Source organism: Mchenga conophoros, linkage group LG6 (assembly GCF_057382185.1).
Source record: "Mchenga conophoros isolate Kocher_MC1m ecotype Shallow Benthic linkage group LG6, M_conophoros_male_GT1.1, whole genome shotgun sequence".
Lineage (NCBI taxonomy): Eukaryota > Metazoa > Chordata > Actinopteri > Cichliformes > Cichlidae > Mchenga > Mchenga conophoros.
In genome coordinates this window covers 4872446-4990031 of record NC_140531.1, presented here as the reverse complement: position 1 = coordinate 4990031, position 117586 = coordinate 4872446, and the positions used below count along the sequence as shown (strand labels likewise).

The 117586-nt window shown below is 40.7% G+C and overlaps 4 protein-coding genes across 7 annotated transcripts; 2 read left to right on the top strand and 2 right to left on the bottom strand.

The window, feature by feature from the left end:
• Positions 1-5843: 5843 nt before the first annotated feature.
• LOC146571932 (apoptosis-stimulating of p53 protein 2-like) lies at positions 5844-44544 on the bottom strand. Its single transcript, XM_085275932.1, has 18 exons — positions 44175-44544; positions 31192-31339; positions 30780-30893; positions 26769-26845; positions 26089-26190; positions 25300-25477; positions 21440-21639; positions 14082-14246; positions 13694-13913; positions 13428-13550; positions 13034-13137; positions 11344-11740; positions 8060-8832; positions 7828-7965; positions 7507-7640; positions 7143-7309; positions 6454-6653; positions 5844-6069 (listed from the first exon to the last, which is right to left on the bottom strand). The coding sequence occupies exons 1-18, from the start codon at positions 44226-44228 to the stop codon at positions 6028-6030; spliced, it is 3336 nt and encodes a 1111-aa protein (XP_085132058.1). The 5' UTR covers positions 44229-44544; the 3' UTR covers positions 5844-6027.
• A 1648-nt stretch (positions 44545-46192) lies between these two features.
• Positions 46193-54137, top strand: rrp36 (ribosomal RNA processing 36). The gene is made up of 8 exons (XM_085275931.1): positions 46193-46314; positions 48788-49142; positions 51152-51284; positions 51370-51436; positions 51520-51624; positions 51781-51858; positions 53221-53338; positions 53669-54137. Exons 2-8 carry the CDS (start codon positions 48821-48823, stop codon positions 53818-53820), a joined length of 975 nt encoding a protein of 324 aa, XP_085132057.1. The 5' UTR covers positions 46193-46314; positions 48788-48820; the 3' UTR covers positions 53821-54137.
• Positions 54138-56833: 2696 nt separating this feature from the next.
• On the top strand, positions 56834-81053 carry LOC146571930 (ral GTPase-activating protein subunit beta-like). The gene is made up of 33 exons (XM_085275925.1): positions 56834-56964; positions 57747-57923; positions 58491-58693; positions 59158-59324; positions 59428-59602; positions 60232-60363; positions 60437-60582; positions 60788-60838; positions 61673-61717; positions 69373-69420; positions 70037-70188; positions 70267-70432; positions 70567-70696; positions 70782-70949; positions 71316-71430; positions 71523-71655; positions 71788-71849; positions 71934-72024; positions 72115-72236; positions 73656-73838; positions 73959-74107; positions 75729-75898; positions 76679-76782; positions 76989-77144; positions 77478-77663; positions 78048-78206; positions 78440-78557; positions 78641-78763; positions 79260-79339; positions 79441-79519; positions 79863-79917; positions 80002-80141; positions 80216-81053. The coding sequence occupies exons 2-33, from the start codon at positions 57768-57770 to the stop codon at positions 80386-80388; spliced, it is 4137 nt and encodes a 1378-aa protein (XP_085132051.1). The 5' UTR covers positions 56834-56964; positions 57747-57767; the 3' UTR covers positions 80389-81053.
• An 8319-nt stretch (positions 81054-89372) lies between these two features.
• Positions 89373-114996, bottom strand: pgap4 (post-GPI attachment to proteins GalNAc transferase 4). Of its 4 annotated transcripts, XM_085275926.1 has the most exons (14): positions 114891-114946; positions 107875-108077; positions 107606-107677; positions 107243-107476; positions 107026-107132; positions 106766-106934; positions 105519-106653; positions 104854-104972; positions 104598-104720; positions 104431-104496; positions 104036-104124; positions 103031-103136; positions 102093-102148; positions 101758-101844 (listed from the first exon to the last, which is right to left on the bottom strand). In XM_085275926.1, exons 1-13 carry the CDS (start codon positions 114928-114930, stop codon positions 102140-102142), a joined length of 2472 nt encoding a protein of 823 aa, XP_085132052.1. In that variant the 5' UTR covers positions 114931-114946; the 3' UTR covers positions 101758-101844; positions 102093-102139. The 4 variants fall into 4 exon arrangements, with proteins under 4 accessions (XP_085132053.1, XP_085132054.1, XP_085132055.1 ...); XM_085275927.1 differs by lacking the exons at positions 101758-101844; positions 102093-102148; positions 103031-103136; ... (8 more) ...; positions 107606-107677; positions 107875-108077 and adding an exon at positions 89373-93576 and having other exon boundaries at positions 114885-114996; XM_085275928.1 differs by lacking the exons at positions 101758-101844; positions 102093-102148; positions 103031-103136; ... (8 more) ...; positions 107606-107677; positions 107875-108077 and adding an exon at positions 89373-93576 and having other exon boundaries at positions 114891-114979.
• Between the last annotated feature and the right edge of the window lie 2590 nt (positions 114997-117586).

The following is a 117586-nucleotide window of genomic DNA, read 5'->3' as shown; positions in this document are numbered from 1 at the left end:
TCTTTGACAGCGTCGTTGTGGGTGATCGTGGCTCAAGAGTTCGTCTTGTAATCAGAAGGTTGCCGGTTCGAGCCCCGGCTCTGACAGTCTCGGCCATTGTGTCCTTTGGCAAGAAACTTCACCCGCTGCCTACTGGTGGTGGTCAGAGGGCCTGGTGGCGTCAATGTCCGGCAGCCTCGCCTCTGTCAGTGCGCCCCAGGGCGGCGGTGGCTACAATGTAGCTGCCATCACCAGTGTGTGAATGTGTGTGTGAATGGGTGGATGACTGAATGTGTAAAGCGCTTTGGGGTCCTTAGGAACTAGTAACTACTCCACTTATACAATCCCAACAGAGCACTTAGATCATCCAATCACAGGCTCCTAGCACAACCTCGAATGAAGTCGAGAGGAGACCGGGCCTTTGCCACCGTGGCACCCAGACTCTGGAATAACCTCCCTGTTCATATTCGTACTGCCGAGTCTATCCAGTCTTTTAAATCACGTCTTAAAACGTATCTTTTTACTTTGGCTTTTGATTCTAACTAGTTGGCTGTTCTAGCTTGTTGTGTTGTTGCCTATTGTTTGTTGCCCTGTTTTATTGTTTGTTTTAATTGTCTCATGCTTATACTGACTGTGAAGCACTATGGTCAACACTGTTGTTTTAATATGTGCTATATAAATAAATAAATTTTGATTTGATTTGATTTGATAGTAAGGCGCTAAACAAATACAGGCCATTTACAGAGTCCATGTCAGTGTTCTCTCATCCTCTTCGGGTTGTTTCTCAGCCAGCAGTCAGTGTTTTGAACTTATTTAAATCTTTATCCACTATGTTGGCCAGTTCAATTTCTAGATCAGGCTTGCTTGATGCAATGATGGCACGGTGGGAATAATCATAATTTTTTTGATTGTTCGTTTTTTTGAACTCTCTTAGGGAGGGGAAGTGAGAGAACGTACCTTTTTGTCCATCTCTTGCGAACACTGTCATCTTGCGCTCAAATGCCAAAACATTCTCCAGCGTCTGCAGGGCCGTGCTTCCCTTTACTTGGAGAGTTTTATTCAGCGTGTTCAAGTGACTTGTCATATCCACCATGAAGTAAAATTTACCCAGACAATCGAGGTCTTCCAGTTCAGGATAGCGGAAGCCTTCCAAGTTTTCACATGCTCTAGACATGTAGCGAAGCGTTTCAGCACCTCTCTCCTGGACAGCCACCAGACTTTGTTGTGCAGCAGGAGATCGGCGTTGTCGACTTCTTCTAACAATGAACAAAACTGTCGGTGGCTTAATCTGTTCGCAATTATCTTGATAACGAGGTTCATCACTTCAACACATTCGGGGTGAATGTTTCTGCGCACAGTGCTTCTTGGTGGAGGATGCAGTGAAACGCCATCAGCTATCGATCCAGTGACTTTTGAAGTAAATTCACCAAGCCTAATGTGCTCATCTCATACTGGGTGCCCCATCAGTAGACACTGACACCAGGTGAGTGGTGTTTTTTCCTTTAGCTTCTAGACAACTCACAACAGCCTCACAAATGTCCTGCCCTCGTGTTTGGCCCTTTAGCGGTATGAGTTCAATCAGTTCTTCCTGCGGCCCATAACAGTTGACATATCTGCATAACAGTACTGTCTGCTCAACATCGTTCACTTGACTCATCACAGGCAATTGAAAATGATTGAGCTGAATTGATGTCATCAATTTGCCTACTGCTGATGTTTTCTGCCATTTTAATGGTCCTGTCTCTGACGGTCTTTGCAGAAAGAGGCATTTCTCTAATTTTCGGAACAATTTCCTGCTTGTTTTTAAAGTCGGAGAATAGATGCTCTGATGTTTTATGAACGATTCTTTCATAAATTCTCCGTCTGTGAACGGCTTCCTCCTCTTTACAATCTTCAGGGATGCTACACAACTAGCAGTGCTAGTTGACTGTGGAGAGCTGATCCACTTCTTGAAAGATAGCTTGCTCTCTTCAGCTTTTCGTAACAGTTCTGTCTTCGGCTCCATCTTCAGTTGGGGATTTTTCAGCGAATCCTTAGTGCTCTAACACATATCCATGTGTTGGAATGGCCCAGTCAAAGTCCAGATCTAAATCCAATTGAGAATCTGTGGCAAGATCTGAAAACTGCTGTTCACAAACGCTGTCCATCTAATCTGACTGAGCTGGAGCTGTTTTGCAAAGAAGAATGAGCAAGAATTTCAGTCTCTAGATGTGCAAAGCTGGTAGAGACAGACCCTAAACAGCGGTCCCCAACCCCCGGGCCACGGACCAGTACCAGTCTTACAATCCCACACACTGAGGAGTGTTTTGGTTGATATCTCTTGATTTTCCCATGTCACAGAAACAGGCTCTGTGTTTTGCCTTATATGCATCCACAGCTGTGCCACCAATTTACTCACATGGACTCTACTAACCAATCAGAAGCTTCTTCAGCTCAGAATGGAATCTCTGGAGTTTCTTATTAATTAACAATAAACTTAGTGTATATGTACTCCTAAATTTGATCAAAGTGATAAAAAATAGAAGCTCTGTCTCTCTTTATTCTGACATTTAACTAATTCAAAAGATATTTCAATATTTATCCAAAACAAGTTTACTCTAAATTGATGTTGTACAGTAAAAAAATGTTCTTGTGTTTTCCATAAAGTGTAAATATCTGGTTTCAACTGTGAATATACTGCTGTGTATTGAAGTTCCTCTTGTTTTGCATAGAAATATACTGAACAACATACAAAGCATAATATATAAAATAACATCTACCAGAGTTTTTTCTTTGAAAGAAGCTCCTCATGTCCATTCTTGTATATCAGTGCATTACTGAAACTGATTTATTTAGCCGTGGAGGGAAACAACTGAAAATATGAAATAAACACACATGTAAGCTAAGACTCTCTAAAGAAACAGCATTGTTGTTGTTCGGCTTTTCATTTCACCATTTGTTGATTCACTTGAAGACCAAGTAACGTAATATGGGTCAAGTGATCAGTTTGATATCAATCTTTCGTGATGCACCGTCATATTTACATTATTTGTACAGTACGAATGATTTGCTTTGGTACCTGGTCGAACTTCAGTTCTCCTCTGTCTGCCTGGCTGCGTTTCTCCAACAGCGCACTCGCAGGCAGCAGCTGCCCCGCCCCGCTTAGTGTCTGAGCTCGGATCATACCAATTTTTACAGTCGTAAATTCCCACAGTGTGCACTATGTGCTTCGAATATTGTGTGTAGTTTTTGTTTTATACAGTTGTCAGCCAGGCATCTAACTATGAAAAAATTACACTCCAAAAGACCCCGGGCTTCTGACAAAACAACCCGGGCTTAAGCCCAGTAAGCCACCCCCGCTCCGCCACTGGGTCAGATGGGTTAAAATTGCTAAATCTAGTGGCCACTGAGCATCATTTAGTAATCAGATTACAGTAATGTGTTAGTGTAATCCGATTACTATTGCAAAAAAGGTCATTAGATTACTGTTACCTTCCCATGAGCACGCTGCATTACTAAAACCGTGATTTTTTTTGGCGAGAGTGTGTCATGACAATGACGTAAGCGAGTGAGACGTTTGTGGCAACAGCTGTGTGCAGATCAACAATGGAAAATATAATGAGTGTGGGAGAGCATATGAGCGTGCAGCGTTTGAAGCGTGGAACTACTGACCTTACTTTGAGTTTGATTCCGTAAAAAGTGACAAAAACATTCCGATGTTCACTGCGTGGAAAGAAAACTTCTTTTTACAGCAAAAAATACCCCTAAACTTCCAGCGCCGAGTACACTGCCACAGGAACGTGAAATTCAGAGAAACTGGATTCTTCCACTGACATGACAGCTGCGACACACCTGCACCAGGGCAAACCTCCGGCTGCCCACTCCTGCTATACAGGTGAAAATAAAGCAACAAGACTGGTGAGTCTTTGATTTTATTTATTTTCTGCTGTGTTTTACGTGCATCTATTTGAAAGAGTGAGTGTAAACACAAAAAACTATTTAATTTTATATGCTAGAAAGTGCAGAAAATAGGTTTAAATGTTTGGTTAAACAAATTTCTTCCAGTCAGAGAATGTTGCACATAATTTAAGTTTTGCTTGATGCATAAAGTTAAAAGATTAAAACTAATAAAACAAGTTTTAAAAAAAGACTTTTTCATTTGATTACATTTTATATGGTGTTGGCCAGAGGGGCCGATGGTGCGATATGGCAGCCTCGCTTCTGTCAGTCTGCCCCAGGGCAGCTGTGGCTACAACCGTAGCTTGCCTCCACCAGTGTGTGAATGTGAGAGTGAATGAATAGTGGCATTGTAAAGCGCTTTGGGTGCCTTGAAAAGCGCTATATAAATCCAATCCATTATTATTATTATTATATGATGAATTGGGCTGACAGATCTATTACTTTATTACCTATTCAGGTTGTAAAATGTTTTTAAAAAGTAGCTAAGTAACTAATTACTTCAAAAATAAGTAATCAGTAAGTAATGGGATTACTTTGGGGAAGTATTCAGTAATTAGTTACTGATTACTTTTTTCAAGTAACTTGACTGACACTGATGTTTAGCTACACGGGAAAACTTAATCTCTGGACAGAGCTCTCGATATCTTTCCAGGAATTTCCCTCGACTAAGCCATCTCATGTCAGTGTGTAGCAACAACTAAGAATGGACCTCCAGTTGCGCACGAAATAGCCGTCTTTGAAGAGATCTGGTGCGATGGAACAGGCGAACTTTGTTGCCACATCCATTATCTCTTTCATGTTAAGCATTTTTGTGCATAATGTGTGTATTATGCAGTGATAATTGAGGAAGTCCGGGAAAGCATCGTCCTCCCTGCAACTGGCAATGAATCCATTTGAGCTATCATCGCAGGCCCTTTGTCTGTGGTGATGGACACCTATTTGTATACTGGGAGCTGGGTTTTCTCAATAAAGTTTCTGAAGAAAAATGTCCTCTCCTCACGTGTGTTCTTTCATGAGCAGTACTTTTAATAGCTCCTTTTTTGAAGCCATATCGGTAAACACCATCCGAATAAAAATGCACAACTGGGCTGTGTCACTCATGTCTGTAGACTTGTCCAGTAGCAGTGAGAAACACTCGCAGTTCGCAATATCCTTCCTTCTTACTTGGTCCAGAGCCCCCACTCATTTTTATATCCGTTTCTGAGTTTTGCAGCACTTGGCGTGCCTTTACGCGCATACGTTGTTACCAACGTGTCAGAAAAGGTCAGATATCAGACTGGCTGCCCTGTATGTAAATCAGGTGACAAATTTCACAGTGAGCATGGATAATAAATAGGCTGACATCTAATTTTTAATGCCATGCGATCTACCCACACTACCGTTGCGATCAACCGGTGTGTGTATATATATATATATATATATATATATATATATATATATATATATATATATATATATATATATATATATATATATAATATTTACATTTAATTGTGTCTGATGGTGTTGACAAAAACCTTGCACTTCCCCAGCAAAAACATAAATTAAAAAACACCTGGGAGATTGTACCAAAACATAGTCAGACAGCCAAAACTTTGTGTAACAATTATATGTAAATGTGTTTTTGAAAAATCAAAAAATAACTTTTTTACCTGTTTTGTCACTAATCTCAGGAATCGCTGAAATGCGAACTACCAAGAAAAAGAATTGCATTTTTTTAAATTTAAATTTAACCCTATTACAACTGTTGTGAAACTAATGCAGCATTTCATATAACACCATATCAACAGTCAAACATGGTGGTGGTAATGTGATGGTCTATGGCTGTTTTGCTGCTTGAAGACATGGACGACTATAATTTGGAACCATGAAATCTGAAATGTTTACGTGTGACAAATATGCAAAAAAGCTCCTGAGAAATCCAGATGAGGTTAAATCCTTTTCACATTCAATGAAAGATTGAGAAACATTTCCTTTTTTACATTTATTTTTTAAAAATCAACAACATCTGACTTTTTTTCCTCTACTATAAGAACCCAGAGGTTTATTCCCATGATGCACTTCTCTCGTGGAAACATGTAGTCCTCTGAAAGAGACACAAGCCGTCTTTTAGGCCAGGCTTCTTTGCCGGGGCTTGATCCTCAGATATAGCTGGGAATGAAAGATAGAGAGTTTCTCATTAAAACACCATTAAGATAACATTAAATACTGAAACGTCAAACTTAAGACTGTTAAGTAACAGGATTCTCAAAGCAGTTTTTAAATCTGATTAAAACATGTGATTTAAGGCCAACCTGAAGTAGCAACAGATTGGCAGACTAGACAGTTTAATTCCCGCACATTAGGAAATCTTACCGTCTTATTCTTTATTACATTTTTCTGATATTCTCCTGGGATGCTTTTTTACTTTAACAAGAAAGTTTTAAATGCTGATGTAATGGGACCCTAAACCCAGAAATCTGAACATTTCCTTATGAGTAGCTTCAGTCTAAAATGTTTATAAAAGCTCTGCTAAATTTGGCATGGGCGGCTCACCCCCAGAAGGTTTCGGGGAATGTATCCCTCATGGTCACCGCATCGTGCCCACCACCACTCCGTTTCCACCTCATCCTCCCTTCTCAGCACTGTCATGCAGTCACCCTCACTGAAGCAAAGCTCGTCGTCACTCTGAGGCTTATAGTCCCACAGGGCATACACTACACCGTGATTCATCACACCCATCTTCTCCTGAACACCTAAAAAGACAAAAATAGGTTAAAAGTTAATGAGTCTGATATTCTTTAAGCTTTTATGTGAAAATGTAATAACCTGAGACACATTTAAACTACTTTAAGTCCAAGTGCATTTGCTGAAACACAAGCCTCACAAGTCTAGAAAACTTTTACAAAATTGATTTACTTCCTTGATATAACTGGTCTGAACCAAACCCCCTTAAAATGCATGAACCTATGCAACAGTCCTCAAAATCCAGGCAGATCATAACAAGATCCTTATGGCACCAAAGATCTTTTAAATCTCCTAAAGAACAATTAAGCAAATTCCAAACTCGCCTGTAACCTGCACAGACACCCATCATACATCAGTAAATCTCTTGTTGCTACAGAACACGCTCAACCCCTTGAAAGATTTGCGAAATTGTCCTTGAAACCAACAAATGTGTTATGAACTATGAGGCTTATCTCCCTGAACCCCTTTTGTTAATATGTTAACAGGTTTTGTCTCACCATAGAGGAACTGGGAGCACTGGGCATAGCCATCTTCCATCTCTTCGCACTTGTCAGCAGCTGTCTGCATGTCACTATATGTTGTGGCAAATACAGCTGCTCCAGACTCGACAAGGAACTTACAGACCTGAACGTTGTTACAGGAGGCAGCACAGTGAAGGGGCGTCCTGGAGACACAAACAGAAGGAGAATGAGTAGTTAGTTAATAAGGACTGGTGCTGTGCCAAATTAATTTGTTTTCTTCCTACCATAGACAATGTAAAAGACAGACATAACATCCGGAAGTTATGTCCGGAGGTGTCACCATGGCTAAGTCCATCTTTTATACTGCCCGTGTTTTCTACTGTTTCCTACATAGGCTCACCAGCCGTCACTGTCGGCAGCATTAACATTGACACCAAACTGAACCAAAAACTTGACAATCTCGGTGTGGCCGGCACAAACTGCGTTGTGCAGAGCCGTGATGCCCTCGTCGTTCGGCATACTAGGGTCATCCACCTGAAAGACACACAGTAACATACTGACCATATACCCTGGGGTGAAGAACAATCACGGAATTTGCAAGTATAAATCTTTTTAGTGGATCTATAAAATAAGTATAGCAGTGTGTAGCTCCCACAATTTTTTGGTACATGTACAATGATAATAATGGGCTATTTTATTCTATTTGTTTTGTGTGACTCACATCATAGATAACCCTCTGAACAAGATCATATTCGCCCTCCAGAGATGAATCCAGTAGCAGGGCCAAAGGGTTGAACTTGACCCGCAAATTGTGGTTGGCTCGCTCTTTGCCAGCTTTATGGAGGATTGATTTCTTACCCTAAGAAGAAAACAGAACTGCAATGAATTAGAAAAAAAATTGTGTTTGTATTTTAGGCAAACTGGATTTTTAATAACCTCTCAAAATCACTCACCGGCAGAACTGTGACCTGTCCTGCAACCTCTGGTGGCTGCAGGGGAACGGTATCATCTCCCTCTTCCAACTCCCCGCAGCTGGGGTAAGGTGGGGGTGGGTAAGGAGGGAACTCCTCTAGAAACGGTTCCTGGTGAGCTAAGGTTGATGGACATTTCTCTTTTTCCTTGTCCTTGTCTTCCAGCGGTGATAGCATGCAGTGGCAGGAAGTAGGATCAGAGATGGGTGAGCAAGGGGGTAGTGGGGGTGGGGTCAAACTTTTCTCAGGGAGTGGCTCTTTCAAGTCACTTTCACTTTCATCCTGAACCCTGGCTGCTCCATCTATGCCACCCATCCCGTCCTCATGAACTGTAGGCTGTATATGGATCCCTGCAGAATTAGCCGTCTCCATGGGGATGGTTTCCATAGCAGCCAGAGTGGTTTTCTGGTAGAGCAGTTTCTGAATGTTGGGTCCTGCTGGGCCTTCGGGCTCTGTGATTGAGTTGCGTTTCTTCAGGGGTCGGGGTGCATGTTGCAGCCGGCGACGCAGATTATCCAGGTCAGCATCACTGGGGTTCCTGTGAGAGTTTGATATGAAGGGGAGGAGCTTGGTGGGGCTGAGCGGGCGAGGGATACTGTGTTCCGCTGTTTCTCCTCCGATACCTTCAGTGTTACCTGGGCAACTGTTGTCAGCTTCACTTCCGTCAGGTGCACAAAATTCAGAATTGAAGGAATGGTTTTCTGAGCTGATTGATTGCTGCCTGCTGCTGGCTGGAAGGACTGGTTTTCCATACACTAAGAAAGGAAAGAAAATACATGGATTCACAAGACGTTTCTCACAGCAAGCTCTATTTGACCTCCATTAAACAAACGCACAGATTACAAATTACATGTTTGATTATTGTTTGGGGTGAGAGGAAAAAAAACTCCCCCAAAAAACGTCATTATTGATAGATAAGTACCTGTTTTTCCTAAATACTGATACTGAAAAAGCTTGCTTTACCAATAGACTACAAAGCAAAGGCAAATCAAGTGGTATCTAAATCAGTCCCTGACAACATGCCAGTAAATACCAGTCACAGCTGTTCCCTTCACCTCACATGGTGAAGTTTCCAAAATATAGTCTGAACAAGTACAACATCACAGAGGAAATGCTATCAAGTACTGGGCTATAAGTTTTATTTACATCCATCATGCAGGTATAATTAATGGAGTGAAATACTCCGTATCTTACTTCTAGGAGACAGGCTTATGGCCTGTATTTGTATAGGGCTTTACTAGTCCTTAAGGATCCCAAAGCGCTTTACACTACATCCAGTCATCCACCCATTCACGCACACATTCACACATATTGGTGATGGCAGCTACATTGTAGCCACAGCCACCCTGGGGCGCACCGACACAGGCGAGGCTGCCGGACACCGCGCCACCGGGCCTTCTGACCACCGCCAGTTTTCTCTGTGTCAATCGTTCCTAGTTTAGTTATCTGTATTTCTAGCCTAGGTTGTCTGGTATCTGGTCCTGTTCATGCCTGGTCTCACCTCAGTGTCCTCAGTGTAATGACGGGATTTCTGTGAACAGTTTTGTAGAAATGGTGTCTAAAGGACCACTGATGGTTTTTTATAAAGTAATTATCGAAGTTAACTCAGGAAGATCAATTGGAGAAAAAGAGACAAAATAAATATCAGTGGTTCTGAAAGTACATGATGTTACATCTGTGAGATTGTTATGAGTAATTTTTTACTGCTGATCTGCTGTTGGCACATGACATTGAAGAAGACAACGGGATGAATTATATCCTTAATTTAAGGATATAATTCCTCCCCTTGTACACTTTCAGAAAGACATCTGCTGTGATGAAATCTATTCCTCACTGCTGTGTAATCCATTATTGTAGATTGAAATGTTATTAGGAAATGATCAGACAAAACAGGGTTTTCAGGAAATACTGTTAACTGTTCAGTTTCCATCCCATATGTCACAACAAGATCTAGTGTATGATTAAAGTGGTGGGTGGGTTATTTTTTCATTTTGAATACAACGGATTAAATGCATGGATGATAAAATCACCTACAATAATTATTCTATTATTATTATTCTATCTGAGCACTAAATAAGATAAAAATTCTGAGAAAACAGCCAGAAACCGCGAGGCCCAAGTGAACAATAACAAATAAAGCTGTTTGTGTGGCTGTAATTTCAAATAAATTACAACTCTGCCTGTGTCTTTGGTTGATTAATAAGCTGGAGTGGAAGATTGCTGTCAAACCCCGTCCTCAGCCTGTGCTTCGAGGTTTTGGACAGTTGGTATAACTCATGGCTGTTGAATCATTTAAACTAACATAATCATCCTGCTGTAACCAGGTTTCTGTAAGGTGGAGGAATTTGTAGATCAATTACTAACAGGGACTTATATTATTTAATAATAGACACTATTTTACTCTTTGGTGCATTTGTGGATACTATGTTTTTCTTTTGTTGTGATTTTTTATGTTTAAGTCATTATTTTGCTGATTTTTGGTTTGTTTTTTCTTGGTTTGGACACAGACACAGTCTCTAAGGGCATGGGGTTTTGGGGGATAACAGGGGGAGAGAAGCTGTGGAGAGGCGCGTAAGACTGCGACTCTGCTTCCTGATCCCAACTCTCGATAGTCACGCTTTTTTTGTGGGGGGGAATTATTAGAGACATGGACAGTTTGGTTGTGTGGTGGTGTGAAGAGTGAAGAGGCCAAGGTACTAGTCAGTCGGCTACGAGCTAAGCTAAGGTAGTGAGTCCCTAAAGATGAATGAATACTTTGAATATAATTAGCGGGTTATTCAACAGAAAGTGTGCTTTGGATAAAGCATTTAAGGATTACACTATGTAATAATATAAGTTTTTAGATCAAATTTGAATCGAAATAAGCTACAGAAACAAATTTCCCACGTGTGGGACTAATAAAGGTTATCTTATCTTATCTTATCTTAAAACACCACTGTGTGCTGTAACAGGAACAGGAAGTGATGCTCTACCCCAAGACCAAGTGTTGGCAAGTTTGTCGCACACACCTTATTTTTCTGCAAAGATGTAAATGCAAAAGCCTCTCCCCTGTTGACTGAATTTTGGTGTTTTGGTGAAATTTTTTCAATTCATATTTTTCTACTAAGACATATACTACATTTTGGTGAATAAGGAGGACCAGTGCTTCCAAGGACCAATCTTACACTGATCAAAATAATCAGAAAAATCACTTTGGCCATAATTGTGCAGCCCTATCTTAACAGGAAGAGTATTCTAATACACGGGCAACCGTATCAGTGGATTACCTCGGGGCTGGCTCCGAGGCAGTGTTCCTTGGCCACTATGTTGGTATCCCTTCCCCAGTGTAGCCTGCTGGGTGTACATCGAGTAGATTGAGGAAGCCGCCAGGGTCTGAGGTTTCTGAAGCACAGGTGGGGGACAATCAGAGAGTTCTGGGGTGTAAGGTCGCACAGCAGCAGCTGGAGGACTCTCCTGCTTGTTGGGCAAAGGGAGGGTGTTGCTATGACTGGATAGAATTCCTGGAGCCCTGAGGGGGGCCCCAACTGGCTTCACCTTACCAGGGAAGGTGCCAGTGTTATAGGGGGCTTTGGAGAAGGCTGACAGGCCAGAAGATCGGAATGGTTTGGGCTTGCTGGGAACTGGAGGTGGTGCTGTCAACTTGGAAAGACTTTTGGATGAGACCTGAAAGTAAAATATAGCAAACGTGGAAACACAGGGTTATACTCAGAGATTGATGATATAACTGCAAAATACAGAAAATGAAGCAATAAATCAAATATCAAAATGAGCTGAAATGTAAAATGGCTTTACATTAAAATTGTAAGTGCTCAGCAGCTATTAACCAGTTTGAGTTTGACTTTTCATATTTAACCTTACAATTATTGTACCGTAATTGTCGGGCTATAAGCCGCTACTTTTTGCACCAGCTTTGAACCCTGCGGCTTTTAGTCAGGTGCAGCTTTTCTGTGGATTGTCCGTGATTTTTGTCATATCGTAAGACGATTTGTTTTGTTTGTTCCGCTGTTGTACGGCACTACGTTGCCTGTCGGAAGGGCATGTGATCAGACACACAGTATCGGGGTTCAAGAGTGGTATGTTGGTCACATGTCCGTCCGCCAGGCAACGTAGTGCCGTACGTAGTGCCGTACGTAGTGCCGTACGTAGTGCCGTACGAAGTAGCGCGAAAAACAAACTTCAAAGTAGCACTACACGTTCAGCCGGAGGCGTGGATGATGAGCGGCGATAAACTTGCAAAAAGCAAGTTATGCTCAACTCCACCAGTGGATTCTGACAGCGTGGAAAAGTGTGAAAACATCCATGATCACCAACGGATTTCGAAGGGCTGGACTGCTGCATGATGGAGAGGAGGACACCGCCACGGCCCTTCTGAGGGTGTTCGACTCTGACACTGACAACGAGGATTTCTTTGGTTTTGAAAGTGACAACGAAGGAAAGAAGCAGAGAGTGGATGACGAAGCCATCCTGAGCCTGTTCGTTTCCGACACTGGAGGAGAGGACTTTGGTGTTTTTAGAGCGCAGGAAGAAGAGAAAGATGGTGAATGACTGACTTTTCTTCTTGTTAAAGCCGTGTCGCTGCACCTGAGCCTAGAAGGTAGGCCGAATCTATTTTTCTGGTGTGCTGTAGGTTATTGTTATGTACTACATTTGTTACTCATTTATGAAGCACAGTACATGTTTCGTACTTGTAATTACCGCTACTTGTACATATACCTAAAAAGTTATGCAAATATGTACCCATAACTTGTTTTTCAAAATATTAATAAAAGAGGTGTGTCTCCAAACAGCCATCTCTTTCCTGACAATTCGCTTTGTGCATATTCTCTTACATATGATAAGTCAACATTGAAACACCTGCGGCTTTTAGTCAGGTGCAGCTAATGTATGTACAAAACAGGATTTTCCCCTGATTTTAGCTGTATGAGATGTAGAGACTAATTGGAAGCCCACTGATACCTGATTGTCCCTGAGCAGGTTCTCTGTGGAACGATTAGATCGTGAGGGGATGGGAGGAGGAATGTCGGACCCAGAGTAGCTCTTGTCTATGGCGGTCTCACCACCTAGAAAAGAGAAAGTAACTCTAACATCCGTGGGACTTTGTTTAAACAATTTTCTATCTCCCAGATCTCATTCCTTCTATTCTCAGGTCTGTCATTTGTACATGGATATTAAAGCATGGATAGACTATCCTTAAATTAGGTTTTCAGTGAATGTCTCAATGTCTCAATGAATCAGCATGCCTGAACGTTTATGTGTCAGATTAGAAATGTAGTAACAAATGATTGTAAAGGCATAGAAAGTTTAAATCCTCTTTCTGCAAAAGGTAAAACAGAAACAGGACCTAACTGACCTGAGTTGCGGCAGCTTAGACTCGACATGCGAGGCAGAGTGGAGGCATGCTCGTAACCCCTACTGGATTCGGAAAATGAGCTTTCCCAGTCAAAGATCTTGCTTGTTTTTAAGGTGTTGAAACCTGTGAGGCAGAGATAACTACATCAAGTAGAGTTTTGGTACTAGAAATAGAAGTGACTAACTCAGACTCAAATAGTGTTTCAGCATGCTAGGACAGACTCAAAACATAGAAAAATATATTTCTTACATCACGGAAACATGTACCTGAGGCTGGTTTGACAGGCCTAGGAGGTGGCTTCAGTGATGAATCAGCCATGGGCAGGGTGGCAGTGCCATCTGGGTATGCTGGCTTCACCAGAATCTCCTGGCGGACCGGCACAGGTGGCCCCTGAGAGCTTGATGTGGAGGATGACTGGATGTACGGCCCCACCGCTGCCACTCTGGAGCCCATGCTATATTGTGGGGCTGTACAGTCTGAAGCCACCTGGAGTGAGCAGAAATGTTTGACTGCTGCAGCCTTTTCGATCAGTACTTGTATATTAAGCAAACAACAACAAAGCAAAAATAAATGTTTTGTACAAAAAACAAACAAAAAAAACTTGAAATTGTAGAAATCTACTTTTGCTGATATTTTTTTCCTATATAAACTCACTGGCTGGTTCTCACTCTGCTGCAAAGCAGCCTTTTTCTTCCAGAGCCGTTCCCGGAGTTCAACCAACCGACGGTCCATCGCAGCTACTTCCAAGTTCCTTTTGTTCAAGCTGTCTCTCTGCTGCTGCAGCCTGCCACTATGATCCTGATTCAGCTTGTTTCTTAGCTGTTTGGAAAGGAGGGGGTGAGAAGTCAAAGTATGATTGAAAACCAACAGAAAAAATATTGTCTAGAATAATTTATTAGACACTAGGTTTAACCTCCTAGCAACTGTAGCTGGAAGTACTAACAGTGTGAGATAGAGGTATGTACAGCCTGATATCAAATCACTCCCTATATCAGTGGTTCCCAAACTTTTTTTGCTAGGCCCCCCTTTGTTTTATAAGAAAAATGTTCATTTAGTTTACATTTAGTAAACAATTAAACAAATACAAGTAACCTGCAATAAATTACAGGTAGTAATAAAATACACTACTAACTCTTTTACGCTACATCCACACCTGGGTTTGGCTGTCGGAGGGGTGCTTTTTTGAACTGCAGGTCCTTGAAGGGTAATACAGTTTGAAGCTGGAGGATCGCTATATTAATATCCGAGAGAAGCTAGCTCCCCTAACTAGTGATGTGCAATACCACTGATTTCCTTTCCGGTCCGATACCAAGTAATATTCAGGGTGGTATCGACGATACTGATCCGATACGATACTTTGTACAAAAACGTATTTTATTTATTGTATCTCAAATTATAGCGTCATAATGATTACAGGACATCAGATTACTTGTTCTTATCACTTAATAATGCAGAGTTCATCATATAGAAATAAAAAACTGAAGTTGTGCACTATTTGAACACCTTGCCTGCCTGCAGCACTAAAGGACTCTGTGAGAGACGTCTGTCTCGCCCTAGCAGCACCTGTCCCTCTCCTCCTCTTCAGTTCGCCTCAGCATACGCTCGTCATATTCTGTGAGATGATTTACTCTGAGGTGTTTGACAAGTTTAGTGATGTTGCCACAACCATACATGCCAACCCTCCTGATTTTTCCGGGAGAATCTCGAATTTCAGTGCCCCTCTTGAAAATCTCCTGGAGACGCCATTTTTTCCACCCGGACAACAAAATTGAAAAACCATATCGCAGAATTCATAGCGCGGCCAGCCAATTCCAGTTTCCAACAATGGTGACAGCTACTTAGTTTTAATATTACTCTTATTTCTCTTTGTGGGTCGCAAAAAAGCTTTTGACATATTTTCAGGTAAGAATGTAGCTGTGTAAACTTCAAATATCTGAGCCGATCGACACATCGTTTTCAAACCCCCGTGGTCTTTCACTACTCGGGTTAAACATGATATATAAGTCACTTTGATAACTTAAAAATTTTATTGTTTGACTTTTTCAGTGTTTTATTTGTTCGTGAGTAAATCGGTTTGGCTGAAATTAAAGTTATTAGATTAGATTAAATTAAATTAAACTTTATTATTCCCTCGGAAGGGTTCCTCCGGGTTTTCACACAGCTGAATAAACGTCAAACAGAAAATGATTAAACAGAAGTGTGAGACGGTCGAGAGTTTACGTCAGCGCCTGGTTATATTTTAGATAGCAAGGAGCAGACGGCAGAGTTTCACTCCACCGAGGGAGCTCGTGCTGTACTACCCGGCTTTCTTTAGACCGCGAAGGCCGGGTCCTCAGGTGGAAGCAGCCTCTGAATTTGGACACCCCCGCTGTTTCCGGGCCGGCCAATAATAACGGTGACATTTAACGTATTTTATCTGAAAAATAAACACTGTAAAATATATTTATCACCCTAAATTACTAAAATATCGATATTTTAATGTCAGAATCGATTCTAGAACATAAGTGATTGGTATCGGAGGAACCGATATTTCAGGATCGATCCGCACATCACTACCCCTAACTTTCAGTAGCTGTTGAAAGGATAAAGTTGTGGTATATCAGTGGTTAGAAACACCATTATTACTTTGGGATTAGTTTAACACAAAGTTAGTGCTGATCTGGGAACATTGCTGTGAGTCACAGTGCGCAGCCTAAAGGTCCTTTCACATCGGCGGCAGCATGTGCTGCTAATGCTAACTAAAGGCCAAGGATCCAGAATTTGTTGCGCTGGCTGTTGAGCTCTGTGGGTTGTTGCAGCAGCTCTACCTGTACTAGATGCACCTGCTCCTTGTCGTTTCTATCTCTGACTTTATGTCCTCTACAAGAGTTTGTTTTTTTTTTGCTGGTCCTTCAAATGTTCAGTAAAACATGTATGCTAATTCATAACGAAGAATGCTTTGTAACTATCCCCACTAGTGAAGACTGTCATTTCCACAACACTGCCCCCCCTCCCCACCCCGAGGTCCACAGCGCTGTTGAAAAGGCTCTGGAGGTCCCTGTATTAAGCACGTAAACCTGTGACACAAAAATCACCAAACTCGGACCACCACAGACTGTTTTCCTTCGTGGTGATGAAGGAAAACGCTGGGCTGGCATGTAAAAGGGCATTTATTCCCTTCAAGGACCTGAAGCTCCATAAAGCACCCCTCCAATAGCCAAACCCATCTGTTCTCTGATTGGATAGTTAAATTTGTGATTGACATGACATTGGCCAATCAGATGAAAGGAAGAAAAATAGGGTCAAAATTCGTACTTGTAACTTGAAACTTGAGTGCAGAGTTTCACGTGTATTTTTTGCTCAGTCTACACACAAATCTTTTTTACACACACACAAATTCGTTTTACACATACAAATCCTGATTTACAAATACTAAATATTTATGACCACAATTTGAGCCCATATACACTCAACAAAAATATAAACGCAACACCTTTGTTTTTGCTCCCATTCCCCATGGGATGGAGGTAGAGACCTAAAATTCATTCCAGATACACAATATAACCATCCCTCCCAAACAGTGGTCACAAATCAGTCCAAATGTGTGGTAGTGGGCACATCTGCTATATTGAGATAATCCATCCCACCTCACAGGTGTGCCACATCAGGATGCTGATCTGACATCATGAGTAGTGCACAGGTGTACCTCAGACTGCCCACAACAAAAGGCCACCCTGGAATGTGCAGTTTTTTGCGCTATTGGGGGTCTGGGGACCCAGAACCGGTCAGTATCTGGTGTGACCACCATTTGCCTCATGCAGTGCAACACATCGTCGCATGGAGTCCATCAGATTGTCAATTGTGGCCTGTGGAATGTTGGTCCACTCCACTTCAATGGCTGTGCAAGGTTGTTGGATATTCGTGGGAACTGGTACACGCTGTCGTATACGCCGGTCAAGCACATCCCGAACATGCTCAATGGATGACATGTCCGGTGAGTATGCTGGCCATGCAAGAACTGGGACATTCTCAGCTGCCATCTGCCCTGAACAATGTGAACCATGATTCATCCGTGAAGCGCACACCTCTCCAACGTGCCAGACGCCATCGAATGTGAGCATTTGCCCACACAAGTCTGTTACGGCGACGAGCTGGAGTCAGGTCAAGACCCCGATGAGGACGACGGGCATGCAGTTGAGCGTCCCTGAGACGGTTTCTGACAGTTTGTGCAGAAATTGTTTGGTTGTGCAAACCAATTGTTCCAGCAGCTGTCTGGGTGGCTGGTCTCAGACGATCTTGGAGGTGAACCTGCTGGATGTGGAGGTCCTGGGCTGGTGTGGTTACACGAGGTCTGCGGTTGTGAGGCCGGTTGGATGTGCTGCCATATTCTCTGACACGCCTGTGGAGACGGCTTATGGTTGAGAAATGAACATTCAATGCACGGGCGACAGATCTGGTTGACATTCCTGCTGTCAGCATGCCAATTGCACGCTCCCTCATTGCTTGTGGCATCTGTGGCATTTTGCTGTGAGACAAAACTGCACATTCCAGGGTGGCCTTTTGTTGTGGGCAGTCTGAGGTACACCTGTGCACTACTCATGATGTCAGATCAGCATCCTGATGTGGCACACCTGTGAGGTGGGATGGATTATCTCAATATAGCAGATGTGCCCACTACCACACATTTGGACTGATTTGTGACCACTGTTTGGGAGGGATGGTTATATTGTGTATCTGGAATGAATTTTAGGTCTCTACGTCCATCCCATGGGGAATGGGAGCAAAAACAAAAGTGTTGTGTTTATATTTTTGTTGAGTGTAGTTGGTCATTATAAGAAGTGTTTGTGAACTAAACATCAAGAATGTGGGATACTGTTTGTCCGTGATTTGGAGAGCCCAGTTCGTGCTCCCGACACAGGGAAAACCAATTCTACAGGGGAGGCCTACCTTGGCCTTGTGCAGGTAAAGCCAAAGGGAAGATATGTTTCACCATATTTTCTAGTCTTTGGCTTGGAAGGCAGTTGGTTTGGAAACATATTTGGCGATGTTTCATACCCTGCTTTGCGTATGTGTGGAAGCCCCGCCAAAAACCTGTCCATTATGCTACCATGCCCCCCCCCCTGCAATGGCTCTGCACCCCCCCCCCCCCCCCTCCCCAGGGGGTGGGCCACACACTTTGGGAACCTCTTCTTAAGTCTTAAGTCATGACACACTTCTCTCCCCAACATAAGTTGCCAATATATGTTAAAAGTATTGGTATTGGATTGATACCAAAATATACTGCACAGCACTACAGACAGGATGAGAGTGCAGGAATGTCTTAAAGACATAAAGACCTGGATGGCCGCTAACTTTCTGCTTCTTAATTCAGGTCAAACTGAGGTTATTGTAGTCGGCCCTGAAAAGCCTAGAAATATGGTATCAAACCAGATTCTTACTCTGGATGGCATTACCTTGGCCTCCAGTAACACTGTGAGGAACCTTGGAGTCATTTTTGACCAGGACATGTCCTTCAACGCACATATTAAACAAATATGTAAGACTGCTTTCTTCCATTTGCACAACATCTCTAAAGTTAGAAATATCCTGTCTCAGAGTGACGCTGCATGCATTTATTACTTCCAGGCTGCACAATTCATTATTATCAGGATGTCCTAAAAACTCCCTGAAAAGCCTTCAGCTAATCCAAAATGCTGCAGCAAGAGTCCTGACAGGGACTAGAAAGAGAGAGCATATTTCTCCTGTTTTGGCTTCCTGTTAAATCCAGAATTCAAAATCCTGCTCCTCACATACAAAGTCTTAAATAATCAGGCCACATCTTATCTTAATGACCTTGTAGTACCATATCACCCTATTAGAGCACTTCGCTCTCGCTCTGCAGGCCTACTTGTTGTTCCTAGAGTATTTAAAAGTAGAATGGGAGGGAGAGCCTTCAGTTTTCAGGCCCCTCTTCTGTGGAACCAGCTTCCAGTTTGGATTCAGGAGACAGACACTATCTCTACTTTCAAGATTAGGCTTAAAACTTTCCTTTTTGCTAAAGCATATAGTTAGGGCTGGACCAGGTGACCCTGAATCCTCCCTTAGTTATGCTGCAATAGACGTAGGCTGCCGGGGGATTCCCATGATGCATTGAGTTTTTCCTTTCCAGTCACCTTTCTCACTCACTATGTATTAACAGACCTCTCTGCATTGAATCATATCTGTTATTAATCTCTGTCTCTCTTCCACAGCATGTCTTTATCCTGTCTCCTTCTCTCACCCCAACCGGTGGCAGAAGATGGCCCCGCCCCTCCCTGAGCCTGGTTCTGCTGGAGGTTTCTTCCTGTTAAAAGGGAGTTTTTCCTTCCCACTGTCGCCAAAGTGCTGCTCATAGGGGGTCATATGATTGTTGGGTTTTTCTCTGTATCTATGAAGCGCCTTGAGGCGACTTTTGTTGTGATTTGGCGCTATATAAATAAAATTGAATTGAATTGAAGAGAGGTTAGATTTAAAGGTAAGGACTGCTCAGTGACGTTTGATAAACTGCAAATTTAAAGCTTCCATGTGACGTCATAATTTTAATCACATATGATGTGTTTTGATAAATTATGTATTTTCATTTTGCAAAACAAACAAAGCTATACTAATTTTGTGTTATTCAACTGTTGCATTAAATTACTGCATTAATGTAGTGAACAAGCTTTAAGCTGATGACGCTTGGGTTCATTCAGTGAATTCCAACTTTATACTACCTTGTGTCAGTGTAAGGGATGGATATCAGCCAAGATAGCTTGTGAAACTGCTTACATCGTGTTGAATTCAGTTGTGTAAATCCACAAAAAGCAGGTCAGCTGATAACAGCGACACGGAAAACCTACTGAAGCTTACATGAAAAATGACTGTGATTCTTTTCCCTATGCTGAGCTACTGCACAGATCTCAGGGTTCCCCCACCTGCTGAATCCCACTCTAACTCTTGACTCATTGTACTGTTTAGGTGTGGAGACAAAGTCACCGTCTACAATGTGGGCGACAGAAAATAGCTATTTGTTTAAAAGTCTGTAAAGTCTGTACTTTTGCCACCTCTGAACATAACAACAACCAGTGGCTACTTTCAGCCATGTTTCACATCTGTATTGGCTTGTTGTAAGCCTGTTTGCTGGCTTGTTTGCAAACTTCTATATAATTATCAATTATAATTAGGGTTTAGGGTTAAACAGAACAAATGCAATGATGGAGTACTCAAGAGCTCCAAATGAGAAATGTTTTTTCTATGATGTATTAAGCACTTATCACTATTTCTGACACGCTGAACTTAATTTAAAGAAAAGAGTGCAAGAGGCTTTCATTTATATCATTTTATTTTTTCCATTTATTAGGCTAGGATAAGACCATAGTCCCCCGTTTATCAGGTAGGGAATTTTGCTCCCCTGTCACACCTGATCATAAGTGATAATGAGAAAACATACTGGATGCTTTAATTTGGTTTTCATTTACAGGCCTCCCCAACCTGCATGCACCCATGTGATTACAAATACAGAAAAACCCTGATTAACCGTACTCTCTTCAGCGATCCTGCACACAGTCATTATGCCTCCAAAGAAAGGCAGCACCCACCATCTGAGGCAAACAGAAGGAGCCACAACTGAAAAACTAAGGTATGGAAATGACAACTTTCTACGCAGACAACCTCAAATATTACTGTCGGACTGCCTCTTACTCTTACTGCCTTTTTAGGATTACAAATGCTACAGAAACAGAAAATATATTTCCCTCCACAATACAAAGTAATTTGTGTAAAGGCATAACAGTATCATCGATATCTTCACTCTCTCTATTAGGTAGAAATATGATTTTATGTCTGTAGTTGATTAATGTCAAGAGATTTTCACATTCATCAAAGAACGCTGAATGACAAATTTTGCTATAAAAATCCGATATATATTTATATCATACTGTAAAGAAAGCAGAAAATATGGCAAACATTTAATTTAATTGTAGAACAGCAAAGTATAATTTAATATTAGCAAGAGAAATTCTCAGCTGACATCTCACCTGCAGTTCTTTGTAGAGACATTCCAGCTCAGCTGTAGAAGACATGTTGTGGTGGTGCGGAAGAAGAGGAAGAGAAGGCTCCAGACTGTTGCTCCTCAGTCCCTCCAGCTGGTTGCTCAGCTCCTCTACCCTCGCCACAGCCACGAGCAGCTCTGTCTGCTTCTGATGGAAAAGGCTGGTCATCTGCTCGATCTCCTCCACTGCAACACAATCATATCATTGCAGTCCTTAATTGATCCTGGTGTCATCCCGCAGTACCCTGCACTACTTATTTAAAGATAACCATTACACTCATTTTCAGTTTGAATAGGTTTTTTTAAAACCTTGTACTGGGCATACTCTCTTGCTGTGGATGAAAGTACAGACATGATGGACATTGCACGGCTGGCCATCTTCATCCGTGGAGTGGAAATATTGGACATTAAATCGATGCACGGGACAACGACAGGAAAAGACATTTTTGAAAACGCATGTCAAAGTGTGACCGACATGAAACTGCCCTGGGACAAACTTGTTGGACTTACAACAGATGGAGCGCCGGTGTTGTGCGGTGAAAAAAAGTGGACTCGTCGGCAGGATGAGAGTAAAGATGCGCAAGGAGGAGAAATGTACCGGTGAGTTAACAGCATATCACTGCATCACACACCAGGAAAGGCTGTGTGGTAGAGTCCTAAAAATGGAGCATGTAATGATCACCGAGTTAAAGGTTTGAATCACCGTCAATTTCAGTCTTTTATGTAGGAAATAGATTCAGAGCTTGCTGACATTCCTTATCATACAGAGGTCCGTTGGCTGAGTTGGGGAAAAGTTCTCAATAGAGTTTTTGAGCTCGGCAAGGAAATCTGTCAGTTCATGGACACGGCATGTATGATGCAGTGAAGGCATTTGAAGTGAAGCAGTCACAAATGCACCAGTGCAACTTGCCTCATGTCAGGTTTATATTGTTGATTGTCATTTATGCTTAGCAATATTTAACCATATATGCTTAGAGGTGTATAATCGATTGTGTAGTGATACGATGTGTGATCCTTAGGAGTCTGCAAAGACTTCCAGAGTGTTCTGGCATTCACACCACATCCTGGGAGCATGGGAGAGGGCGTACCTTCTCTTGTTGTTTTATGGTAGGATAAACGTAGCCATGTCAGTTTTAGTCTAAGTGCCTTTTGTTTAGATGGCCTGCTGGACTTACAGACCAGCAGGTTTAGGGAAGTCATTTATGGGGTCACACACTGACCCCACACACACACACACACATACTTACACAACGCACAGGCAAGGTACTCTTTGTGTGTATGTATACGTCATGTGTTAATGAACCTATGTGTATTCATGTGAGCTCAATAAAGGAATAATGTTATGGGGGAGCGGACGAGAGCGACTGGGGTCAAGCGAAGGAACGGCGCTTGTCGTGGTTCTCTCCCTCATGCATGAGTAACACGAAGAACTTTGCCTACTTGTGTCTTGCTTTTGCTGTGTAATCAAATTGTCTTGAACGTTCCAGCAAATAGGTTCAAACTACAAACCTATCACCTCACTTTCCCTGTTGCCAAGTAATGTTGAACCAAGTCGGCGCACTTTGCTGATAAACTGAGCGCACTGCGCACTGAGTATGCCCGGCGCTTTGGTGACTTTGAAGCACAAAAAGAGAATTTTGAGCTGCTTTGCAACCCATTTATGTGGAAACTGCACCTGTGCAGATTCAGATGGAGCTGCAGTGTAATGATACACTCAAGGCAAAGTACCACACTGAATGGCCCGCACAGTTTATTAGTTCCATTCCTGAAGCAACGCCTCAGCTACATGCGGCTCCAACCTTGTGTTTGCTTTCATTTATTTTTTCTGGGGTTTTGGCAGCATGTTCATATTTCTAACTTGCATAATTTTGACAGGATATATTTTTATGAAGAGCAAAATATTTAAAGTTTATTTTTTTCTGGAATAATATTCCTGTCTGTTTTTATTCATATTTATGTTTAAAAAACATTGTTTTAGTGTTCAATAAATGTTTATCTTGTTTGGCCCGCGACCTAAAGTGTGCCTTAAGTTTTGGCCCCCTGTGCAATTGAGTTTGACATCCCTGCTGTAAACCATAAAAGGTAGTATTCATTTTTTTAATCTGATGATGGTGTTTATATAGCAGTGTCGACGTGCTGTTTAGCATTCTTTTCTGTCATTTGAACACTGCGAGCAGTAGCTTCTTTGCTGTGGCATGCTGGGGTGCATGCATCAAAGAGAAGGACGCAAACAGACTGAACAAATTCAGGAAGGCCGAGTCTGTTTTTGGCATGAAGTTCGCCACGGAGGTGGTGATCTTTGACAAAATGCTTGCAAGACTGCAGGCAATCATGGACATGGACCCCCTCCATAACACACTGGACAATCTGAAGAGTAGTTTCAGCAACAGGTTCCTTCAACCTCGCCTGTCTGAGTTGTGGTACAGGTCTTTCCTTCCCGCTGCTATCAAACTCTTCAGTCAGGTCCACACATGTGGAACGCAACAAATCACATCTCAGTGCACCCTCTCATTTTTGTACACCATGACATATTTGCACATACTTGTCCTTTTATATTTATATTTATACCTATCTCTATATTTATCTTAACATTTATCTATCAATATCTCTGTTTCTGCACTCATTTTCTTTGAAACTGAATTTTCCTCTGAGATTAATAGTTTCTCTGATTCAGATTTACCACGTATATTCGGTTAAAATTTATGTAGTCAATTCCTATCAGAAAGCATTTTTCTACACATGGTTCTGGATGATGATTAGTAAAAGCACATATCCCTAATATGGTCATCTCAATCACACCATCATGAACAGTCACATTCTGTTTTACTTAAATTTGTCTTACACTTTACTTTGTTCTGTTTCCTGCTATTTTTGTGCCAGGCCAGTGTTCAGTTAGTCAGTCTCCTCAGTATATATACCGTCACAACAATCTTAAGCCAGACTGTACTCTTTGCAGTAAAGCTTTCCAGTAATTCCTAGTATTCCTTGTGTTGCCTACTACTATCCTAACTGATCTGATTTAGAGTATTTCATTGACTTTTCCTGTTGCTTGCGTTACTTGGATTGTTTGCAACTGATTTCTCATGTATGACCACGGCCTGTACTGGTATACCTGTCACAGCAGATGGCCCCGCCCCTCTCTGAGCCTGGTTCTACTGGAAGTTTCTTCCTGTTAAAAGGGAGTTTTTCCTCCCCACTGTTGCCAAAGTGCTGCTCATAAGCGGTCATTTGATTGTTGAGTTTTTCTCTGTATGTATTTTTGTAGGGTCTACCTTACAATATAAAGTGCCTTGAGGCAACTGTTGTTGTGATTTGGCGCTGTATAAAAGAAAATTGAATTGAATAACAACTTGGACGGTTGAATTTTATTTAGAGCCTCTTCTCCTTATACATAACACCAGCTGCCTGTAAACCTTTTGTTTAAGAAGGGTAGCCAGTCAAAAGAAAGTTGACTTACACCACGAGTTTGGGATTGAAAATGAACAGTGGGGCGCCAGTACCTCTTCTTTAGCTTTTCTGATAGTCAGTGAACAGAAATATAGAGTTGGATATGAGAATATTAGCTCCCATTTAAAAAAATCCCAAGTTTATTTTAAAAAATACAAAAATTAGACTATTTATGAAACGAAAAATTTCTTAAATAGTTTTCTAATGTTTTTCCCATGTTGATGTTTGCCCCAAACTAATGTGCCAAACTTGTCGGTGCATTAGTGCTTCATATTGATTTTATACAATTAGGCCCAGGAATATGTGACACATAAAACAGTTCAAAACTAATGTTTTGGATAAGAATAAAGAAGCTCTGCAAAATGTTACAAAGCCTATGTAGTCGCATGGCTCACTGACCTAGTTTGCTATTACTTAGGCGTTTCTGTTCCACCTGACCCTTTAGGGCCCGGACTCGTCGCAGTTTGGCCTCCTGGTTATGCGCATTCTCCCTGAGCTGCCACAGCCGCTCCTGTTCTGACGCCTCCTGTTGCTGCTGCTGGTGATCCTGCAGTTTCAGGAACCGTAGCTGCTGCTCCTGCAAAACACAATGCTTTTCAGGTCTTTATCATATCATATCATGCTAAACAGCTACACCGATTTCTTCCTGATATACTTTAACTGGAAGACATGAAACATTGACTTTTTTATTTTTATTTGAATTTTATTTTTTATTTTATTTGTATTCTTTCACTTATTGTTGCATGTGTGTTGTTGCTGCCTGTGTTTGAGTAATTTCTGTAACTGTGAGACATCTGCTGCTGCCTATCTTGGCCAGGTCTCCCTTGAAAAAGAGGTTTTTAATCTCAATGGGATCTTCCTGGTTAAATAAAGGTTAATAAATAAATAATAAATTTACAGTACATCTTGTAAAATATATCTAGCCATTCATATGAGGTATAGAAGGCTTGTGTAGTCACAGTCGAATCATGTACATCACTTTAGTATGAACATTAGTCTCTGTTTGCACAGAGCTTTGTTTGGTATACTAGTCCAGGGGGCAAACTGAGTACAAGAAGTAGTTAATAAGCATCCATAGGCAACTGCAAGAGGTTATTGTGAACTGCATTTAAAATAGTATCAGCATCAATATAAGTGGTAACACCAGTAGTAGTAACAGTAGTAATAGTTGTGTATGGTGTGTTTTACCTTGGAGGCCAGCAGCTGCTGCTGAGCACTGATCTGCTGCTGCTGTCGGGTTGCCAGGTCGTGCAGCTCATTCAGCGTCATGTCCAGACAAGGAGCTGAAACCTGTAACGCAGATACAGTCAGAGTTCACTTTCACACAGACAGAAATACTAAAAGACACATTACACTGTCCAGCTGTCACAACCTTCATGCATTTTAAGGTGCAATGCACAACTTTCTGTTCAGCCATTTACGGCAGCGGTCCCCCGAGCCATGGACCGGTACCCGTCCATGAGTCGTTTGGTACCCGGCTGCGAGAGTTCAGGCTTGGATGTGAAATTCATGGTTTTCAGGGTTTTTGTCGGTTTTTAGCATTATTCTTTTTATCGTTTTTATCGTTAACTTGGTTTCTCTGGGTCTTTTCCCGTGCGTTATGAATAAATCTTCTTTTTTTTAGTATGGGTACTGGTTTTATTTTGTTGCATTTATCTGCGACACCTTAAAGGCCAGTCCATGAAAATGTTGTTGGACATAAACCGGTCCATGGCACAAAAAAGTTTGGGGACTGCTGATCACAGAAACTCAAAATGCAATATCTATGAATGTGTTTGAAGGGATTCATGTTAGTCGGTAATAAAAATGTAAGCCAAGGCAAAACACACTGATTTATTTTTATCAAAATCACAGTAAAAGTCTCTCACCCCATTCTCCAGACATCTCTCCAACGAGGCTTTCACCTGGTTTCTCCTCATCATCTGATCTGCAGCCCTGGATCCAACTGGACACAAAACACAGTAAATACTAATGAAGAATTTAATCATTTTAGCCATGCTCTACTGCCTATCCAGTGTTGGTGCAGAAGATGCTCAGGATAAGCCAAGATTGACAACAATGTATATAAACACATAGTGAGTGAAAAAGGTGAATGACGATAAAATACTAGTGCATAATAATAAGCCCCCAGCAGCCTTAGTTACTCAGCAGTCAATTGCTGAGTAACTAAGGGAGGATTCAGGGTCACTTGGTCCAGCCCTAACTATATGCTTAGCAAAAACTGGAAGCTGCTTTCACAGAAGAGGGGCCTGAAAGCTGAAGGCTCTGCCTGCCATTCTACTTTTAAATACTCTAGGAACAACAAGTAGGCCTGCAGTGCGAGAGCATAGTGCTCTAATCAGGTGATATGGTACTATAAGGTCATTAAGATGAGATGGGGCCTGATTATTCAAGGCCTTGTATGTGTCAAGATTCTGGGTCATTTGACCCAGCGTTCTTAGTTTTCCTGTGTTCCTGTGTCATGTTAAGTTCATTTGTTATTCTATGGGTCCTAAGTTGTTCAGGTTAATTTACTGGATTTCCTCTCGTGTCGTTATCCCCCTTTGTCTCCCTCTGTGTGGCCGTGTATATAGTGATGTGAGCTATTGTGTTTTGCTCATACTCCTTGTGCTCTGTGTTTTCCTCTTTCCATCATGTTCTCTCTCTCTCTGCTTCTCTCGGCTGTCTCTGTGTACTCTCTGTGTTATGTTTAAGGTCCGCGTCTTGGTGTCAGAATTTCGTGTCCTCCCCCACTCTGTTATGTGTAATTGTCCTCAGCTGTGTTCCCCGTGTGCTTCCACTTCCCTCGTTACCTTCTGTGTACTTATGTCAATGTCCCCCTCTGTTCTGTGTGGCGTTGTCCCCTCACTGTGTGTTTCCTCCGCGCTCCTATGTCCTTGTGTTTCCAGTGTAGCTCCCTCGTGTCTCTGGTTTTTGATTTGAGTTTCTTGTTTATAGCTCCTTGTGTTTAGTTTAGTACCTATGTGTTTTTCCAGCAATAAAGCTGCCGTTTTGAGTTCATCCCTCCCCGCGTATGACTCCTGTGTTTGGGTTCTATTTCCTGCCAGCCACACAGTGAACCATGACAGTATGTGAGGAGCAGGATTTTGAATTCCATTCTGGATTTAACAGGGAGCCAATGAAGGGAAGCCAAAACAGGAGAAATCTGTTTCTAGTCCCTGTCAGTACTCTTGCTGCAGCAATTTGGATTAGCTGAAGGCTTTTCAGGGAGTTTTAGGACATCCTGACAATAACAAATTACACTAGTCCAGCCTGGAAGTAATAAATGCATGAACCTTTCAGCATCCCTCTGAGACTCTTTAAGGGCCAAGTACAATAAGCTCAGTTTCATCTGAATTTGGAAGCAGAAAACTAGTTGTCATCCAGGTTTTTATGTCTTTAATGCTGTCTTTAATACTTTGTATACTGCATGTAAAGAAGCATGTATAATCTAAACAGAATTGGTTCTAGCACTGAAGCCTGTGGAACTCCATAATTATCCTTAGTGTGTGAAGAGGACTCTCCATTTACGAGAAAAAATTGGAGTCTATTAAACACATAAAGACCTGGATGACCTCTAATTTTCTGCTTCTGAATTCAGATAAAACTGAGGTTATTGCACTTTGGCCTAAAAATCTTAGAAATTTGGTCTCTAACGAGGACTCCCTCGAAGAGATTCTGGCAAACCATCAGACGACTCAGGAGGGGAAAGCAGTGCTCCACCTGCAATGTGTATAGTGCGGGTGGAGCGCTGCTGACTTCTGACTGAAAACATAGTCAGGCATTGTAAGGAATACTTTGAGGACCTCCTTAATCCCACTGGCACGTCTTCTGTGGAGGAAGCAGAGTCTGAGGGGGACGACTAGCCTATCTCCGGGGGCGAGGTCACTGGGGCAGTTAAACAACTCCTTGGTGGCAGAGCCCCTGGGGTGGATGAGGTCCGCCCTGAGTTCCTGGAGGCTCTGGATGTTGTAGGGCTGTCTTTGTTGACATGCCTCTACAATGTTGTGTGTAGATCAGGGGTGGTTCCTCTGGATTGGCAGACCAGGGTGGTGATTCCCATCTTTAAGAACGGGGACCAAAGGGTGTGTCCAACTATAGGGGGCTCACACTCCTCAGCCTCTCTGGGAAAGTCTATGCCAGGGTGCTGGAAAGGAGAGTCCACCCGCTAGTCGAACCTCTGATACAGCATTAACAATGCGGTTTTCATCCTGGTCATGGAACACAGGATCAGCTCTTTACCCTCTCAAGGATACTTGAGGGTGCATGGGAACTTGCCCAACTAATCTACGTGTGTTTTGTGGACTGGGAGAAGACCGTGTCCTTCAGAGTGTCTTGTGAGAGGTGCTTCGGGAGTATGGGGTGTCTGGTCCATTGCTTCAGGCCATTCGATCCTTATACAACCGTTGCAAGAGCTTGGTCCGGATAGCCGGCAATAAGTCGGACTCATTCTTGGCCAGGGCTGCCCTTTGTCACCGATTCTGTTCATAATTTTTATTTGACAGAATTATGAGGTGGTGAACAGCTTTTAGTTGGGTGGTCTCAGAATCTCATCTCTGCTTTTCACAGATGATGTGGTTCTGTTGGCTTCATCGGATGATGGCCTCCAGGTCACACTGGAACAGTTCGCAGTTGAGTGTGAAGTGGTGAGAATGAGGATCAGCACCTCCAAATCTGAAGCCATGGTCCTCAGCCAGAAAAGGGTGGAGTGCCCACTCTGGGTCAGTGACGAGTTCCTGCCCCAAGTGCAGGCATTTAGGTATCTCGGGGTCTTGTTCACGGGTGACGGGAAAAGGAAGCGAGAGATCAACAGATGGATTAGTGATGCGGACACTAAACTGATCTGTCGTGGTGAAGAGAGAGCTGAGTTTAAAAGCGAAGCTCTTGATTTACCGGTCGATCTACATCCCTTATGTACCACAAGATGTGGATAGTGACCGAAAGAACGAGATCACAGATACTCGTTCTGTGAGCCAGTCACCCTTCAGAGAAAGGGTGACTGGCCTCTCCCTTAGAGATAGGGTGAGAAGTTCTGCCATCTGGGAGGGGCTCAGAGTAGAGCCGCTGCTCCTCCACATCAAAAGGAGCCAGCTGAGGTGGTTTAGGCGTCTGATAAGGATGCCTCCTGGGTGAGGTGTTCTGGGCATGTCCCACCGGGAGGAGGCCCCGGGGCAGACCCAAGACATGCTGGAGAGATTATATCTCTCGGTTGGACTGGGAACGCCTTGGTGTTCCCCCAGACAAGCTGGAGGAGGTGGCTGGGGAGAGGGAGGTCTGGGCTTTTCTGCTTAGATTGCTGCCCTCGCGACCCGGCCCTGGATAAGCGAAAGAAGATGGATGGACGAACGAGTGAAAGCAAAGTAACCTACAAGATACACTGTGCTCATTCGGACCTTCAATAGTGCCAATATTTTCTGTATATACACTGTCAAGAGAATTAGAGGAACACTCACCTTTTTACTTTTCAAACACAAGCATCTGTACTTGTGAAAAATGTGAACAATGTGTGTTCTTTTGCCACCTCTGTATATCAACTAATAGATGGATAGAGGTATATCTGTATATTTACAAAGGGGATACACCAGTACTGCCACTCCACTGAGTTAACCACAGGATCCATACCTGCCATCAAAAGTGAGAGGATGGATACTGTCTATCAAATTCTTCATAATTAACATTCAATTGATTACTTATAATTATAAATTAGCTTAGACCTAAATGTTGTACCTAAATCATAACCTGTACTGTAGTTACGGCTGTTTGGACATTTTAATTTTTTCTTTTTAAATGTTATGAGTGCCAAATAGTACTGAGACTGTTCTGGCGGTGTGTGGTCCTTTATTAAATAACATAGTATGTCAGTTTTTTAATTACCTTTAGCCATTAAATTTCTTTCTTACCTGATTCTCGTCCAGGTGCTCTTTGGTGACGGAGGAGATAACGTACCTCTCCCCTCTGCTGTCCTGATCGCTGCAACACCTCCAGCATCTGTTCTCCATCTCCAACAACACGTTCTGATTGATTGAAAAAAAGCATACAATGTTAAAGAATATAACATTAACCCTTTGTTACAAAAAGAGATGGAATTAATCAATCATGATATAATTACACTATAGGGCCAAAAACTATGTGTGAAACTATAGTTCTTATCACCTGACCTGAAAGTCACATTATGGCTACTTTTGAGATATAGCTACAACCATATCAGTGTTTGTGTATTTGAGGTTCACGTGAATGAATACCGCAATTCATTATTATTATTATTAGGTCACTACTAGCAGTTTGGATATCTACTTGACACAAGAAACTCACCTGAGCCTCTCAATATCTCAGCCAGATAGCAGTCAGACTCGCCAGGCTCCTTGCAGAGCTCCACCACATCTCTGCACAGTGTCTCTGGTGTGATGGGGACTTCACTAAAGTGTTGGTTATTGTTGCTGAGGTACACAGTTAGGAACATCTACAATTACAAAATACATTTTGGTAATAAGAATTCAGGGTTCACGTTCACGTTGTTTCAATAGACTACCTTTAAATTAGGAAGACTGTCATCAATGACAGTAGCTCACTTGAAAAGCAGGATGAGAGATCCGCGTCACTGATTTACAACTGTGAGCTTGTGTATTACTGGGTCTGTACCTTAAAATAATAAAGTACCTTGAGGCCAATTTTGTTGTGATTTGGTGCTATATAAACAAAACTGAAATTGAATTGAAAGGAACTGAGCATCAACAAAGCCTTTTTTATATTGTCATAAAATATAATTATTGCAAATTTTCTTAAAATATCGTGATATAATTTTGAGGCCATATCACCTCCTTCTATAAAGGAGGCACCCTAATCAGATGCCAGAACTACCTCAACTGTCCTCTTGCAATGTGGTTGAACGGTCTACTTCCTGCATGACCAAAAGCTTCACTCTGCTACTCAGACAACCCTTGGATGAGGTTCATTCTGCTACTCATGCTCATATGTTTTGGTTAGTACCCACTCATAAGCATAACCATAAGTAAAACTCAACCAGTAACATCATAAGATCGCCAACCTCACTTTCACAACAGACCTGTACAACATCCACAAACTTAAAATAGTTCCAAGGGCTGTCAGGTTTCCAATGTTCTGTTTAAAGTGTTACAACCAAAATCATTGGAATAGTCCGTTAACAGACTGTGTTCAGTAAAACAGCATGCAACATAACAGTTTCACTGAAAACAAAACCTGCCCTTTTTACCTTTATTGCAGCTTTTGTGCTATTTACAACTATTACAGATATTTGTGGACAGAACTCCCATGATGCAATGAGCCATCTGTTACTCCAGCAGGGTAGGCCCACAGCCAGATTACTTCCCACAGCCTGCCAACCTGCGTGGATGCAGCACTCAGCACTTTTCAGCCTTTACTTATCCTGTGAACTAGGCACTAACCAACAACATGCTCAAAGGCTTATCAGAGCTTCTTCTAAAGGTTCCCATCCACAAAGCTGGTCTAAGGATTAAAATCTTCAACTTGACATCCCTGAGCTGGCTTTTCTCATTTTGCACAGCTCTTTCTGCCCTGATTTCTGTTTTATTCATTCCAGTCAATGTGGTCTGAAAAAAGCTCAAAAGAACAAAAACATATATGATGCATATGCCAACAAGATATAAAAAGGGAGGGACTGAGCATTCAAAAAAGACAAAACAGTATTTTAAGCTAAATGCTACTGCAATGGAGGTGGAGTCACACTCTTCTACCACAGAGTAAATATGAAGAGAAATGAAGCAAGTGTAACCTTAAAAGAAAAGCATGGAAATAGTGTTGTGCAGGTTAAGAGTGTCAGAATCATGAGTTTGAAGCTGGAAATCGAATGTCAGTGCTGAAGTTAGAAAGGCATGGTTGAAATGGTTTGGACATATATAGAGGAGGGATAGTGAATATACTGGACAAAGGATGTTTGAAGATGGAGCTTCAGGAGCCACCAACCTTCCAATTAGTAGATCACCTGCCCCACCTCCTGAGTTACAGCAACCCCCAAGAAGTTCATGGATAAAAGAGGGGGTGGTGTGACAGAAAAGGATGCCAGGGATAGTGTGAGATGAAGGCAGATGATATGCTGTGGCGACTGGTGACGGGAACAGCCAAAAGAAGAAAAAGAACAAGTCCAACCATGTTGTGGCTTACCATGTTTTTGAAAATTGTATATAGTGACCTAATTAACAATAAGATCACTATATCATTATTGGTAATAATATTATCATCTACTATTGATAAGGATAAATATAAATATACTAGTATTCATTTTGCAAACATGTGTGTAAGTTTTCTAAGTCAGTCAGGCTTTCATTTGTTTGTACTCACATTTGTAAAGTTGTTTGTGAAGTACAAATCAGCTATACAAATATTGATAAAATTTGGGTTTGTGCATGAAAGTTTCAATGCATGATTTATGCACACTGTTTGTGAATAAGGGCCAATGTATGCTTGTGCCATCATTGTGGTGGAGGCGTGGTCCCTGGCTCAGCTGCAGGGGGAGGGATGGCGCAGTGAGCTCAAGGGACAGGGCCAGGAAGGCTGGAGGGCCAGGTGGAAATAATCAACCAAACAAGGTTTCTCCCTTCACATAGCGAGGTCGGACACGAGAGGAGAAGTGTGCGGGCGGGTTGAAAGCTGGCTGGTGTGTGTGCCGAACCAGGGAATTAATACGAGTGCACAATCAATTTAGGGGAAAAAACAGTTACACAATCGAAAGAACGGCGTGTCGGTCACGGCCCTTTACAGTGGTGCCGAAACTCAGCTGGTATGCCAGACTCACATCGCTCAGGCTCCGACACCCTCCCCCGGTTCAGGAGGTACTACAGCGTCCCGGTAAGGAGTCATGGGGGTATGCGCCATGCTTTGGGGGACACGGTCTGCACGCAGAGCCTTATGCACCAAAGCTTGGTTCGCCCCGGGGCATTGCTGAAAGCGGAGTGGGTGAAATGTGTTCATGGTGATATTCACAAGTATCCCAAAGTGCCGCTGATATTGAAATCCAAGGGCAAAACACACAGTTACCCCGCGCCTGTCCCCTAATTCCGGGTACGAATTGAACAGCGTTTAATAACGTGTTGGGGGCAGTATACGGGGAGGCAATCACGGCAATCATGTGCTCAGTGGCGACGTCCGTCACTGATTCCGGGGGCAGAGGGTCTTTGACCAAGTGACAGAAATTGATGATCACGTGGTGCGCCCTGAAGCCGTGTGGACCTAGCCGCTCTTTGTATCATTAAAAGAGGCTTTATCGAGTGAGTCGTGACACTCGCACAAAGGAGACATGGGCAAAGGCCTCCACCTGTAAAACCATTCCTGTTTTAGGTCTGTCTCATTGTTGGCGTGCACAGGTTAGTAATTTCATTAACACCAAAGCAGCTGAAACCAATTTACAACCCTCTTTGTTGTTACAGTACTTGGCCTGGTTAAGGTGTAACAGGAGAAAACGGTATTAGTTCATCTTGGGGGGAACACAAGTATGTGAGCCAAATGTCACTGAGTCATCCAAAAAGGTCTTGAAACAGTTTACTCAAAACCACAAATACAGTTGACCGAAATGAGAGCTCAACTGCAAATATACAAAGGGATAAATTACTGGGCACATGGATGTGACATTCAGTCTTATTGATAATTTCTGACAAATCAGTGGGTACTTCAGTCCACACAGTTTACCTTTTTAGTCACTAACCTGAGGATTGCTTGTCAGAGATTCTATAGGAATATTACCTGAAACATGACTAAAACAATAACTTTCATATATGCAACATTCAATCTTCTTGGTTTTTTTAATTTGTTCATGTGCTTTCTATTTTTTCTGCAAGACAGTAGTGTGAGGAAAAGATGAGAAAACTAAAATGTGTCATGTGGATATAACTGAGAAAAAGTGACTACCATAGAGAATCTGGACTTCAGGCTTTGAAACAAGTCCACAGTATCACCATGACAGAGCTAAAATGGGCAGTTCCAAGCTTGCCAATGATTGGGCACCATGAGGTCACACATGAGTGTAATTTTTTTCAAATTAAATAAAAGAATCTTTTCACTTTAGTCCTAATTACTATAAGAAAGGTTGCTAAGGGCGTTGTTCATTTTGGTCTCGTTCAGTCAAACTGTAAGATTACTCTGCTCAGCAAATGTAAATGAACATTGTCAGAAAGAAAAGTGTAATTTTCTATTTAGCCCCAATCATTTCTCCTGGCCTTTTAGCTCTTAAGAACGATTTTGTTTTATGTTATTGCAGGCTACAGTAGCTGTTCTTGTCAACAGAAAATGGAAATACTCAAGAAATTTAAGTTGCAATAGTGTTAGAAATAATAAAACCAACAAAGGCTCTAACTGAACCAGTGAATGACTCTGAAAGAGATTTAATGGTCTCAGTGAGAAGCCGTCAACCAGCCTGCCTACTGTCCTACATAAAGAAAACTGGAGCAATGCCGTCTTCCTTCAGGTTCAGACAAAGTGGGCCACTGTCATCAGTCACTCAGCTGAGGTCGACCAGGAAACACTGCAGCCAATCAGAGATGATGGAGGAAAGAAGGTTTCTCTTGGGAGTCTCTTGTCATTGGTACCACTGATTCCTGAACATCAACAGATCCTAAAAACAGACTACATTTGTGAGTACGTGCACTTTTTTCACCTCAGTCACCTTTAGTTTCACTTGTAGCTCTGATTAAAATGGGTAACATAAATAGTCAGCTGAGATGAGTAACACTTCACACCAGGCATTTCCATAAATGTCTGCCCAGAAGCACCAGCTATCAATCGTTGCAACCTGTTGTTTGTGAGCAAAACATGTAATAGACACACCGGTCCACTGTGACCATTTCACGCTTTCTCTCCAAAAGTGAAATGGGCATGCATGCTGAAGTTACAGTACCAGCAGGAGGAGATGATATAATCAAGTTGTCTATTTTCTTCCACATTCCAATAAAAATGTACATGTGGCCTGTTAGGTTGGACACTGAATTATCATTAACATTAATTATTAACATCTTTACCATCATAATGCCTTGTTTTCAGCAGCACTAAATTTTGCATCGAAGCACAAACTTCAGAATGCTGACATGCTTGCTCTTCTTCACTGCAGCCATTACATGCTCTTTCAAAGGCATACAGACACACAAACTCTCTCATTCACTAGAACACATAAACAAGCGAACACAGACACTTGCACAAAAACACAAACACGACACACACACCAAATCTGTCATCTTGCAGTTAAAACACTGTAAAAAATCCTTCCAACAAGACAGTACAGGCTGTTTGATTTTATACCACCACAACATCATTAATTTCAATCATAGAGGAAAAAACCCTGTGAACTCCTGGAAACACTGCTGCATTATAAGCACCCATAGTAGCTGAAAGTGGAAACATGTGAAAGCGAGCTGAAATATTAAAAAGCCCCGAAGAGTGAACCTGCTAGTCAACAGGCGGAGAGCCTTAAAGTCCTGTGGCCTCAGCTCCTAATCCAGCCAGGAATTAGAGCTGCATCACGCTGCTTAATACTACCACAACCCCCACTGCTGTATGGGATGAAATTAACGATCCATCTACTGTCTGCAAGAGGTCAACAGCTTCGTCTTAACAATGATCAAAATGGAGTCGCCTCGTAATCCTGTTATTGACTTGCCAACAACTGAGACGTCACAACAGAAGCAGACAAACACACATGGATACATATAGTTCAGCTTTAATCAACAAAAGAAATGTATTACATAATTTTAGCAAATTAAAATCATTTTAAGCTGTTTTTGTTGCTACTCAGATTACAACTGCAAACTCAACATTTTTATTTTATTTTTGTTTAATACTGGTGCTGATGTAGATATCTATGAAAGCACCAATCACTACAAATGTGACAGTTAATAAATCTAAACATTTAACACAGTAGATCACTGATTTAATTAAATAATTTGATTATTATAATTAACAGGACAAATTAGGAAACTCTGTCAAATAATCCTGAGATCAGAAGCTCAAAGCTTAAAAATTAGAACTGAAGCTAATTTGAAACATTATCAGACAAGACCGGGGAAAAGCCAAAGGTCAAAGAATAGTGGTTTTGATCTCAGCATGCATTATTTATAACAGAGTGTTAAATCACAACCAAACTGACTGAAAACGCATTTCACTGTCAGTGTGCCGACTGTTTTCATTCCCGCATTCAGTATCTATCCTATTTCTGCTCAGGGCAACATGCTGACAGCTGCCACACTGCAGGTCACATCCCAAATGTTTTGTAGGCACTGTGGAGGGCTGTAGCCATATGGCTACCAGCATCACATGACATACCAATATTGGATAAACAATACACACGACCCCATTGTCTAGGACGCTACCACAGTGAGCAGTATAAACGCAGAATGCTTCCATACATCTATTGTTAACATTGTCTTCTGATTGACTGGCATTGTTTTGTTAGATTATATTAGGATATGTCCCACCTACTCACTAATCATCTATAAAGTCATAGCTTTTGATAAAGTGTATGTTATGATGCTATTGGTGTCTGTAACCCACCAAGTAATTTTATTAGCCTACCTACCAACTTATAATATTACACTACACACTATTAATTAAATCTACCTACCTAGTAACATCTGTCATCAGCAGTGTTTAGCATTGTTTGCGCTTATAAACATGCAGTGTGTGTATATATGTATACATATATAGCTGAGCTTCACATCAGCTCAAAGCAGTCTGGCCATTTTCCTCTGACCTCTGGCATCAACAAGGGATATTACACCAGAGGTCTGCTGCTCGCTGGATACTTTCTGTTTTTCAGACCATTTTCTTTAAACCTAAACATAATCCCAGGAGTTTCTGGAAATGCTCATGCTAGTTCGTCTGGCACCAACAACCATGCAGTGTCACTTAAATCACCTTTCCTCCCTACTCTATCTCTCAGTTTGGACTTCAGCCACTCGTCCATGTCTACATACCTAAATAGATAAATGCACGGAGTTGCTGCCATCTGATTAGCTGATTATATACTTACATTTAAACACATTAGCATATTGGCCAACATATATGGTGAAAACCAATTTTCTTACTGATGTCTGTTAGAGGATGTCAACAAGAAGGTGACTTTTCTACATTTGAATGTTTAGCGCAATTTTATACTATACATTGAACAAGAAAGAAGGAAGTACTCTCACTGTCAAAATGCTTCTGCCTAAAGATGTAAACAAAGCCAGAGTGGGACAAGTCTGACTTTATTGGCACCTTTGAGACCTGAATATCAGCACCAGGGTGATGTTGTAAACTAACATGAAGGTTACAAATGCTTTAGCTCCTCATCGCCTAAGGAATATTAAATAAATAGTGTTCCCATATGACCTTGAATCGTGTGTGTGTTAGTGAGTGTGCTAGTGTTAATTTCTGGTCACTGTGGCAACAGTTACCAAGCAGCACAATGAGCTCCACTGAGCTCTGCCTGGAAGATTATGAGGATGCAGTTTAATGAATAGGGCGTGCTGCCTTTTTAAAGGCAGCTTTTATGTAACATTTAAGGCTTGCTTCACTATCCTGAATCACAAAAACTGGTCCTTTTATGCTTTTTTTTTCTCTCTCATATACACAAACATAGTATATGTGTATACTTTTATAGTGTTGGAGGTTTAAGTAGACAAGGACAAAGTCTTAGATACAAAGGTCAGCAAATGTTCAGGTAATCTCTATAGGCTGCTCTAAATGTTCTAAATCTGGCTTCTAAATTATATGTTTAATAATCTCTATTAATGTTATTACAGTTCTCCAAAACATTGTAAATCACAAAATGGTCAATTTAAATATACTGTAATAAATGAAAAACATATGCTTGTAAAGAAAACAAAATATTACCAAAAGTATCAGGTTGAACCTTTTATTTTAAACATAATATTATATTCCTTATCTTCTGCTGGAAAATACTGATGTCTCTTTTTTCCCCCATTGCAGTAAGGTTTTCCTCTCTGGTTAACAGATAATTTCTGTTTCCTGCTTTTTCTTACAGTCTGGACGTCAAAGTTAATATGGAAAACGAACAAAAAAAGACTGACAAAGGTTTTGTTTTGGGGTTTTTTGTTTTGTGAGCCACAGTAACTGTCTCAGCAGAAACAATACTGACAACTTCCACTATTTAAAAATAGAGCTTTGTGATTTTCTTGAACTCTTCTAACTGCAGTGGAAATACTTTTAATTAAGATTTCTCCCACTTATTCTGAAATCATGTTTCAGCAGTGGTAGCGTATTAGCAGTCCGCTGGCAGTTAGTGGACACCCTGTCTACCTGCAGAGTGGGCCTGTTGTTGATGGGGGCAGTGTACAATGTGGTGTAACGGATCTGGGGCTACTCTTGCTTGTGGGTCTCTCTGTCAGGCTGCCAGAGAAGACGCCGTTAACATGCAAAAGAGCTCAAGTAAATCCAAGTGTTAACAACAATGACTGCTGTGTGTTGCATCTTTGGTGTTTCTTTTCACACGTCTCTCATTGCTGACACTCTCTGCCCTTGTTTCAGTTGTAAGGGTTCTTAAACAGCGGCTTTCTACTCAGCCTGAGCACTCAAAGCACTCATTCACTGATTCATCCGAGCACTTTTTTCTATGCTTAAGTGCTTTCTGTCTAACATTCACATTCCAATGGATGCATCAGTTAGTATCTGCAGACTGCAGCAGCCGGGGATGGAACCACCAACCTACAGATTGGTAGATGACCTGTTCTACCTCCTGAGCTGCAGCCACCCACTTGTCAACCAGTCAACATTTGTTCATTAACATCCAGAAACCTGTAGTTGTTGTGTTGGAGGACACATGGCTCTGAATGAGAGCATAGAAGCCCCACCCATCTGCTGTTCATTATGTTGTTAATGAGGGCAGCCAATCAAGTCGGCATAAGTAAAGTTGTACAAATCAGCTGACCAGGGGCTCGATTTGTTCCAGCGTTCTTGATCCTGTCTGGTTCAGTTATGAGCTAAGCAAACAGTCACATGTACACATACAGCACATACAACATGTCATTAACATGGAAGCTCTTCACTATGAGCGAAGTCAAAAAGTTCAAAATAAACTGTAGGTGGAGCACCATGAAAACGTAATCATAAATTGTCTTCACCCAGCTGAACATGGATATTTTAAGGAAGTTAACAAAGGTAACGTAGCTTAAGCTACAAAGAGCTCGACAGCCACAGCGCAAGCCAGCGGTCTGGGTAAGGTTTAAAAAGATCAAAGCAGTTAGAAGAGAAATGATAAAGATGAGTGAACAAGAGAAACAGGTCGATATCCTGCTGTCTGGTGAATTTACAGTGAGACTAGAAAATGATGCAAGTACCTGACACTACCACTCATTTGCGGTTAATCAATGGTACATTGGTAGCAGAGCACTTTAGTTTAAGTTGTTTCGGTGACAGAATAGCCTGTAAACAATTTACAGAGTTCCGTAATATTTGGCATTGATAAAAAATTTATTTTTGTTTTTTGATTTGTTTTTTCAACTTGTCATTTTTATAAAAATAAAGATTATTTTGAAGTGTGAATCAAAAAAGCTACATTTAGCAGTATAGAGTAGGGCTGGGCCATATTATACCGTTCACGGTAATACCGGTATAATGTTAGGCAACGATAGGAAAATGAAATATCGCGATAGAATGGGAGTAAAACGCGCATGCGCAGTGCCTTTGTTTTCATACGCACATGGCCGATTGTTGAGTGAAACAGATGAACCAGAATTGGTTTGTAAAAATGGTGAAACTTCCGTGATGTGGAACTGGTTTGGTGTTTGTCCATCAGATACACAACAAAGCACATTTTTTTGCAGAACATGCAAGCAGCCGTTGTTATTGTCATATTTGTCGGACTAAGGCTACGTTCACACTGCAGGCGAAAGCGCATCAAATCCGATTTTTTTGACCCTATGCGACCCATATCTGATCATGCTATGACAGTGTGAACGGCGCAAATCCGATATTTTCAAATCCGATCTGGGTCACTTTCGTATGTGGTCCTGAATCCGATACATATCCGATGTTTTAGAAAGCGACTGCTGTTTGAACGGTCATGTCGCATTAAATCCGTCTTTTACGTCACCGACACAAGACTGAAGCCAATTATCAGCGCCGGAGAAGCACCCGATACGACATCGCGAACGCTTCCTGGCCATCCAGCGTAGATGTCAGTGAAACTGTTGGGAAGACAACGTAAACATTTTATTTGTACTGTTTAATCTGCAGATTCTGACAGAAATCTGCAGCTATCCTTTGAAGCACCGCTCCTCTCTTAAACAGCAATAAGGATCATTATTAGGTTATTTACATTATTATGTAAATATTATGTAAAGTATTATGTAAATTTACATTATTATGTAAATAACAAAACAACTTAAAGCAAAAATTGGGAAACGTGAAGTCCGAAGTCTTTATATTAAGGGCCATCAGTCAAACAATACTGTTGCTCTGGGTCTAAACAGAGCGCGTTGTGTGTGACATCTTCTTTTGCGCATGCGGGCCACTTTGAGCGTTCACACTAGAGAGCGTTTGCTGTCGCATTTTATTTGTAGTGTGAACGAGCAGACAAAAAAATCGGATTTGATCAAAAAATCGGAATTGAGCATTAAGACCTGCAGTGTGAACGTAGCCTAAGATGCTCTTAAATCTGGGAGTAATCTGGGTCCTAAACTCCGTATACTTCAGGTCAAACAACACTGCAGCATCACTTAGAGTTAAAAACTGTCTAAATTCTTTCATCTTTAATAAAACGATCAGCATTGCTGCTTTACCAGGTGTAACTATAAAGTTTAACTTCCAGGCATCCATGAAAACAAAAGTTATTACATTTAACGGAGTTAGAAGTTAGCAGGAAGCTAGCGGAAGTTAGCTCGCTAGTTTCGCTAGTTACCTAAACATGATATTGCATGTTCTGACTGAGAGATTTCTGAAAAAAAATCAAACGTACAGCTCTGCTATCACTTCCAACATAAATGAAGACAGGAAACTAAACAGCAGTGACGTTTGTAGGGTTACTGAAGTTGGGCTAGCTGGTATATAATGATGTGCTACGTGATCGCTAGCGACACAGCTATGTTAGCATAACATAAACAGTGAAGCTGGAGGACGAACACTAACACTTTTCCACTTATAAAAGTTAACGTGAAGGTTCTTCATGGTTAGAGACAAATGCAATCGCATGGCAGGATGTTGTAAACGGACCAAACTTCAGTCAGGAGAACAACTGAGATAATCCATCCACAATACGAGGTTAGTCATTAATATACTGCAACAACATGGGAATAGAGCAGCTGCCAGAGAATTCAACATTAATGAATCAATGGTACAGAAGTGGAGGAAGCAAGAAGAATGAGTTTAATAAAGTTTGATTTATCTGACTGCTTTGTTTCGCTTAATGTGCCTTATAATCCCGTGCACCTTATGGTCTGAAAAATGCGTACTGCACACTGCAGTTTAATGTTGCAAAGCACCTCTTTTTAACTTCAGTGGATATTATACATGTTATGCTCAGGATATGTCAGCCCATTTCTACTGGAAATGCCTTTTGGTTAAACTTTCAGCAAGGAATTTGCATTTGCACTGTTACATTTTTATAAAGCTTTAATGTACATAAAAACCAGCTTCTTGTTTAAGTGAAAATAAATGGAAGGTTGTCTTTTTGCGCTAGTAATGTTGTGGAGTTGTATTTTGTCTCGCATCAATTATATCGTCGGTTATATCGTTATCGCAAATTTTCAAATATATATCGTGATAAATATTTTTGGCCATATCGCCCTGCTCTAGTATAGAGTATAATATGTGTCACCTTTACACCTTTATTTAAGACAAGTTGTGAGTAAATTGGCTATTGTTTTATAAGAGCTTCCTCCAAACAACCTATGTAGAAATAATGAAGTCAAGAGTAGAAGTTACTGTCTATAGAACAATAAATGAGAAGTTCATCTCACCATTTCCTCATTGATAGAGTCTATAAAGTTCCTCTTTTGTCTGCCATCCATTAGTGTGCAACCCCCCCCCCCCCATCATTAATGCAGATAACTGTAGCTGAAACACACTTAAATCCAACCAGTCAACGTGTCAGTTATCTGAATTTCAGTGAAATAATGACACTTTGGCTTTGGTGGTCAGTTCACATTACTTCAGATTTGCAGCCATGAGTGATTTCCAGACACGGGACACCAGTGAAGAGTGGGAAGTGTGACATGTGACAAGTACCAGAACACCACAGCCTGAAATGTCAAACTGTTCAGCAGAAGTAAGACTGAGGATGTAGCATGCACGAAAAGGTCAACACTTCTTTTTTCTTTTTTTATTCTCATAAACCAGAAGAGTACCATCATTCCACATGAAAACAATGGTGCAATGCAATGGTGTTAATCTATTATTAGTAGATCCACAGCTGCTCACATCTGGTTGTGACACTGGTTGGTGCAACAGAGAAGTCTGCTGTGTTTGAGTCACTGCAGACAGACACCAGACAACTTCAAATCCTCTGTGTCACCTGCAGTTGGTCCGTGATGAGAGGAACACGTAATCCCTATTCTGTCTGATTCCACCACACTGGCATCTGTTGTCTAACTGATCCTGTTTTTCTGTTTAAGCTTCCCCACATTGTATTCAGCAGATATCTGCTAGATACAATGTGAGGGGTTAAAATTATATATACTCTGTAACAGAGTACTGTAATACATTTAACAGTGAGTCATAGTAATGTTACTGATCAAGTTGCTTACAAGTTGATTTCAGTTTGTGTTGATCAAGGAGAAAATGTGAGAACACTTTACAATTTCTAAGGAGTGTGAATGTTAAAGAAAGTTACTTTAATTTTCATTGCATGACAGCAGGCACTGTGCAAACTGCACCCAACGCAAAGACACAATATCAACACAAAGCAAACCGCTAAGAACACTCCACCCATAGCCATGATTTAAAGCTGAACGTTTGCACATTAACACAAATTAAAACTACACCTAATGTCGTTATTTTCAAACATAAATATACTGCGTGATTAAATATTAACTGTGTTATATGTAGTATTTATCATTACATTACAAAGTCGGAGGAAGCGAAGTACAACAAAAAATATTAATTTATAAAACATGACGTGTTATTTCGAGACACATTCTTAGTTAAAAATGCTTTCCAGGATTCCACGAAGATCTCAGTGCGTGGTCCTATAAATTTAATTCGTGATGCAGCTATGTAAGGATGTGTGGTAGAAAGTTGAACTCGGAGCTTCGCCCTCAGATGGTGGTGACAGTTGTGCATGAATGGGTCATTAAGGCAGAATGTGATTTTCCACTCACCGGCATCATGTTGGCAGGTCCCCGCTCTGTCGCATCCACTGCAGCTGAAACCATCAAAGCTTACACCGTCAACCTCCTCTGCTGCCCGCCTCTCTCTCTGCGCTTTACTGTCACATCACATCTATGTATATTTTTTTAGATTTCACCTCCTGCTCGACCTGTTGCAATGGGCGGTACGGTGGGATGCCCTCTGGAGAAAAAAGGCAGGTCGCTTTCAGAGAGAACTACATGCAGCTGAAGGAGAGCAGCGTTTACACACCAGACTGCAGCTCTTGATGATCTGAGCAGAAAACAAAGCGCGGAGAGCCGAGCTGCTGCTCTCCTGCTGCGCTCCTAATCCTATCAGCTCCCAGCATCTCACTAACGAGGCTTGGTTTTGGAGTTACTCGAGCATTAAACAGGAACAGCACTTCCGGTCGAATCTTTTCAGAATTAAAGCGACTCTTTCTCCAGAGTATGTTTTTAACGTGTACATTTTCGATTTGTGGGGATCAGAGATTTAAACCACCGTGATACTAAATAATACACAGAGTTATGAAAAAATTAAAATTCTAGCAAAAGAAAACAAATAAATAATAGACCATCAGTGATAAATATCCACTTTGCTCTGAGAAAAGAAATTTTCACATAATAATACTAGAGAATACGTTTACAGTGAGTGTGAAAGGTTCTCTGTCTCTCTGTGTTACAGAGAAACAGGCTAATCAGGGGATTTTGTTTTAATCTTTCATATTCACAATTCTCATGGAATGAACTGGAACCTGAGGTGATGGACAAATACATACATACAACGCTCTAATTAACTCTGTCTGCTTTAAGTTCCCTCACACATGAGAAAATTGGAGTCCATTAGACAGATATGACTTAAACCACTGTGCCACAGTACCTTTAATATCTATGACATGTTCTAACAACTGTAATAAAAAGTGTGGTCAACAGTGTCAAACACTACACTGTCTAGCAGTACAGAGGTAAGTCTACTGTCTGAGGCCACAAGATCATTTGTAACCTTCATTAACGCTGTTTGTGTACAGTGAATTCTGAATCGATTCAGTTTTATTTATATATCACGAAATTGCAACAACAGTCACCACAAGGTGCTTTATACTGTAAGGTAAAGACTACAATAATAGAGAGAAAACTATCAAATGACCTCCTCTGAGCAAGCACTTGATGACAGTGAAAAGGATAACTCCCTTTTAAATGGAAGAAGCCTCCAGCAGAACCAGACACATTGATGGTTTGGTGGAAGTTATTATTGAACACAGAAAGATTGGAGAGAGAATCTAAACGAATATCAGCTGTACATAATGATCTGTGGGGTGGTTGCAAATGTTTTTCCTCTAATGGTGAAAATTTAATTTGTTAATGCAATTTCATTTATTTTTTAAAGAAACTTGTTAATTCATTAGTAGTGTAACGTGCGGTGGAGATGAAGCCAGCCGCGGAGGTGTGCAGCTGGGTAGCGAATGAGCAACAGCTTCTGACTTTCCAAAAAGTACTCATTTATTTACAATATCAAAAATAAAAGTGCTACCTCTACCACACATTACTAAAGAGCACACTAGTCCGCGTACACACGGGAGCATCCATTACAGGAGTGCGAAGAAGAACAAAAAGGGGGTGACACACCAGTCATGAGACAGGAGGCGCCGCCATGTGGTCATACACTGCATTACAATAGCAACTGTTACAGTAGGTAAGGTTAAAGGAATGCTTGGCTCAGTAGACATGTGACTCTCTGTTGGCCTGGCAAGAACCCTGAGTTTAACCTGGGTTATTCTTATTTTCTTCAGGCAGTAATGAATAGTAAGATGTCCTAGTTTTATGATTATTTTTTCTTTGTTTGTTTTCCATTTTATTTTGGAGCCAAGAGTGGCTGAATTTGGAGGTGAGCTGAGCATGTGCCAGAAACATTTATCATGAGTTACAATTATCATTAGCTTAACACTGGTTAAATTTAGCTCTTTTATCAAACACTGAAGGTTGGTGTTTTTCGTAACAAAAATTCTCAGTGAAACTTTTAATTTGAAACAGGAAGTGTTTTGTTTAGCTTCCTGGAGTAATGGGGGTACGCTATATCGACACACGTGTGTTTGGAACTTAGGAAAAGACGACTTAACAGCGGCTCTATATCCAGGTGTGTTGACGTTTATTTTATACGAAATACAGGAACGAGCAGACTTAATAAGCTGGATGACGTTTGCGCTTGTTTCAGGTTGTTGTGTCTATAACGCGCTCGCTCTTTGGCCTGGAGGGAGGGTGCAGCTCATTTAAAAACACATTTGATTTTCAGCGCGGTGTTCATCCAGATAAGAAAAGACTGTGGAAGTTGTTATGTTTCCCCATGTACTAGCTGTTAATCCTGCTTGTGAATGTTACACCTAACAAGTCTCCTGACAGTAAACACTGTACACGAGATGACGCCATTTCCGTGGGTAAAATACCGATGACTGTCCTGGGAATTATTATTGTTGCTCCATATAACCCGAATCAGAGTTCAGCGCTCATCAAAGCCGAATAAATCTGCCGTAAAATCCCCATTCATGTGTTAGACAAGCAAATGCGAATACAATTCACGAGATACATTATGTATGCAATTTCCCATGCAGTTATTTGCTCTATTAGGTAACCGTAGTCCTTATGAACCAGTGAAAACTTACATTTTAGTCTTCGGAAAGATTTGCTAGGATTAATAGAAAGTACTGATATTAATATTCGTTAGTTTTCAAGATCACATTTTCATCCAGCGGCATCGATCATTAGCTAGCACCGAGTTGCTAGTTGCTATATGGTGTGTGGTTATTTCCGTCAATCTGCGCTTTTAAAGTTATGCATCATGAAAGTACAAAAACCCCAAAGAGCTGGTAAAACTTTAAGAGACGTTTCAGGAGCGCCCACGTTGATGTCAGCTCAGCTTTTAATAAGAAAGAAAATCCACTTGTGCCAATGGAGTGCAGGAGAAGCGTATTTATTAATGTGTAACACATCTAATGCAAGATGGCGCACAGACCGGTGTTGTGCCAAAAAGCGATTTCCAATGTTTCCGTGTATTTTTTTTATGTGTAATATCTTTAGGTTTGTTGGTAAATAGACTTCGGTAAACAGCGTTTATATATATATATATGTGTATATATATATATATATATATATATATATATATATATATATATATATATATATGTATATATATATATGTATATGTATGTATGTGTATATATATATATATATATATATATATATATATATATATATATATATATATATATATATATATATGTGTATATATATATATATATGTGTATATGTATGAATTAAAAAAATTATCTGTTTTTTCAAGTATCTTTATAACTCTGTGTTATTGTACTTACATTATAACCAATCCGGTCCTTTATCCCCACTTAAAATATTTTTACAGAACTTGTAATATTTGCTGCCATTTCTGCTGTCCTCTTGGCCAACTTACTCTTACAAAAGACATTTGTAATGTTAATGAGTTTTTGTTTTTTTAAAAACTGCATAAATAAAGGTTATATAAAGTCACGGCCAAAAACTGATTGCGTCTTCTACCTTGTTACACGAATGTTGTTTGTGGCTCAAGATGACTTTATGTCATCCATGAGGGATGCATTTGACATATGTTTCACATATTATAGCCCAACAAGTTACTTATAACAGTTTAAATACGAGCAATCCGTTTTTGGCAAATACTGGAAATCAGTTTTTGGCAGACACCAGTACCTGCCTGCTCAGTGCTGCTGCGCTTGGCGGAAAGCGTCATTAGAAAGATTGAAACTCTTAGGCTACGTTCACACTGCAGGTCTTAATGCTCAATTCCGATTTTTGGATCAAATCCGATATTTTTGTCTGCTTGTTCACACAACAGATAAAATATGACAGCAAACGCGCTCTAGTGTGAACGCTCAAAGCGGCCGCATGCGCAAAAGAAGACGTCACACACAACGCGCTCTGTTTAGACCCAGAGCAACAGTATTGTTTGACTGATGGCCTTAATATAAAGACTTGTTTCGGACTTTACGTTTCCCAATTTTGCTTTAAGTTATAAAGTTATTTTGTTATTTACATATGGCCTAATAATGATCCTTACTGCAGTTTTAGAGAGGAGCGGTGCTTCAAAGGATAGTTGCAGATTTCTGTCAGAATCTGCAGATTATACAGTACAAAGAAAATGTTCACGTTTCTCCAACGTTGTCTTGTCAACAGTTTCACTGACATCTACACTGGATGGCCAGGAAGCGTTCGCGATGTCTTCTCCGGCGCTGATAATTGGCGTCTGTCTTGTGTCAGTGACATAAAAGACGGATTTAAGCGACATGACCATCAAACAGCAGTCGCTTTCTAAAACGTCAAATATGTATCGGATTCAGCACCACATACAAAGTGACCCAGATCGGATTTGAAAATATCGGATTTGTGCCGTTCACACTGTCATGATCAGATATGGGTCGCATAGGGTCAAAAAAGTCGGATTTGATGCGCTTTCGCTTGCAGTGTGAACGTAGCCTAAGAACGCTTTTTTCTTTGTAGGGTTGAATAATTATGACAAACTCAGCACCACGTAAAATAGTTCATATTTGTTTTGTTTCCGGTAGCTCTCTGCGTCTACTACAACCTCATAAACAAAGATGAAGAAGAAGCAGAAACAGAAACAGCTGCCGAGCTCAAAGAAGAAAGGGTTAGAAAGCAGCAGCGATGAGGAGTCGTCTGATGTGGAGAGGAACTTTGCACTGATTACTGAGAGAAAAGGGACTGAGGAGGAAGATCAGTGCTACAAAATAGGAGAGGAAAAGACTGATGAAGATGAGGAACGATCAGATAGCAGTGATGAGATGGAATCTGATAATGATGAAGAACAAGAGGGAGATGAAGAGGATGGCAACAGTGATGATGACCCAGAAGATGCTGGTGGCAGCAATGAACTCCAAACAAAAGAAGACATCAGAAAGGGTGAGTGTGTCTGCAGCTCAAGAATATGAACATTACGATGCCAAACTGGTGAAGCGTGACCTGCAGGTTACATCTGCCATTTGTAAAGTGGCTAAGTATGGGTGGTGCAGCTATAATTACAACCACGTTACCTTTAAGTGCTGACGTAAGCCCTGTTTGTGCGATTGGCCACAAAAGTGTGTTTGTGTGTATGTTGTTTGTATAGAGGATATTATTCTGTTCAGTTAGGAAGTGTAAACTTGGGCTGTGCGATATGACCAAAATCTCATATCCCGATATAAGAATTCCATCGTCCGATAACGATATAAATCACAAAAATGTAACATTTTCTGTAAATTCTGTGAATCTCGGGCAGCTCGACCTGGCGGCTCTTTTTTACTTCTCATCCGTAAATAATCTGCTCTTTCACGTGATTCAGTTTATTTTGAAAAGTCTCAACAGGATCTTGAGCTTTATTGTGAAAGGTTTATGTGGAACATAAACAAGCGGACACACGATGGTGTTACCGACGTTGTTGCTAACCACAACGCATAAAAACAGGCGCTTGTCCGTCAGTAGTGTGGTTATATAAAATATAAGAGAAAGAGAGAACTTTAAGAAATGAATATAGCCACTACAGTGACCATCAAAACGATGAAAAAATATTGCCGTAAACAGTTTATTTTGCGACACCACGAAACAAACGATAGCGTAAAATGAAACGATAGATGTTTTTATATCGTCATCTGATATATATCGTTATATCGAACAGCCCTAGTGTGAACCATTGGGAATTTTTTAACATCCATTTGTTGTTGTTATTTTGTTTTTTTTCTTAGCCACCTACAATCAGAGCATGCTTTCAGTTAGGGCTGCACGATTTTGCATAAAATGAGAATCACGATTTTTTGGCTTAGAATTGAGATCACGATTCTCTCACGATTTTCTTTTCCAGTATAAATATTTATTGCACTTATTAACTGCACATCAACTTCGTAACAGTTGAGACTGAACATAAAAACAATAAATAAACATAAAAACAACAAAATGTTGTACTGCTTGAAATTCCGTCTCCACCGTTGCTCGACGCTGCGTGTATAGAGCAGGTAGTGCAACAATAGAAAAATAGTTGCGGGACGGCACTGTGTAGCGTTTGTCTAGGGTGTTGATCATTCTCCTAAATCCCTCGTTTTGCACAGTGTTGATGGGAGCCATATCTTTGGTCAGGTGATAAGTGATAGCCTCCGTAATTTCTTTGTGCCTGTGGGAGTTCGACGGGTAAAGGGAAGCGCTGTATAAGGTTCCCGTTATTGATGTTTGGGTGGTTGACCGGGACGGATTTTCTCCTGTCACTTTCTCGTCATCCCTGACGTGCTCGCTGTTGTTTTTTCCTGCTAATTTTAGCATCACACGGCACAGCTTCTGTATCACGTGGTATAAGGCTCCGCCCTTGTCATTTGTTGAGCAGGAAGAGTGAGCGCTTGTTTTCATGCAGAGTACGTCCCGGATCAAAATGCGGTACAATCGTCGTCTTTTTTTCTTTCTTTTTTTTTTTTTTTTTTTAAATCGTTGTCATTTGGAAATGAGATCGCACATAAGCATGAATCGAGATCGCGATTTTCTAACAATTAATCGTGCAGCCCTACTTTCAGTGCAGGCGAATTAACTAGCAAACAGTGCTTTTCGTCTCGTGTTCTCACTGGCCACCACCTGTTGTGGTGCTCCTCATTTAACTGCCCTGACAAATAGGATTTTGACCAGCATAGGGTTCCCACCCTCATTTTCAAGTACTTTTCATGACAGACACACACAAACACAGATTGTTGATTTATGTATCTGTGCGTTTTCATATTTTTGTGTTCCAGCTGCTGTATGCTTTTTGGGTTTTTTTTTCAAGGTTTTTTCCCCCCCGTTTGTTTTCTTTTTCTGCCACAAACCCAATATAGTGCTGAATGTATAATTGCGCGTGATAACTAATTGCAGTGTCTCTCTGGCAAAAAATCCCCTTCTGTCTTCTTCAACCCTTCCAGAGCTGTCCAACATGTCATTTGAGAACATTGTAAAACTGCAGAACCAGGTGGGAACCAAAGTTTACAACACGGTTGCCTATGGCAGCAACAGGAGTCACGAGTCCAGCAAGAAGAAACGACTAAACAAGAACAGGTGAACGTTCTCAGCCTGCTTAGACAACTGTTAGACTTTCCTCATCTAAATCCTGCAGGGCTTTACGGTCTGCTTGTGATTTCAGGCCAGTGGAACTCTCAGCCAAGAAACCAGCACCATTCCTCCGACAGGTCATCCCCGTCAAGAAACCAGTGAGTGGAGAAAATCTCCAGTGTTGAGTTCAATGCACAAGCACTCATGTATATACAGATTTGGTTTTTGTTCTGTCCTCCAGACGCTGAGAGATCCTCGATTTGATGACTTGTCTGGAGAATACAAACCAGAGATTTTTGAGAAGACCTATAAGTTCATTAATGACATCCGACACAGAGAGAAGGAGGTGAGAAAATGAACGACAATGTGCTGAATGTAAAGAGAAACAAAAAAGACATTTTTAACTGTAGGCTGAAAAATCTAAGATGATAACAGTTGTAAAACTTGTTTGTTTCAGTTAGTGTGAGAAGAGTAACAGTGGTACCATTTTCGTTATTTGCAGATTGTTCAGAAAAAGCTGAAGAGAATAAAGAAAAACAGCCAGACGAAGGAGAAACTGCAGTTCCTTTTGAAGAGGATGGTGAGTCTTTGCTGCCTTTCATTCACTTTTAATTATGCAGTTTAGTTTTTTGTTTTTATCAAGAAAAACTAGAAACGCATTAATAGTTTTACAATTTAAGCATCTTCCTTGAAAAGCATTTCAGTTTGTTGATTTATGAAATCATAGAAGAGAATAGAGTAGAATAGATCTTTATTGTTACAAGAACAGTGAAACACAGTTTGGCATCTCTCCGTTAGCAGCGTGTAGATTCCTTTAGAATAAGAAAAAAAGAGAAGCCAAAAAGTAGACTTATAGAGCTAACTACACACAGGGAATATACATAGTAACATAAGTATCTACCAGATATATGGCAGTTATATGTACCATGCAAAGGAGCAGGTGCAATATAAGGAGCATGCATCATCAACCTCTTGTTGCTACAGACCTCTTAAAGGGCTGCACCAGCAAGCAATCTGTTGCTTGTAGTTGGCAAACAGCATTTTCAGCAGTATGTGTAAAAGTACTTTGCAATTTAACAAAATAAAAACAAAACCGCTGCAGCACGGTTACTAACTGCCACACGCAAGCGAGAGCACATATCTCCCATACTGGCATCCTTACACTGGCTGTCAGTTAGTTTTCGAATTGATTTTAAGATTTTATTATTCATTTTTGCATGTTGCAGAGGTTAGCACCCTCATACCTTTCTTATCTTTTAAACTGGTACACTCCTGCAAGATCACTGTCTGCAGATCAAATGCTCCTAGCTGCCCTGAGGTCAAGATTAAAGCACAGAGGAGACCTCTGTTTGCTGTGACTGCTCCTAAATTGTGGAACAAACGTCCCCTTCATTTCAAGACCTCCTCAACATTGGACACTTTCAAAACCTGAAACCTGAACCCACTTTTATTCCTTGTATTATTTCTTATCCAGATCTTCTCATTTTATTCTTCTTCCTTAAATTTTTATCATGTCTTCCTATGTTTTATCTCTTTTGTCTTAAATGTACAGCAGGTTGGTCAACAGTTGTTGTTTTAAATGTGCTATATAAATAAATTTGACTTTGACTTTACATGTTATAGTAATGCATTGCATGAGGTCATCAAACATCAAATTGGCCAGTGCAGCATCAATATTCTGTTTGCATGCAACAGTTCTCCAGGCTCTCAAAGTTTTTCTTTAAACATTTGCTGCTTTTTCCAGTGATTTTCACTCCAGTCTGTGTAACTGGCTATTTTCAGGGGTGTGTTTTTTGTTCTTTGCATGGGTTATAATGTGTGCGTGCGTGCGTGCGTGCGTGCGTGCGTGCGCGGTAGCAACAATAAATGGAAACAATTACAATTACTTTGCATGGTTCTATTCGTCGGAGGTCTTTTTAATGTCAATTTTGACTTTATGCAGGAAAACCAAGACCAAGCAAGGAAGAGCAAAGAGCAGCAGAGAGAGAGAGAGCTGCAGTTCAAGAGACAGCAGAGAGAGAGAGCCAGTGAGGGTGGAAAACCATTCTTCTTCAAGAAATGTAAGAAGATCATCACTAGATCTCAGAATGCCTATTTTCAATGTGCACATCTATTGATTCACTAAGTATTTGGCCCCAGCATTCCTTCCCATTTATTCACACTGGGACTGACATTAGGAATACACTGACCTGTGGTCCCAACTGTGACTTAGACTATTTCCTTAGGGATTATTAAAGTATTCTGATTCTGATTTAAGATGGCAATCATGAAAAAAGAAACGTTGATAAGAATTGATTTTCTTTTCATTTCTGTAAAAAATAAACAGTGACAGTATCTGTGAAGGTAGTGGAAGTTTTAATAACTGTTCTTTCAATTATTCTTGATTCTAGCTGACATGAAAAAGCTGCAGCTGGCTGAAAAATACCAAGAGCTGAAGAAGAGCAGCAAACTGGACAACTTCCTGAGCAAGAAGAGGAAGAGGAACGCCATGAAGGACCGCAGAAAGCTGCCCAAACAGCTGCAGAGCAAGAAGGCTGTCTAAGGCGTCAAGTGTCATTAAAAACTGTCAAATCATTTAAAAGATTCTTCTGATAGAAAACCCTTCATGCATCAGTCTGGCAGGCATCCCCAGGGTCTAAACAAGTTGCTGGAGCTGAGCGTCTCAGCTGGCGAAGCTGCTGGGGACTCTGACTTAGTCGCTATTATTTGATAATGCTTTCAGTGCATTTATGTTCAGATATCTGAGCTTTCTTTCATCCATTGATACTTGAGCTATCAAACGCAGGACATTGTATCATTGTGTCAAATCTATAAAACATGTACTTGTTAATAATCAATAAAGTGATGTATTTAAGTGTCTTTGATCTTCATTTGTTCATTGTTTAATTTTTGAGTAGAAAGTGCTTTTAAAAATGAAGAATGTCCTTTTCCTGCACTCTAATAGCCTTTTTTATGCAGTGAAAATATCATGCATTTCGCTGCATCATGGTTCAATTAGGGATGAGAACTGATACTTGCAGTACCTATTGACTTCAGAATTCTTAAAACAACTGTATTTTATATGTATGTGAGTACAGTAGGTCGTATATGTTCTGAGCAGGGTTAACCGTTTGGCTAGATACTCATTTGCAATAATGCCAACTCTGCTTCCACCAGCTGCCAAACAAGTTGGCAGGACACTGGTGCACACAGTTATCCAAATAGCCCCCTCCCTCCCATAGTAATTGCTGTACACATGAACAATAGTGGGAAAAAACTTGGTGAAGAATCTTACTAACTGACATCCCCGTGAAGCCCGGTTTCAACAACATTGAAATATTGACCTGTTTAAATGTGAACCTGTCCAAGGCACACGCTAATGTCAGTCACTGAACTGTTTGTAGCCCATACTGGCTATCTCTTATTAAGCTAGTGGCTGGTGGCTAATAAAATGGTAACACTTGGAGCTAGTTATCAGTTCCTCTCATCTGTAATGTATTTAGATGATATTAATTTGATGCAGAAACAGTTATTTGTGTCTAGAAAGTGTTTCTGTTCCGGTCTGTGATTGAAAATTTACACTGTTATACAAGCTGCACACTGACTACTTGATGCTGTGTAATTCAAAACCATTAGATTTTTTTGCTTTTCATACAATGCCAGGAGAACTTTTGGATGTGACAGTTGTGACAATTATCTGACCTCATTTTAGATCAAATGAACAGAATTCACATCACAAACTATGATTACATTTTGTTTTGGGGGGTAAAATAGTCAGATTTTTCATCCCTAACCTTCTTTTGTAAATTTCACACACAAAGGTCAGTACTACAGGCAGAAACATGGCTGTGCCATGGGTTCCCCAGTTTCACCCACTGTGGCCAAACTGTAATGGAAGAAATGGAAAAGAGGGCTTGGTTATCCTACCCTGGAACACCACCAAGCTATTGGTTCAGGTATATGGATGGGTGAAAATCAAATGTTAGAACATACCACAATTCACTGATCACATTAACTCCATCAGGGAGGATATGAAAAGTGGCAGGTTAGCCTTCTTAGACTCTGAGATTTCCATCAGTAATGAGGGACATCTAAAAGCTGATGTGTACCGGAAACCTACGCATACGGATCAGTGTTTAAGGTTTGACTCTCATCATCCACAGGAGCAGAAACTGGGTGTCATCAGGATGCTACAACACAGAGCGAACACATCCCCACAGACACAGCGGCCAGGGAAGCAGAAGAACATCACATCAAGAAGGCTCTGAGTAAATGTAGCTATCCCAGCTGGACATTTGTCAAAGCTGGGAAGGCGCCTAAAGAAAGCTCCAGCCGATCCAGGAAAAAAGGACAACTGCTGCCTAAGCGAAAACCCTCAGTGATCCCTTATGTCTCATAAGTATCAGAACATTCTCTCTCTGCGGCTTTTAAACCCCAAAACACGCTGCGCCAAAAATGTATCCACTCCAAAGATCGGGTCCCTCCACACAAATAGAGTTATATATTGTACACCGTTAAGTGCCTGGTGAATTGCTGTGACTTTATACCTCTATTATATAACTGTACAATAGCAACCAGCATTCCTACCCCTTACTCAAAGTGCAATACAAGCAATCACATCACACTTTATACTGCACTGATCCTACTCCTTACACTGTACCTGTAGATTTTTTTTAAATATTTTGTTTGTTTCATTGTTCTGGTAACAATGACAATAAAGATCTATATTACCTTATTTATACATCGGTGAAACTAAACAACCTCTGGCGAAGCCAGTGGCACAAAACAGAAGAGCTAACATCAGGCCAGGACTCCACAATCTATTTACACCTACAGGCCAGTGGACACTCTTTCAACGTCATAATTGAAAGAGGAGGAGGCCATTAATGTGAAAAGGGAAAGACCATCTCTAAATCGAGGAGGGGGCTTAAGGGTACATCTGTCACCATCTTACAATGCTGTGATTGCAGCCATTCCCCAACTCTCTGTGAATGATACTCGTGGTCTTTGATCAGTGGTTGTTAATCAGTGGCTGTTGATCAATGGTCATGACAGTTAATGTTCAAGCAACTGACCTCACATTCAGTAGCGCTAGTTTCAGTCATTGTGAAAAGGTGCTGTTTATAAGGTTGGGGAAACCTGCAGTCAGCTGAGACTGAAGAAGTCACTTGGATGAGTGACTAAATGTCTCTCCCACTGAAAACGCTACGACCAGATGAACAGAATCAACTTTTTGGAATTTCCTTACCTGGATGATTGAGCATCAAGATGTTCTTAGGGAACATTTTGAGCAACCAACTACTGCTGAGAGCAGCATCTGAATGAATAGCAGTAGATAATTACTGGTTTGGACTCTAACACATGGAGCTTTTTCAGTAAAACAAACAGAGTCATTACATGACACCAACCTATCAGGAAGGTCCTACATGTTGATACTAAATCCATCTGTTTAATGTAAGCTAAAAACTGTCTCTGCACACCGTGCTTTGCTGCAGTCTGGCAATAACAGCTCAAGAGGTACACCTCTAGTTAAACCGGTTCTGACTGAAATGTCACATTTCCTAACTGACCCTGAAGGCAGCAGCAGAAGGTGACTTGAAGCTTAAAGTTTTGCCTTAGAGTAACTGATTTGATTTCACTGTTGGTGTCAGCAGGTGGTAGCGAAGAATTTCACTTGCAAACCATTCAGCTGGACTCACCTGTGCAGGTATGATACTTCAGTTTCATGTGGAATCTGCTGTTAGAAATGTTGAACTGTCTTGTAATCAGTATTTCATTTCTCTGGAAGTATATTTACTGCAGTACTATTTCAATACAAGCTGGACTTATTTATTTACTTAACTTTATTTATTTACTTTTATTTAAACACCCTGATCTTAGTGATCAAATGTCTTGCAACAGCACATCTTATTCTTCAATTTACTTTGTGTCCTTCACTTTCTTTTATTATCTGCTTTTCTCTCTCCATCTAACCACTGTCTATTCTTCTTAAGAGAAGGACTGTATATGGACACTGTGAAGAGATATTTTCAAATTAGATGAACTCAAAATAACAAACAACCACTTTATCCTGTATCAGTTGAATTTATAGATTGTATAACAAATTGTATTGTACGGTAAGACATTAACCTCAGATTACATTAGCGTAATTGTACCTTATAATAGTTTAGATAATTTTATCCGTGAGCTGAACACTTTCAGGCTCACATGTTAGAGATTCATGTTGCAATTCAGTTGTCAGTGTAAATGTGTTAAACTGACAACAAGGCATCAAAGATGAAAGATTTTCCAACTTCATGTGAACTTTAGAAAGACTGCAGAATAAACATGTACACAAAATGCAAAAAGGGAAGATTGCAGCTGCTGATATCTGTTTACCTGTTCTCACATCTGACAGTTTTAATGTAGCTGCAGCTACACTTTAACTGCCATGCCAAGGGCCTGTTAAGCAGTTCACACGATAAGAAACTCTGCGTGTCTGTTATGCAGTTGAGCTCTGAATTTCCAACCATGGACCAATCACTGTCTGGTGGGCGGGGTCAAGTGAGCGTGCTCAGCTGTTTCCCGCCTTCTGTAGGCAGAGATATTGCTGTTGCTGTGGTGAAACCCCTGGGAGCTGGCCTTGGAAACCCTGGCACCCGTAGCTTGCTATGCACAGACAAACAGGTGAGTGTGACCTCTAACTAAAGCCAAACACACAGTGGGGGTAGACAACACAGCAGGAAGTGAAGAATGACTTGAAGCCCAGACCAGTTTACTGCAAAGCAAGTTGGATACAGTCAGACCCTGTTACCAAGAATGTAGAGGGGCTGTGTAAAATATTAATAAACAGAGAATGTAGCCTTTTACCAATCATTAAAACCTAGATACAAAGGCCTCCTTTGTTGTATTTTTTTGTTTAATAATTCACCAAATATTTTCAGTGGATGACAGGTCTGGACTTCTTTTTCTGTTTGGCATGTAAATTTTCCTTGAAACATAAGTCGTATCTATGACAGTATATGTAACTTCCAAACCTCTGTACAGCTCTCTTAGCTTTACTGGAGTACTCATGAGGTGACTGTTATTGTGATTTAACCCACATAAATAAAACTGAATGTAACAAGTTTATTTACTTGTGCAGGTAACACAAACCACATCATAAAAATACAAAAGAAACATCTGAATCTTAATCTCAATCCTAATCACTGAGGACAGAAACATAATAATAATAATGATAATCTGAATATGCAGGTAAAGTGGACAATGGAGGTCTTGTGTTATGGCCTCACTCTCCCACTAGAAGGAGATACCGTCAAACTCTGCGTGGACATCTACACTGATTGGCTAATGGCCCTGGTTTCCCCAAGAGACTCCACTCCTCCACCAATCAGCAGAGACCCCAACCTGTATGTCCAGAAGATCCTCCGACACCTGTTCAATCTGTTCTTGCCCAGGTAGACAATCTTTCCTAGACCTGATTACCCTGATTTACTGATCCCATACAGGGATCCACTAAGGAACCATTGACCTTTAAGGACCTTGTTAGTTTTGAATACCTGATGTTTTTAGATGCTACTCAGCCCTTCTTTGAGTCCAGTTAAGCCATATATTATATTCATGTGGTTATAACAACATGTTATACGTGTTAACAGTTATCAATACTTATTTTACTGGCTGATGAATATCGGTCAGGTCAGATTGATATAGTTGATGTTTCTTCTACCTTATGTTGCACAAAGCTGTTCTATTTAGTGACACCTACCAGACCAAAACCAGTTGAGACAGTGATTATTAAAGATAAAATTCTTCTATTAATCATATCCAACGACTAGCCATTAGTGTGGTGTCATGCAGATCAATGTGGTTGTACTTGTTACTGTTTTTTTCTGAACTCTTCTCTTCTTGACTCTCCACTCAGGTCTGACCAGGTAAATCTGGTCTACCTGTCTCTCTATCAGCAGGTTCTGTGTGCTGTCCAAGTACTGGCTAAAGAGAGTACCATGATGAGTAGAGACACCTGGGAGACTCTGTTGCACTTCTTGCTTCGCATCAACCATGCCATGCTGTCTCCAGCAACTGCTGCAGGTGATAGTTATCCTAACCCCCTGTATCTTTATTTGTCTCTCCTGTCCATTTCTCCTGTCTGCGTCTCACCGGTCTTTCTTCACCTGTCCTTGTATTTCTATAGGTGGTGTATCAGACATGTTGATGGCAGTGCTCCTTGAAGTGTGGCTGCTGTCTTGCTCTCGATGTTTTCCATCTCGCTCACTATGGCAGACATGCAGACAGATGTTGAGCAGCTGGAGACATCAGCCTGCAGTTGTGGAACAGTGGTGCAGAGTTGTTGCAGCCTTAACTTCCAGGTTCAGAAACATCACAAACTGTGACTGAGTTCTGTCCAGCAGCAGCCACAAAATACTCATGGGGAGATGTTTTTATTGTTGTTGTTGGGGAACTATATTGTATTGTTTGTTTGTTGGATTATTGGTGCTATGTTGTTACTATCTACTAGATAGATAGATAGATAGATAGATAGATAGATAGATAGATAGATAGATAGATAGATAGATAGATAGATAGATAGATAGATAGATAGATATGAATATAAAATATAAATATAAGCATAAATATAGCATATATATACATATTTAAATACAGAATATATAAATAAGCAATGAAATATACTCATTAATGAGATGTAGCAGCCAAATGTCTTTTGCACATTATTGCGACTGTTGTGAGTCTATTGCGCGTGATTAGTTCTTGTTTAGTGTTTAGCTTGTGCAAACACTAAAGTTTAGTTGTCCCCGCCTTCCTTTGTCCTCCCGTTTCCCCTCCCCCTTCCCTCTAGCGAGGAGTTAAATAGTTTGATGGCATGTGGGACAAAGGAGTTTTTATGTCTGTTGGTCCTAGACTTGGGGAGAAGCAACCCGTCACTGAGCAGACTCCTATGGTTTTTTTGTCCGTAATTGCATTGCTGTAATGTGCTCAGGTTGCTGCAGCTGACTTTTGGGCCATCATTCCCTCACTTTAAAGTCCCAGAAGAAGATGCTGCCCTGATCCCCGAGGACATGGATGATAAGCGAATCCCCCAGACCTGGTTCAGGTTCCTGCACTTATTTAGGTAACAATTGCTTCAGAAACATGGTCAGATGTTTTTAACTTGGCATGTGACATGTCTTTTCATTGACCCCCAGTAATCCGGTGGAGCTTAGTCGCACAGCAGCTGTTGTTCCATCTCAAGTTTCACAGGGGGAGGTGTTGAGAAGAGGTGACAGTCAGCTACCAAACATCTTCTTTAAAGCCATGAGTGGAGTCGGTATCCTTGTCGACGCCTTCCTGGGTACGCTGACCTTTACACATTAACCTCTTTGTATAGGCATCTCCCTGGTGGCACTATCTGGTGCCAAGTTTTTACATTAACTGATTTCTCTTGTCATTAATCACAAAATAGAGATAAATTCTAAAAATACCAAAATGAAATTATAGTTGAGACTTAACCATGATAACCAAACATTGAGGAATTCATTGTAAGTTTTTTTTTATAGGTGTGACTGTGGAAAGTAAAGAAACAATAGAACAACTCCTTCCAAACACTGGTATACACACAATACACTCCGTGAACTCATACAAACCCATCACACCCATGCATTCTACTTTACATGCATGACACATTACAAATTCAGTTACATCGTAAATATTTGTGCAATCTCTGATTTTGTACTACTACCAAATCAAAAAATCTAGATGTGATTGAAGTACAGCTTTAATTTAAGGAGTTTTGCATGAACTCTGCATGAATTGCAGCCATTTTATAAACAGTGCACCATGTTCATAGGGTCAAAAGACGTTGGGCTAACTAGATCCCCATCTGATCAGTTTTACAGCATTTTGCAGAATCAGTGCACAGAGTATAGCTTCAGAGACTTCAGAGTTCATTCTTCTTCTCATATCACCAGTCACATCATCATAAACACTAGTGGTTTTATTTTGTCAGTCTGACTGTTCCTCCTTCACTTGTATTAATTAAGTTCCAGTAAAAACATAGCAAATGCAAGTGAAACACTTGAAGTGACGTCTAGATCTTTTATCTTAATTTTTCATGCAACAACAAGACTGGCCTTGAAACTGTTTATGAAACTGTTTTTCAGTCAGCATTAGAGGCTCTTAAAATCTGGGCCTGTGGATAAAAATGGCTGTAACGCCTGAATAGACAATAAAATATTTCTTTTAAACCCCTTGAATTAAAGATAAAAGTCTGCACTTTAATCACACCTTGATTGTTTAACTTAAACTCCACTGTAGGGATGAAGAGCGCCGAAATGAAATACAGTCATTCAGCTTTAATGCACAGCCCTTAACAAAAATATTACATCACTTTTAGGAAGCATTTTTATTCATAGTTTTCTGGCTTTGTTTGTGTGTTTTTTCAGGAATGACAACAAAACTGCACTTCAGAGACCGGCTGCCTTCTTTTGGTAACCCAAACTGATCAGATTAAACCAGTCAGTTAACTAATTAAATTAGACCTAGAGTCATTTGAGAGAACCAAACAAGATTAGCAACAACTAGCAAGGTAATTTTAGGTTTACCAGTGAGTTTCGGTGTTGTTCAGTGGTTATTCACCTCTTACTGGGATACACTGTCATGGTAACCTATGCTGCATAGCTGCATGCTATGCTCCTAGCTTGTTATGTTCAACATATGAAATCATATGTTGAACATAACTACTACATACTATTCCCAGCATTTGCTGATCCAGGTGGCCTACCACTTCATAGCTGAGCTGCTGTTGTTCTCAGTGTCTTCCATTTGGTTATAATACAACTAACAGTCTAACAGGACATTTCACAACTGAACATGTTGCACAGGTGACATCCTATCATAGTAGAACGCTGTAATTCACTGAGCTCATGAGAGAGACCTATTCTTTCACAAATGTTTGTAGAAGCACCTAGATCTTTTTTTGATATTTAAACATCTGTGGCCATCGAAGTAATATGAACACCTAAATCCAATTATTTTTATTTGGACGTGTGAGTGAATACAAATGTAATGTTTAATCCCTGCTTATTTCCTGCTGACAGCGATCTTAGAGTAATTGCACTGTTCCATAATACTTAATATAGTGATATCAAATGTGTACTTGTTTTTATAGTTTTGTTGGGGTCACTACTCAAGAAAAGTAACACTACTGGTTACATTACTTGTGTGTTATTTCATAAAATTGAAATAATTACCTATGACATAATTATTAGGAGTCTGTCTTTCAGTATTTACATATGATCACAAAGCCAACAACGCAAAGCGTTGTTCAAAACCAATCCAAGCAGATCTTAAAGTGATCGCCAGAGTGATTCTACCGTAGAAATATGACCATCAAGCAAACTTGATGGCTCGTCATTGCCTTGGTTATTTGTCAGGGTCAGACTTAGGGATGGGTACCGGTGTCCGGTGCCATGATGGCACCGGTTCTGACATAAACGGTAGTAACCAGACCGAAAAGCAGCGCACATTTCGGTGCTTTTTTTTCCTGAGCTGTGATACACTTCTAGCCAATCATTTTACGTTTCCGAGGATAGTAGGCGGGGCCAGGTACGTACGTTCTGTTAGAGCAGAGCTACAGATTAAAAATGTCCAAGGCGAAGCGGTCAAAAGTCTGGCTGTACTTCACAGCAAAATATGCAAACTCAGCAGCAACAAGTGCTTTAAGCTGATACTGTGATACTGTCAAAGGAGGTAACACCAAGAATCCGATTAAACAGCTGGCGACGCATAGCGTTTTTTTTTAAAAGCCGAGAAATGCGCCGTATTTGATAGCTTGCTGCGAGACCTCACACCGTGCACGTCGGGTGGGTTGCCAGTTATCGGACCCGGAGCAACATCCCCCAAAAACCCGAAGAGGAGAGTCCTGGCCCCTAGCCCTGCCAGTGTAGCAGAAATGATGAGGATGATGATGCAGCAGCAGCCGTTCTTCTCTGCGTGAGTAGCTAATTTACGTTGAGTAGGCTAACCACGTTATTACATTAATGCATGTAAGGTGAACTAGCAAACATCATCATAGCTACATGCGGCTGTCTTCTTGTTTGATGGCAGGTACTCCCTTCACCCTGGACAAAAAGGCTAAAATGACCAAAGAAAAAGTGGAAAACAGTTAAACATGAGAGGTTTAGGACAAAGTTTGTGTTTTTTTCCATTGTTTAAGCACTGCTTCCAGCCAAGAGTGATGCCATATATGCCCCATAGCTGCAGAAAAGGCTAACATTGTTATCTTTTTACAAAAAAAACCCAGCTGAACATGAGAGGTTTTTGGACAAAGTTTGTGTTCTCCATTCTTTAAGCACCGGTTCGAGCACCGTTTAAGCACCGGCACCGTTTCAAAAGTACCGATTTGGCACCGGTATCGGATAAAACCTAAACGATACCCATCCCTAGTCAGACTGATGGGCTGCGGTCAGCCTAACCAGCTTTATCATTGCCCTGGATTCTTTGTGTTAGCCTTGCAGATGCTTACAGAGTGGCAATTCTGTTAGAACTATAATGTATAACTTTGATTGCTCTTTTGTCTTTTAGATTAGATTAGATAAAACTTTATTAATCCCTCGGGTGGGTTCCTCCAGGAAATTCGGTTTCCAATAGCACAGCACCGACAGAAGTTACAGAATGTGAGCAGAAATATACCATATATATAAATACAGAGTATACACAAGGGATAAATAGAATAAATAGGAATAAGAATACAAGGGATTTGCACATTTCAAGTATTGTGAGTCTATTGCTCCGTTGGATATTAAGTATTGTACAGTGAAAAGGCACTACAGCTGTTCCCTCCTCCTTTGTCCTCCTGTTTCCCCTCCCTCTCCCCTCCAGAGAGGAGTTAAACAGTCTGATGGCGTGTGGAACAAGGAGTTTTTTAAGTCTGTTGGTCTTTGGGAGAAGCAACCTGTCACTGAACAGGCTCCTCTGGTTGTTTATGGCCGTGTGCAGAGGATGCCCAGCATTGTCCATAATGTCCAGCAGTTTCTTTAGTGTCCTTTTCTCTGCCACTGTCACCAGAGTGTCCAGCTTCATGCCGACCACAGAGCCAGCCTTCCTGATCAGTTCTTCCAGCCTGGATGAGTCCCTCTTTGCTGTGCTGCTCCCCCAGCACACCACAGCATAGAAAAGTACTCCAGCAACCACTGACTGGTAAAACATCCTCAGGAGCTTCCTGCAGATGTTAAAAGACCTCAGCCTCCTGAGGAAGTACAGTCGGCACTGAGTTGCATGACCAGTCCAGTTTGTTGTCCACCCACAGCCCGAGGTACTTGTATGTGTTGACCACCTCCACCTCCTCCCCCTCTATCTGAACTGGCAGTGGACCTGCTCTGGACCTCCCGAAGTCCACAACCAGTTCCTTGGTCTTTGAGGTGTTGAGTTGCATGTGGTTTGTGTGACTCCATGCGACAAAGTTCCTCACCAGACTTCTGTACTCCTCTTCCTGATCATCCCAGATACACCCCATGATGGCTGTGTCATCTGCAAACTTCTGAATATGGCATAATTCAGAATTGTAGCAGAAATCAGAGGTGTACAGGGTGAAGAGAAGAGGGGACAGCACAGTTCCCTGTGGTGCTCCTGTGCTGCTGACCACAGTGTCAGACGTGATGTCCTTCAGCCTGACGTACTGTGGTCTGTCGGTGAGGTAGTTTAAGATCCAAGTGACCAGGCAGGAGTCCACCTGCATCCTGTTTAGTTTTTCCTGAAGCAGACAGGGCCGGATGGTATTAAAGGCACTTGAAAAGTCAAGAAACAGGATCCTGACCGTGCTTTTTCCCTTGTCCAGGTGTGAGTGGGCTCTGTGTAGGAGGTACAGGATGGCATCCTCCACTTCAACATCTGCCTTACTATTTTGTGTAATAGTAAAGTCTATATCTCCATATCTCCACTGTAGACCGCTCTTTGTTCTACTTAGACTTAGTTCCTCCTGTGACGGATGGCGCATTGGGCCACAAGGGCTCGCCAATGAGTTTGGTTTGCAGCCACATCTTCAGCCTCATCCCATGAAAGATCGACCGCTTTCAGGCCCTCAATGAATGACCGTCTCCACGTCTGTTTTGGTCGTCCGCAGCTCCATGACAGGTCTTCATGACATGGCTATCTTCGGTAATCATTTTGGATGTTGGCGAAGAACGTGATGGCGAAACGAAATCGTTGCTCCAATGCCACGTCTGCTAGCTGTTGTGAGGCAGTGCGCTGAAGGACCTCCTCGTTGGTAACATGATCTCGATATGAAATTTTGAGAATCTGTCGGAGGCCGTGCTGTTGGAAAACATTCAGTCGTCGGGTAATCGTTGCCGTCGACTTCCATGTTTCATTCGCATAGATAGCCATTGGTATGAGTATCGTATTGAACAAATGGACTTTGGATGATATCGAGATGGCGGTCGATCTCCAAACTGGATTCAAGTTGCGCATGGCCGATGCTGCCTTTTCAAGCCGACAGGCGACGTCCTTGTCTGAGCCACTGTTCGGTGTTATCACACTGCCCAGAAAAGTGAACTGATTGACTTCATCAAGCAGGTGGTGGCCAACGAGTACCGGAGTATTTGCTCTGGCCTAACCGAGCCGCATGACTTTGCTTTTTGCAGCGCTGATCTGCAAGCCAATCTTTGACGCTTCATTTTCCAGCATGGTGGTCAAATCACAAATGGAGCGTTGAGTAGATCTGAGCAGCAAAATGTCGTCCGCGAAATCAAGATCTGCAATTTGTCGTCCGTCGTGTCCTTGGACTCCATGCTCCCTGTCCCGCAGGGTATGCCGCAAGATGAAATCCACAGCCAGTACAAACAGAAACGGCGATATAACCAAGCCTTGTCGGACTCCCGTCTTGATCTCGAACGAGTCCGAAATCCCACTATCTGTATGGACACAGCAGCTTGACTCGTGGTAGATGTTTCTCAGGAGGCTAACGAACATCTCCGGTATGCCGTAGGACCGGCAATTCTCCAGATCGTTTCTTGATGCACGCTGTCGAACGCTTTTGTAAAGTCTATGAAATTGATTGACAGTCGTTGCTGTAGCTCGGCACTTTGATCGATTATTGTCCGTAGCACAAAAATCTGCTCTGAACAGGATCGTCCATTCCGGAACCCGGCTTGTTCTTTCCGCAGCAGCTGATCGACTGTCAAACAAAGACGTCAGAGTAGGGCTGCTCAATTAATCGAATTTTAATCACGATTACGATCTGGGCTTTCAACGATCATTAAAAATGACTGAGCCGATTATTAGCCCCTCCCTCATGCTTTACTCTCGCGCTGCTCCATGTGGCAAATCAAGCGCACTGCTCTGCATTTCGAACACGCGTCACAACAATTAAGAGGACCCGAGGGAAGCTCGGAAAGCTAAGCAGAAGTTATTTGGAGAGGAGAGTGACTGCCGTTGGTTGAAAAGAAAGGTAAAGAAAAAAAACTTCAGTGGTGTGGAAACATTATGGCTTCGCGGAGTCAGATGTGGATCAAGTAGACACAGTGTGTAAACTTTGCTATGGTGTCGTAGCTGCACCACAGAGCAACACTGCAAAGTTCACATTTTTCATTTATTTCTTATATTGCAAACATTTGCACTGTTATCAGTATTTGCACACTATTTTATATTATTTTTTAAAGTCATTATTCAATACATTGTTATTCTTAACCCTTTAAAGCCGGTCAGAGCCGCATGCTCGTTTTGTATAACTATTTTTAAATCCCTGTAGAACCTGAACCGCTAAGCTAGCACAATAAATTTTTTTCCATATGAAACCAGAGGAGTTACATCTTATGCCATCAGCTTGTCCTAGGTCACGGTTTCCTTCCACATATAGCTTTGCAAAAATTGCATAAAAAGAGCTTGCAGGAACAAAAACATAATATTCCAGAAACACGCTTTGCCGATCCGATCAGCTGTTCATAACACTTCCCACATTGAAAAAGACGTCAACGCGAACTATCGCAAGTGACGTCATTTTCGCGGAAAATGTAGTTTTTTTACTTGTAGGCCTTAGAACTCGAATTGCACTGCTGGAAATAGTTTATTTTGATGCACATGCACATTCTTTGCAAATTTGCATCATAGGATTGTTTTTTGTTTTTCCTGCAGTATATAAAAATTGCTGTATCTCCAAAAATAAAACTATGAAGACACTCAAAATAAATTTCCTGTGGTGGGAAACTATTTTTTGCAACTTTTTTGTATTTAAAGTTTTGAGGGATAAACCTCTTAAATTTCTCCAAGTAGAAATATATGTAAAAAAACAAAACAAAAACGATTTTCAATTTTTTTTTGTAGTTTATTGCACTTTTTTGCAATTAATGTAGTTACTATGGACTTAATACATACACATTTTAAAAATATGGGCTATAACAGTTGTATTGATGTATAGCAACGTGAAATGCTCCCACAAATGGCACTACAGCATGTAAAAAAAAATAATATAAGCTCTGGCGGACGAAATAAATATCGTCAAATAATCGTGATCTCAATTTCAGTGAAAATAATCGTGATTATCATTTTTGCCATAATCGAGCAGCCCTACGTCAGAGTAGCACTGTCAGTGTCCTGGGTCTGAGCGCACCAGGGTCCCTAAGCAATTATGGACATGTGTACTTTTGGTGTGCTGTCCCTCATTCTCCCTTCTTGCAGGTATATGTGTGTGTGTGTGTGTGTGTGTGTGTGTGTGTGTGTGTGTGTGTGTGTGTGTGTGTGTGTGTGTGTGTGTGTGGATGCTGGAGTTTCTGAGGCACCTTCAGGCCTGGTGGGTGTGGCCCTGCCAGGTGGTTGGCCACACCTGGAGACCATCACACAGCTGATCAAGCCTCGTCGGAGGAGCTACTTAAGAGTGCGATGGAGCTCCCTCCGACACTGGATCCTTGCGTGACTTCACGAGAAGCGTGGAGACAAGAGGGCAGCAAGCACGGGGTGCTCAGACACTGAGGAGCGGAGACAAGGAACACTAGCACTGGGAAGAGGACATGACACGGGAGTCGGGAATGCACTGAGGAATTATTGTTATTTTTCCATTCACTGTAAATAAACGCACTGCTTATAACAGATCTCCATGCCTGGGTCCTCCTTCCTCACATCCCCACGGTTGGCCAGCGTCAACCGTGACAAGCACGGAGCACAGAACCTTTCCTGGAACAGAAAGGAGAGTTATCCCACGCCAGTTGTTACAATTAGCAAGATCACCCTTCTTCGGCAGTTTCACGATGACATCCTTCCTCCAATCTTTCAGAACTGTCTCCCAGCAGTGATTGAGCAGGGCCATAAGTTGTTCGACTATAAGGTCACCGCCATTTTTCAACCGAAATCTCGTCCAACCCCGGGACCCGGCCAGCCTTCATTGACTGAATCATGGCTTTTGTCTCCGCAACAGTAATTGGATAAACGTTAACTGGAAGGTTATCCAGGGGGCAGAAGGCGTCTATGGGTATCATCAACATGGGCGCCAGTTGATTCAGGATTTCCTCGAAATGTTGGACCCATCGTCGGTCTTGTTCCTCCGCCGTTGTTAAGAGGCGGCCGTCCTTGCTCTTGACTGGTACTCCTTTGCCACTTGGAGCACCGCTCAGTTCCTGGTGGACTCGATAAAGCGTTTTGGTATCGTTTTTGTTCTACAGACAAACTGAAATCAGCTGAATGTAGCACAGGTGCCCATGAATGACAAAGCATGTATGTTTGATGTTTTTATTTTCTTTCTGTGAGCTGGTCATGGAAATAAATGAAGAACCTTTTGTAATGCAAGTAACAAGATAATTGTAATTCTCTTGATATTGTAATTGATCATTGTAATTACTGAATAATGGCAGTGACATGTTACATTACTGTGTTACTTAAAAATGCAATGTGATTACAGTAATGTGTTACTTTGTAACGCATCATACCCAACTCTGGTCCATGCTTAATTTCACTTAATTTAGTTTAGCACCATGAAGTACAACCCGACCCAAACCTTTATTAGATCAACAATGTATAAATATTCTAGAGATTTTATCATTATTATTATTATTATTGTTTTATTGTTTATTTATGTATGTTTTGTTAGGCCAAATTGGCATCAATGCTTTGGTTTAACTATTTCAGCTTGGTAATTCTTTTTCTTTTTTCCTTCTAGGTATTTCTGTGACCAAAAGCCCGTTCAGAGACCGTCTGCCCTCCTATGGTAAGCTCCACAGATAACCACTGACTTCAGTTCAGTTCAGTTTCACTGTAGAGTGACAGATCAGGGTGATGGTTTGCACTTAGAAAATATGTTGATGGGGTGGGGGTTTGCTCCAATTATTGGGTTATTACCATTCTCAGCCTTCTGGAGGAAGTTTATTCGATGGTGCTGAAATGAGGCACTGACCAGATTTTGCTCTGGGCACGAAACAGTGGAGCAGATTTTCACCATTGCAGGACTTCTGGAAGGATCATTGCTGCGCCCACGACCCAACTTTGGATAAGCACAAGATAATAACAGGATGAATGGATATTACTTGGAAAACAAGCTAAAAAGCTTGTGGCCATCAGGCTTCCTGAAATATTACATATTACATATAAAGACATATTCTTTTCTCTCCTCAACAGTGCTACCACTTGATGGGCTGCTATTGTCTTCCTTAAAGTCTTTGTCAAATTGAATTAGTCTATTTTGTTCACAAGTGAAACTCTGACCTTTCCAAATCCCCACTTACAACTCTGATACACCAATGAGAGAAGATTAAAGCCACTTGCACACTTTTTTTTCTTTTTGTAAATATCAGCGAAATGGTGCTGCTATTCCTTTTTTTTCTCAGGTATCTCCCGGCCTCGTTCTGGCAGTGCACCACCCACTCCAGTGAATGTACTGAGCATGCCAAGCTCCCCTTCCTCAACCAGTTCCTCCCCTCCATACAACAGACAAGTGACAGCAGCAAATTTTTCCAAGACAACCACCAAGACTCCCACGGTACCACAGTACTTCTTTTTCATTTGTCATGTAGCACTTCTTGATCTCTTTAACTTATTGCTTGTTCCTTTCTTTCAGATTCCATCATGCCATTGGAAATCTTTCTCCCAGCTTCCTTCCTTCTCCTCCCTGTTTTGTTCATCTCTCAGACCCTCTCCCTCACCCCTCAGGTGTAATGTGGACCACCTTCTACATCTGTTTGGTTGCTGGCTGTTTGATGCTGCACTAATCAGCAGAGACTCTGGTTTGTCTCTGCAGTATTGTTTACGCAAAACACATACTACACGTACACATAGTAGGCACAGTACAGTAGTTCTTGTATTCCTTGTGTACTCTTGCTGTGCTTCCATATCTTACTTACTGAACTGTCTTCTCTAGCTGGGCAGGGTGATGTTGCTGTGATGTCAAATGGATGGGCGGCAGGTCGAGCTGAGGCTTGTGGGACACTTTGCAGGATCTTCAGCTGCAGGAAGACGGCAGAGGAAATTCTGTCTGTCTACCTGTCCAGGTACCTGTCTGTTCACCTGTTCAGAGCTATCCACCCATCTTTGAGCAGTGTAATGATTATGGTTCTCCATCTCTTATTCTGCAAGGTTCTACCTGGTTTTGGTACAGGGTCTTCAAGTGTCAGAGAAGGCCAGTTCCCCTGTTCCGGCCTCCATTCTGCTGAACTCCACCTCTCTGTTCTGCTGTGACCTAAGAGGAGTCAACATACTGCTACCTCCCTTTATCTCAGCTCTGGAAAATGTGCTGCTTGACAGGTGCAAGTACTGCAAATACTGTAATTGTTCAATGAGAAAAGTTTATTTGAGGTTTTTTTAAATAGCAGAATAAAGCTGACATTAGTAATGTTAGACGTTAACTCAGCCAGACAGAATGAAACGGAGGAAGAATGGGTTGTAAAGCATCTTTCAGCCCAGAACAACTTAAAATTGGAATTGGCAATTGGTAAAATTCATCTATGGAATTTGGCAAGTTGATTGGAGGCTGAGTCATGAGCTCATGGATGCTGATAGATGCTATTACCTACCAGGATTTCGGGCTGTTGGATTTTGTTGTTCACCTGAATCTCAACGACGGTAAATATTACTAAACTAAAGGCTTCTCTCATACTCTCTCTCACTCAGAGAGCTACTGAAGTTTAAGAATTTTGTCACTCCGGTGGATTTAAGGCGAGCCTCCATCCTAGTCCTGCTTTCCCTGCTGCCCATCCCTATGCACTTTGGATCAGTCCAGTTAGAGGTAACTTATCATGCACTTGCTTAAAAACGTACCCTTGCCTGAGCAGAGCTGAGCCGGATCACTGTAGCAGTAGTGTTCACTTTGCTGCTTAGGAGTTACAGGATAGGAAGTTAAGCGCTGATGCTGCAACAAGTACCCTCCTGTTGCTGAAGCCACGCCTTATCAGTGTCCTGATTGGAGCTCTGCAGACAGAGGCAGACACCTGTAACATACAGCTCCTCCTGGGTTAGTTACTGATTCTTTTCCAATTATTGGTCCTGGGGTCAGTTTTTGAGCCAGTTAACAGAAGTTCATATCTGAGTGTTTGATGTGAAAGATTTTTCCATTGTAATCACTTCTGATCTGGTGTTTGTATAGCGGCCATGTTGAATCTGATTCAGGATTCAGCTGTGTTAGAGCCCGCAGGACGAACTCAGCAAGTGAGTTTACTGATATTTAGGGATATGTACTTACATTTGCCTTCATTTTATGAGACAAAAACAGTTTTTTGCTTTTGCTTTCAGGAAACTGAGCCCCTGCTTACTGGGACCAGTAAACTCAAACAGGCTTTGGGAGCAAGTCAGACCAGTTCAAACCGATGGACCAGAGGATCGAGTAATTACAAATCAGTTCAGTTAAATTTGTTTTATATTATCAATCCCTCATATCTGAAGAATCTAACTGCAGTAATGTGCGTCCAATCAGATGCAGTGGCAGTTTTGTGGGTTCAATCTCTACGTTTGCTCACTCAGCGTCTGACGTCTCAGTGGAGGAATGATTCAGCAGTTTGTCTGTCTGCCCTGGAAGTACTGGGAGGATTGGCCAAGGTGGAGACACACACACACACACACACACACACACACACACACACACACACACACACACACACTCAGCGAGATCAAGAAAACCTTACTTTTTTTTGACAATTTTATTTTAAATTTTCAAAATATAAAACAAAAACAAACGCAGAACAAACAAAGACAACCACAGACAGGCTCAGATGCATACAGAAAAAACACTTAATGCAAACAAACTTGCACTTCACAATACAAGAAGAATACAACAAGCTGAAGTTGATGAGCGTTTACAGAGTTTAGCCCAATCTGGCTCTTGCAAAGTGTTCCAAAAAGGGGTTCCATCTGTATTATGGACATCGTGTCTGTTACCCACAACTGAAAGGAAGGAGGAGTGGGGGACTTCCATTCCCTCAGGATTAATCTCTTGGCAACAATCAAACCTAGTTCCAGTGGCCCCTGCACTTTAACCGGGAGTAGCTCTGACGTTGGAGAACATCCAAAAATTACGAGTTCAGGTTCAGGCTGTAGAGGTTTCATATATGCCTTGGAGTACCAGTCAAATATTTTAAACCAAAACTCTGTTAATGAGGGACAAGACCAAAAGTAATGGAACAATGTACCTTCTGCCCGTCTACACCTGTTACACATTGGGGAGATAGAAGGAGAAATCTTGTGCAGTCTGACCTTAGAATAGTGTAACCGGTGGAGGATTTTAAATTGAATTAATTGGTGTCGGCTGTTTATGGAGAAGGAATGGATTTTAGACAGACACTTACTCCACATAGAGTCAGGCACATTCATCCCCAATTCTTTTTCCCAAGCCTGCCTGATCCCAACGGTATGCACTACAATAGAGTCACCAAGTAACTGTACAATTTTTGTGATAAGCTGTCTGGAATCAGGTTGGCTCTTGAGTATTTCGTAGATCCCGTGCTCCGACGGTAGAGTTGCAAAATCTTTAAACTTGGATTGGATGTAATGACTGACCTGCAGATATCTATAAAAGTGTGAATGTGGCAGATTATATTTCCCTTTTAGTTGACCAAATGAAGAAAATGTATCATCAATATACATATCCTTAATAGACACTAAACCCTTTTCTCTCCAGTCATGATAAGTCTTATCTTGCCAAGGGGGCATAAAATCATGATTAAAACATATTGGTGTCTGTACAGATGTGTCTGGCAGTTCCAAAAAACTTCTAATCTGATTCAAGATTCTAATGGTTTGTTTTAATACAAAACCCAGACATTTATAAAAGTCTAATTTTTCAAACTTGGTAAATAACATAGCCAACAAGAAAACCTTACATTTAAATCAATGTTATTTATACTGAACCAAATTATTACAGGCATCCTTGACATGTGAAGCTCTTGATCTCTCAAAATTATACAGGGAAACTTAGTATTGGCAGTCTTCCACTATGATCCTGTACCTATCCCCCTGCAGGTGGAAGTGCGAGTGGAGGAGTCAGAGAGGATGCGAGTAGTCAGTTCAGTCTGCACCTACATTGTTTTTCAGTGCAGTCGTCCTCCTCCTCTTCACTCCAGAGATCTGCACTCCATCATTGTTGCTGCCTTCCAGTGTCTCAATGTCTGGTTAACGCAACATCCCACACTGCTTGGCCATAAGGTAACTGACCAGACCAACTAATCACTATGTATCAATGAGATATCTAACTGCCAGATGACTGACCAGCAGGTGAACATCCATGCGCTTTATTTAGTGTGTGTTTTATTTGACTTTATTCAGGAGTGTTTGTTGGAGGTCCTGGAGATCGTGGAACTCGGGATTTCAGGCAGTAAGTCTAGACAGGAACAAAAAGTGAGATGTAAAGAGGAGAAAGACCAAAACCCAGCCTCTCTGAGGGTGAAGGAGGCAGCTGAGGCCACACTTAGCTGGTGAGCATCACAGTAACAATAACATTAAGATTGTAGAGATTATAGAAACCAATCGTTTTGCATATAAGATCTGACTTAGTTTATATCATGCATTTTGGTTGCTTCTTAACAAGCAACAGGAACAAAAACAGAATTTTGACATGAATTGCTTCGAGGATTTATGTCATTTCAAAAATGTGTTACTGTTCATCAAAGGTGTGGTATATGTGGTATAAGACTGTCAAAAGCAGTTATTGTTTAAACATTTCATCGTAGAAAGCTTTCTGATCCTGGCTATACTTTCAGTCTGAGTGAATCTCCTTTTATTGCTCTTCACACACATGACACAGATGCAATGGAGACAAATGAGTCAAATAATGTTCATGAAGCTGGCAACAATGCATTATTTTACTACAAGTTCAGTCATATTGAGTTCAATTCAGTTTTATTTATATAGCCTGATCCATGCTTGGTTGTGCCATGGTATTAGTGTTAGTATTAGGGGGTTAGGGGTAGGGTGTAGGGTGCTGTATTGAACAACTGATCACGGAAATGTGGCCAAACTTGGTCTTGCAAAACTATGAAATGTGCTAATTAATCCTTTTTTAAAAATCATTTGTACAGATTATTTCGGTACAAAAAGGAGGGGGGGGGGGGGGGGTGTTTCTTTGTTTTTTTTGTTTTTTTACAGATCTCACATTCTATTTTTTATTGCAATGTGGGACTTTACAGTACTGCCTCTTTTTTTTTTTTGTTTTTTGTATTTCAAATCGGCCATGCTAAGAGATTTAATTAGTGCATTGGTCCAAACTTTTTGGCTTTTAACCTTAAATGTTTTAAGATATTCATGTTAAAACATTGTCTCCCAAAAAGTAGGTGAATGGGCCTCTTTAAAAATAAAAAAATATCAAGAGAAGTATTTTAATATGTGAAGCTAAAATTTCACAGAAATCACAGAAAGAGGTGATTTGATTTGAGATGAAATGACACAGAAAGAAAGAGCATTGTCATCTTTACAGCCTTTTAGTCATCAGGGTTTGTAGTCAAATTAAAGTTACTGCAAACTATCAAAAGAAAAGCCCTGTGTAACTATAGTGAAATATCTCAAAACCACTGTACTTTGCTGTTGGTTTCCTCTAATTCCTTTGTGCACCAGTGCTCTATACAATCAATTAAATACTATTTATATAGCACCAAATCAGAACAACAGTTTCCTCAAGGTTCTTTACATTGTAATGTCAAGACCCTACCCACAGAGTCCTGACCTTAACACAACAGAACACCTTTTGGACGAATTGGAGGAGAAACTACAAGCCAAGCTTGTCAATTAACAGTGTCTTACCTCGCAAATGTGCATCTGGAAAAATGGTCAAAAATTCCCATAAACACACTTCTAAACCTTATGGAAAACTTTCCAGACGAAGCAAAGGGTGTGCCGACATGGCATGTCACTCAGGTTCACATGCGTGTGAAGGCAGATGAGCAAAAACCTTTGGCAACATAGCGTACAACTGCTGACCTGCTCCATGGTAAACATACTGAATGGATGAGCTGTAGCTTGGTTTGTTGCCACCAAACATCCTATCCAACTATCAGACTGGGGCATCTCTAGCTTTAAGGATGTGGTCTGTATTTGTCTCAGTGTTATGCAGGTTTCAGAGGCATTCCCTTTCGTCAGTGGTATCCTCAATGAGGATGTTCTGGTTCGTTCTTCCTGTCAGAGTGACAGCAGTCTTGAGAAGTTCAGATATTTTGTGGTGGAAAGCTCCATGATCCTAGCCTTTTTGGAGCAAACACTGGGACGTGAACAGGGTGAGTCCTGATACAACTAATTGTGAAACTGATAAAAAGGAATCTGGGATGTGTACACAAAAGAATAGAAGCTAATGTTTTTCTATTTACATTATTAAGGAAAACTGTACAGGAAATAAATATATTGCACAGCAACAATAGCAGCAGAAAACCAGTGTACATGCATCATTCCAGACATGAAACTGAACTGCCCTAAAGATACAGTCATGGAACAGAAAGATGGAGATCCTGTTACCTACTCCCCACTGACTGCAGTCTGTTGATGAGGGTGTAAGTGGCTGTGGGAGATGGTCGTTTTGAATGCTGAGCTGACAAACAACATTCTGGTACCTGTCTCAAAATGTTGTTGCAGCCTGCTGCCTTCTTTATTTTCATTCTCCTCAGGTTTTTACAGCCACGGTGAGATTTACTACTTTCTCATCAAAGTGAAGGATGGCTTTTATTACAGGGGTGCTCATTAAGAATGTTCATTAAGAAGGTGTTGTTGTCACACAGCCTTATAATCTGTTACTGCCTGAATCCCCTGCCACATGTGTCAGGTATTGCTAGAGTCACAGTAGAAACCTTTAATCTTTCCAGCATTCACAGGCTTATCACATCACATACTCACACTGATCCTGGCACAACAGGAACGCAGGCAGTACTCGACACATACTGTAATATTTAATAGATATTTTAGATTTCAGCTTCTACTGTTCCATATAAAACTAATCTTTGGGAGGTTCAAAGTTGCCCGTTGATAGTTTCGATTGTGTTTTTGCTTTTCAATGGTGAATGCAGCACAGTATCCATCACTCATCATGGTGACCAGGGGAGCGTCAGGACGCCACACCTGGAGTCTAGAGCTTTGTCCAAAGCCTCACGAGGGACAAGCTGACACACAGGTGGCCACTTCCAAGCTGATGCAGTATGATTCAGTATATGTTGTGCATTCCTTCAGAGGACTTTATCATAGCTTACAATAGATTATACAAAAGATGTGCGCAACCACTTAGATGTCTTCCATTAGTTTGTGAAGTCATATTTTGTAGTACTTTTTTCAGGTTAGGTCAGTCATTTCTTCTCTCTCTTACCTGATGATTGTTTTCAGGAACCCCTGATACCAGAACAGCACAGCATGGCCCAGGAAGATGCCAGGATACAAACTGTTATCAAACAGCAGCTGCTTTCTGAAAGTTTTGATACAGTTCCATCAGTTAAAGCAGATCATAGTATTCCAGCTCTGCATGAGACCATTACTGAGGAGGTAAGAACCAAGTTGGATGAAACCCAGTATATTAGTATATGCTCCTTTAAAACGAATTATCAGTTATAGATGACTGTTTATGACTCGGGCAGCTCCTCAGTAATTAATTTTTTCTCTCCTTAAAACTTGGTATGTTCTTCTAAACACGCTGATTGAATGGTTACTTTATATGATGATGCAGTCATATAGAGACTGAGAAAATCTGGACTGATGATTGTGGTTGTTAGGTATAGTTAAGCCAATTACTGAAACTATTTCCTGAGTACATTGAACTGGTTAGGTGTGACAGTTGTAATTACAGTGTAATTCCAGGTGTAACCTTTTACTGGCCAGGTGCAGCAGCAACTAGAACATCTGCGAACAGCTTTAAAGAGACAGCAGCAAGTCGAGGCTCGACCACAAGCGAGCAGTCGTTCGGCTGTCCCGATGACCTGTAAACCTCCTCCACCTGTCACCCATTTCCAGGCGGCAAGACTGTTCCTGTCCCACTTGGGCCTGCTGACACCTGAGAGTGTAAAGGTAAAGAGGTGCTCATAGGCGGTCGCCTGGTTGTTGGGGTCTTCACTGCCTTACTGTGGGCCTTTACCTTACAATATAAAGCGTCTTGAGGCAACTGTTGTTGCAATTTGGCACTATATAAATAAAATGTAACTTAAGTAAAATTACTTTTGAGCCTCTGACGATATGATGTATAAAAATGGCTGTAATTGCTAAACAGTTGATGTAATACTTTTGACTTAAAGCTGAATGTCTGCACTTCAATACCATGTTAATTGTTTGATTTAAAATCAGGTGGTGGTATACAGAAGCATAATTGGCAAAATGTCGTCACTGTCCAAACACTTATGTACCTGATTGTATTTACAAGTGTAAGTGTGCTTATCTGTGTGTCTCTCCCTGTAGGATCCAGGTATCAGTGGTGTTCCAGCTCCGCTTGTGGTGCTCGACTCATCTCTTCCTGGTTTCTTTGACAGCCTGAGAAATTTGGACCAGCAGCCATCAAGAATCTACGATTCCACCTTTATCTTCTACATGGGAGCAGGACAGAGGACAGAGGCTGAGGCAACCTAAATAGAGTTTTAAATGAGCAGCTGACAGTGTTCAACATTTGTTTCAATTAAATATATTTTGTATATAGTTTTAGATCGGTTAAAGTTGTTTTCTTCTCTTTCAGTGTCATTTTGTGTGGACAATGACACACTGTCAGATCTAGATACAATTATTTGCGAATTGTTGTAATGTTTTTTGAAAATGTTGCTCTTGTTGTGTTAATTTTATTATCTGTTTGTGTATAGATCCTGAAGAATGTGGAGTCGGCCTGCAATGTCCATTCACACTTCCTTGACTTCCTGTCATCTCTTGGTTGGCCGGTGGAGGTGGGACAGGTGGGCAGGGTCAGCACTAGCAGATCCGGTATGTGTTGCTGATTGGGCCATTCACAGAACACTCTTAAGGCTTTTCTTGCTGATGCAGATTGGTTATTTTCTTTCTACCAGAATTTTCTTCTGTGCTGGGTGACAGCGGAGGGAGTGTGTTTGACGGGAAGCGGTTCATCCTGATGTTCACAGACTGTCTGACAGAGCTCACCTTCATTGTCCCATCACTGCTACACAGTCATGGTAACACATAATGTACATTAGTGAAACACTTAATCCAAACTTCTGACCCAGAGGGTTTGTGTGGTGTGTGACTTGAGGAAGCATGTTAGTGTTTGAGATGCAAGTTTTATGTCTTCATTTTGGTTTTTGGTTTTTTGTATTCAAATCAACACTCCTGTAATTAAGCAAAGTTGTTAAAAATAAGATGATTCAAAGAACATGAAACACTGAAACATGGCTAAACCTGATGTGATCTGGTTGGGAACAAGAAAGAGCTTCACCTATGACTCGCCCAATCTTCAAATCTGAGTGTCAATAAAACAGAAAATCACTCATAAGTGAAACTTTTGAATTAATATTTACATTAAATATTGAATATTTCTGCTAAAACATAATAGTGTGAAATCTAACATTTACTATGATTTTAAGAATGCATGTCACCATATAAGGTTGTGAGTAATTTCTAAATTTTGTATGAATACATTTTATTTGACCCATTTTGTTTTCTTTGAACTAGATGGCTCGTCAAAGAGTTCAGAGGTGTTGTTCCCACCTGCTGAGTCACCACTCAACCTACCACGTCACTCTAAATCCAATGTATGGACTTTCAAAATAAAAGACTTTTTTTCCTTGTTCCTCTCATTTGTATCTTACGTACTCGTTTCTTACTTGTCTCTTGATCTTTCATGTCTGTGCAGAGTTATCCAGCAATGATGCCATGTAACAGCCCTGAATGCAACTTGATGATAGTCTGGGTCGAACGGTTCGAGGACATTGGTAACTATGATTCATTTTTCTGAAAACAGAAGTTCATGCTTGCTCTGTGCAAATTTAAAGTCCATGGTGACATTACAGATCACATAGACAAAGAGACTACCAGTGAGAGATGTCTTAAATTCAGAAGAGTTTGCTGAAGAGACTGAGACACATAGAGTGATCAACACACTCAGGCCAGCTCAAAGACAAAGTGTTATACTACTCACACAGTTCAATACATGTTTAAACACAGGCTCTGGAATCTTAATGGCCTGGCCTGTGGCAGATTAACTATTAATGTAGGTGATCTGGATCTAATCTGTCTATGCCGTGAATGGAGGATAAATGTGTTTTTGTGTTTCAGAGAATTTCCCTGTGTCTGGTCTCCTGTCACATACCAGGTCACAAACAGAGATGAGGTAAAACTCTCATTCATTCTCACGCTTTAAGACTATGAAAAATCTTAAAATGTGCAAACACACTTTTGTCCATCAATCTGTTAGTATATCCACAATCCAGCTGATTTTTATACATCCTCTGAAAACTGGACTCTACCGAATCCATGTCAGTGAAAACACCACCAGCAAGTTTGGTTTGGTAGTCCCATTGGTCAGCGGGAGTGTGGTCAGCCAGAGGTCACTGGGTATGTGTCTCCTTGTCTTCATGTCTGCATCTGTGACTGCCTTTTTTCCTGTCTGACCGTCTCGCTGTCTCCAGGTTTTTTGGTTAGGGAGATGGTGATAAACTGGTGCCACCGAAGATTGTTAGAAAGTGACTCTACTCCACCACCTCACATTAGAAGAAAGCACATGATCAATGACATCACTCTTCGCTACCGCAGCCGCCACTCTGAACCTGCCTTTTACTCTTCCCTTTTCTATGAACCCTAATCTGCTAGCCCTGCAATTGTGTGTGTGTGTGTGTGTGTGTGTGTGTGTGTGTGTGTGTGTGTGTGTGTGTGTGTGTGTGAGAGAGAGAGAGCGAGAGAGAGAGAGAGAGTATGAAAGGGTTGTTAAGTTAGCCAATCAGACAAAAAAGGTTCTGTTTCAGCCTCCAGCTAAAGACTAGACTAAACATTGAAATTAAAGATAATATATACAGATATTGTATGTTTTTTTGTTTTAAAAAGGAAAGCAAAAACCTGTGTACTTTAAGAGTCTTATGTTCATCCCATCAGCCAACTAATTGGTCCTCTGTTGAATTACATTGACCATTTTATAGCAAAATACCTTTACAATGCAAACTACAGAGCATATGCAATGACACATCTATGTTTGTTTTTGTTTTTGGGGGGGGGGTTAATATAACTGATTAAACTCATTGACTGATGCAATCATTTTTGGTCAATTGCTGATCCATGACCAGTCGGTAAGCAGTAAGCCGGTGTGTCCTGGGTCTACACCAGGCCCTCCTCCAAGCAAGACATGCTTTGTTTGTTTATGAGAAGCAAACTAGTTTTCCGGGTCATGTGAAGGTTAGTAAGACTCAATTTACATTCCAGCTTTCTGGTCTGAGGCATGTGTTTTTGTGATACACCAGAGTGTCAAAGTAATCTGATTTCTTGCTTGTGAAAGTCACTGAACAATCAGAAACAAACTTCATGAGGGTGGTCTGAGAGCCCAAGTCCACTGGCGCCCTGTGCTTTTCATTGTTCGCCATGTCACAGAAGATCAAAGGGTCTGGAGAAGTCATGGACAATGTTATGCAATTTAGGGGGACATATTTATGGAGGCATGCACAGACCTATAAATGCTGAACAATGGCACCCTGACTGCCATTAGGTGTCTGGATTAAATCCTTGGACCCATTGTCAGACACATCAGTGCTGCAGAGGGTCCTCCTGTTACACATCAATGCCTGCGGCAAGAGTATGCAGGTAGCTTCTGGATAATGAAGGAATTAATACCTGACCTACAGCCAACAAAACACCTCTGGGATATTATGTTTCAGTTCACCCAGCACTGTGAACTTGCCCCTCAGACTGTCCAGGTTTTCAACCCAGCAGTAGGACCATTATTTGCTGCTTTATGCAAGGAAGAATAGGAGTACCACTAGACATGCATGTTTCTGACCAAACATGCTCCATGAGGGTTGCCTGAGATTAACTAGTGGAGCCTGTGCTTACAGCCAAGCGGCTTTAGCATTTCACTGATAACGTCAGAACTGGGAGATCTGCCACTGGTGGTTCTCTTCACAGATGATGGTGCCACAAAGTTTCCAGACTCAATCATTCTAGGTCTAAGGGATGAGAGGGTAATGTATACTTTGCAAATAAATAAATAAATAACAGGATTCGAAGAAGGAGTCAGAATTCAGAGTCAACGTAAACAGATAACGGTGGTTATTATAACAGTATCAACTAATTATAACTAGAACAAAACAATCTTCAACCTGAAGATAAAATCCTTTCTGAGAGGAAGGAAGGAAGGTGCGGCTGGCACGTCTACAATTGGAGGCTGAGGAGAAGGCCCAGAACAGGCGGGTTCAGCTCGAAATAAGAAGGCTGGAGATCAGTGTTGGTCAAGTTACTTGAAAAAAGTAATCAGTAACTAATTACCGATTACTCCAACACCACTAGAGGCAGCAGATAGAGATAGGTTAGAGGGACCCATATCTGTCATGGAGATAGACAAAGCAATTCGGGGTATGAAGACAAGAAAAGCGCCGGGCCCTGATGGGTACCCAAGTGAGTTTTATAGAACATTTGCTCCCGCACTGATTCCCTTACTTTGCAGAGTATTTAAGGAAGTTCTTGATAAAAAAGCTCTGCCCCAAACAATGTCACAGGCCTTGATCTCTGTACTCCTTAAGAAGAATAAGGACCCACTTAAATGTGAGTCATATCGCCCAGTAAGTTTACTTGGATGTGATTATAAAATACTGACTAAAGTACTGGCAGCTAGAATTGAGCTTGTTATAAGTAAGATAATACATCCTGATCAGACAGGGTTTGTTGCAGGTAGACAACTCTCCAGCAATCTCCGCCGTCTGTTCAATGTAGTATATACTGCTGGAGATAACATTATGCCAGAGATTGTGATATCCTTAGATGCCCACAAAGCCTTTGATAGAATAGAGTATTACTATCTATTTATGGCCCTCGAGAGATTCGGCTTTGGTCCAACATTTTGCTCGTGGATTAAAATAATTTATTCGAGCCCCCAGGCTATGGTGAGAACGAATAATATCATATCTGAACCCTTCTCTCTATTCTGGGGAACAAGGCAGGGGTGCCCTTTGTCACCCCTGCTCTTTGATGTGGCAATTGAACCCCTTGCAATGATGCTGAGACAGGCTGCTGAATTGGTAGGGATACAAAGGGGGACACAAAACCATAGGCTGTCCTTATATGCTGACGATCTCCTCCTTTTCCTGTCAAACCCTGCCACTAGTATCCCGGTGGCCCTCGGTATTATCAAAGATTTTGGGAGGGCGTCGGGCTATAAAATTAATTTAGACAAAAGTGTTCTTTTCCCCATTAATAAACAGGCGAGGAAACTTTCTTTCCGGGCCTATCCCTTTGCAATACATAAGGATAGATTCGCATATTTAGGTGTTAATGTAACTAGTAAGTATAAAGATTTACTGGACTATAACTTTAAAGTTGCACTGGACAAAGCGAAATTAGATATGGAAAGGTGGGCATCGCTCCCCTTATCATTAGCAGGGAAGGTAAATTCTGTTAAAATGAATATACTGCCGCGGCTCCTCTATTTATTTCAGACGATACCGATTTTCATTCCTAAATCATTTTTTAAGGAATTGAACAAATGTACGTCTGCCTTTATTTGGAAAAAAAAAACTGTCCCCAGGATAAGAAGGGAGTTTCTTGAGAGACAGAAAGAAGAGGGAGGCCTGGCTCTGCCGAACTATATGCACTATTATTTTGCTGCTAATATACATAAGTTGTTATTTTGGGTCAAAGAGTTAGATGAGGATGAAACCCCAATATGGGTTCATATGGAAAGGTATGTCTCTAGTCCAGTGTCCCTGTGCTCCCTGGTCTGCGCTCCTCTACCCTTGAGCAAACATCTTTACACAAACAACCCGGTGGTATCTAATTCTCTGAAAATTTGGACTCAATTCAGATCACATTTTAAAAACAGAACCGCCCTCCTGTCTCCTCCCATCTATGGAAATCAATTGTTTCCCCCAGCCCTCGGGGGAACAGCCTTTAGGGAATGGCATAGAGCTGGGGTGGAATGTGTCAAACATCTTTTTAAAAATGGTACTTTTATGTCTGCTGCTCAACTGGAAAAGGACTATGGAATCTCCTCCAAGACTAATTACTTTAGATATTTCCAGGTTCGGGACTTTGTGAAAAAGTCATTCAGCCCCTCCCTCGAGCTTCCACAAAGCGGATGGATAGACGAGTTGATGGACACAGATCCGCCTGCTAAGGGGACAATCTCCACGCTATATACACATATTCAGAATGTGGCTTCCCCCTCCCTGGACAATGTAAGATGGAAATGGAAGGAAGAATTGGAGCTGGACATTTCAGAGGTTGACTGGGGGGGGGGGGGGGGCTGTAGATCTAGTACACTCTGCTTCTATATGTGTGAGACACGGATTGATACAGTTCAAGGTGTTACACAGACTCCACTTGTCACGGGAGAAACTGGCAAGAATGTACCAGGGGGCCGATCCGACCTGCCCCAGATGTAAACAGGTGCCAGCCAACTTATGCCACATGTTCTGGTCTTGTTCCAGGCTGAAAGACTTTTGGGCTAACATCTTTAGAACATTCTCATTCATTTATAATAAAGATATGGAACCAATGCCTCTGACAGCCATCTTTGGTGTGGCACCGAGGGAAACTCAACTAACAGCCTCTCAGAGGAAGGCAATAGCATTCGCCTCATTGCTGGCTAGGAGATTGATTCTATTTAACTGGATAAAGGCAACACCGCCATCCCATAAACGCTGGGTGGAGGAGGTGATGGCACACCTCAAATTAGAACATCTCAGATTTACTATACAGGGCAACACCAAGAAATTCTTTAGGGTCTGGCAGCCTTTCATTTCCTATTTTGAAGATGAGTTTCCATCCACTCCATAACTGGCAACTCCCCCCCCCCCCCTTTTTTTTTTTTTTTTCCTTCCTCTGTCTGGGTATAGTTTTGTCTTACACTGTGTGGTAGGACTTGAGTTCGAGCTTTTCTGTATGAATGGTATGCTTTCTGAAAACTCAATAAAAACACTTTGATTATTATTATTACCGATTACTCCCCCAAAAAAGTAATCCCGTTACTTTACTGATTACTTACTTTCAAAAGTAATTAATTACTTAGTTACTTAGTTACTTTTTAGAAACACGATTTACAACCTGAATAGGTGATAAAGCGATAGATCTTTCAGCCCAATTCTACTTTTTCTGCATAATCCATCATACAAAATGTAATCAAATGGAAAAGTCTCTTTTTAAAACTTGTTTTATAGGTTTTAACTTTATGCATCAAGCAAAAATTTAATTATATGCAACATTCTCTGACTCGAAGAAATTTGTTTAACATTTAAACTTATTTTCTGCACATTCCAGCACATAAAATATTTTTTTGTGTGTGTTTACACTCACTCTTTCAAATAGATGCAAGTAAAACACAGCAGAAAATAAATAAAGTCAAAGACTCAGCGGTCCTGTTGCTCTATTTTCACCTGTAAAGCAGGAGTGGGGTGGGCGGAGGTGTGCTCTGGTGCAGGTGTGCAGCGGTCAGTGGAAGAATCCGCGAGTTTCTCTGTGAGTTTCCCATTACGTGGTAGCGCACTCCCGCTGCTTGCTTGGAAGTTTAGGGGTTTTTCGCTGTAAAAAGAAGTTTTCTTCCCACGCACAGCGGACACTAATGTTTTTGTCACTTTTTATGGAATCAAACTCAAAGTAAGGTCAGTACTTCCACGCTTTAAACGCTGCACGCTCATACTCTCTCTGCACTCGATATATGATGCACTGTTGATCTGCACACAGCTGTTGTCACTAACGGCGCACTCGCTTACGTCACTGTCATGACATTCTCGCAAAAAATCACGGTTTTAGTAACGCAGTAACGCAGCGTTCCTACGGGAAAGTAACGGTAATCTAATTACCGTTTTTGCAATAGTAATCCCTTACTTTACTCATTACCTGAAAAAAGTAATCAGATTACTCATCTCTGCTGGAGATAGAGGCAGATAAAGCCGTTAGGCTGTGAAAGCTTGAGCTGGAGGCTCAGTCTCAAGCCTCATCTGTCTCTGCTGACAATTCCAGTTCCACCTCCTCGTCCGCTTCTCCTTTTGATATTAGTAAGTGCATTACTTTAGTGCCTGCTTTTAAAGAGGCTGAGGTGGATTCTTATTTTGCAGCATTTGAGCACATTGCTGGTGCTTTGCAGTGGCCTAGTGAGATCTGGCCCCTTTTATTACAGTGTAAACTAACTGGAAAAGCCCAAGAGGTGGTAGCTGCGCTTCCCTTAAAAGACAGTTTGGAGTATTCTTGTGTTAAATCAGCTGTGTTGCAAGCATACGAATTGGTTCCAGAAGCATACAGGCAGAAATTTCGGCTACAGAGGAAACGTCCCTCCAAAAACGTATGTCATTGCGGACTGTTTGGCCCTGAAACGCAAAACAGTGAATTCTCAGCAACCCAAAGGTGTTGCCTTTGTGAAAGCAGCGTTCCATCCTGAGGTGCTTGATTGTGGTGGTAAGGTGCCAGACCCTTGTTGATCCATTTATCTTTGATGGTTTTGTATCGCTAACTGATAAATTCACTGATCTAAAATCGGTGCGCATACTGACACCGGAGGGTCTCAGACCTTAATCCTTTCTAGTGCTTTACCTTTCTCAGCAGACAGTGCGTGCGGATTTAATGTTGTGCTGCGTGGAATAGAGATGGGTTATGCTCCCAGACCCGTTCACCAGGTCTATATCAAGTCAGAACTCGTTACGGGATTTTTCCCCGTCGCAGTATGCCCAACCTTACCCATAGAGGGGGTGGCCATGTTGCTAGGAAATTATAATGCGGGCGGATTAGTGCGTCCTAGTCTGGAGGTGCTGGATAAGCCCCTCAGTTGTGATGCCCCAGATGTTTCTGTGACCCTAAAGCTGTACCCAGCCTGTGTGGTTACTCGTGCCCAAGCCTGTAAAGATGGTGACGTTACCCGCGCTGATTCTGTGTTGATGACCTCATTTTCTTAGGAGGGTGCCGCGTTACCTGACGACAACAATGTTTTGTCTTCCCCAGACTTGGTGAATCCTGAGGAGCCTGGTCCATCTGTAAAAGATATTCCACTGCCTTTGACCAGAGAAAACCTGTCGACAGCTCAGATAGCTGGCGAATCATTAAAGCCATGTTTTAAGCGTGTGGTAAGTGCTGAGCAAGCCAACCATGAGCAACAAGCCTATTCCATAGAACAAAATGTGCTAATGTGTCAATAGTACCCACCTGGTGCAGGAAGTGTGGACTGGGGTCAGGCCAATGCTCTGGCTAAGCAGCTCATTGCCGTTTCACAAAGAAAAACGAAACGCACTTATGATAAGGCTTCTCTAAAAAGACACCTCAGAGTAAGTGATAAAGTACTTGTCTTACTTATTTTACTCACTTACTTATTTTTACTTGGTTACCTTAAAAGTACAAAATCCCTGCTATGCCACACTTCTGTGTTAACTGCACCCGACTTGATGCAACCATGCAAGTTAGAAATTGACGCCAGTGCTGTTGGGGCTGGAGCAGTACTGTTGCAAAAAGACTTGCAGGGATTGGACCACCCCATTTGTTATTTCCACTGCAAATTTAATCAGCATCTGTTAAGTTACTCCACCACTGAAAAGGAGACATTGGCCCTGTTGCTAGCTCTTCAGCACTTCCATGTGTACTTGGGGTCTGGCACATTGTAGCGTACACTGATCATAATCCACTTGTATTTCTTGCCCGAATGTTTAACCACAATCAAAGGCTCATGCGATGGGCCTTGCTGCCACAAGAGTACAATTTGGAGATTCGGCATATAAAAGGATCAGAAACTGTACTAGCTGATGGCCTCTCCCGGCTGTGAGTATGACTTGTTTTGTTGTCTGTCACGAATATTGAAATCTGTGTATACAAAACATAGTCTTGTATTTTAAGGGGAGGGGTGTTACGGCCCTGGGCCTTGGAGAGAGTGAGACTACCCTTTTGTGCTTATGCAAATCTAAGTGTGCCAGACCTCGCGGACGATTGGCTGCCTGGAGATCCCATGACCACTCCATGACCAATTGACTGGCTGATTGTCTGCACCTGGGAGTATAAAAGGCTGAAGATCCTTCACACTAGGGGGGAAACTGCTGCTCTGAAGTGAACATGCAGTGGCCTCCTCGTCTGCTTTGCATGTTAAACCTGTTTGCTGTGTTGCTCTTTGTTATACAGCTCAACTTAGTTTCATTAGAGTTTTGTGATCCTGGCTTGCCTTAGTTACCCTTAGCTTTTATTTTGTGTGCCGCCAGCCTGCTTTAGTTGACCCTTAGCTTTTACGCCTGACTGTTTCGTTTGTTCTTTATGTAATAACTATATGCCCAGTGGTCTGTTGAACAGCCCTGTCGGTTTTCTGTTTAAAGTTTGACATTAAAACCTTTTACTTTACTCAGTTTTGTGTGGGGGGGCTTGTGTACGTTACTCCTCCCCTGACACCTAGCAGAGGGGGTCGTAACACAGTACTCTTGCTGCATTAGAAAAAAAGAGGCTTTCTCTTTGCAACCCTTCCTTGCATGACGTACTTGTTGCATGGGGCTTGTTCAGTATTTTTCCAACTGTGCTGTCATGATAACTGATGCCTGCAGAGTCTGAGATCTAGCTCTTCTTCATTGCCTCTGATTCTCTGTGATTATTGACCTTTGGGCATTTCATCTTGGGTCTCCCTCCTTCTCCTGCTGAGGTGGAGACAATTTGTCAAGATGTGTGGCTTCAGGTCTTTGGTACTCTTGGGGGATGCGGATGGCCCAGATCTCATACATACACATCATCTCTCTCACTCACTCACACACAAAACACAAGGAGATTGTTGATTTGTATATTTGTATTTCTATTTGTACTCTATCCATTATTATATTTTCTTCTTTTTTCCTATTTGTCTTCAATTTCTTTGTGCTTGTTACTTGTGCGTGTTAAGAGAGGGTGTGAATAAAGTAAGGCAGTAAGACAAAGCAATGATTGTTATGCCTGAGCAGTATATTAGCTATGCTCAGCAGAGGACCAGAGCCAGGAGGCACACCACAGTGCTCCAGACCTCTCAGCTCATTTTGTTCAGAGCACAGAGAGAGGGGATGAAATTGAAAGTTTGGATGACCTGGAGTTTAAACGCTTTAATCAGACACCAGCAACAGATCACAGGATAAAGGGAAGTACAGGAAAAACTATGAACGCTCAAGAAAAGGTGGCTGAAGGCGAGTGATAAGGAAAGAACCCCACTAAATGGCATGGACACTGTTTTTGTTCATCACCACTGCTAGAGGTGGAGGGACGCAGTGCAGAGGTGACATCAGATGACAGCACAAGACATCCTGCCTGCCGAGAGTTCATGGACGATGTAATCATGATGACTTCATCAATCCAATTGATGAATCTGACAAAAAACACCTTCAGCATCCAAAGGTCAGAGATTCTAACCCAAGAACAAGGGATCCGATGTTTTGGGAAGAATTATGAGAGCTCTCTGAAGGACACTGCTAATCTCGGGGACACCAAAGCTCAGCTAAGCACCTGGCTCATGGCAACAGCTTGGATGGTTCAGCTTCAATGTTTGTCTCACCGTGTGCAATGAAGTCCAGAACTCCCCATCTTTAAAACCCCATCCAGCACCTTATTGGGTTTATCCTGAACAGTAACAAAGATGGTGCTTGAATACAAACACCCAGAGAGACAAGTAACTCAAAACTCAAAAGATTTATTGTATTAATTGTAAAATCAGTAAAAGAATCACAGTGAAAACAAGACATGTGAAAATCCAAATCAGAAGTGAAAATTGAAATACAATTTTTCAGCTTACTAGAGTAAAAATATCAGTGCTTGAAAACAAAAAACAAACAGCAGAAGTAGTTAAATGTATCACTCAGTTCAGGTCATTCAATAATTCTGACCAACATCCATACAGAAGAGAAGCATTAAAGAGAAAATCCTTTAAATCTCACACAATTTTAACTCAAATTAAATATTTATGACAGTGAACAGTCACATCAATATTGATGATTTAGAAATGAAATACATCCAGTGTATATATGAGAAAGCCAAATAACCCAAATAAAAACCGAAGCAGTCAGCTCTGATAACTTCTCTTGTACAGCCACAGCTAAAGTGAACATCTATCTTCTTTTAAACAAAATATTAATAATTTTTCCAAATCAATGATTTGATTTGAATGATTTTCTTTTATTTAAAACTGATATTCTGTCATATTTTAATTTATGTTCTAAATGTGTGTGGTGTGTATTAATTAATTAATAAGTGTTCTTTATAGGTAAAGAAAAAAATCAGACCAGTAATCATAGATAATGGCATTTACTCAAACCAGCCACAAATAAAATATAACGCTTGTAGATAAATCCGGTTTGTCACTTAGCCCTTTACCAAATAAATTATCTCCTGTCAACACAAAATAATATAATTAAGACATTTTGTGCTTTCTAATATTTCAGTCCTTAATGAATTGCTAACATTCACTCAAATTTAGAAAAAAAAAATCTAACAAAAAACGAAGATTAAAATAAGGCAAATTTGTGATGTATGTGATGTGATGTGTACATTTGGCAAATTTCTCATTTTCCCGTTTCTGGCCAAGATTCACTTTGATACTCTCTAACGAGCTTGCAGCCAGTCAGTAAAACAGAATTTCGGTGTTTTTAGGAAGAGCAGGCGGTTTTTGTTTCAGAATCAGCAGGAAGGAGTGTTTGCTCAACCAGCTCAGCATTGGATTACAAAACAGAAAGCGTTTCTGTCTACTGAATGAACTCATGGGCAGTGTGTCAACAAGTACTGTGCACTTCAGTGATAAATGTGCTCTTATCAGTGTAAGCTTTATAGGAGCCACATGCAAAAGGTTAATAGCAGTAACTAAGAAATCCGATGCTGACGGGGATCAAGGAGACCAGCAAACGTCTAATTCGGCTGTCTCTCACCCTTTACCCTCCCCTGTTGCTTGTCATGTGTTTCTTTGGTGTATTAAGAGTTTTTTCATGTGCAGAGGTGGGGTTTTTTTTCTGTTCTCAAACTGATCTCCCTGTTGGAGGTCAGTCTGGGGGGGGGGGGGGGGGGGAGTTATTTTTTTCTCCTTATCTTTCCTCATGTGGTGCATTTTCCATTGTTATACCTCTCTGACCCGTCTTCCCCATGTGATGTTTTTTGTAATGTATGTATGGTCGGAGGGTAAGATGGCGCCACCATTGCATGCAATAGGTCGGAGGCCTTATGAAATTTCCCCTTGTGGGACTAATAAAGGTATATCAAATCAAATCAAAGAGCAGGCCTGAGCTGAAACCAAAATTTTAGACTGTTCATTGTGAGTGAACCGCCACTAGTGTACATTCTGTTACATCACTAAACCTGTTAAATTAAAACAAAGAAATCCACACGCAAACCAGGAATGTCGTCCTCAGACATTAGTCTTTCATGAGCCAGGGCTCATATTTCATCACCACATGCAAATACACACACAGGCATAACTAGAGAAAGAAAGCGAGTGTGAGACAACTGAAAAGAAAATCTGCAGCAAACAGCAATTAGAGCTGACTTCTGAATGCTCGTACCATTTTGGAGGAAAATCCCAGGTGGCAAAATACGGATATGTTTAGCTTTTATACAATATTAAAACCGATTTCAATCTAAGAGTACAACAGCCAATGGCTCTACCCACTTTCATATTTGCAAAAGGTTAGTGTAAATATGTAAACACGACAGGCGACTAAATCAGCTATCGCTCTCACACACCAGTTCCACTGTAACTTAACTTTAGAAACTTTAGGCATAGTCTGGTGAATTGGTCTCTCCTTACTCTAAGGAGTTACATTTTATTTTACTGTGATTATTGTATATAAAAAACGAATAAATCCTTTAACAGTCAAAGGACAGACAAAGGAAAAACAGGCATTCTGGCAGCATCTGGCTTCTTTTTTAAAAAGGTAAACAAAGAAGAGAACCGTTTACATTTTTTTTTCCAGAAGGGTCCCACACAGCTCAGTGAGAGTGGGTTAGATGATTTGGCAATAAAGAAGTGGCAGAGGCTTTCAAGGTATGGGTCAAAGTAACATTTTCTGCCATCTAACATTTCTATATAAAATAATTTAGGACATGCTATTTTCCTGCATTAATTTGTGTGGTTTTCAACCTCTTCTGAAGAAAAACCATCACCACCTTTTACACTATTTGTGCAGGGTGGATTAAAATAAATGTATATCAGAGAGATGGAGAACTAAAAACACATGTGCGTCTACAAGCTGGAACGTAGACATCTACTAATATATCGATCGAATCCCTTGATAGTTTTCAATGCAAATCACCAAACCAACATTCACTGAGTAATTTGTTAAGATTTCTAAAGAGTCTAGAAGATGGTAAAAAAGCAAAACCCAGGAAGGAGAAACCAGATTAAAGTGAACCTTGCAGTCAGAAGTTCTTCTTCTTCTTCTGTTAGAGGAGCTTGGGCCTGGATGGGTTAGCTCTGACTGAGGAATAAGCCCCAATGTGACTGATGAGGTTGGGTTCTACACTATGGGACCTCTGCCCAGGGACTGTCCTGGCCATTTGATACAGAACAATGTCTTTAGCATGCCCTTTGTAGCAGAATGAACTGTCTAGATACTCAGCCACCCTTAATGAGGCATTGCCAGGGAACAACATGGCTGGGGTGCAGCACTCGGTAGCTGGCGAGACGGCATACAGCTGTGGGGAAATTCTCCGGACTTCTAGAAGGTAATGCCGCCCCAACAACTCTGCAGCGGTCATAAAGTATAGAGTGAAAAAGAGGAGATGGGTAGCGGACAGGGTGAACGAGAAAGAACAAGGGTTCCAGTAAGGAAAGCTGAGGAGGAGAGCCGTTGCGCCAACCAATCCCAGCCCCACCCACTCCAGAATGCGGTATGGCTCAGGGTTCCAGTAGCGTTGTAGCCTTTCAGGATGATATAGCTTGATGTAAAGAGTGTGAAGAGCAAACCTACGTGACAACAAATCCTTTATAACAATGAAAAAGTCATTTCTTGGCAAAGCATCATCTTCTAGAACGACAATATTTTTAGGCTTCACCAGATCCCAGCCTCTGCGGAGACAAAAGACATAATCCCTCTTCTCCTTTTCAAAGGTATTAATTCGCTCCTGTATGCTCTGCTGCTCCTGAGGTGAACGCCGGACCACCCTGAAGTGGCTCTCCAGCACCTTGGCATCTTGGTTTTCCTGCGGGCCACTCTCCACATCACAGACCAGCACCTCCGCGCACTTCTGCTCCCCACAGCTTCCCACAATGTTACTCAGCTGCAGCATTACCTGGAGCAGGTAGTGGTAGTCCCGTGCCTCCTTCCGCCTGGCTGTTACCACAGTGACCAGCAGTTCAGGATGTTGAGTGAAGTTGTTGAATCTGGACGTTGCTGCAGTTGAAGAGCTCTGCCAGAAGTGCAGAGCCTCCTGACCTCGATCTAGGCTTTCCCGCAGCACCACTTCACTCATAGAATCGAGGTACATGGACTTAATGAAGTAGTAAGAGTACAGCAGACGATGGCAGCACAGAGGAAATATGACACAAAATGTGATGATGGACAGGGCGAAGGCTTGAGTGACTGTGCTGGACCATCGCAGGTACTGGCTCAAGAACACTTTCCATCGAGGCATTGGGGAATTTGTCATGTGATGACAAAAAAAAAAGTCAAAAAGAATCTGCTCTGGAGGATTTAGGTCAACATTTACAGTGTCCCAATATGATATAGCAGTCCACTAGCACTTACCACAGCAGTGAAACGTAATGACTGTGGCTGAATAAATGGCTGTGATCTGATAGCCTTGTGGAAAATGAGTCAGCTATTGGTTCTTCTTCTTGTCCACAGAGTGGTAAGAGTTTCAGCTCAGTCCTTGTGGTCTGTTTCTCCACTGATGTCTGTAGAGAGAGACAAGGTATTTCTCAGTTATAGTTTTCAGCTATCCTTTAGATCCTACATTAGAAAACTACTTGCTAGTGGTAGTTCATGTGGAAAGTTTGACACAAACTGGAAATGGAGCACAATAACATTCAAAGTAAAAAATTTGAAACCTTTTCAAATGTATTGCAGTGGTAAGCACAACGTTTTATTTTGAAGGCAAACATTCTCTTTTTCTAGTTTGTACCAGATTTTTGTTAAATATATCCTTTGCATATTTAATGATATAATACAAATAATGAACATGAATTTTCAAGGATAAATGTTTTCTTCTTTTTAAAAGGCATTACGTTATCAGATTATTCCATGATAAATCAGTGAGTGCATGCCATGTGAACCGCTTGGAATCAGCAATTTGTTTTTTTATGTTCGCTTATACAGTGAAGGCAAATGGTAAATGGCCTGTATTTGTATACCGCTTTACTAGTCCCTAAGGACCCCAAAGCCATCCACTCATTCACACACTGGTGATGGCAAGCTACAATGTAGCCACAGCCACCCTGGGGCGCACTGACAGAGGCGAGGCTGCCGGACACTGGCGCCACCGGGCCCTCTGACCGCCACCAGTAGGCAACGGGTGAAGTGTCTTGCCCAAGGACACAACGACCAAGACTGTCGGAGCCGGGGCTCGAACCGGCAACCTTCTGATTACAAGGCAAACTCCCAACTCTTGAGCCACGATCGCCCACAAGGCATGCAACATTTTACCATCATATCATTACTGTATGATGTATAACTATAGACAGTACATGGGGCTGGTTGAAATATAGCTTGAGCCCAGGTTTATGGTAAAGAAGTGACTGAAGTGATTGTTTGTGAAATTGTTTGGGCGACTGTGGCTCAGGGGGTTGGGAAGCGTATCTGTAACCGGAAGGTTGCCGGTTCGATCCCCGGGCTCTCTGTCCTGGTCGTTGTGTCCTTGGGCAAGACACTTTACCCTACTGGTGTTGGCCAGAGGGGCCGATGGCGCGATATGGCAGCCTCGCCTCTGTCAATCTGACCCAGGGCAGCTGTGGCTACAACCATAGCTTGCCTCCACCAGTGTGTGAATGCGAGAGTGAATGAATAGTGCTTTGGGTGCCTTGAAAAGCGCCATATATAAATCCAATCCATTATTATTAAACCTTCAAATTCTTGTTTTGTCAGTTTGTAACGCTGGCCCATTTTTACTCCCTCCTTGCACTTTCTTAATCAAGCATTAGCAAACATGAATTTGAAAAAGATTTTATCCTTAAGGAATCACACCTAGACGTTGAGCCTGGTATAAAATATAGATGGAAAGGACATCTTTTAGACTGTTCTGACCACTTGGTGATATGACCCATTAAATCTACCCCAAAAGCGCTTTTGAAGATTTCTGAGCTGTCAGAAAACAAAGAAAACATCCATGAAATCAATGCTTGTTTCTGTTACTTCACACATACCTGGTATAAAGTTCTTATACAAATAAATAAATAACAGTCTTCTTAGATTTAGCTTATGTTATATGGAATGACCCTTAAAAATAACCCTAAATGCCAGAATGTTGACATTGCTCACACACACCTAAGTAAAGTGAGAGAGGTATTGATTATACTGAACTCCTCCTTCACTGTGGTGGTGGATACAAAACCATTAGTTAATTTAAACATGTTAAAAATGTGAGTACCAAAATCACAGGTGGGAAGTAACAAAGTAAAAATACTTATATAGAATTTTCAGGTATCTGTACATTACTTAAGTATTTATTTTTCTGACAACTTTTTACTTTTACTCCCTATATTTTTAAACAAATTTCTGTTGTTTTGTTTTTTTCAGCACAACTCCGGAAAGACTGCCGGTACTAGGGTTGCCAACTCCCTGAAAAATAAATAAGGGACACCTCGTGGCCAGGGCCGGGCGACCCAATTGTCTTCACCCTTCCCAGTGTGGTGAATTTTCTAGCTCTTTTTTTGTGTGTGAAATTATTTTTTTAACCATTTGACTTGAATTTGATTTAAGTAGATGTGTATTCTTTGTGATATGAACACATGTGAAACAAATGATCATTTAGCCATTTATTTTTAGCTCAAAATGACAACATTAACACAATAAAACAGGTCTCTTTCTTAAACAGAAGCCTGTCATGCTTAACTTTTGAGAATATAAGTAAATCTTTCTTTAAAAGAACTCTGTCCTGCTTAACTTAAAATAATAGAAAACAATAGAAAGAAAAATATTCTTCTAACAGTGCACATTTAGTGCATTTAGTACAATTGGCTTCAGTTGAGGTATTATTTCAGCTTTTCTAATGCTAATCAGCTGCTCCTGTTTGTAAACCCGCTTGTTCCCATGATTACGCATCATAACTCATCATCATTATTCATCTATGTATTACTTTTATGTATTAGTCATCTATTTGTTGTAATCATCTATTCTTGCAGTTGTTTATTACACAAAATAAATTATATTATCACACTTCTGGCCACATAGCGCTGATATTCACTGCACATGCCCATATTAACTTTTTCCAGCCAGGTGTTTTCCTTTTCCCATTCTTCCCTTTCTCTGAGGGGAACAAACATTGCTGCTCTAATGCTGGGCTCACACTGTGCGGTTTTAGGCCCATTTTGAGCCGATTTTTGAGTGATCGGACCGATTTTGGCCTTCATCGTGCGTCGTGTAGTATACGTGGGGTAACGAGAAGTGATTAACACCTCACGACCAGCTCCCGATCATCAATCGCTCGTGAGGGTGTCACCACAGCCGCTCACACTGCTCGCGCGCAAACACGTAAACGTTGGTGTAAAAGACGGAGCAGCACGGCTGTGCAGCGTGTGATCTGGACACAAGCGATGGAGGCACAACTTGTAGAACTTTGGAAAGCTCATCCGAGCCTTTTCGATGTGGCATCACAAAATTATCACGACCACAACAACCGTGAAAATAGTTGGATTTACATGCTGCTCAGTCACAGCTGCCTGATCATGTTTTTCATTAGCAATTTAGCAAAGTTGATGGTGGTGGTGTGCGTGTCTGTGTGAGTGAAAGACAGAGAGAGAGCGACAGATTTTCTGTTATAACCTTCGTGTTATGGACGCACAGTGTGAGCACTCAGGTCGCATCAGAGCATCGGGCCGTATAGTGTGAGATCCTGCATCGTGACCTACCAACTTCTAACCCCTGCGAGTCAATCGTGCAGTTTGAGCAGGAGCTGAATAACGTGACTGAAAAAAATCGCACAGTGTCTGCCCAGCTTTAGGTGTACTGTCGTCCGAGACTTGCACCGCAGTGTCGGCGTTTGTTTCCCTGTTGGCCATGCTTCTTGTTGTGGTCATTTGTTGTCTTCCGGTATTTTCTCCGTAAGCGACCTTTCCTCGACCAATGAGATGAGTGGTAATCTGAATTGTCATACTCGAATTGTCATAAGTGTGGTGTCAGCTCATTGGTCACAAAGCAGGAGAGGGGCTGGGAATTATGTTTTCAAACAAAGTGTTAATTCCATTAACATTTATAGACTACTTTTGATTCTCACTGTATTACGGGACAAAGTGCGTCCCTTATTAGCTCAATACGGGACGTGTACTTTTGTTTCTAAATACGGGACGATTCCGTATTTTAAGGGACGGTTGGCAACCCTAGCCGGTGTTGTGCCAAAAAGTGATTGTCTGCCAGAAACTGATTGCCGTCCGCGGGAGCGCGCGCAGCTGCTTAAAGCTGTAGCGCCCGGATTACTTGCGTTGCCAGCTACTTCCGTACAACTGATATAACGGGCGGGGGGGGGGCAAACAAACACATTTATGCCTTTGTTATTAGGCAAAGGTATGCATATATGAAACTTCAACGTTTCTTGTAACTGAATTATGACGCTTTTCAGAACGTTGCTTTCGGTGTGTAGCGCAGTCACGAATGACTACACGCATCACGATGGAATAATTAATGCCTACAGGTTTAGTATGCCTACTCTCGTTGTTCATATTTGTTATAAGACTGTCGAATAGTAGTTAAAACAATAAAGACCATTTGTGCCAGTATCACCATGACTCTTTCTTGTTTGTTCAGAATAACGACTGAGAACATGGCATTTTAGCGCTACCAAAAAGTGATTGTGGCCTATAACTTGTCACTGAAACAATATTTCTGCTTCAAACTTGGCGGATGTCATTCAGAAGGGTCATATGCCAAATATTACATCTCAAACAGTCCCTTAGAACTGCTGGATAACCTGTAAAGGAACATTAACATTGATAATATGCCATTTTCAGCCTGCCAAAAAGTGATTGTGGCCTATATCCTGTCACTGAAGCAATGTTTCTGCTTCAAACTTGGTGGATGTCATTCAGAAGGGTCCTATGTGACATATTATATCTCAAACACTCTCCAAGAACTGCTGAAAAACTTTTAAAATAACATTAATACCGATAATATCTCATTTTCAACCTGCCAAAAAGTGATTGTGGCCTATATCTAGTTAATGAAATACTATTTCTGCATCAAACTTGTTGGGTATCATCCAAAAGGGTTACATGTGACACATTATATCTCAAACAGTCTCTAAGGACCGTTGAATAACTATTAAAGGACCATTAATACCCATAACATGCCATTTTCGACCTGCCAAAAAGTGATTGTGGACTATAACTTGTCACTGAGATACTATTTCTGCTTCAAACTTGGTGGATGTCATTCAGAAGGGTCATATGTCAAATATTACATCTCAAACAGTCCCTCAGAACTGCTAAATTACCATTAAGGGAACAATAAAACTGACAATATGCAATTTTCAGCCTGCCAAAAAGTGATTGTGGCCTATATCCTGTCACTGAAGCAATGTTTCTGCTTCAAACTTGTTGGGTATCATCCAAAAGGATGATATGTGGCACATCATATCCCAAACAGTCTCTAAGAAATGCTGAATAACCTTTAAAGGATCATTAATACCCATAATATGCCATTTTCGGCCTGCCAAAAAGTGATTGCCACCTATATCTTGTCACTGAAACAATGTTTCTGCTTCAAAATTGTTGGATATCATCCAGAAGGGTTACATGTGACACATTATATCTCAAACAGTCTCTAAGGACTGTTGAATAACTATTAAAGGACCATTAATACCCATAACATGCCATTTTCGACCTGCCAAAAAGTGATTGTGGACTATAACTTGTCACTGAGATACTATTTCTGCTTCAAACTTGGTGGATGTCATTCAGAAGGGTCATATGTCAAATATTACATCTCAAACAGTCCCTCAGAACTGCTAAATTACCATTAAGGGAACAATAAAACTGACAATATGCCATTTTCAGCCTGCCAAAAAGTGATTGTGGCCTATATCCTGTCACTGAAGCAATGTTTCTGCTTCAAACTTGTTGGATATCATCCAGAAGGGTTACATGTGACATATTATATCCCAAACACTCTCCAAGAACTGCTGAATAACTTTTAAAAGAACATTAATACCCATAATATGCCATTTTCGACCTGCCAAAAAGTGATTGTGGACTATATCTTGTCACTGAAAGAATATTTCTGCTTCAGACTTGCTGGAAGTCATTCAGATGGGTCATATGTCAAATATTATATCTCCACCAGTCCCTTAGAACTGCTGAATAACTTTTAAAGGGACAATAATACCTATAATATGCCATTTTCAGCCTGCCAAAAAGTGATTGTGGACCATAACTTGTCACTGAAACAATATTTCGGCTTCAAACTTGTTGGATATATTCCAGAAGGGTTACATGTGATATATTATATCCCAAAAACTCTCCAAGAACTGCTGAATAACTTGTACAGGAACAATAAAACTGACAATATGCCATTTTCAAGCTGCCAAAAAGTGATTGTGGCCTATAACTTGTCACTGAAACAATATTTCTGCTTCAAACTTGGCGGATGTCATTTAGAAGGGTCATATGTCAAATATTACATCTCAAACAGTCCCCTAGAACTGCTGGATAACCTGTAAAGGAACATTAACTTTGATAATATGCCATTTTCGGCCTGCCAAAAAGTGATTGTGGCCTATATCCTGTCACTGAAACAATATTTCTGCTTCAAACTTGGCGGATGTCATTTAGAAGGGTCATATGTCAAATATTACATCTCAAACAGTCCCCTAGAACTGCTGGATAACCTGTAAAGGAACATTAACATTGATAATATGCCATTTTCGGCCTGCCAAAAAGTGATTGTGTCCTATATCTTGTCACTGAAACAATGTTTCTGCTTCAAACTTGGTGGATGTCATTCAGAAGGGTCCTATGTGACATATTATATCTCAAACACTCTCCAAGAACTGCTGAAAAACTTTTAAAATAACATTAATACCGATAATATCTCATTTTCAACCTGCCAAAAAGTGATTGTGGCCTATATCGTGTTAATGAAATACTATTTCTGCTTCAAACTTGCTGCATGTCATTCTGAAGGGTCCTATGTGACATAGTATATCTGAAACAGTCCCTTAGAACTGCTGAATAACCATTAAGGGAACGATAAAACTGATAATATGCAATTTCCAACCTGCCAAAAAGTGATTGTGGCCTATATCTTGTCACTGAAACAATATTTCTGCATCAAACTTGTTGGGTATCATCCAAAAGGGTTACATGTGACACATTATATCTCAAACAGTCTCTAAGGACTGTTGAATAACTATTAAAGGACCATTAATATCGATAATATGCCATTTTCGACCTGCCAAAAAGTGATTGTGGACTATAACTTGTCACTGAAATACTATTTCTGCTTCAGACTTGGTGGATGTCATTCAGAAGGGTCATATGTCAAATATTACATCGCAAACAGTCCCTCAGAACTGCTAAATTACCATTAAGGGAACAATAAAACTGACAATATGCCATTTTCGGCCTGCCAAAAAGTGATTGTGGCCTATATCTTGTCACTGAAACAATATTTCTGCTTCAGACGTGTTGGGTATCATCCAAAAGGATGATATGTGGCTCATCATATCCCAAACAGTCTCTAAGAAATGCTGAATAACTTTTAAAGGATCATTAATACCCATAATATGCCATTTTAAGCCTGCCAAAAAGTGATTGCCACCTAAATCTTGTCACTGAAACAATATTTCTGCTTCATAATTTTTGGATATCCTCCAGAAGGATTACATGTGATATGTTATATCCCAAACACTCTCCAAGAACTGCTGAATAACTTTTAAAAGAACATTAATACCGATAACATGTCATTTTCAACCTGCCAAAAAGTGATTGTGGCCTATATCTAGTTAATGAAATACTATTTCTGCTTCAAACTTGCTGCATGTCATTCTGAAGGGTCCTATGTGACATAGTATATCTCAAACAGCCCCTTAGAACTGCTGAATAACCATTAAGGGAACGATAAAACTGATAATATGCAATTTCCAACCTGCCAAAAAGTGATTGCCGCCTATATCTTGTCACTGAAACAATATTTCTGCTTCAAAATTGTTGGATATCCTCCAGAAGGGTTACATGTGACATATTATATCCCAAACACTCTCCAAGAACTGCTGAATAACTTTTAAAAGAACATTAATACCCATAATATGTCATTTTCAACCTGCCAAAAAGTGATTGTGGACTATATCTTGTCACTGAGATACTATTTCTGCTTCAAACTTGGTGGATGTCATTCAGAAGGGTTACATGTGACATATTCCAAATGGAAACAGCTGGGAGGAGACCCCCATAAATAAATTAGGAACAATAAGTAATAGGAAAGAGAAAACAAAAGGTAAAAACATGTAATTCCAACACAGCATTTATTAATTTAAACGAAAATAAAAAAACAATAACAATAACATCCAATTAAAGAAGAAACCACCAATTTAAATAAACTAACAAATATACCAGAAAAAGGGGGGTATTGTGGAAGCTGAACACCAGTAAACCATTAAACAACATATATATTAATTCTTTTACCACAGTAACTATAGTGCTAACATGTTAGGAAACAGGAAATAATTGAATAATCCTAGAAAGTAATTCAAATCAAATCTGAATTTTAATGTAGTTAACAATACAGAAGCACACACAGCAACACAAACATAAATGAATGAATGAAAAAATAAATAAATAAACGAATTAATATTATTGAAGACAACGATACAAAACAAACATTTCAAAGACTTAGAAAAATTGCCAGAGATCCTAACTGTCTGACCAGCATGCTTCACAGACAAATTTTTTTTCTGTGCTCTTGCAGGGCGTCTTTGCACAGCCCCTGTGGTACCACCGTGGGCAAATGTCACAGCCAATCTGAATTAGACAAAACAAGGAAACACAAGTATTATGTTAATAGTGGTATACAAAGAAGTATTTAAATAACAGTTTTGCAAAATACTCAGATCATAAAGCAGTCCACCATTCATTACAACTACAATAAGTCAGATGATGTATCCACATAGTTTGTAAAATTTTTAAAATTATATTTTTGTTTTGTGATTTTTTTTTTTTCATCTTTTTAGACTGAAAGGGCTATGGACATGTAAAACATAAGCATTTACCCATTTGGTGTCACCATCGTGGTTCCCACAATAGTGGCATAGGTCAGTCAGGTCATCTTAAACAACAAAAAGCAATTACTTTAATTTTAATAATAATGGACTCTGTTTGCATGACTACATAATAACAATATAGCAATAAAAGAACAATGTTAAAAACACGTTCAAAAACGTTGCTAAATGTTCAGACATCGTAGCTGACATATGCATATACACTTACTGGACAATTTATTAGTTACACCTAAAAGGCTGCTCGTAAAGAGAAATACCTAATCACGTGCCAATCACATGGCAGACATGCATTGCGGCATGTACACAAGGTAAAACTTCGGAGGTTGTCATTGAGCATCAGCATGGGAAAAAAGTATACTGAATTGAATTAGAGCGTTGCATTGTTGTTACTTGCAGATAGGCTGGGCTGAGCATTTGTGGAACTAATGATCTAGTGAGATTTTCACACAAACATCTCACAACAGAATGGTTGCAAAAAAACAATTAATTTAGTGAGTGGCAGTTCTCCTGGAAAAATTGTCTAGCTGATGCATACCAGAGAATGCATTGACTGCTACAGCTGGTAGGGTGACTACATAAAAACACAACATAACTGACCATTTACAACCAGGGATGGCAATAGAGCATCTTGCTCCAAGAATTGCGGAATTTCAGAAAAAATTTATAAGTCCATGGACGGTTACATACTCAGAACATAAAATATTGAAAGCTGAAATCTTATCAACGTTTACTCTTACACCATTTAAGTAGTTATGAAGTTAACGTCATTGCCACTAACATATGGAAATTAATCTAAGTAATTGTGAAAAATATGTATATTTGATCATATAATTTATCCTAATTTGTGGTCCAAGAGCTGGTCTTTATTGCTGCAGATTCTGCATGCCTTTTATTCATTATGTTTATTTCAGTCATGCTCTTACACATACCTTCAATACGTAGGCACCACATGAAGTTGCATCCTGTTGAATAGGATGAGGCAGTGTGTCACATGCCCATCTTGATGCATTAAGCCCTCTGTGTCTCATGAAAAACCTGAAAGACATATGTAGGGATTAATAAGTTGTTATGTATAAACAATTTGCATGTTAAACCTAGACATGTAAGGCGCGTGTGGGGTACTGGTACAAGCCAGAGGAAGGACATCCAGCGGACATCTTGGCCAAATTAGGAAAACAAAACACCAGTGCTGTTGACCGAAAGGTGGAAACTGTGCTACAGTTCGATAAACAAGGCACAAGAAGTTACCTAACTACATGAACAGTCATACAGTGGGATACACAGAGGACAGCTATACAGGAGGAAATTACTAAATAATCTGGGAACCAAACATAATCCAACAACCCAAAAATATGACACTTTTCTCTATAGAATAAACTCAGGGTTACAAAGTCAGCTTTGAACATAAGCCATAATACAAAATCACAGGGACACTAGACAACTCAAAACCCTTGGTCGATAGACCCAGGATCCCAACAAAATTTGTTTTTGATTAAATGAGGCATAACTTACAAATGTAATTACGTAACTCATTTTAAAATACTGTATACACAAAAGGTGCAGTCCTCAGAAAAAGAATAAGTTGATTTTTCTAATTGAGAGATTTGTGATACTTCAACAAGATTGTTAAATACAATAAAGTACTATGCTTGGAATTCATACTTTTTAAAATATATTTGAAAAAATGATTGTCTTTGAGCGTATACCTTTGACATCAAAGACTTAAAAATGAACGGAATGTGTCAGCTTGTGTATATTTGGCAACATCCAGCAGCTCCAAAATGTGAGATGAGAATGCATTAGACAGATTATTTTAAAGATCATTGCAACTACTACAATTTCAAGGTAATTTATAATGTCACTTGCTGAGTTTTAGATTTTTTTTCATCTACTGGATTTACATTGTGTTAACATATATGCAGAGACAAATTTACCTTGAAATGTCCTGGCATTGTCTGACTCTCCTTATGCTTTCACCAAGTGGATCGAGAAACACGCTTCTCTTTTCTGCAGGTTTGATCACCTAAATGTTGAAGCACTAGAGTTACAAATAAATAAAATTGACTATGTACTTGTGTCTCGCAAGGCACAATGAATGCACTACTTAATTTATGCTTGAACATAAGATCAAGATGGGTGAGAAAAGAATTTTAAAAAGACATACAATGTCTTAGTAATATGCTCTTATATATTGTGTCTCTTCTTAATTGCAAATGATTCCCAAATTGTCCAATTTGGAGAATGTTTTAAAATGTATTTATATTGTTCCTTTAACTGGTCACCCACTAGTCTATACCGAAATGACCATGAAGTATGAAAAAAATATTACCACCAGCATCCAGTGATGACCTTCATTGACAACTCCCAAAATATACTTGTAGACGACTGGGTCAATCTGTAATACATTAAAAAACAAAGTTAAATAGACCCACCTCACTGATAATACATATTGCAAAGCTTTTAAGGACAACTTAATGACAGAATATTGTTTAATACCTTAATTTTTGGCTTATTCCTCTTCCATACCCGTGTCATTTCATAGGTGTCAACCATAAATGCTCTTTCAGCACTGTCTTGGTTGAATTTGCTTACCAAGACAGTCAGATAAGCATTAATAACCTGGAATTACAACAAGAGATTCACAGTAATTGCTTTCAATTTTTAAATAAATTAACTAAAATTAGTTATGCTACAAACATTTTTTGTAGGAAACAGTAAGCATAAAAACAATAATAAAGAAATGTCAGTTTACCTCACTTTCTAGTTCCCTTTGGGGAGCTGTATTGTAAATGTCATTAAAGAAAATCTTGTATGGTCCGATTTTTGACATGAGTACATACGTCTTATTTCCCTCCCACGCATCTGTCACATCTGTAAAGTGTTTACAAAAATTAATGTAGTATCTGGATGGACCGTAGAAAAAAAGAACCCCCCCCCCCCCCAAAAAAAAAAACACAACTAACTAAAATACAACACAAAAAAACAACAACAACAACATCAACAACTATAAATGGTTGTAAAATAATTCAGCTGACTACTTTTAGACATGATAAGAAGATGATATTAGATGAGTTTTAGTGTTCCTTAGGTTATTACATGTCAGTTTGCACATTAAGTTAAATATTTTATGAATAATTCAGAATGCTTTGTGATTAAGACTAATGCAAAAGTGACAGTGACAGTATTACCTAACTGCAAATTAGTGTTCCAGGTTTAAGGAACACATCCTCAGGGCTATTCAGCTGTATGTTACTGTTCATTAATCTTTCTTTACGACTAAAAGATAGACAGAACTTTTGAAAACATGAGGCCGCAACTGATAACCATTCTGGATCAACAGTTAAAGACTACGTAGTCAGTAAATGCTATTCCAAAAACAACAATAATTTTAGCACTTCTTAAAACGAATAAACATACTCTTGATGATCGAGGGGTCTACTGTAGATATTACAGAGGCAGTGGAGGCATGCATCGTGCCCAGAGCAGCACTGGACAATGCGTTGGTGTCTGACCCAGGTGTGGACATGGTGGTGGAAATTTCAGGTGTGGACGTGGTGTTAGATGGTACAGAGGTGGATGTGGTGGTCGATGGTTCAGAGGTGGACGTGGTGGTGGATGGTACAGAGGTGGATGTGGTGGTCGATGGTTCAGAGGTGGACGTGGTAGTGGATGGTACAGAGGTGGACGTGGTGGTGGATGGTACAGAGGTGGACGTGGTGGTGGATGGTACAGAGGTGGACGTGGTGGTGGATGGTACAGAGGTGGACATGGTGGTGGATGGTACAGAGGTGGACGTGGTGGTGGATGGTACAGAGGTGGACGTGGTGGTGGATGGTACAGAGGTGGACGTGGTAGTGGATGGTACAGAGGTGGATGTGGTGGTGGATGGTACAGAGGTGGACGTGGTGGTGGATGGTACAGAGGTGGACGTGGTGGTGGATGGTACAGAGGTGGACGTGGTGGTGGATGGTACAGAGGTGGATGTGGTGGTGGATGGTACAGAGGTGGACGTGGTAGTGGATGGTACAGAGGTGGATGTGGTGGTCGATGGTTCAGAGGTGGACGTGGTAGTGGATGGTACAGAGGTGGATGTGGTGGTCGATGGTTCAGAGGGTGACGTGGTGGTTGGGGGCCCGACTGTGGATGTGGTAGTGGTGGATGGCTCAGAAGAAGAAGAAGCATTTGACAACTTATGTGGAATTCTTGGCTGTTCCTCTGTGAACACCATTAAATGATCGATGTTAATTTTTGGTATTGTCACACCTTTGCTGTCCAAAAGATCCACACTTTTTCCTGCTATTGCAGCAATTGTGTAGGGGCCGAGGTAATTGCGGTCTAACTTGCCCCCTTTCCTCTGCTGGCTCCTCGTGTTCATCCTCCACACTTTCATGCCGACTGTAAAACTCGGACTAGGTCTGCCTTTATTTTTGTTTTGATATTTTGCCTGTGTTTTTTTGCTATTGGAAATAGCAGTCTGAAGGACTTCATCCAGCTTGAGAATTTCTTCTGTTGCCTCTTCAACAGACAAAATGTCCTCCACACTGCTGTCCACCTGTAAGATGTAGAAAAGGGATGTGTTATTATATGACAATCAAAAAAAATTCCATAAAAGACATGTAAAGTCTTATGTATTTAATCCAACAATGTTATTTAAAATAACTTACTCTGTATTCATCTGGGATTTGAGTAGGGTACCTTGCCTCTCTACCAAACATTAAAAAAAAGGGTGAGTACTTCGTGGTCATATGGCGCTTGGTTCTCAGGCCGAACATGACAGGATCCAAATGTTTGTCCCATTCCTCTGGCTTTTCATTGACCAACTTGGAAAGTGCTCTACAAAATTAAATAACAAAGCAGTTATTGGGATATGAAGTAAAACCAAATTAAAAATATGAACATATGAGATGCGTAAATAACATTATACCTCTGTATGGTCCCATTCATCCTTTCTACCAACCCATTTGTCTGCGGGTGGTATGGGGCACAGAGACTCCTTTCAATGTTTAGTATTTTGCAAACATTTCGGTTGATCTGAATTCAGAAAGAAATAACCACATTACACTAGTAAAACAAGATAACACTTTGTTAGACAGTTAATTTAATTCTAACTGAGTAATGGATTTTAGGTGTTTCTTACTTACTTCATTCACAAACTCCTTCCCCTGGTCCGTTAGAATGCGCTTCGGTGCTTCAAACTGGTAAAAGAACTTCAGAATGCATTTTGCTACCTCTTCTGCACTTTTGGACTTCAAAGGATATGCCTGGGGCCATTTTGTTAAGTAGTCAATAAGTACACATATGTACTGGTTGTTATTTGAAGTCATTTTTAGTGGACCAATTAAATCCATTCCAATAAGCTCAAATGGCTGGTTGACCTATTAAACACAGAAATCATTAGCAATGCGTTATTTTCAATATAGTAATTTTAATTTTAATCAATGTTTTTTATTTTATGTATTATGTCACAAACCATTTACAGGAAAAAATACACCTAAAATGTTTACCTGTATCGGTGTGTACTCCACCTCCTTTTTAATGATGACACTGCTGGCCTGGCATGCCACACACTGAGTCACCTGAAAGAAGGGCAAAATCATTTAAATAATATTATTATAATCTAATCATTATAATAATTTAAATCATAAAAATCTCAATAAAAACACGTATAAGACATCAACAGCTAACTAGTACACTTGTTAACTTGAAATTTAAGACAATAAAGGACATTTTGCGAGACAAACAATATGCATGTATAATCAAGTTGTATACAGACCCATAAATGTATGTCCTCTGACATTCCAGGCCAATAAAATCTTTTTGAGATTGCTTCTCTTGTTTTTTTCTGGCCACAGTGCGAACCACCACTGCTGGCATGAAAATCAAGGAAAACTTCATTGGCTTTGTTGGGCCCACACAGCACTTTTGCCTTAATGCAGTGATTTGTGCCTTTGTGCCTTATGTAGTACAACTCGCCATCTGTAAGAAATAAAAGAAATACATGAGTAGTTTTAATCAGCTATAATATAGTCATAAATGCTGAATTATTACAGTAATGTAACATGGTGAAAAACACATGATATGTATTTGTAAATAGAATTATTTCCACAATAGCAATGTACCACACCAAAGAGTTAATGTTTAATTATAAATATTTACTAAATAACACACCATAGTTCATTATGAATTACAGTTATGAGCCAGTGCACGCATTGAAAAATCAAAAGCAGGGCATTTTGCTGTTTACTTGAAATAAAAAAAAAACCTCATTAAGGGTGAGCGACTGTTGTATTGCTGACACGTGTATTGATTAGCACAGCAAAATAAAAAACAACACACGAACAGACCACGTGATCTCACAATATAAATTCTCTTTTTTCTAAATTATTCCTTTTTGTCAAATTATGTCTTTCATTTTAGAAATATTACAAGACAACTATAATATGTGGCTGGTGTCATTAAAAAAATCCCCATTTAAATTTTTCAAACAGAATTAAGTTGTAAACACTACGAACTTCCAAAGCTAGTCAGTAGTAGTTACAACACCGTCACACCTAGTAATGGCGGTGATGGCGATGATGTTGTTCACTTGGGAATTAGAACACACACTATACATGTTTTAGGACAATTATTATGTATTCCTCAAGAGACGTAACTAGGATGCCCTACTTTTGCTCGCTGTTGTGCGCAGCTGTTAATTAAACTCAAATTTGGCAAACAGTGGAAAGCTAAAAAAAATACGTAAAACATTCGACAAACTCACCTTGAACCTCAAAGTTCTTTGCCTTTCGACGAAAATTGCACTTTTGTGTGGTGGAAAAGCCACTAGGCAAGGTTCCATTGGTTTTAAACGACAGGATATCGGAATAAAGAGTGGGGTCCATGACTCTGTAACGCTTTTCTTACACTCGGCTAATTGAAGCACTTTAGGCCTACCAATTGAGCTCTAAGCAACAGGATGTTGAGTAAATTTAAATCGGAAAAACATTTTTTTAAAAGGGAAAAGACAAAGTAATATTCTAAAAAAAGAAATATTTTATGACAGAATGAACGAAAACCTTCCAAAACGTGAAATTATCCTTATATTTAGATAAGACAATGTTTACAATCTAAAATTTGTTTATTTTAATTTTTAAAAAGAAATGTCAGGTCATTATGTGCGTAATAAATATTATTTCAGTGACAAGATATAGGACACAATCACTTTTTGGCAGGCCGAAAATGGCATATTATCAATGTTAATGTTCCTTTACAGGTTATCCAGCAGTTCTAAGGGACTGTTTGAGATGTAATATTTGACATATGACCCTTCTGAATGACATCCACCAAGTTTGAAGCAGAAATAGTATCTCAGTGACAAGATATAGTCCACAATCACTTTTTGGCAGGTTGAAAATGACATATTATGGGTATTAATGTTCTTTTAAAAGTTATTCAGCAGTTCTTGGAGAGTGTTTGGGATATAATATGTCACATGTAACCCTTCTGGAGGATATCCAACAATTTTGAAGCAGAAATATTGTTTCAGTGACAAGATATAGGCGGCAATCACTTTTTGGCAGGTTGGAAATTGCATATTATCAGTTTTATCGTTCCCTTAATGGTTATTCAGGAGTTCTAAGGGGCTGTTTGAGATATACTATGTCACATAGGACCCTTCAGAATGACATGCAGCAAGTTTGAAGCAGAAATAGTATTTCATTAACTAGATATAGGCCACAATCACTTTTTGGCAGGTTGAAAATGACATGTTATCGGTATTAATGTTCTTTTAAAAGTTATTCAGCAGTTCTTGGAGAGTGTTTGGGATATAACATATCACATGTAATCCTTCTGGAGGATATCCAAAAATTATGAAGCAGAAATAGTGTTTCAGTGACAAGATTTAGGTGGCAATCACTTTTTGGCAGGCTTAAAATGGCATATTATGGGTATTAATGATCCTTTAAAAGTTATTCAGCATTTCTTAGAGACTGTTTGGGATATGATGAGCCACATATCATCCTTTTGGATGATACCCAACACGTCTGAAGCAGAAATATTGTTTCAGTGACAAGATATAGGCCACAATCACTTTTTGGCAGGCCGAAAATGGCATATTGTCAGTTTTATTGTTCCCTTAATGGTAATTTAGCAGTTCTGAGGGACTGTTTGCGATGTAATATTTGACATATGACCCTTCTGAATGACATCCACCAAGTCTGAAGCAGAAATAGTATTTCAGTGACAAGTTATAGTCCACAATCACTTTTTGGCAGGTCGAAAATGGCATATTATCGATATTAATGGTCCTTTAATAGTTATTCAACAGTCCTTAGAGACTGTTTGAGATATAATGTGTCACATGTAACCCTTTTGGATGATACCCAACAAGTTTGATGCAGAAATATTGTTTCAGTGACAAGATATAGGCCACAATCACTTTTTGGCAGGTTGGAAATTGCATATTATCAGTTTTATCGTTCCCTTAATGGTTATTCAGCAGTTCTAAGGGACTGTTTCAGATATACTATGTCACATAGGACCCTTCAGAATGACATGCAGCAAGTTTGAAGCAGAAATAGTATTTCATTAACACGATATAGGCCACAATCACTTTTTGGCAGGTTGAAAATGAGATATTATCGGTATTAATGTTATTTTAAAAGTTTTTCAGCAGTTCTTGGAGAGTGTTTGAGATATAATATGTCACATAGGACCCTTCTGAATGACATCCACCAAGTTTGAAGCAGAAACATTGTTTCAGTGACAAGATATAGGACACAATCACTTTTTGGCAGGCCGAAAATGGCATATTATCAATGTTAATGTTCCTTTACAGGTTATCCAGCAGTTCTAGGGGACTGTTTGAGATGTAATATTTGACATATGACCCTTCTAAATGACATCCGCCAAGTTTGAAGCAGAAATATTGTTTCAGTGACAAGTTATAGGCCACAATCACTTTTTGGCAGCTTGAAAATGGCATATTGTCAGTTTTATTGTTCCTGTACAAGTTATTCAGCAGTTCTTGGAGAGTTTTTGGGATATAATATATCACATGTAACCCTTCTGGAATATATCCAACAAGTTTGAAGCCGAAATATTGTTTCAGTGACAAGTTATGGTCCACAATCACTTTTTGGCAGGCTGAAAATGGCATATTATAGGTATTATTGTCCCTTTAAAAGTTATTCAGCAGTTCTAAGGGACTGGTGGAGATATAATATTTGACATATGACCCATCTGAATGACTTCCAGCAAGTCTGAAGCAGAAATATTCTTTCAGTGACAAGATATAGTCCACAATCACTTTTTGGCAGGTCGAAAATGGCATATTATGGGTATTAATGTTCTTTTAAAAGTTATTCAGCAGTTCTTGGAGAGTGTTTGGGATATAATATGTCACATGTAACCCTTCTGGATGATATCCAACAAGTTTGAAGCAGAAACATTGCTTCAGTGACAGGATATAGGCCACAATCACTTTTTGGCAGGCTGAAAATGGCATATTGTCAGTTTTATTGTTCCCTTAATGGTAATTTAGCAGTTCTGAGGGACTGTTTGAGATGTAATATTTGACATATGACCCTTCTGAATGACATCCACCAAGTTTGAAGCAGAAATAGTATCTCAGTGACAAGTTATAGTCCACAATCACTTTTTGGCAGGTCGAAAATGGCATGTTATGGGTATTAATGGTCCTTTAATAGTTATTCAACAGTCCTTAGAGACTGTTTGAGATATAATGTGTCACATGTAACCCTTCTGGATGATATCCAACAATTTTGAAGCAGAAACATTGTTTCAGTGACAAGATATAGGTGGCAATCACTTTTTGGCAGGCCGAAAATGGCATATTATGGGTATTAATGATCCTTTAAAGGTTATTCAGCATTTCTTAGAGACTGTTTGGGATATGATGTGCCACATATCATCCTTTTGGATGATACCCAACAAGTTTGAAGCAGAAACATTGCTTCAGTGACAGGATATAGGCCACAATCACTTTTTGGCAGGCTGAAAATTGCATATTGTCAGTTTTATTGTTCCCTTAATGGTAATTTAGCAGTTCTGAGGGACTGTTTGAGATGTAATATTTGACATATGACCCTTCTGAATGACATCCACCAAGTTTGAAGCAGAAATAGTATCTCAGTGACAAGTTATAGTCCACAATCACTTTTTGGCAGGTCGAAAATGGCATGTTATGGGTATTAATGGTCCTTTAATAGTTATTCAACGGTCCTTAGAGACTGTTTGAGATATAATGTGTCACATGTAACCCTTTTGGATGATACCCAACAAGTTTGATGCAGAAATAGTATTTCATTAACTAGATATAGGCCACAATCACTTTTTGGCAGGTTGAAAATGAGATATTATCGGTATTAATGTTATTTTAAAAGTTTTTCAGCAGTTCTTGGAGAGTGTTTGAGATATAATATGTCACATAGGACCCTTCTGAATGACATCCACCAAGTTTGAAGCAGAAACATTGCTTCAGTGACAGGATATAGGCCACAATCACTTTTTGGCAGGCTGAAAATGGCATATTATCAATGTTAATGTTCCTTTACAGGTTATCCAGCAGTTCTAAGGGACTGTTTGAGATGTAATATTTGGCATATGACCCTTCTGAATGACATCCGCCAAGTTTGAAGCAGAAATATTGTTTCAGTGACAAGTTATAGGCCACAATCACTTTTTGGTAGCGCTAAAATGCCATGTTCTCAGTCGTTATTCTGAACAAACAAGAAAGAGTCATGGTGATACTGGCACAAATGGTCTTTATTGTTTTAACTACTATTCGACAGTCTTATAACAAATATGAACAACGAGAGTAGGCATACTAAACCTGTAGGCATTAATTATTCCATCGTGATGCGTGTAGTCATTCGTGACTGCGCTACACACCGAAAGCAACGTTCTGAAAAGCGTCATAATTCAGTTACAAGAAACGTTGAAGTTTCATATATGCATACCTTTGCCTAATAACAAAGGCATAAATGTGTTTGTTTGCCCCCCCCCCCGCCCGTTATATCAGTTGTACGGAAGTAGCTGGCAACGCAAGTAATCCGGGCGCTACAGCTTTAAGCAGCTGCGCGCGCTCCCGCGGACGGCAATCAGTTTCTGGCAGACAATCACTTTTTGGCACAACACCGGTACCCACAAGTTGCTGTTGTGCTACTTCAGCATCTAGCTAGCCATACAGAAGAGGAGCAACAATAAAGGTGTAACATGTTGTGGCAGGTTATTTCAAATGCAACTATAAGCTCAGCAAACATTAGCAAACGCTCAAACTGCTTGTAGCACAGTGTGTTGCTAGCTAAAGGTCCAACTGTTGTATTTCACAGAGAAAGAAAATAGCTAACTTCACTCAGAGATGGGGAAAGATAAGAAAGGCAGGAGAAGAAGAGAGGTTAGATTTAAAGATAAGGACTGCTCAGTTCAGCTGGATAAACTGGAAATTTGAAACTAACATGCAAGTCCTCATGTTTTTAAGTCAGATAGGGTCCTGACATGTGACATTGCTTTTTTTTTTTTAAATTGTGAAACATGCTGCACAACAAACTGAGGCAGACTAACTTGCATTTACATGATTTTAATAAGTTGCGTTTCTCTGAGTGTCATGGGTCCCTGTGTAGCTTCAGCATTGTCTTTGAAGTGTCTTTGGGTGTTTCCCTACCCCAAAGCCCGCTTTTTCTACAGTCTTGTGTTCGGGTGATTGTCACCGGCAATAGTGATAAAGGGTAAAGTAGGTTTGGGGCGGATTTCACCCAGTGATAGTGTTAGTGTACAAAATCAGGCGATCTTGATTTTTAGCGATAATATTCTTGTTTGCTCTAATAAGGTTGCTCTGCAGGTTAGTGCTGGATAAACAGGTTAGTGCTGGATAAACAGGTCAGCTTGCTGTACTGTGATGGATTTAAAGTAAAGAGCAGTGTGTGACTGGTGCACAGTGGCTGCCTAGTAAAAAGTTAGTACAAGCAGTGTCCTCTCAGTGTTGAGGATGGAAATCAGCCAAGACAACTTATGAAACGTCTGCTGACATCTGGCTGAATTCAAGTGTGTACATCCACAAAGAGCAGCTGGTAGCTGATAACAGCCTGTACATTAAGAACATCTGCTGGAGCTCTCAACAGAAATTATTGTGAGTTGTGATTCTTTCCCCCACACTGAGCGATTACATCTGACTTTAGGAAATTATGATTCTAGAAATACTCCACGCATCTACGTGTTGCGATAACCCCCGTGACAAGACGGTAGCCCGAGTAAACGTTTGCTAACAGTAAGGAGCCAGCAATCAGGGAAACACTGAAATCTTCCGTAAAGGAAGTGTGGCTCACATAATATGCGCGTTCACGTCGCTATTTTTAGATAATAAACTATATCGCGCTTTAGTATTTACAAACTCCGCGCATGTGCCAACAAAGCCGTGGACGCCAGTAAAGTAGAAATAAAGTCAAGAAATGTTACTGTGCTTTTTTCGCTGTGGTCGCTTTATTTTTTAAAAGTGAATAACAGATGACACCATACGGCAAGAAACACGGTCTGTGTTTAAACAGCGCTCTCTCTAAGCTCTGGGTAACACCACGGATCAGTCAAAGTTAGTAAAAACACCCAACACAGGATTGTTTGCGCTTAACGTGCCAGATTAAATTCTGTTGCTCGCGCCGTCCCAGCGCTGTGAAATACGGATCAAAGATCACCGTTACGCCGCGTGAACCATCCGAGAATGAGGAGGGCCTCAATTCAGACATTCTGAGAGAAAACACGGCAGACAAATAAATAAACAACACTTACACTTACTTGCGGTCGATTTCCGTTCCTCGCTAACATGACCGAACATCACAGCAACCTCCCCTAAGATACGGCAAGTGACCCGCAGTAAAATACCGTATTACTGAGAACACAGTCGCAGAGGTGCATACTGCTCCTGATCAGCAGGTGGCGCCACCTGACACAAGAAATGCATACAGGAGGGGTCTTTTTTTCTGTTCTCACTAATGAAAGCTACCTTCCGCTTCTCCCTTTTTCACGACGGCAGAAAACTCTCAAAAACATTTTAAACACTTATCAGGGACACAGAGTTGAGTGTGATAATCATAATACTGCACACAATAAACACTGCAAAAGGAACAGCTCAGCCATAAGTGACACACATACACACAAACATACAAACAAACATATTTCATCCACTATTCAATGATTTAACAACATAAACTGAATCAGATTAAAACATACATGAACATCTTCACTTTTCTGCACTCCTTCCTGTTAAAGAGTAAACAAATTTCTTCTATACCACCAAAAGTTATTTATCATCTATTATCAAAGATTCCTTTATTGTCACCGTACAGGGAAACTGGCACAAGGTTTACATTTCAGAAGACTATTAGCTGAGTCTGCTGAAATGACACGTGGTGGAAGAACTTTTAAAAACCCTTACTTTAAGAAAAGTCGCAATGAAACAGTAATAAAACACGCTGCTATGCAAAAAGTGTAAAAAGTAAGAATATTTTTTCTGCAGAGAAATGTTTGCCATCAGTGTTAAATTGATTAATAGTACTGATGCATGTGTTTAAGGTTGAGCTCATTTAAAAACTTTATATTCTGTGTATTTTTAGTGGTTGCCCTGTGAGGACCACAAGTCTAAAGAAAAATAATTTTTTTAAAACCCCTAAAAACAGTTATTCATGAGCTCAGAAACACAAGCCTTGAGTGTGTGACATGGTTAACTGTCAATCTGCAGGGGATTAAAAATATTAATGAATAATAAAGATCGACTGTTGGCAAACAACTGTTACACCTGCACTTGGTCAACTTAGTAAATGGACTGGTTCTTATATGGCAGTTTTTTACTCCACCTGAGTACTCTAAGCATTGCCTCAATCATGCCTCAACCACATGCCTCACTCATCCATTCATGCAAGCACATTTTTCTATGCTTAAGTGTTTTCTATCTAACATTCACACATTTATACTCTGATGGATGCGTTAGAGACAACTTTGGTCCAGCATCTTGCCGATGGATATTTGCCATCTACACTGGAGCAGCGTGGGACTGAACCACCAAGTTTCCCATTAGTTCTTACCTACCTAATGAGCTACAGGTAGCCACTTACAAGTTTTGTTAGCCTGGGCATGAGAAGAGCTGCCATCTCATCAAGACTTGCTAGTGTAGTGTTATTAGCAATTTACTTCACACTTCCATCCTCTTTACACTACACATGTTGCCCAAGGTGGTTAGTAAGAAATTATTTGAACTTATGTCTACCTACAGATTTGGCAAGTGCTGCTAGGTTATTTGTCAAGAAGCAGTTGAGGTAAACAGTAGGTAAATGATTTGTTAACAGTTTGTTAACCTTTAATGTTTATTCCTATGTGTTCAGTGACAGATTCTGTATGTAAGTCTCAGCTGACAGAGATCCACCAGCTTACAGGAAAAAGAGTGAGGTAACACCAGCATAGTGACGCTTTGCTCATTATGCCATGGCATGCTAGACACTGCCAAGCCTAGCCTAGGAAAGATTCCCTTAATGACTCCACACCTGTAAGACACATGCTGGGCTGCTTTACTGGTTTTTAACAGCCTGGAAATGAAAACCTACTGTTTAAACGCAATATTGCAAAAGAGCTTTCAAGGAAGGAGGAGGTCCAAGTCACTGACTCACAAAACTATCAGGTTTACAGACTAAAAACTGTGATCTCATTTCTTTTGGGAAGGGCCAATCCCTGATTGTGATCAAATGTGCCACTCCTTAAATCCAGTTAAACTACATAAAGATGAAGGGATCAAGGAACGCAAAAAACAAATTTTTCAAACGGTGTTGCAGTTAATCTCAGCAGGGAATGAAATCCTGCTAGCTACTATGACCTCCACAAATAGTGACTGAATTTTCATTTAAAATCAGCAAGAAAAAGAATCATTGAGAGATGCAAGAATCTTAGAAAGAGAACGGTCTTTCACTGCAGAAGGATGGACTCCAGTTTAAAGGCAGTTTCATGTTCATTCTGTTCAAACACTGCTTTGTACAGGAAGCCAATTCTACCAAACTTAATGTAGACATAGGGATTGCCTATTGTTTAAGTATTTACTGGATTTTATTATTTATCTCCTGCATCGTGACAGACAAACAAACTATCCACAGTGGATTCTGCATCTCGATGACTGGACTATGCAAGAATTTTAGTTTAATTACAAATTTTCTAACTACGTGTTGAATATGAATAGAGAAAGACAGTCAGCTGTTGGGCCACAGGTCTACCTGGGGGTAGACTGGGTGTTTTGGTTGCTGGCCTGCTTCTGTGGGGGTTGTGGTCTGGGGTGGCTCGGGCCTCTCAGTTGCATGGTGGGGACTCCGCTGGCTGTGAGGCAGTTCTTGGGGCTGGGGGTCTGGGGCCCCATCCTTGGCTTGTGCTGGGGTTGCCGGCCTGTCTGCTGCCTCTGGTTCCCTGGCACTCCTGCCCTTGGCTGTGGGAGCTCTGTCCAGCTTCCCTCTCCC

Excerpts from the sequence above, each read along its gene's own strand:
- LOC146571932 (XM_085275932.1), bottom strand. The coding sequence starts at position 44,228 with ATGGTTTCAGCTGCAGTGGATGCGACAGAGCGGGGACCTGCCAACATG. Across the intron at positions 30,894-31,191 it reads TGAGATATTGAGAGGCTCAG|AACGTGTTGTTGGAGATGGA; the intron begins GTGAGTTTCTTG and ends TCAATCAATCAG. Across the intron at positions 13,138-13,427 it reads TCTAAGCTGCCGCAACTCAG|GTGGTGAGACCGCCATAGAC; the intron begins GTCAGTTAGGTC and ends TCTCTTTTCTAG.
- rrp36 (XM_085275931.1), top strand. The coding sequence starts at position 48,821 with ATGAAGAAGAAGCAGAAACAGAAACAGCTGCCGAGCTCAAAGAAGAAA. Across the intron at positions 51,625-51,780 it reads TCCGACACAGAGAGAAGGAG|ATTGTTCAGAAAAAGCTGAA; the intron begins GTGAGAAAATGA and ends CGTTATTTGCAG. Across the intron at positions 51,859-53,220 it reads AGTTCCTTTTGAAGAGGATG|GAAAACCAAGACCAAGCAAG; the intron begins GTGAGTCTTTGC and ends GACTTTATGCAG.
- LOC146571930 (XM_085275925.1), top strand. The coding sequence starts at position 57,768 with ATGGACCAATCACTGTCTGGTGGGCGGGGTCAAGTGAGCGTGCTCAGC. Across the intron at positions 70,950-71,315 it reads GAAAATGTGCTGCTTGACAG|AGAGCTACTGAAGTTTAAGA; the intron begins GTGCAAGTACTG and ends TCTCTCACTCAG. Across the intron at positions 80,142-80,215 it reads GGTCAGCCAGAGGTCACTGG|GTTTTTTGGTTAGGGAGATG; the intron begins GTATGTGTCTCC and ends CGCTGTCTCCAG.
- pgap4 (XM_085275926.1), bottom strand. The coding sequence starts at position 114,930 with ATGTTCGGTCATGTTAGCGAGGAACGGAAATCGACCGCAA. Across the intron at positions 104,497-104,597 it reads GGAATAAGCCAAAAATTAAG|ATTGACCCAGTCGTCTACAA; the intron begins GTATTAAACAAT and ends AATGTATTACAG. Across the intron at positions 103,137-104,035 it reads CAATGCCAGGACATTTCAAG|GTTTTTCATGAGACACAGAG; the intron begins GTAAATTTGTCT and ends TATGTCTTTCAG.